The sequence below is a fragment of the Boleophthalmus pectinirostris genome, unplaced genomic scaffold, assembly GCF_026225935.1.
Source record: "Boleophthalmus pectinirostris isolate CB_2022bp ecotype Guang Dong unplaced genomic scaffold, ASM2622593v1 HiC_scaffold_17, whole genome shotgun sequence".
NCBI lineage: Eukaryota > Metazoa > Chordata > Actinopteri > Gobiiformes > Gobiidae > Boleophthalmus > Boleophthalmus pectinirostris.
Window position 1 is genome coordinate 23,205,390 of NW_026571115.1, and position 117,809 is coordinate 23,323,198.

Genomic DNA, 117,809 nt, shown 5'->3' on the forward strand with positions numbered 1-117,809 from the left:
TAGGGCATGAGGTCATCTCTGATGGGACAGTTAGTCAAATATATATATATATATATATATATATATATATATATATATATAAATGCTCCAATTTAACTAAGTGTAAACTTTGGCCATGGTGCAAAATAAGACTTGCTGTTTCTGACCGGTCTTGTGGTGAGTGGAGAGTAGTTTCAGACCACATATAACATCTGGAGAGCCACAACTTCAGGCATGTGCCTGATTAGACCTCTCATCTCATTAGACTTCCTTAGCAGTGCATGGTCCTCCATTAACACTGTAAGCACCAAACAGCACCATCACTGTCTCCATTTTGCCTCCTCTCACATATTTGCAGCCAATGGTTTGAAAACATGTCTTGTCACATGCCCAGGCTGGTGAGAGAAGGAGAGGAGGGGGCGACCCGATAACCATGGGCCATATGGTGCGTGTATGGTGAAGAGCCAGGGTCTGGATGTGATGCTGTCCAACCCCTCCGGCCTCCACCAGACTGTCACTTTACCCTCTTACTCCCATCTCCACAAAATCTTTTTCTTTTATCTTTGTTAGCATAACAGTACCAATGCACATCAATATTCAAGGTGAGCTTATAAAGTACACGTCTAAATAATGCAAACCATGCCCCAGCAGTACACTGACATTGAGAAGGCTGTTTATCTCTTGGCATTCCAACAGTTGTGGCAATAGTGTAATACAGAGCTTGTACCAAACAGGCCCCCTGCGCAAATGCATTTAAATGTATGAATAAAAAATGTCTTTCTGTACAAGGAGAACGCGAGTCAAATATCCCAGAGGAAATCAAAGGGAAACTGTGGCCATTTAGTTTTGATACTAATGTCTGTGGATGCACTGTTGTTTTTCACTAGAGATGAAAAAGAGGGACTATCTCATGCAGAATGTATACATTTAACATTTTGATATGGCCTTTAAAAATATGTTTTAACTAGCACAGTATATATGCATGGTGATCCATCAGTACGCTTCTTGCGCTTTAACATTTAGTTATCTGTCAGTCAAACAAAAGAGCAAATGAATCATCTGCAACACTTACTGTATGCATTTGAGAGGGTGTTTTTCTCCTGATCTTATTGAATCTAATGTGGTTGCGGTAAACCTGATGGATTGGCTGCGTCGGTGCTCTAGCAATCTAACATCTTGACCCATTTTGATATATGCACCGGCAGCGATGTAATTGTGTTTTCCTGTTTGTGCTTGGAATAAACCTCTGCAAACAAGTATCAACCCAAAAATATCATGCACCACACTACAAGTAATGCCACTGAAACTACTGTGAACGCATTGACCACTGCCTTAGAAGCAAAAGGCAGAAAGTGTTACTTAAATCACCTCACAGGTACAGAATTTTATTAGCTCCAGTCCATATCAAATGAAATTACATCAGAGATTTCATAGAAGTCTTTAACTTGAAATAAAAAATATTATCCCCTACTGGTTTGGATGACTTGTTTGCATGGCAGCAGGGGCCAGGCCATAGTTTAACCAACTGGAATTTGCCCTTTTAGCTTTTTAAAAATATTATCAATTCAAATAAATTGTTACTGCTTTTTCAGACTACACCAGCACCGGGAAAAAACACTTCATTCATAACAATCTATAACTCTGTAATAATCAAATATTTGAACATTATCTCTCTTGAAGGACAAGTCAATACACTTTATAACCATACATATGAGCCATTTTGGAGTTGACATTTTTAGTGTAGTGGAGCCATGTAGTATGTGGGAGAAAGCATGTTAAATCTTTGCAACTAATCAATACCACGCTTTAGAATCAATACCAAACTGAATAACATATTACGACTGACACAGAAGTGGATATTTCTAGCTCTTCAATGGCTGTTCTGTGATGCTCATAGAATGGTAATATAGACTTTTCTTTCTTTTTTTTTTTTTCTTTTTTTTTTTAATCATGCCTTATTTTGACCTCGTGTGTACTTTCTCCCTAACCCTCAGCTGAACACGGTCCACTAGCTCTGCGCTATAGATGACACCCTGCTTCCCATTCATCATCTGTGGAGCAGCCCACCACCACAGCCCCCCCGCTTCTCACTCACATTAATTTTTCAGTCACACTGGCAACCAAGACTTATTCAATTATTGATGGAGGGGCCGGGTGCGAGTGTTATGGAGAAGATATATTAAAATCATAGGAGGTTGAGCTAAATAGTTCTAGCACGTTTGTTATAAAGTTTACCATACAGTGACGTCTTGGTTCTGTTCAGGCTGGATCTCTTGACCCCTCCACCCCCACACTTTTCAAAGCCTTGGAATTATTATGAGGTGGGGGTGTAATAACTCCCAGGGTCATGGAGCGACTGCTGGGTTAAAAAGGACAGATGGCGATGGTCGTGGCACTACAGTGGGTCCATAAGTCCAATAAAGTGAGCTCCCACTTCATCCCAGAGTTCTTAGAAGCCTCATTTGTTGTCGTTCATTTCTTGATAGCTTTTTGCCATATTATGTCATTGCTTACATCTGCTTGCGTTTAACAATTAACTGTTACCTAGCAACTGTAATCAGGCTTCATTTCCATGTCAGGGCAGCTGGGAGAGGTAGTGGCAGACCACCAGTGTTTTATGATGAGCGGACATGACCATACAAGGCTGTGTATTGACGCAACTTTACACAACATGGATCAATTAGGCTGGTTGGTATTGTTTGTCCTCTCTATCCAACACTATTAAAGACGTGAGACGGTAAAGTAGGCTACCTGAATATCTCGCAGGACTGAAATAAACTCAAGTAGTACTTCTCTTAATAGTGTGAAAGTTATAGTAATAGTGTACAGTCAAGTGACTAGGACCATAAGTGCTGTTTATGCAGTAGCCTACAACAACACATAGACCTATGTATTAGTCACAGTATTACTATCACAACTGTTGCTAAAACTGTGGAATACGGCAACTGTTAACTGTTACACAAATACACACACACATCTGTGCAGACAAACCTTAAGTAAATAGAAGTCACCAAAGCACCTTTCTTCTGGAAACCATAATACATTACACACAATAGATAGTAACAAAGACAGAGGTTACTTTACCTTCCGTTCTCAACAGTGAGCAGACTGCCAGAGTAAGTGGACTAATGTATTCAGACAGATAAACTGCAGCCTGACAGGACCTGTTGTTTCACACTGTTTCAAACATCTGCTCCTCTTTTTCAGGTTCTGCTATGACCTTTCAATGACACTCCACGTGTGCGTTTAAAAAAGGACTTTAGTTTAATATGAAATATTTTAGTCATCAGATATTTATGACTGTTATGTTTAAGATACACTATAGTTTTCCAAACAAGCAGGATGTAACTTTGTAGCTTGTAACTATTTGATTATCTGTACACTGCAGCACAGAGTCAGCAATGGAGCCAGATGGAGCGATAGGACATCCACAAGTGTGAGCTTACTGTAAACGCTAAAGAACAGAAGGTGAAAGGGAAGTGCTGAGAGGAAAGGGTTAAGGAGGAGAGCGCAGTGAGAAGGTTGCCACGGCAACAGCAGCTAGCGTTTTCTCTTTTTCTTTATCAATGCCTCCTCTTGCAAACACACACACATTCATTTTGTGTATACATTTCCAACCTTCTTCTTGTGAGCTGTGGTGTTTCAAATGCACATTGCTTCAACAGTGCGTCATTGTGTGTGGGTGTGTGTGTGTGTGTGTGTGTGTGTGTGTGTGTGTGTGTGTGTGTGTGTGTGGGTGGGTGTGTGCGTGTGTGTGTGTGTGTGTGCGTGCGCGCACTTATGCACACATGTGATACAGGGACAGTGGTGCTCTACATGTACCTCTGGGCTTTGTCTGTGTTATTGTGTCATGATTATTATTATTACTGCCATCATTTTTACTGCAGCACTTATCGCAGCTATTAACATGGCTGCTCACCTTGTCAGTTTACTAATCTAATCTACCCCATGCTGCCTTTACATTGGTATCTGAAGTTTAACATTGAAGCCGCCCATGCACAATAGCAAACATAAGTGATGAGGGCTATGTAATGGTTCATAAATTGAATGTAATCATCTCTAATAATCAGCCTGGTAAAAGTAAGCTGCACATTTCAATAAATGCATTTCAGTTATTTTGTTTTCTTCACACCTCGCCCACAATTATGCTAATTGTAACATCTTGGCTTTAGCAACATTTTGTGTCTCATTGATGTATACTTGCATACTCACATGTTTTGAGTACGCTCTTGGCTGGTCTGCATGGGTTACACAGCTTGACAAAGTTAAATCAACTGCAGAAAATCTAGAAATAGAAAATGAAATTAACATAAAAATGTGAAGAATTGAGATGTACTAATTTGGCAATGTAGTTAAATGTTCAACAAATAATGAATTAATCCTCTTGAAAGATAAAATCAGGTACCAAAGCATATGACATAAACCAGAGTTTTACATATCTGCATAATGGTTGATATAAGCCTGTACACTTCTGTGGTTCTTTTGCATCTTGGTTGTTCACAATCACAAAACAAACACTTTTTTGTTGAGTGATATTTCTACAAAGTTGCCATCACGGTGAGCTTGTATGTGCGTGTTGATGTCACACTTGCTTTTAGTCATCTGAATGCACAGCTGCCAGCCCTCGATGATTCCTCGTGCTCCATCCTGACGTAGAACATGGTTCGCTGTCCTGACTGGGGCCCTGTCTAAACCCAAGTGTGTGTATGTGTGTGTGTGTGTGTGTGTAAGTGTGTTTATGTGGCACTGCCCCACATGACAGGCACCGCAGGGGGCAGGCTAAGGTCACTGGCACTCTGCCGGTGACAGGGCTGTGGGCCGTAGGTGTGGAGAATTGTGTTTTGTGTCATGTATGCAATGCACGCAGAAAGTACCACAGCCAGATATTCATGGGTTTCAGTTTCCTGGTTATGGGCACAATTAAAAGATTCATTTTGACTGGAATTCTTGAATTGTTTGTCTTTATCTTTATCTTTCTGTAAAGAAAACAAACTAGACCTGTGTTTCTCAAACTGTGGCATGTGTACCTCTGGGGGTGAGGCCTTCTGCAACTTAAATATGCGTTTTATACAGAGAAAGAGCTATGAAAATGTGTTGTCCCCTTTTGATGGGTTAATCATTATTTAGACATACTTTATCCATGGTCTCATTTTGCACCATCTATCTTGGAGATTCTGAGTCTGATCTTTAGCGTTCATTTAGGCCTAATAAATTCAGGGCTTGTTTCTTGTAAAATTTTGGTTGTGATACTCCAAAAGCCAAATATTGTCTTAGGTTGTACCCTGCTTATAGCCAACACAACTGTTTAGGATAAAACTTTAAAAAGATCTTTTCCAGGCATTCATGATCAACTAATTTATAAGTATAGGCTATGTGTTCCCGTGAGCATGCAGTTTTAGACAATGTCACTTGAGAGAAGGAGTCCATCAAACCAAGAGGTCCGTCCGGTGCAAGGACAGCGATGATGGTTAAGGCGGCACCGGCAGCAGTTTCATGTCACGCAGGAGGAGAAGAGCTATGGAGGGCCCTCAAGACAAACTGGCTTAATTGCACCAATCACTCACTTCCTGTTGTGCATTGTGGATGATTTTGAACGATGTGCTCCGTATGTCCTTTAGAACCTTGGCCCTCGTGATTCAGCCCTGCCCCTAGCCGCTATAATCCACCTGTGAAAGCCTTTAATCAACTCGTTACCTGGCACTCAGCGGCGCACGCTTTCATGCCTCCGCTTCTCGAGATGCTTCTGCCCTCCTCCTGCCCCTCCTGCCCCCTCCCGGTATCCGTAGTGATCGGAGGCTGTGGTTGCTAAGAGACGAGTTCAGTGGTTTGAAGGCCCGGGAGAGTGAACCACTTGGAAAGAGAGCGCTCCCTTTTGGCGGCTTTGCGTCACTACAACGATAGAGGTTAAGTCTTTAGAGTGGTGCATTTGGGAAATAATAGGTCTATATGCTTTTAAATGTGTAGACCTAGACTGTTTTTTTGTTTTTGTTTTTTTTCCCGAGGTGAAGCGGAGATGGGAGAGGGAGAGAGGAGAGAAATAATTCGTTTCCACATTTCTGACGTGTTGCTGCAGTGAGTCCATCGCTGGAGAACATGTGGAGCCGCACCGCACGTGTTTGTGGCAAGACGAGGACCCCTAGTGGCCACCGTGAGAAATACCCTTTAATTGTGGCGGTGTAAGTAAGATCTAGCCTAACGAAAGACGATGCTTGACTTGCTTAACCAAAACGTGTGTGTAATTAACTAATCCTCTCCAAAAACATATCGGTTACCATTAAAAGAGAATTTTATAGGGATATAGCCTAATGTTTAGATCACTGCTTTAATAAAAAAAAATTATCTTCTATATTTCATAGCCATATTGTTATTGTTTTGAACATCTGAGGGCATTTACATCGTAGGCCTAGGGCTACTTTCTTATCAGGATGACAGTGTCATTATGTCCACAGAAGAAGACCTAGCCTACACTTTTCTGTAGACAGACGGGGGAGTGGGTTTATTTAGGGTGAACAATGAAACACAGTGCTGGCACTTAGCTGCTCTGTCTTTCCCTTCATGAGCTCTGCTCCAGCTGAGTTCAAATTGGCCATTTATTTGCTAGAAAAATGGACCCATTCTTTTCTTTAATGCTACCATCTGTACGTTTATTAGACCCCCCTGCCCACCCCTCTCCACCCTGTCCCCTTACCTGGCTTTTCTTCAGACTCACCTGTGCTTTCGGGTTTGGGCTAGGTCAGTCAATCTAATTGTGAATGGTAGTTTTAAATACCTATGTCCATTTGGTATGCACACTTTTAACCACAGAATCTAACGTTTAGCCAAGAAATAGATGGAAATAAAAGCATTTTTTTCTTCATTTTGGTCAATTTATTGTACTGAAAAACTTAGAAAAACATGTGTCATTAATGTGACTGGGCTTGCATCTCCACAAACCTGCCTCTTACCTGACTTGGAGGAAGGCCTCTCCTTGCTTGTTTATGGAAATGGTATTCCATTGTCTATATTCCACAGTATGGCTTAACACTATTCTATCTCCACAGAGACTGATCTAAATATGGTTTTAAATTTGTATTTCCATGAAATCATGCAGTTAACTACAACTTCCAAAAAATAAGTTACATAAGCCTAGTAATTCTCTTGCCTAGCTCATGCTATGTTAATCTGTTCCATATTGTTCTTTATCTCTAATAGGCTAAATAATTTGTTTATTTAACTGATGCACAAACCACAGAAACAATTTCTTGCTTGCTTCTTTGTAAGCGGCTGTTGTTAGTTTTGATGACCTTGTGTACGGTAGCAGGGTCTGTGTGAATCCCAGCAGTCGCTGTGTTGATTGGATAGGCCTGCAGGTTACAGACAGTGGGTATTCGGATGCCTTATCTTCATTTTGTGACACAGTATCATTTCTAACAATGGCATCACCACCAAACATCTCCGCTCAGACTAAAAGCTGCTGTGTGAAATCACATGTGAAAATCATGCAGATACATCACCTTAAATCTATCCAGAGTTAAAGCTCTGTGATGCAGTTGCTATGGCAACTGTGATAGAAATAGACGTGTATCTGCAAGGGAATGAAATGTATTGAACTGTTGTTTAGAAACTCAGAATACGCCACTATGAGTGACAGTCATTAATTCATTGTGGGCTGTTGTCTCGGTCATCTTAAGATGATTGCAATTAGCATGTATCATGTAGGCCAGTAAACTGAAGATGTGTTTTTGTGCATCTACACTGCAGTGCATTAGAAGTGCAGCAGAGCAGACAGGGGGCATAGGCCACATCATTATGATGGTGGCCTTGTGTGAGCACAAATAAGTGTTGGAGACAAGACAACAAATAGGGGGAGAAGAATTCAGTAAGTAGCCCAGCTCCACTGCTATGGTGCCGTCTGTTTGGTCATGTCAAATGTATGAAAAAGCCAAAACGGTATTGCATAGCCTTTCGCAAAATATGAATAGTCTGCAAGCTTAACATTGACTTTCTTACTGCCCACTGGCCACTTCTCAAAGGTCATACGGTACTTACAAGCCATTTTTTCACTAGCCTGTAGTTCATGGGACAGCACAGCCGTCTAAACTGCATGTATTAATACTGATGTGGGGGGTAATTCTACAATAGAACTTAACTTTTAACTTTAAAAATGTAGATGCTGTGAAGGCTTTATGTTTACAATCTGTAATCACTTGACTTATGGACATGGCAATGTCCATTCTGTCAGTGCTAATGGGCTATCCTGGTGTATATTAAAATAATTACAATATGTAGCCTAATTTCTGAAGGCAGCATGTCACCTCCAGGATTCCAGAGACATGGAAAGACTCGAAAATTCTGCATGGACATAGTTATGCCATACTGAAGAAGATTAGGTTATAGCCTTAGGAACAACATTTCCATGGTAACAAGCAGGAGAAGGCTCTCTTACAGGCCAAAGAGTCAGGTTTATGGAGATGCAAGTCTATTCACTGTAAAAATGTTTTTTTTTCTGTACTATAAATACAATCAAAATTTTAAAAGCAAAACATAAAATGTGATTGCTGTTAAAAGGTCTAGCCAATAAGACTGATAGCGTATGCCAGTCCCTAATTAATGAGGTGCTTTTGTGCCTTTTCTGTTTGGATATTTTATGGCCTTTTGTGTTATGTAAAAACCAGCAGATCAGTTTGAGTTTAAGCCATTCCCACAAAAGGTCTAATCTTGCAATCACTTTCCTATTATGCTAATAGAAAAAAATAAAAGAACAAAGGGCAATGGTATAGTCACAGACTCAACACCATAATTTATTTTGGCAGTGTCTTATTTTTGTAAGTGAGCCAAGTGTTGTCTAAGTAAGAATTGGAGTAGCTAATCTATAAAATATCAAAAGCCTTTGGGAGGGAGGAGGGTTGGTCTGGAAGAATATGAAGAATATGATGGAGAGGGAGGGGTGCAGGAACAAGCTAGTGTGTGCATTTTTTAAGGCGGTCTTTCTATTTCAATAAAACACACACAACCAACGTGCTATGACTGAGATTCGCCATTCATAAAAGAAACTGCGGGAAATATTGGTGTTTTAGCGGACGACATGGCAGCAACGTGTGTTTTTTGAGTTGGAGAAAGGTAGAATCACCTCCGCGGAGAGTGAAGAGGAGAGAGAGGCGAAGAACAGAGGGGAGGGGGCGGGGGTGTATGGACCTCGTTGCTTACGGGACCTACAGGCAGGCGCCCCGATTGTGCTCAGCTCGCATCATTTTTGGAGGTGAGGACAAAAGGAAAAACGGGTATCGGCAGAAAGGCCCGGGCTCCGAGTGTCGTGACGGGCCCCTCGGGGTTGTCTGGACTCAAGGCTGGGGGAAAAGCGGCGGAGCGGTCGACTGGAGACTGGGGTTTCCTGCCACAGCAGCGGGATTGTGTCACAAAACAGCCTTTCACTCTTCGAGGGGCCTTGTATTGCTACATTTCAGGTATGCATTTAGTGTTAGCTTAGTGAGGCTTACTGTCTTGCTTCCACCAGTCTGGTCTCCTAAAAAAACACGGGCTACGTAATGACTATTTTGCGATGTAATGCCATCACATCAGGTCAGTTGCCAGTGAACAATATTGTTAGCTAACGCATCTACATATAACCTATGAATTTGTCAGATGAACATCTGTACCCAATCACCTCTTTAGTAGCTAGACGCTTACTGCTTGCCTCTGAGCTAACTGGCTCGTACTAGCTTTCGTATGTGTTAGCTTACGCCAACCAATATGCTATAATCATGTAGTTAGTTAATAAATACAAAAGAGCTCCAATGCTAACCCACTATACAGGCCACTGGGGCACTTATTGAAGTAGGCGTCTCGTGTGTTTCATTTGTAGTTCAGACTACTGTAGGGCACGGCTAACATTACACGGCTAAAATTGAGCTGCTAATACTAATGCATACACGTTGCTTTCGGCTAGTGCTGTTTAAGTGCTAGTGTAGTATTTGTTAAATAAACCAATAATATTGTGTAATCACTATGATTTACCCACTGCGTTATGTAGCCTACGTATCATCTCCATGGAGCCTGTCCAATGTACTGACTACGTTATCAATGCTGCGCTGTTGTGAACTGATGAGACTGCCCATTTGTTAATTTGTGATGAACATAATATATAATTTATAATGAGGGAACAATTACTAAACTGTTGAATGTTTACATGCAGACTCCAACAATCAACAGTTCAAGTATGTATCTTAACTGTTGCGAAAAGCCTCTTAAACTTGAACAGAGCAAAATCCTGCACTGTTCATAAGGTAAATAAACAAACCAGATAATTTCATGAAATCAGCAGATCAGATGAGGTGGCTCAGCTAACACATTTATTGTCATAGACCAAGTTACACACAGCCTCCCTGGAAAAAAGAAATGTAGTAAGTAACTCTAATAATAACAAGATTACATAACTCTAATAATAACAAGATTATAAGTAAGTTGATTCCTTTAGTTCTATTGTAATAACTTTTTCCTGCACTTGTTTGCATGTGAAAAGTGACCTTGAATGTCTCAAATGATTTTTCAGCATATCAACTTGATTTATATTCAAGACACTCTGTGAGCACGTATTTTGCTGTACTTTACCAGGTTGTCTCCTCACCACAACAACTTTGGGATGAATGATTTGCCTTAATTTTTTTTTTTTTTTTATTCTGTAACTGACTTAAATAAATATACTGTAATTAATTTGAGTAATTTTAGTTTGAGTAGAATTTAATGTATTAATTATAAATTATTTTGTGTTTGCAGAAATGTGAAGCCCACACCATCTAGAGGAGGAGGACTTGTACATGGAAACACTAAAGAGAGAGAAAAACAGAGCTTGACTGAACTTGAAGTGGAATAAATGGATTACCCCCCTTTGGGAAATTGTTGCTATGGAACCAGGTAGAATTAAATGACATTCAATATCAAAAGAGAGCTAGGACGGCTAAATGCTCAAGACACAGAGAAAGGATCTGGCTGTGCAGTTGGAGAAAGTGAAACTCATGTATATGGACCAAAGACTTCTGCAGTCTAGATGAATGATGCAGAAGAAAGAACAATGAAAAAAGAAACAGTTTCTGAAACAATGACCAAGAAAAGGATTTTCTCTCTTAGTATTGCTTCGCTCAAGAACTCAAGTCATGGAGTGCTTGCCCCTGGGAATGTTTTGTAGAGAGCTGTACTATGACCTGTTGATTCAAGTTACTGCATTGTGTAGCTCAAATCTGTTTGAGTCAGGTTGTGGTAAACCTGCTCATGAAAACAACTGATGGATTGCGTTTATGAATGCTCAGTGGTGTTACTGAGGCTGTCTTTTTGCACAAAATGGTGTTGGAACAGAACATTGTTCTGTCCTAGCAAATCCTGTACATTTAAAGACATTTAAGTACCACACACAGTGCCAAAACGTGTTCAGGCTGATAATAGTGAACTTATATATTTGAGCTATTGAGTGACCAAGTGGCAACACCAACACATAACCTATATTACCATTGGACAGATACACATGCCCCAATCTGTCAACCTCCTATTGGTCATAGTGATTTATTCTCCACCTTTCTTGTAAAACGTAGTTTTTACTGCTGGCAGTGCTGGGTTCTATTTATTCTTTTTTTTTGGGCCACAGAAATTCCTCTTTTTTATCCCAGACATTCCTTGCTATAGACTCTTAAAGACTTCTGTGTTTTTTGCAAACTTGGAAAAAGGAAAATGCAGAATTTTTCAAACAGCCCTGCTCCCTCTTCTCTCCCCCCAGGATTTAGTGGGAGGAGTGTAGCAGGGCCTCCCTATCCCTCTCAGCCAGCAGAACCACAGATTTCCCCAAGGATGACAGATGATTATGCAGGGATGCAACAGCAGAGCCTGCACAGAGGCCATCCCCACCCTGGTCAAGCCAGCCACATGCTAGCTTACAGCTCCAGGAACAGAGGCGCGGTGGAGCTGCCGCCAGCACATGCAAGCATGCACAGTGGCAACTCCAATAACCCTTACAGAAAGGCTCCCATGGAATATTATTTTTCAGTTGGTGGAAAAGATAGGAGCAGGACAATGGGGATGGGTTTTGGAACAAGCTTTGGCTACCCCAATATGGATGGACATATCCCTCACCAGTATAGACCAACTGGATCAGGCTCTACACCACCTGTTGGCCTCATGTCACCTTATCCAGTAGACTATGGCGCCGCAACTGGTACGGGTGGAGGAGCTGGTGGCGCTTTCTCTCCTTCACACCAGTACAACATGGCTCAGAACCCTGCAATGCAGTCAGTGCCAAGTTCTCAAATGCAGCACCGCCAGCATGGGCAAACCTTTCCGTCTGTCCATCAGCAGCATAGAAATTATCCTCAATCTGGGCACAGGATGACCCCCCAGTATCCACAATACTCCCCACAGGGAGGGGGTTCTACCGGGTCATCTGGAATGTACAGCCCCCCTCCACAGAGATATCTTGATGGAGCTGCCACTACCGGATTTGATCCCAAAATCAACAGTTCTCCCAGTGTGACTGCAGCTTCAAACTCTGGTTCAGTTGCTTCTAACAATGTGGGTCCAATGGAGAATGTTCAACAGAGTTACCATGCTTCTAATTATGCTGGATATTCCCCACAGACACATTCACTTCACAAGCAAGCCACACTGCAGCATCGCTCCTCTCAGCACAACTTAGGGGTAGGTTATGACAACTCGCTGAAGATGCAGCACCAAGGTTCTTCTTCAGGCACCGTCTATGCTAAACATCAGCAGGCCTCCAATCCCAGTATACCTCAAACCACATCATTAGAATTAGCCAAATCCCCAATGCCTCCTAATGCGCAACAAACCCAAATGAACCAAAACTTTAGTCCCATATCAAACCCCTCTCCAGCCGCTTCTGCTGTGCATTCTCCCAGTTGTAGCTCATCTCCTTCTCCTTTAATGGGGGTCTCAGAGGCACATGGACCCTCAGGTCATGTCCCGTCTCATCCTCCCATATCAAACCCTCGTAGCAACCATGGTCATGCCAGATTACTGCAGACTATACCCCAATTAAGCCCCACACCGAACTCCAATAGCAGCATTAGTAGTTGTGGTAGCAGCGGCAGTCACAAAGCTCATAGCAGAACTGCGGTCGGATGCAATGTCCCTCCAGCAGCTCGCAATAAGATGGGTTTAGGTGGAGGGATCGGACAACAAGATGAAAACTCTGCTGTCTACTCATCATCTCATAACAAAATGCAAGATTCTAGTCTAAATAGTCTTAATGCCTTGAGTTCCCAAGTTGCCAATTTACCAAACACTGTTCAGCACATGATTCTCACTGACACAGTGCTCTCTCAGAAAAGGGGAAAAGATGAGCTACTTGCACCTTCACAACCAAGGAGCAGAAATGCAAGTGCCACCTCTAGTACTAGTACTATTAAAGATGGTGGTGTGGGTGTAGAGGTTGGCCCTGAAGAAGAACAGTTTTCTGATGAGGAACATGGAAGGCGGAGGCAGATGAGTGGTGCAAGCAGTGGCTCTGAAACAAGTCATCCTCCTGCATCTCAGAGTCAACAGCAGACAAGCAATGCCCCCCAGGCAAAAGAAGCAGGGGAAGTAGAATCCAAAATAGGAGAGACTGGTCCGAAACCCCACTCACCTCCTTCATCAATCTCGTGTTCTCTTCCTAACAGCATTTCTGAACATCCGTCTGGATATAATGAGAATGGAGTTTCTCTAAAGAAAAACTCAATTATTAAAAATGAGATTATGAAAAATGCAGCTGATGGTGTGGAGAAAAAGCAGAAACTGAGTGGCCAAAATGTAGACATCAAAACACAAAATAGCCAGGTCAAAGAAAGCAAACCGCATGCCGCATCCAGATTACAGGATAATGAGAGAGAAGAAAAGCACACATTGGAGGAGCAGCAAAGTGCCAGTAGTGTAGGGGTTATTGTGTCAGCTCGGTCTGAGGCCAGTCTAAATGAAAAGAACAAACCAGAAAGTACTGAAGAGAAACAGCCACGCTCACGGGACTCTAGCAGCCACAATGGTGAAGAAGGTGTAGATTTGAGTCTTTCTTCTCATCAGAGATCACATTTAGGACTGCCTCAAAACCTGTCCCAGACTGGACCACAAAAATACGGCTATCCTGAATCAACATATGGCTCAGATTTGTCAATGAAGAACAGGGGAAGAACGGGTCTAGGGGGTGTAATAGAATCAAATTCCAAATATGCAGGGTACCAGCAATCACAGACTAGTTCTGTAGCAGAGCCTACAGTGAAGAGAGGACGAGGGCCCACAGCCGCTCAAGGAGATAACGCACAAATGCAGCAATTTCCAAGTCTCTTGCAGGAGGTACTTCAAGGTTATAATTTAGACCGGCGTTATGGTAGACCAGAACAAGTATATCCTACCAATCTTCAACATCAATTTCAAAACAGACACCCGTATAGTTTGACTGAAAGTATGCAGATGCAAAGTGATGCAACTAATGCTCAGTTGGGTAGTTCTGAAAAAAACCTACATCCAAAACAGAGAAATGCTAATGAATCAGATTTTGCAGCAGAGGCCTCTGTAAAGTTAGAATCATCCGGTGCAAAATGTTCCCAAAAAACTGAAAAAAATGAAATGGGTGTGTCTAAAAGTACTTTACCACATGCTGCAGATGCTCAACAGCCGCCACCAAAACATATAAACTTAGCAGACTACTCTCTTCCACAGAGAAAAGCACTCTCTCACATCTCCTCTCACTCCTCTGCTGTACAAGAGTTGCTTTTGCAAGAGCCTGAGCCACTCACAGGCAGTAGTGGGCAAAGTGAGGCTCAGAAACCATCCGCCTCTGTATTAGCCCCATCAGAGCGGCGATCCGTCATCTGTGATATGTCGCCCAACAGACGCAGCACACCAGAGAGGGACAGGGAAAGTGACAGAGAACGGGAGAAAAGTCAAAGTGGAGCTTCTGTAATTCAACAGCCATTTTCCTCTCCAGCAGCAGCCAATGATGTGAGTAAAAAGGATAGTGGGGAGAAACTAGTATCAAAAGTGGAGGCTGCACCTAAAGAAGCTGATACAGGAAATTTTCTCTCTATTCACCACACTGACCTGTCCAGGCGAGGGAATGTGGATGCACCTCCTATGCCCCCACATGCTCTCAGCACTAATCCTTTATCCTCTCCATCAAGACACCAGACCTTTTTAAGAGGGATGGATTTATCAACAGGAAATGCCAGCAGCAGTTTTCATGGCTATACATTTGGGGACATGAGAGAAGGCATGATGCCACGCAACACACCCCATTTTCCTTCTCATCATCCTTATCATAATTTATCTGGACAGAGCCAATCCGCTAACAAACTGATGTACCCCCCTCACCCACGTGCCCCACTTCAATTGCCACAGGACATGAATGACTGGTTCAAGGCAATGAGCAGGACACCTAAAGATGTAATGATGCAGCCTGGCTCATCTCCAGGAAGACAAAAGATTAGCCAATCAGAGCAGAGACAGAGAATGATGTCACACCCTGACATGGCTAGTGATAGATCATCAATGCAGAGCTCTTTCTATGATATGAAAATATGGGAGGCGACACACTCGGGGAGAGATGGAGAGGCCTTCTACAGAACTCAGCCCCCTCCTCTTGCTCCCCCTCCCCCACCTGTAGCTTCACATAACCCTGTTCCTCCAGAAATAACTCCAGCTTCAAATGCTGCAGAATTCAGTGCTTCAAGAGGTCCCACTGAGGAAACAAAACATCCCTGTCCAAATCCTATGATCAGCACAGCTAAGCTATCAACCGACATACACTCCCCTCCTCCCCAGACACAACGGCAAATTAAAGCTGGTGCTTCTGGAGACACAAATCCACTCATGCTAAGACGGAGAGTCCGCTCGTTTATTTCACCTATTCCAGCCAAAAGACAACTCCAGGATACACCTCAGCAGAGGGCAGCCACCGCTAACTCATATCACTCCCCAGGGGCACACTCAGAAACAAGTCATCACAATGAAGATGACTCATCCAGTTCAGAAATCTCATGTCCCAGGCTATCTTCTCCTCTTTCCAGGGAGAATACCTATTCACAAGCATTGTCTCCGTCAAACAGTAACACTAAAGTCACACCTCCCCGGAAGGGGCGAGGGTTAAAACTAGAGGCAATTGTGCAGAAAATCACACCAAATATTAAAAAGCCAGCTGCCCATACTGATGAGGAGCCAAATCATTACTCTAGCTTTTCACACCCAAATGAAATGCAGCCATTAAATGATATACAGAACCAGGATTTGACCCATTTTCCCAAGGTTGCAGGAAGAGATGATGGATACATGGATGAAGGTCACTCATTAAATGACATGATTCCTTTTCAAAGAGTTGATGAAGCTTTAGCCCCATCCACCTACAAACCTGATTCTCGACAGACATCTCAAACAATGAAACAAAAAGATTTTGACTTTGGAATCCCAGCATCAGCCTCTGGAGACAAAGAGGATTTTGCTTTGCTTGGACCTTTACCTCCACCGCCTCCTTTGCCAAGGCCAGTTCAGGGTTCACCGCCACCATCTTCTTCTGCACTTTCAGACATCCAGCACTTCACAAATACTTACCAACAGCTCGAAACTAGACGTGGAGAGCAGTCTGCTGCAAACCTCCTTCGACAGAAACTTCAGGAATCTGGCATGGGGTTTGACGACTATCCTGGCAGTGACTATTATGGAACCACCCCTCCACAAGGACACATGCTAAGCAGACAACATCAGATGTCCTCTTCTAGGTCCAGTTTGTCGCCACAGGATTTGAAACAACAAGATAATTTGGTGCCAAAAGGCTATTTCCCTTCTGGCAAAAAGAAAGGCAGGCCTGTGGGGAGCGTGAATAAACAGAAACGAGCTCAAAATCAAGGCCAGACTACATCACAGACTTCATCTCAAGCTCAGCCGGCAGCTCCCCATGCTCCTCCGGCATTGTCTACTGTATCTACACCTGCAACTATGGCACCCCAACCAGCACAAGGCATCTGCAGCCCTGAGTCTGGAGCTCCCCCACTGCTGGAAAACAAAACCCCCACCCCCCCTCCATTGGCCCCTCCAATTCTAACACAGGTGTCCAAGGTCGATCTGGAAAGTGAGGACACACAGCCAGAGCTTGAGGTCAAGCCTGTACGGAGAAGACGCAGAGGTGTGAAGGATGAAGATGAGCCTTTTGAGGCAGGAGGAAAGCAGCGGAGGAGAAGGAGGGGAGCAGCAGCTATGCCGCCGTCACTGGCCAAAGATGACCCTGATGTACCTTTAAATGCTGGCAGGGGCCTTACTAACCGAGCATGTTTGGATCCAAACAGGAAAGGACCATTTGTTCCACACATTCATGTAGAGAATAAAGTCCCTGAGATTGGAGCAGTGTGCACTATAATAAATGCAGAAGAGGACAAGATGAAAGGAGAGCGAAGTGCCGTTGGAGGGAAGGCCAGCAGTAGTGGAATTGATTCTCTTCTGACCTCAGCTCTTTCTTCTCAGTTATCTCGGAGAGACAGAGAATCGGAGAAAAGGGAGACAGATGAGGTGGAAACTACTCTTCAGTCAGGCAAAGCACTTCCTTCATCTGGTTATGTTGTTTCAGGCCCTGTGATTACAGAGACCAATCACTCGGGCCGCCTGCTCTGCTGCCTCTGTCAGAAATGGGCAAACTATAAGAATTTAGGAGATCTCTATGGGCCTTACTATCCAGCTGAATATGTTGCAAAGCTCCCCAAGAATCAGCCCCAAGTTCGACAGTGTCAAACCCCTGCTGGTGCCAACAAAATAGGACCAAACTCAGAAACCAGCTCAAATACTCTAAGCACTACCCAAGACTTGCAGACAAAAGAAGTTATGCCGTATGCCAAACCTTCAAACTACAGTGACTACCCAGTCAGCCTGGACTCATATCTTAGCCGCACCGTTCAAACTGCCTTCCCAGCCCCACAGGAGGAAATGATGCACATAACGGAAAGATTCAGCAGCACTTCTCCCTTCCTCTCATCTAGTACCACCAAACCATCCCGTCTAAGTTGGGACATGAATGTTGACATCATGCATATTCCTGAACTCAAGAGGGAGCCAGATGTTGAAGGTGACCAGCAGAAGCAGCCAGAGGAAACTCAGCTGCGCCCCCAGCATAGAAAACTCACATCACACCCCCGCTTTAAACGAAGACATAAGTCCAGTGAGAAGAACCCAAGGATGGTGCCATCAAACAGTAAGGCCTCCCTGCCCTTCCAGCCTCCTCCTCCTGCTTTAGACTCCCTGGGTCCCCTGGCTCAACTTGCCCAGCTGCCTCAGATGCCTATGGACCCAGAGGAGCTGTGGGTGCATGAAGCATGTATTGTTTGGACCAGTGGGGTGTATCTTGTCAATGGAAAATTGTATGGCCTGCAGGAAGCGCTAGATGGAGCCAGAGAAACAGTGAGTTAACTTTGACCTAGTCATCTTCATTTTAGTCATGTGAGCTTTCAGTGACTCATGTTGTGTTTTTTCTTAGTGTTGTTCCTTCTGCGACATGGTTGGCTCAACACTGGGCTGCTACACTAAAGGCTGTACACTCCGTTATCACTACCTATGTGCTATTGAAGCAGGTGAGCAGAGATCATCCACGGTATATGGCAGAGATAGAGAATCTCTGTCGTATACTGAGAGAATCTTTAAATAGTGTGTATTAACCAAGTAACCCTTGTCCATCCAGACTGCTCTCTGAATGAAGATAATTTCTCACTGCGGTGTCCGAAGCACAAGGTAAAGAAAGAGAGGTTGGTCACTTTTCATTTCACTAATTTATTCTAAATCCATTCACAACCTTTAATTAATGACAACTAATGACAGCCTTTAACTAATGAATGTGGCTGACTTATCTTTCCTGCAGTTTACCCCGAGCATCCGGCCAATCAAGTCAGTATACCTGGAACAGTCAGAAAGAGGCTGAGAAGAGCAGAGAGGAAAATGACCAGTTTGAGTATGGAAACTGTAAGTCTAAAGAAAAAAGTAATCTGTAGTGCTATTAGAGATAGGCTGATACATATACTTTTTAGCGTATCAGTTATAAACTCCATCATTGGACGATATTTTTTTGTTTTGTTTTTTTTAACTGACCACATGACTAAAGGAAATACATGAAGCTTTGTTTGAACTAAACTACTGTCTGTCTAATTAAGTGCAAAGAAGAGACTGCACTACAAGCGCTCTTAGAGGTTTGTGTAATAGGACTGTGAATGTCAAAATTGTAGCTTTAGAATTTTTTTTTTTTTTTTTTTAAGATAGAGCAGTGCACAGTGATGGGTTTGGTCAATCTCTAAATTTAATAAGCAAAATGTATAAAAGTATAATAATAACACAAGTTTTAGTGCATTTCTAGATGCTTCTGTGTGCTTTACATTCCATTATTGATTAATTTTGTGGAAAATTACTATTGAAGCCACAGCTGCCTTAGTATGGATAAGAGATGTCACTACTAAATTGTGCCAACGGCCTCCATCAACAACCACCAATCATTCACTCACACATCACATTCATACAACTTTAAATTGACTGTGCAATTAAATACAGTATTTTCACAAATGAATTGTACAGACAAATTAAATAGTACTGTAGATTGATATTGCATTTTCAACAATATACAGTGCATCAAACTTAACCAGCTTTAAAAGGGAGCAGAAAGACATACATGTTTAGCAGAAATGTAAACATCTCTTATCAAGGTCAGCACTTTGATCCTTGCTCTCACTCAGTGCATGCTGTCATTGTGTTCATGGGCAAAAGGCATATTACTATTAAAATTTATTCCCAACAATGCATTGCAGGTGGGTGTGTGTGCTTCAGAGAAATCTGTCTTGCTGCTGCACACTGTGAATTGGTTCGATCTGCTCTGACAAATGTTCATCTGTTTTATTGTTTGGTGGGAAGCGGCTTTCTCATTAGTGGTCCTTGGTTAAATGGACTCTAATTTCAAGGCCTGGGGCTGTTTGTGTCTTTTCTGTTAAGACATTCCAATTTAATTTCACGCAGCAATTGTGCTGCTCCTCAGTTCACCTCAACAGCTGTACTATGACAGTATTTATGCCACTCCTCATATTCTCAGTCTCTCTGCAAGGAAACTACATTTAGGTATTCAACTATACACTACATTAGTTACTTAAAGCACATGTTACATGTTTATTATACATGTAGGCAATTCATTAAATTGTTTTCAAAATCTAATCCTGGAAAAATCAAATCAAAAAGTCACACAATTTGCATTTGAACCTGGCAGCAAACATCTCTATCTCTGACAAATGAGATAAGTTTGATTAAAGGTAACGAAGCGCTAAGAACTTTTGTCACGTGTCTCGTTAATACAAATGATATGAGTGATTTCAAACCTTTTGAAATTGAACACTTTGCTAACCCACTGGTGTTGTCTGTCCTTTTTAGGTTGGTTTGGCCTGCAGATGTGTGACCAGTGAATTGTATTTCAGACTGCTCCAAACAAGAAAAGCATCGGACTGGCACATAGTAAGAGAACAAGGGAATGTACAATTTCTCAACGGGAATCTGAATCATTCACATCTAGGACTGCAAACTACACAACCACTTTTACAAGAATATCTATCCATGCAGGAAAATGGACTTGCAACATTGAGGAAAGGAAAAAAAATAGCGGATCAAAGTGCAACGAAGAACATTTTTGTAAAGGACACCAACCTGCTCTCTAGGCTTTATTTTTCACAATGCCCTTAAAGCTCTTGTTTATTATTACCATCTGTATTGTCATGTAAACTTTGCTTTCAAGTATTCTCATTATGTACTGGGAGTTTGTTGCACCCGGAAATAGAAAGAAGTATCCTTAAAGATGAGTATTATCTTATATTTGGACATTTATTTTAGACCTCCTTATAATTTTGTATCCTCATCAGTATTTACGTATTACGATGAAATGGATGTATCTGACTTTTATTTAAAGATCATTTTGAAATTTTTAATGTTCATTCCTGGAGAGGGAGGAGTCCTTTGGTGTTGATGGATCGTCAGGGTCGAGTTTTGCCACAAAGACATTATTGCCTTGCAGAATGGACATCTGTTGCCTTTCAAAATTCATGTGTATGAATGAGAGGTGAGTGTGTGTGAAAACTAAAGAAACTGCAAATATGTGGATTTAAAAAGTGTTCTTATTTTTCACCATTGGGATTCCTACGGTACAGATCATGAAAAATACAATGGATGCGAGCTTATTTTTCAAGTACAATTGTGAAAGAATGGACAGTGCATCGGTACCTGCCATCTTGGCCGTCATTGATGGCATTAAGATGGACTATTGACCCGCTGTGGAGCAGATGTTACAAATTGGAAGTTATGGGACTAAATGTGTAAGCACTTGGACATCTCTTGAAGTGGGTGCAACCTTAATGAGTTTAGGACAATAATGCAAGGAGTGAAACCAATTGGGACTTACAGAATACATCCAAAAGAGAATTGCCATAAAACTTCAAAGTGAGTCGTTCATGGTGTTGTCTTTATTATTTTTTTTTATTGTTATTCTTGTAAAAAAAAATCTCAAAGAAGACAGTTACACTATCAGAACCATGCTGTATTAGAAACCTGTCAATATGTATATGAATTATGAATACACTTAAAATGCTTCAACTATGTTTCAGTTTTATTTACTTATGCTTATGCCTTTTGTTCTATAGAGCCAGTTAAACAGAAAAGAAGTCAGAGGAAGGTGCAATGACAGGGAGAAAGAAAGTTGAGTCGGAAATGGAAACAAGGTTGCGTCAGTATGTTTTATGCACGCCACCAGGTGAGCCGCTGAGACACCCCAAATCATTCAATTATTTTTATATCATGAGAGTGAGGTTAGAGATAGAAATGTCAACACAAGTCACAATGTGCAAATTACTAGACGCTTGCACAATATGATTATTACTATTAGATATTTTTGTAGAACCTATGTTTTCTGAGCATTTGCGTTAAGTTTAGTTTCATTCCTAACAGGGCTGGACGTTATAACAATAACAACTAGAAAAGCACTCAGAGAGCGCAGACCTCCGCCAAGGACTACCCCCATTTTTTATATAAATTGCAATAAAATCAGTCTTCTGGATCAGATCCGGATCAGCCTTTGGAATATGAAAGAGAATCCCATTGTCCATCCCTGAGTCAAATTTCATGGGGTTTGGTCAATAATTAACCGAGATATTGAGAAACAAAATTGGCCCCATTTACCACAATGTTAACTAAAATTTCAAAGTGATCTAGAATCCAGGATTTCTTCCAGATCACCCCCAAAATGAAATCAGTTCTTCCTTTTCACATTTCCAACAAATCCTGAAAATTTCATCAAAATCGGTCCATAACTTTTTGAGTTATGTTGCTAACAGCAAACAAACAAACAAACAAACAAACAGACAAACGCCAGCAAAAACATAACCTCCTTGGCGGAGGTAATAAAAAAATCTTATCACGATTTTATCCTGGTGATGATCTGATGTTTCTAGGAATTTGTCTGCTTGTTGTTCAGTGAAATCAGGTGGTGTGGTAACCTCTTAAAGATAATATAAAGATTGTGAGTGGACATGAATTGTTTTAAAATCAAAACTGTGATATAGTAATAATTGTGATAGGGACTATTTGGTATTTTGTCCACCCCAAATGTCTAGCAATAAGCTCAGAATGTCTCAGAATCTATTCACTAAAACACAACATGGTATTTTCACAGTTCCGCTAAATTGGTACATTTCTGGTAGTAGTTCTAATTGAGTAATTTGACATATTGGGTGAAAGCCTTGATACATGTTTTTTGTAGAATTAAAATAAAGTTCTTGAATGTTTTTGAACTGCATAGTTTATTGCATAAAAGGGCTGTCCTCACAGGTTCGCAAATATGTTCTAGAAATTTTATCAAAAACCTTCAGCAATTAGAAAATAGAAAAAGACTGGGCCAAACCGATCTATTCTGTTCATTCAATTTCAAGGTTAGTGGTTCATTTCTTTAAAAAATTGAATTATTTGTGAGGATGTAAATCAGTAGAAAGGCAAAGATGAGTGAAGTCAAGTCAACTGAAAATGAAAGCAGATGGAAGTGACTTGTTTGGAATTATATAGAAGGATTAAAGCGTGTGTGTTGTTAAAGCGTGTGTGTTGTTGTGAAAATGCTCTCAGTAGGACTACATCATAAGGCCTGACTGGTACCTGACCTGGTAGCAGAGTTTACCGTCATTGTCGCCGTCCTGTACTGATGGTGAAAGAGGAGCCAGCCAAGGAGGCGCATTCACCTCCACTTTGACAGGGACATAAAGTGGGCCATACGCCACATTAAATTAGGTGAGTGCTTCTTATTTCTTGCTCTGATTGAATGCATTGCTTGACGTCAATTGCGAGTGTCGCTGCTTTGAGCTTGTGTCTCCTGGAGAGGTTCCATGGCGACTTATTTTGTTCTTGATTTAGCCGTGCTGCTGCCTTCTCTCTAATTACCCGCAGTGTGCTGATTCTCCCACTCTGCTCACTGTCTGAAGGTGATTAGTCATGTAAAACTATTGGCTCCCTGCACCTTTTCTTTAAACACTTCGCTAATCAGAGAAGGCAGTCAAGCAGAAACACTTTGCCTTGGAAACCACTTAACATTGCTTATATTTTTAGGCAAACAGAAGAGTGGAAGAAAGCTGAACAGTAAAGTTTAACATTGACTCTTGACAAGTGAGTTCAAAATCGAATAACTGTTGGACAAGAACAGAATGAGAGAGACTACCATTTGGAGTAACGTTAATATTGAGCAGTATTTAGTAGCTAATTTTGTTTCTTGACTCAGACTAATGGAATCAGATGTTTTATTGTTTTACGATTCCGTGTGAAAATAATAAGAATAAAATCAGCCAACAATTTATACTGGTTTGTCAAAGATGCTCTTCTATATTGAATAATTATTGCCTCATTAACTGAAAATTAAAGAAAGTAATGTCTAGTGATTAGATAGTGCTTGAAAAATCCCAAAACAAAAACAGAATCAATCTGTGTCAAAGCGCCTAATCTGAATAACTGAGTGTGTGCTTCCTCAGGCATGGCATTCTTGCAGCAGATGCGCTCTCCTCGCTTGTCCTTCCTGCAGACCCTGGTGTCCCTGTTTCTTGCTACAGTGGCTCTGCTCTCCTCATACTGGTGTGTGGGCAAACAGAAGGTGCCCAAGCCCCTCTGCTCACCCACCAAACACAGCAACTGCATCCCAGTCCCAGGGGTGTCCGACGACTCCAACATCCAGTTCTCTTGGGAGACCGGAGATGATCGATTTGTGTTTCCTGTGTTCCACACCGGCCTGTTCATGACATGTGAAGAGAACATCTACACAGACGAATGGGGTGAGCAGCTTCTGTAAATAAGCAGTTTTCAATTAAACTGGGGTCATTTTGATTAATTCTCAAAAACTCATAACAACACTGAACTCATTATTGTTTGCTGCTGTGATTTTTTTCTTAATTCAGTTTGAGAATAAACTAAATAAAATGTATAACTTTAGTCAGCCTCTCATGTGCTGCAATTTATTTGCCATTGATGTCTTTGTTCTAACTGGCATATACTTATATACCACATATTTTCATGGTTATTGCTCTCAGTGATTCTGAGGGATTTTCATTAACACCCCCTCCTGCTCCCCTTGATTACGTGACCAGTATTCCCAAGGTGACACGAGGATCACAGTTTGAGGAAGTAAGGCCAGCGGGGTAGACAGTGAAGTAGGTCAGAGGACAGTGCCTAAGCTCCAGGTGTTTTAATATGTGTGAATGTGATGTGTTTATGTGTCTACTGCAAAGAGGATTTTCCCCACTCTGTGTATGGCCACAGAGATTTAGATTTTAGACAACATGACTCAATTATGGATTAGAAAGAGGGGAGAGAAAGGTTAATAGGATTCACAAACATACTCTCACGACTCATTTTCACATTATTTGAAACAGATTGTATGATATAATATATTGTCTAAACAACCATCACATAAAACGTGGGGTTCCAATTAATCACTTAAACTAACAATTAATAACGTAAACTTAATTTGTTTACTTCTGTACATCATTGTAGGATCAATAGAGTTACATTTTGCCTTTGTATTATTATATTAAACCTAAAGAGTGAAAGCATTACATATTTGAACTTAGTGTTAATTATTGGGGGATCTGCTCTCTTCAATTTGCTAATGATGCTGCAGATTTTTTGAAAAAAACTGACCTTGAATTTTAGTTTTTGACCTTTATTTTCTCAACCAGAACAATTCCTACATACTTAAATATCATTTTATATTAGAAGAGTCTATGCTACCACTGAGGAGATGACCTTTGTTTATTTTGAAATAGGTCAAAGTTAAAAATTTCACAGTGACTGGCTGATTCATTACACATTTATTAACTCCTGCCAAGGAGGTTATGTTTTTGCTGGCGTTTGTCTGTTTGTTTGTTTGTTTGTTTGTCTGTTAGCAACATAACTCAAAAAGTTATGGACCGATTTTGATGAAATTTTCAGGATTTGTTGGAAATGTGAAAAGGAAGAACTGATTTCATTTTGGGGGTGATCTGGAAGAAATCCTGGATTCTGGATCACTTTGAAATTTTAGTTAACACTGGTAAATGGGGCCAAAAATTTTGTTTCTCAATATCTCCTTTAATTATTGACCAAACCCCATGAAATTTGACTCAGGGATGGACAATGGGATCCTCTTTCATATTCCAAAGGCTGATCCGGATCTGATCCAGAAGACTGATTTTATCGCAATTTATATAAAAAATGGGGGTAGTCCTTGGCGGAGGTCTGCGCTCTCTGAGTGCTTTTCTAGTTACTTTATAAATTCTTCAGAAATGTTTACCAAATTGTCTTTTTCAGAAGAGAAGTGCAGAGGACTGTATGCATTGACCCCTGGTTCAGAAAAAGGTAATAGTTTTCCTGCTTCTGTCCTGTGTATTCTCTGTTCACACATGTGTTGTGTCCACAGCCATGATGTGGCTGTATCTGACCTTGGAGCTGATGTACATCAGCCTACTGCTGGTCAGCTGCATACTGCTGTCTGCACAGCTGTGCATGGGGGCTTTTTTCCCCTCCACACGCCGCTGGGGCCAGCTGCTCAACGCATTCGCTGCAGTTTTCACTGTACTTGGAGGTATGACCTGAGTTTTGTCACCAGCACTACCGTTGTATTTTTTATGTTGTACTGGATATCTTTGCTTTTGTTGTTCTGAGGTCTGCTTGGCATGGTGGGCCACATGATGTTCATGCAGGTGTTTCAGACCACAGCTTCAATGGGACCGGAGGACTTCAAACCTCACAGCTATGGATACTCTTGGGCGTTCTAGTAAGTTCTGTTACACACATTGGCACAAGCCTTATGATATCAGGTTCCACTGGCCTTGAACACTGTGACCACTGGGCCTCCTTAGGTACTCTTGGTAATTTCAGTATTATAAATATTGCTCTGGTCTGCCCCTTCTGCCCCTGTGCTGTGCGTCCTCAGTGTGGCATGGGTGGCCTTCACCGTGTGCATGTCGGCCGGAGTGTCCACTCTCAACAACTACACCAAGAAGGTCATTATGGTGGGGCCCCGCCGCATTTCCAGCCTTAATGTCTGCAGCTTCAACTTTGTGGGACCGCCGCCACCTGCCCCTTATTACACCCCCCCAAACTTGAGCCTGGACTGTCCTTCCTCTCCCCCGCGCCTTTCTCACCTGTCCCCATACTACGAGCCTCCTGCCTCTGCTCCAACCACCTCTTCTACCCTCAGGCCAACGCATTCACCTCACTTACACCACTCACTGTCTTTCCCTCCTCCCCCATCACAGAACACACCTACGTCACCTTATCACCGCTTGTCTCTGCCTTCACCCGCCCTGTCTGTCTCTGTGCACTTGCCCCATTTTGAACATCAGGATATATGTCCTGGGTATGAAGAAGATAATGACTGCAGCCCACTCTAGTCTATTGTTTTCTTCTAATAAATTATGCAGCTGTACAAAAAGAGAAAGTCCACAATTTTGGAAAATCTGAGACCCTGCACCATCAGTATGAAGAAAAGAAAATGTGTCTAAACTGTGAGTAAACTTGGACTAGAACAAGACCAGACCACTACATCAGGACTGAGTGTGACTCGCTGATATCGTCACATTTCATTGCCTGGTGTAAGTGTCTAATTTTCAAAGGGCTTTTCATTTTCATAGTCTTATTTTGTGTAAAGATCACAAAAAATCTCATGAATTCTGTTGGTTTTCTTTCACTGCATCTTCAATATACAATTAATTACAGTTGACTGGAGAGTTTTTCTGAGATGTTTCTCACAGTAACTACTACACACTTCTCCAAACAGAGAGTATGCTCATGACTCCACACTGTACAGTAATAGTAACAATTATATAATAAAAAGAATAAGTGAATTTCTGAACTTAAGTTCTAAACATCTTATATTAAAAAAATGACCTCTAACAACGCTGTGCAGGAGCACCGCCAGCTTTTAATGAAACAGCTTAACTAATACTACTTGCACAAAGTGAAGATTTTGTTTTACATGTTAAAATATGAAGAGCAAACATTGTTTGTTTATTAATGTTTAATATCTTAAAAACTATTGTATAAAGAGAACAGGTCAGAGCATTACAAGAAACATTTTTATGTACATACACAATTAACTGTCTGCTGCTGTATAGCAAAGTGGAAAATATGACATTAATGAAACAACACAGACATGTAATTGGCTAATTCAGCTTTGTTGTCATTTTAAGAAAATGTTGGAATGTCTTCGATTTATTTAAAAGTTGAGTTATATAACATTTTGACAGATGTGAATTAAATTACTAAACAAATTTTGCTCTGTATAATTGTACAAACACCCTGATACTTAATTACAAACAACAATCCATCTTGCTGTCTGCCTGAATGCAGATGAAAAAAACAGAACAAAACAAAAATATTGGACACAAGCTAATCTTTGATTCATCGAAAGTTGTTTTTTATTATATTTTTTAAGTATTTGTAAATGTCATTTTGTTGTGATGGTTTCCAGCTATTAAAAAGTCACCCCAATATAAACAATTTATACATACGCAAATCTAAAATACCACAGTTATGTTTAAAGTCACAAATATGAATAATTCTTAATTTAGTCTAACATGGTCAAGGCAACAACAGTACTTTTATTCCAAAATACTCCTAGTTGAGCTGTGAGGTCACATCCAGTAGTGGTGGCTGGTTATTGGGATCATGCTGTCTTTTTACGTAGCACAAAGTAAGTGATGGAGGAGATGAACGTCAGCCCAAAAGCGATCCAGGCCAGGATGAAGGAGTGGCCGTAAGAGCCGTTTTGCTCATCCTTGTGGAAGCGGTCTGTGTAGATGGAGGCTGCAATCATGATGCACAGGCCTGGAAGAAGACCACAACATGAATATTTGACAACAAAACCAATCGTGTCTGGGATGATTCGTGTAAATACTTACATGCGAGAAACTGGAAGATGCCAGAGATGGTGAACCTCTTGCCCTTGGTTAAAGTGAACAGCTGAGCAATAAACACAAAGATGCCCAGGATGGAGAATATGCAAGCAAGCACAGAGCTGGCCTGTACCGCCTGGAGGTAGTCTGCAGGGGGAGCCAGAGAAAGGAGTGGCAAAGTTAATAAAACCAATTAAAGGTGAACATTTTGTTCCAAATGTACGTCATGACATCAGCTGTGAGTGAAGAATGTTACTGTTGAAATCTCAAATGTGCTAGGATTGTAAAAAATGCACTTTGTTGTATGAGTGATTACTTCTGAGATGCATACCACAGTTTTGTTATGAGCAGCAACGGCATTCTGTGTTAATGCTGACAGCTTTTTGTGGTCTCTAAGCTGGTGTGTGGAATGTAAACACACCAGGCCACACAGTCTAGATAAATTGTTTGCACACATACTAAATGAAGGATGTTATTAACTTTTAGTTCTAGTACTTATACTTATCAGTGTCTTAAAATATATATATTTGTAACATTACAACATTAAACATAAGTAGTTGTATGATCTGAAAATTTTATGCCACGCCCACCTTCACAAATTAGAATAACAATGTATTTTATTTATTTATGTATTATATTCAGTATTTTATTAAAATCAAATCCTTTTTATTGTCTTTTTGCCCACTGTGATTCATTTAAAATCCAGAAATTGGATCTTCTTAAACACACAGTGTGAAACTTTACAGACAGCCACACCAGGTTCAAAAGTGCACACAGCATATTGCATTACTGGAACTGGAACCCACAATATTTATGGTCAAACTTATTATTAAAAAACTGTGCTTTTGTCTAAAACATGAATTTTGACTCTGTGGCCTTTTGAAACAGGTTTACTTCACAAACTTACCCTTTGGATAGTGAGCACCATCGGGCAGTTCGGTTAAGTTCCACACCCCATTTGTTAAGATCCAGCGTCCCCAGATATCCGTGGAGATAGTGTCAGTCACCCACCAAGCCTAGAATATTTCAAATAGGAGCAAATATTACACTTAACCGTCACAGCTTTGGTAGTTTTCAGTACATTTGTGGTGACTAGTATGAATGAAAAATGTCTCTTTATGCAGGAATGTCACTTATTTTTTCTTTTATGTTTAAGATGAAACTTTGACTGCAATTTCCATCAGTGACAACAAGCCATCTGTCAACCAGAAATGTTAACTATTCAGCCCTAGAGATCCGAGCAAGCTCTGGATGGGAAGGAAAGAAGCTCTGAGTGATGACACAAAGGTGAGCACAGTCCCTTCTTCACCACTCTGCTGTCGATCAAAGTGGAATAACTTCTATGTAGTCCTTTTAAGAGCCAAAACTGGAGGAGATAGTGGATTGACTGTGTTTAATTATGTAAAATATGCTTGAGTGTGAGGTTTGAATGAAAGTATTTCTGCTGTGTAGTGCATACATTGTTGTCCTTACATTGTCAATAGTGGCCACCAAGAGAATAACAATGGCGACAATGTGCAGGGCAAAGATGGCAGCGAGAAGGATCAGCATGGTGGCTTAGCTGGTGAAAGAGGGAAGAAAAGATACAAAACAAGTCAAACCACTTTGCAACTTAGTGCACAAAATGTCTGGAAGGCCTGACTAATATTAGAAAGCACACAGCGCATTATGATGAGAAGAAAAACAAGCATGCCCTCGAACAAAAAGCTCCACACCTCAGAACAGAATAGAAGCCATTTGTGACGCATTTTATAAACACTTTGAATAGGAGATTTAAAAAAAAAAGAAAAACTGGCATCTATTCAGGGTGTGGCCACCCAACTTTTAATTACTCCCAACACGCACGCTCTCTACTAAAAGTCTGCAAACAGGATGCTGTCGGTTATTCAAATTGAGGTAACCAGTGGCAATAATTGTGCATTAAAGTTTACATAATGTTGTGTCCTAAGGCTGACCAGTTGCAACCAGAATTGTTGCATAGAGGGAAGTTCATAAAGTATAGATGAGTTCGGACACGTCTTTTGTGCTGTCAAAATACACGCCACTCCTTAAAATAACTGTCGAATACCTGGCTCACTGGCCCACACCCCATCCCACCATTGTGAGGTAATTTCACACACGTTCATCCCAGTAAGCTACAACACACCTGCAATTTTCTCTACTCTCTTCTCTTACTCTATTATAGGGGCCCTCACACACATGTTCCTGTTAGATTAAGGATAGTGATTCTAGCACGTTTGACCTACCATATTCTAAAGGATAAGACACGCAAAGTAATAAGGAGCTGCTTTCTAGGAAGGAGTTGCATTCTGGGTAGGAGGGTTACAATGTCAAATTTTAGTTCCGCAATTCTAGTGAAATTAAACAATAGTTATTATTATACTACAAGAATAACTACAACAAAAAGTAATCCTGCCATTCTTATCCTGGGGGTGGAGGCCAAGGTGCATCTGGAATGTACTGGTTGTCAGGCTTTAAGGAGTGGTCAGGGCTGGGTCTATGCTACGTTTTGTTGTTAATTCTCACACAAATGAAGACATGCTCAACATAATAAAAATCCCAAAGAGTTTTCCTAAATCCCTTCAAACGCAGTTATATTCTGTCAACTTTACCCATATTTTAAACATACACGTCTTCTGTTTACAATAAACTGACAAGGTCCATAACTTTTATGCAAAATCTTCCGTCACATCAGCACAACTGTGGCTCCAGTGTGGCCTTCTCTAGAATATAAATGTTTGGTATAAATGGTAGTGGTCCAAGAGGCACACATGGAGGTAATCATGTGGCTTTTGCAAATGGAAAATAAACACGTCTCCCAAGACGGCCTAACTTTAGCCAGCAGAAATAACCCCACAATAAAAGTAACTTATGAGTGCTTTCCAAACTTCCACTGCAACCTTGAGTAAAAAGAATTCTGAATGTGACTATACAATGCAGTTATATTTACCATAAATTGTTTGTATAGATGTATAGAAAGAATATGGGTTTAAAGAATAAAAAGAAGTACTCACTTTTTATGTATTGCGACTGCCTCTGCTCAAGTCTAAATCCCTCTACTACTCACGGATACTAACTTTCCAGCCTAAATGCACATCAGTAGAAATTACCCATCCGCCCTTTTTTGCCCTGCCCTTTTTTACAGTCCATACCCCTCCCTGTCACTCGCTCCAGCACATAACCTTCCTCCCCGTTTTCCTTCACCAACGTCTTTCCTCTCCCCAGACCCCTCCCCCTGTGCTCCTCTCTGCCTCACACACGTGCTAAAGTTACTTCCACGTCTATTTGAGATTCGTACTCATATCTTTGTTATTCGGCCGATGCTCTTTTTTTCACTGGCGTGGTTGACTCACTGGTGTTTGGGGAAGGGGGGCAACAAGGGGACTCCCATAACTCCGGATACTCACTGTGTACTACCGTTGCCATGGCGACAGACTGCAGCCGGGTGTAATCATAGTATCATTGTGTGCATGTAAACAGTGGCAGCACTACATAACAGCGTACTGCGGTTTTCTCCTTGGTCAACACCCTGGTTGATCTATTTTCCCGCTCTTGTTGCTTAGTAAGGAGTTTCATGATGAAGGAATGTTGTTGGTTGTCATGGTGAAGGTGGCAGTGGGTTACAGGAGTTCAAGAAAGCCAGAGAGAAGGAAGGAAACCCAGGGAGGGAATAGTAGCAAAGGGGAGGAAGATGGAGCGAGATTGTGAATATGAGTGTAGAGAGAGAGTCGCTAAAAAGTTCCCAAATAGTTTTGAATTCATTTGCAATTGCTCAGTGTCATGGCATAGTGGAACTGGTGACTAATATAATCGTAATAACTTTGAGTATATGGGATTTCTAAGTCATCTGTACTGGGAGGGTTTAAGCATACCTCTTACTTCATGCTCAACAAAAGCAATAGCAACAATGTGTGATTTGAGATACTTCAGCTTAAACTACTTATATTAAAACAATGAACTTAACATTTCTTTGAGTTTTGGGGCTATATTGTAAGATTCTTGAAAATTATGTACATGTCATGAATAACTATTACATTTAAAGATGCTCAAATCAAAAGTTTTGAGTTTCTGCCAATACTTGATACAGTACCAATGCAGAGGGAGTTTAAGGGATTATTGTAAACAAACATCCCTTCACAAACTTCCAAATATTGTAAAATGCATTGTTTTTATCAGCAAATATGCCAAAAATATTAAATAAACTAAAGTATCACCAGTGGCCAGTAATTATTTTTTTATACATTAACTGATTGATCTAATCCTTGAGTGATACACAAGCCAGTCATTCTGAATTAAACTTTGATACCACCAAGTGCACCAAGTTAAAATATGAATTGTCAGTCTATAGATAAAAAAGAATAAATAAACTTGTCTCTTTAAATTCTAGTATAGTTTGCTAAAATTAATATAACAACAATAGACATTTCAGAATTAGGAGAATGTGGTTAAATTCCTGTGGTCACAATCTGACATGAACGGGAAAAGACAACAGTCCAAAAATGAAAACTATGAAGTAATGTTCATTGTTGTGAGGATAAGTCATATAACAACACGGCATGTTTAAGATAACATCACTAAATATTGCTTTCTCTGATAACAATGCTGACTTAATTACAAAAACATTGGGCATGATGTCCAGAAAGCAGAAGGAGCATCACATGAGTCTCTCATTTGCGTTGCTAGTTTCAGTGTTGAAATCCAGTTGATTTAAACCTAAAATTACTCTCTTCAATCTGAATCCTCACTACCTAAACCTCAGCCCCTGAAGCCATTAGGTTCATAAGGTTCTGAGCTTTCACTTGAGGCTTGTCTGAGAATGAGAAAAACTTGTACGTGACAACTATATGTAGGTTAAGGCACTGGAAATCCAGGTTCAATTGTGACTAGAGTAACTTTTTTTTTTAAACTGTAAGAGTGCAGGCTACATACAGTCAAGGCAATGTTTAAATGGTTCATGTCTAATAATATAATAATATATATAAAATAAAAATAAAATAAATAAAATATAATATAAAATATATAAATAATATAATATATAGTCTCAAGGGGTGAGAGTGTCAGGAGAAGGTGAATGACTGCATTCAAGTGAGATGGTTTACATTATAGCAACCCGCAGAGAAAGCCATGAGAAAAAAAGAACTGTTCACTATGTGACACAGTGCTACACAGCTTTTGTTTAAGTATGTGGTTCCATTTAAATATGCTGTTAGGATTTATAAATGTACTTTGGGCTATTGTAACATGCTATAAGGTGACTGGCTGACTAAGTGGTGTCTCTTTACCATGGTGTACTGGTGGTGAGTCTGTTTTGCCTTTACCAAAAGACACAGGACATGCTGTCAAACTTGAGTCGTATTTATGGTGTGGAATAAGAAACTGAGATCATTTGGTTTGTGAGAATCCACTGATCTCCTCGTCATCTTGACAAACAAGTGTTAGTCAAGGGCAGCTGCGTCATATATTATTTAATCCAGGGCCTGTGGAGTTCTGGGCAGGTGAGGCTAGATAATAACAGACTATAGCACAGGTCATTTACTTCACTGCAATGTCCTCTCTGAGGTTAGCTAGCAGAGCATGTAAATGTGTGTTTACATTCTACTGGGGTCACAAAGGTCATACACATTGCACACTTTCCTTTACCCTAGATTATCTTATTCCAGCTCATTTAAGTGGAGAAAGAAAGGGAAAAGTTGAACTGCAGGCTAAGGTCTGAAGTAAATAGATGTACTGTTAGATTCAGTGGCTTTTGAAGAAATTATGTAATAGGTTGTCTGCCATAAAGACACACACCTATCTAATCACACCTTCATTTCCGTTATATTGCAGATATACTGTGACCAGCGGTGAGAGATAGTGATCGACACACATGGTTAAGTACAAGTGAGATCAAATCTACAGCGGATACGAGCCATGAAACGTCACATCATCCAACGTGAGGGCCAGCCACAGTGACAAGACAGAATGTGGTCAGACCAGATCAGGTTGGGTGTGTGGGCCCTACCTGGAGATTGAAGTAAGCTTGATTTGTAATGTATCATAGAGACTGATCCGGGCACTCCTTCAAAACTAATCCCTGCTGTGTAACTGTAGCAGGTATGAATAGTTTGGAATACATTGGGGGGCATATGAAAGGATTAAGTGCATATTTATGGATTTTACATCATCATATTTTATGGCATTGCATAAAATGGAGTATAAAGGTCTAATAACACTATTAGATTAGATCATTATGACTACTTTTATAGAGACTACTAAAAAAAAACACTTTCCTCATCACTGTAAAAAAAAAAAAAGAGGAGACATGAGAGGCATAGTGTAAAACATTTCAGTTTTTTTGTTTTGTATCATCTCTTTATTTGTTGTATTGTTGCCTGCATAGAGACTGCAGAAGTAAATTATCTTGGTAGCTATGAACGCCATATTTACATTTGTTTTATACAGATTCTCATTAATGTACAATGTCCCTATCAAATATATAAATACAGTAAAAACGGAGAGAGATGGAGTTTGGACATTTGGCAAATGGTGAGGAGTCAAACACACCATGTTGAGGTGGATGATAATGACAGCACATCCACAATAATCTTTCATCCAACATCTCCAATTTGTTTGCCTAATACCAGTTCCTTTATCAAAATTTCTATCCTTGTCGCTCCATCCATGCTGAGAGCTATTGCCTAAAATCCTCTATTTTCTCTATTTGTCTTGAGTATTGTTGTCTTGAGTCGTGTCATTTCATAGCGGACCATACTGTCAATACAGTTTCTTCCAGATTGACAGGAGGCTGGGCAGAAAATGTTTTGACTTCCAAATTCAAACATAAGCCTTCAAATCACATGTCTGCAAACTACAGGAGGGGACCAATGGGGAAGCTTGCTCAACAAACAGCCCTTTGTCATGCTGCCTTTCTGATCTGGACTGGAAAAACCAGAGTCATGAAGGAACAGGAACACTTATGATATTGTCTGGTGCCAAATGTGTGCATGTGCTTTGAAAGTTGTGTTTCTTTTATTTGGCACTTTTAAAAGACATACTATTCCACATTGTATTTGTTCCGTATTGTTCCAGTGGCCGATGTGCGCCCATTTTTCTGAATTACTGGTAATTATGAACGAATCTCTTTTACAGACAACAAAAAATGAGCATCCGCCATGTCAATCCTTTAATTGAGCTGTTTATGAGGAGTTATTTCAACACAAAACCAACCAAGTGCCTACATACCAGGGGAGTGAGCGCGACCACAAGCTAAGTCACTCTTGCTTCACACAATGCCACGGCTCTCCCAATGTGGTCAACTGTCTAAAAATGGTCAAAGCTTCCACGTTTTGCACAACAAAGCACCCTACCCAGAGATTTTAGATTCCCATTAAAAATAATAAAACTGCAGCGTGTTTCTGGATTTAAGAGCTGTTTTGGGTGCTTGGCTGTGCAGGCATTGCATAGTTAGGGCTGTGTAGAAACGCCCCAAGCAATTTGTAGAAAGTCAAAGATAATCCTACCATTCCTATTGTCAAATTCTGGATGATGAACGAAGCTAACTGTTCAGGCATGTCCATGACATGATTTATGCACAATCAATTTATAATCTTTGTACAAATATTATTATTACTTATTCAAACTGAGAACATTATATTGTGGTACAAGGCTGGAGGTTGGGACAAATGCATGTGACGCTATAGACACTTGAACACTAAAATTCTTTTTGCATTACCATACATACTAACAGGTTAATTATACTTTACATAATTCTAATATAAATCTACTTAATAGCCTTCTAATACAATGACTCATTTATGCTTACTTCATATCCTTTGAGTTGTTCCTCAATCATGATGTTATTTGCAACAGCGTAAAATCTGAACCAGTTAATTTGATGCTTTGTCTATCAGGACAATTATTTATTGCGCAGTTCTAAAATGACTAAATGAGAACAATAATGGCACACATGTTTTGATTTCATTATATTCATGGATTTACACACACAATGCTAAACACATCTATAATTCATTTGTTTAGATGTTGGGAGAATACAAAATGAGAGACAATCTACTTGCTGTCAGTCAACTTTTTTTTACAGTATTCTGCCTTTGTTATGTTCTGTACAATGCCAGATTGGTAGACCATTGATCTGTGGAAGCATGTGATTGGTATCACATAGTGGTAATAGTAATCATTTGTGTTCACTACATTGTAGAATCTGATGGCATAATTTCAGATGGAGTGCAAGTCCAAACAGAAAAGCTCTGAAAAGAATTACGTCAAATTTATCATATCAATCATATAGCTCCTCTCAACAGACTACAATCACAGCTTTATGTTTCACTTTTCTAAACGCATTTGCCTTAATGTATGGTGCATTTTCTATAGTTTTCGGACCACTGCAATAACTAACCTTCAAGTGGTGTGTCAGTCAAATACACTTCCCCCATGTACATTGACTAAAAGGAAAATTCCTCATATTTACAATAGCCACCGCTAACCTGTTTCCATGGTTACCAGCCAAAGGTTTTCATTCTTGATTCACTTCCTTACCAAAATTTGACTCACTCTCACATTACTACATTCACTTCAGATTCCTGCTCACATGATTTTCCTTTCTGGTGTGCCCCTCCTGTCTCCTTCCTTGTGCCACCCCTGTGTTTACTCCACCGCCCCCCTGTGTAGCCTTGGACTTTCAATGAAATCCAGATTCCAGACTGTACTCGCGCTCACTGTCTAAAGAAAACAAGTCCCGGCTGTAGCTAGGCAACTCCAAATATGAGTCATTGCATTGCCGCCGCGCCCGTTTCTAACCGATCATCCCTCCCCTCCACCTCGCCCCGCTTCAGAGTCCTCCTCATCAAACTGAATCTGCTGCAATCATTCTCCCACAGTGCGTTTAACAATGCGCCACTGGGAGTCATCTAGCTCCAGTACCTGGCATAGAAGTAGAACTAGAAATGAATGGAAAAGGACTTTGCAGATGAGGAACTGTGGGAAAATGACCCATCTGGCCCTAGCTGTTCACATCATGGCCACTATGTGATGGTGAATCTTGGCACCGTGCTGTCAAAAAACAAACACTGGCAGCCGTGTTTGCTTTGAAACCCTTTGCCGTTAATTGTCATCCTCACCTACAAATGGCAGCTATTTTCTCTGTTTATATTTACAGTGTTGTCATGTTTATGATTAGGCCTCTTAGTTGATGTTTCGTTCAGTCCGGTCAGTCCGACTGTTAACACAGAAAAGATTAAAAGTCAAAAGTTAAAATTCTTCCACGCCACACAAAAATTTATTTAATATAGTCATTAGCTCTCAATATAGCTCTTAATATAGCTCGTATAGCTTTTAATATAGTCATTTTATGTCAAAAAAGAAATCAAAATAGTCTCAGTGGTTATATTTAGGCTACAGACTGAAATATTAGGGTAAACAAACTTGTTACATTCTGTTTAAAAATTGGAAAACGCATGGAAATTTCGATTCAAGTAAGTTACCTATTTAACTGATTTATTGGTGCATTTCAGGTCAACATTTAGAGACTTTTCATGAAATTAATAATAACCTTTATGTGATGCAGTGTGGCCCTCTAGTGGCTATGAATAAAATAACATTTATTGTAGGATACATCATGTATTTTTTGTAGCGCATTGTCCATAGGAGTAATTTGCAAATCCTAATATATTTTTGTAGGCCAAGAAAATATGCTAATTGAATGTTCTCCTCATTAGCCTGTAGCACCTGTTTATTATGATTATCCCTGATGAGAGAGCAGGTGTGTGGCCCGAAACAAAATAAAAGGCTCACCAATGCGCTTCTATCTGCTGTTTTACGCGCAGCTAAGATTTGCTATGAATTGGAAGCAGAAAGGATATTGCTTGGGTGTTGTTGTCATCTGCACCATTGCAATAAGTTTTCATCTAGGGGCTAGTGAGCCGGTTGATTATTCGGCACGGCCATCTGAACACCCCGGGTTTAATAATGACATGGAGAGCGCTTTGACTGCGGAAACATTGGCACCGAGGTCAAGAGAAAGGCGTCATCGTTTAGGCTCGAGAAAACCCAGCACACTTTTTATGAAAACAAAAGAAACATTCGGAGAGACGTCTAAATTTACTCAAAACAAACCTAAGATGGAGACTTTATTAGATCAAAATCAGAATAATCCGTCTATTTACTTCAACACTAACTGTTCTAGGGGACAAGTCAAGCCGATTGTTTATGGAAGGTTTGACTACAGTGGTACAGGTCAGCATCACCATTTCTGATATGTATTAATTTGACTCTATCTAAACATCAAACTTTTACTTAGACGCAGAATGCAGTTTAAAATGGTCATTGTTTTTATTATGATACATCTGAACTATCTGACCCTGTTGACCTGCATGTTTCCCTTGTAGATGTCCAGGCTCAGATCAGAGAGGAGCTGCAGCCTGTGGTGGAGTGTGCGGCGGACTCGATGACTCTCACTGTGAGGACCAGAGCTGTGCAGCTCCGTATCAGCACAGGTGATGCATTTCTATTTTCATTCAAAGTATTAAAAAAATCACAAAAAAATATGTCTTATGACCTTGTAGGAAATGACTCTTCACTTCCTTTGTCGAAGATACCATTTTGGTGTGGTTTCTCTGTTCACAAAAATATAAGAGAAATTTCTGTAGTTGCTCACTATAATGGCTGTCATGTTACTGTTCAGGTAATCTCTCTATTTTATACTTTGTGTTACCATTTGGAATTGTGTATGTCAATGTACTTCGAATATGACATTGATTTTTATATGTTATAATAAACTTTGTAGTTATAGAACAAGTAATATTGGACATAGACATTAAATAGACATAAAATGGGTTTTAGAACAATCGTCATGTGCTGTCTTTGCTGTGGCGGAGGACAGCTGTAAGGATATCATGTCCAGTGTCTCTAGTGAAGTCCCAGGCTTTGGATGGACTGTCCCTGTGTTGCTCTCCCTCTGACTTAACCATCAGCATTCAAGGCCAGTCTGTGTCCAAGGAGCCCAATGTAAATGGTAAACTACCCACAGAGCTTAAATCAATATTCACTCTCCCAGTAAAGTCCTAGTTTATGAATGCGTTTCTCTACTACTTTTCTTTGTCCCTTCAGTCCGGGGTGAGTGGACTCCCCTGCTCGAGTTGGTGCAGCACTGTGGGTACAGTTTGAAAAGAGGAAACGCAGAGATTGTAATCACTGTGCCGTTTCTGGCATGTGGCATCACATCAAGAGTAACTATTAGAAAGGCATCCTGCCTTGATTTATTAAGTTTAATGATGGAAGAAACTATTGTTCTAATCATTAAAGAAGGATGTATTATATTTTAGTGTTGTGTATTTGTTGATATTATGAATTTGTCATGTCATTTCAGGGAGGAAATCATACACTTTCTATTCAACTTATGGAAGAAGTATTTTTCTTCTCATGTCCCATAGCTACTAAAAGATCTTCTCAATCAAATCAAGCTCATGAATCTACTGCAACAAAAACTAAACCAGTGACACCAGACCTGAAGCCCAATCAATGGGCACAACCATTTTACCTGGCACCGCCCTACTACCCTCGTCCTACACGGCACCACAGAGACCATGTCCCACAGGTGACTCCTCCGCTCAGGACAATGAAATCTCCACTTAAAAAACCACAACAAGATGAGCAGGGTGACCAAATACGACCACCAGAGGACTACTACAGTATGCGGACATCACTGCGAGACTCGAGCCAAATTTTTCCTGATTTCAAAGATGCTTTTACCATGAAACATCCTCCACCATCACTGAAGGGTTCCAGTCCTAGTATGCCCCCTCACCACTATGTTTTCAATCCATACTATCACTACTACCACCTTCCTAAAATCCCACAGAATCCTGGTTCTACAGTGGAGCCACGGCACTCAAGTGAAGCGGGTAACATTACACCTTTGTTTTATTTGAACTCTGCAACTGATCTTAATACCACACCCCCTCCACTGCTCTATGCCTTCCTGCAGCATGACCTTATTGAAAAAATTAACTTTGGAGAGTCTCAGAAGCCAGTGCATGGTACGTCTGAAGTCTATAAACAACACAATATGAAGACCGATGACCTAAGAATTAATCCAAATATTCAAATATCAAATATGAATGATCAAAGAGCCTTTGTAACAATGACCCCTGCTGGTGAATCCACACCTTCTGCCAAACATTCTACCACGTTCATTCACCCCCTGCCTTATAACTACTACCAGTTATTTTCTGGACCTAAACGTGAGAACCATCCTATTCCAGCTTCTATACTCCCTCCACAACAAAGTGCAGATCCTATTATTCAGAGTGCAGATGTGCAGCAGAGTTTTGGCTCAGACTTCCAGCCTGTCCCTGAGCTGTTTGTACCAGTACATGATGCAGCAGAAACCCTGATGAATGAAAGGCAATCGACTCCATACTCCGATCTCTCACCTGACCACAGCCGCTGGGAGGAATGGGTCATTCAAGCAGCTCCAGTGAACTATGCTGTATTCCCTCTAATGTCTGTACTAGAAGAACATCCTGAGGATGCCAGTGTGCAAGGTAAAAATGTTCATTTCTTAAATTCTTACAAATTTGAGAAATTACTCATTTTATAATGTGACCCACATGCAGTAAGTCTCCCATAGGCTTAGCAATTTTATTTAGAGACACTTGCCTTTAAGACTCTTCAATCCGTCCCTGTTCGTGGCAATACATGCTATACTGATATACTATACTCACCACTGAGCTAATGAGGAATATTATAATGGAATTATTAAAGAGGTATAATGGAAATCTTTGTTTTATTGCCATGTGAGGCATATGTGAATACAATTTGAAATCAAATGAGTATTTTAAAAAGATGATTTAAAAAGGATGTTCATTTTAATAGCCATTTTAATGATTTAAAAAATTTCAGCGTTGTATGCTCCTTTCATTAAACTGCCATGCTTCCTTAATCGATCCTGTCTCATGAGACAGGGTTGGGCCTAGTTAGTTCTGGACCGGACATTGCTGGGAGTACCAGGTGTCATAGTGAGGCGGCAGTGTGGCTCAGTGGTTAGTGCAGACTGTCATCTCCTCAAGCTAAACTCTTCTCCACTTTTCCTTTTGGTGTATTAATCATAATGAACTTTGTTCTGATGTGACTTGAAACAGAGTCCCTCGGATCTCTTGCTTTTTTGCCTATTAATTATCTGCCCTACAGGGACCTTGATTGTCTGTTTTTGTATAGCTTGTCTGTGAGCAGCCCCAGTATTTTATTCTATGAATGAGAATGTGTTTGAGAGTGAATGCAGGAGAACAGATGGAAATTAGTCTACAGCTACAAGCTGGTGTTTATAGCGAACGTGTAATGTCCCAACAAATAAGTGAACATGACCATATTTGATATCTAAACTTAAACAACATAGGTGCTTATTTGATTGTGCTGGTTCTTTATACCTTTCATAGCCCAGATTTAACATACTTGTGTAGTACCAGCCTTCCACGTCTGGCCTCTTTTATTTTTTCCACTTACAGGCCCATTTGTCGTGACACTGCTTGTGCTGAACTGTTTGTTGGCTGTGGAGATCTGTGCACTCTGCTTCTAGATGCAAATGAAAAACACATTCCCTGTGCTTCTCTTCACACAGGTCAAACTAGTGCCAGCATGACCCCGCCCTTTGACGCGCCCAGCTGCCCTGGCACTGTGTCACATTTCCACTGTTCCATCTCTCTTGACTGCTCTGCTTTGCCTGTGGAGGGTGAGGCACTCTGACAGCAGATCCTGTTTGCACATGCCCAAAATGACAAAACGCACAGTGGGAAGAAATGCTTCCAAAAATGTTCATGGTTTGTGTTTGAAAAATTAATTTTATGTCAACAGATTGCATCTTGGGAGAGTACCTTTTGTTTTCCTTACCTGAATCTGTGGGTGAACCCAAAGTCTCAGATCCTGATCACTCCAAAGTATCCTGTGCCATTGGCCATTTGACCTCTAGTCCCAAACTGTACTTTGTGTCCCCAAAAGACTGTGGGGTCACAACACGAGTATGCTCAAGAATCTTTCTAGTTGCATCTAGATTGTGTGGTTAATTTTGATCTCTTTGCCACTAGGTCAGTGATTCACTGATAAACTATCAGCTAGAACTTGAAACTTGTGACTCTGCCAATTCCTTAATGAGGTATGTGAATACCTTACTACCAACTGCTTTCAAACTGATACTTGACAAAGTGTACAATAATTACTGTCATTTATTTTCTGAGAAGATTGGTTGAGACCCTTGACTTTTTCTTTGAAAATGATGGCTAGACTAAAGCTTTGTAATTAACCTGTGTATGTCTCCAGCTTTATGGTGGAATGTAGCTTCTATCCTGGTTTTCTCAGAGCAGAGCCACTGTTCATACTGGACCCTTTGCCACCTCAATATACAGCTGCCACCCCCGTACAGATGAGACTAGCTACAGGTAATCTGTCACTGCAGTTTTAATGTCTTCTATTGTTTGTCATGTTGTTTTGTGTGTTGGTGGAAATCCCTGTTACTAATTCATTCCTTTAGATGAGTCACTGAGCTTCCAGCCCTTGGACCACCTTCCCCTCCACAGTTTACGAGGCAGGCTGGTGTATATAGAGCTCACACTGCTGCCTCCTGACCCCAGTGTGGCGCTGTGGGTCCACTACTGCTTGGCGTACACTTTAACTCCATATGCCAGTGCCATACTCATTTACGATGGGTGGGTTCTTTACATGTACACTTTGTAATTATAGCTGATGCCCAAATTAATTGCATCTTTTCTGTTACTCAGCTGTTCCTCTGAAAGCACTTCACAGCATCTTCTTTCAGTCTATCCTAACACAAAGTATATTGTGGTCATCAGCTTCCTGTCCTTCACTTCACCAAGTCCTTTAGTCGTGGATGATGTGAACCCTGAGGTACAACAAGTCTTAAAGAATTGACCAAAACGTGTTCTATTCCTCCTCTTCTCTACAGGTTTACTTTTTTTGCTCGACTGAGGTATGCTCTGCAGTACATGGGGTTTGCTCTGTAGGCTGCATCAATTGTAACAGTGAAGACTTTGAAATGATAAGGTACAATGTAGTCTCTTGGGTTTAAGAACTAGTAATAGAACAGTATTATTAACCCGTGTTATACTTCCTTCTATTAGGTCCTGAATGAGAATGAATAGACACTTGAACAAGACAATATCTAATAAAATTATAAATGATAAACACTAAAACCATTGTATTTCATCATATGCAAGAAATACTGTGGACTATGTTTGGATCCCCAGACCGGTTCACTTGAAGCTCTTTGCCACTTTTGACTGCGTGCAATTCCATGCCCCAGGTGAGGCTGTTGGGCTCTGTGTGGTGAGGCAGTGGCTCCTATTGTACAAATGTGTGGTGGTGACTGGCCAGGCAGGGCACTCCAGTCTCCACAAGATGAAGATCTGACACACTAGGACACACACTGAGGCATGTTCATACAGTCAACTATACTGAAGACTGCAGCTGTGGACATACCGTATGTCTGCTGATCTTTAAATTTACAGAAAAGAGAGATCTGTACGTAAACCTCAGATATGAGTGTACAACGCTACTTTTTAAGGCATTTTTTGATGCTTATAGTCTGTTCTGTCACATTAAACACCCAGATTATTTTTTTCCTGCTTTACTGAAACTGAGTAAATGTTAGAAATAGTTGTCAGTATGTCATTCAGTTAAGTGAGGGAAAATGGGGAAACTTGGATCAATACTGTTGATTATACACTAATTAAAATCAATACTAGAACATATTTTTAATTGAAAACAACCCAAACCAGACTAATATAATGTTCACAAAAAATATGCATGATTGGCTTTTTTCTACAAGGACACAAGACTGGTTAAATCACTTTGTTTTATTGTTGACAAACACATATGCTTTAAATCTAATGTTTACAAACGTGAAATGATAACAAAAATATGAAATTTCCAGTGTATCACAAAAGTGGTCCTCAACCAACTCTTTTCTAAAATTATTAACTTAAGATGAGTCAATTAGTAAACTAAAACTGTCACAACCAAGATTAATCTTCAAGGAGCCTCTGACTTTTTCTGTTGATGAAAATAAAATGAAATGTGGTCCCCATACATTTAACACACAAATGATCCCTTCATGTACATAAAATATGAACATTTAATGAACGTAAATCTGTAACATAATGATCAATTACGTACATAATCCACTGTCGTATCACATAATTTTCAAATTCTGTTTAAATTAAAAAAAAATTAAAATCTAACTAGCTTTCTCAATTGTCTTGCATAATGGACTGATACATGAACACAGGGATTTTAAACCTCTGACAGCTTCTGAACAGTCGAGTGACCTATGATGAGCACAATACGAGGATGTGACTGAGCTAGTCCGTCTATGATTTTAGGTGGTGTTTTCCCCCCTACACGTAACCGCGGTCTGCACTGGCATGTTTGACTCCTTGCTGCCATCATTACAATTAACATATAAAACAGAATCATTAGCTATATCCCTCTTGAACACAATTATCTTGAAATGTGGTCTTCTTAGTACACTTTGGAGTAGTAGCTTTCCATGGCACGCTGGCTTCTGTTAAGATGACTGTGGAGGATGACTGAACAGACCAGTGCAACAATCTGGTACAGAGAGACGGGAAGGGGTGAAGGGGTGAAGAGCAGAGACTGTGCAACTGCAACAACCAACCCATATTTCAGCATTATACTAAAGAGGATGTTCTATGTCTCACTATGTTAACCAAACACCAGGAAAAGGCACATGCTTAATGGAACTGAAAGAGCGAAAGAGACTATTGATTCCAAGGGAAAGAAAAAAAAAAACAAAAAAAACGACATGAGCATGGGTAAGAGAAAAAAGGCTAGGGAACAAGATTTAATTGAATGTATTGTGTGGGCTATTCTTTGTGGATTTTGGCCCACTGTCTGTTTTAATAACTTACCAGAGCAAGTTAAAGCTTTTCTTTTTCTCCTATTATTATACTTCTATTATTTCAATGTATTCCTGGCCCTTTATTGATTTGACAGTATTATTGACAAGTGGTGTAGACAAACGAAATGGAACTTAATAATACATGAATTGCTTTTTACCACTGTCTGACTACTTTTCTCAAAGATGAAACAATTATCCTTGAAACTTAAAAAACATAATTCAATAAAATCTTGTCCCATTTCCCAGCCCTATATAAAAAGCTGTTAGATTCAAGCTTGTGCAATAGGAAGATTGGCCGCAGAGAGAGGGGTGAAGACCACAGGCTGGGAGTCCTGGGGGTGCTGGGGGTTAAAGGAGGGAGGGGAACGCAGAATGATGTATTGAGGAGACGCAGCATCCATGTGAATCTTTTTAGCAAGAATAGAGCTGCAGATGAGGGCTGTGATCTGGGAGGTCAAGTTAAGCGAAATAAAAATTAACATAGCAGTTATGTGCATGAGAGGAGAGAACAGGAGATACAATAATGGCATGGTTAATATAATTCACCTCAGAAAAAGACAAAACTATTTCCCATTTTAAGCCCCATGCAAATATTCCATTATCTAAGACCTTCTTCTTTCACATGTAGTAATATATTAATTTACTATTACAATTACTGAATAATAATTCACTGGTATAATTGCATTATCAATTAAAAATAGTGCAATAAAACAGATATGACAAAATAGACATCCAAAAAGACATTTGCCTACCAAAAGGGCCCCGGTTCCAAGGAAGATGCCCAACACAACAGGGGCATTGCTGGAAAAGGCAGTAGATATTTCTGATGGGCAGCTCTGTAAAGAAATGTCACAGCTCTTGTATATATAACAATGCTTTGAACTTGCAGCCTAAGAAAATTATATTTATGTGTTAGTATGACAGCTACTTACAGCCATCTTAAAATTCTCCATTAGTCCCTGTGGAGCCGGGCAGATGTCCTTGCCAAGTTCTATCAGTGAGACACCTGTCAAACCGCAACAGTGAATCTACAACAAATGCATGAGGGAAAATAATAGTTTGTGAGGTGAAATTCACTAATTTGTAAAAGAGAAAGTGGAATGATAAGACTAACCATTTTATGCACAAATGTGAGAGTGACAGCTACTGCCGGGTCTGCAGTGGCCACATACACTCCATACAAACTGGTGTAGAATTCTGCCACCCGCAATCCGACCTGCAGAATTGAAGGAAAATATTAAGAGTCTGTTGAAATCTTTCTCTCTCTCTCTCTCTTTCCTTCTCTGACTTCTTACCTCATCACGTTTGGTGTAGGCCAGCACTCCGATAATTATGTCAGCTCCAGCAAGGATGGCAACAAGGCAAATGAACTAGAGATATTAAGAGACAAACATTAATGTCTTAAATGAAATTATCTTACATTCTTTAGTTCGTTTTTACATGGACTTGTTGACTTGTAGAAAATGTACAGGAAGGAACTGTAACTATGCCACTATGAGTTCATTTAGATCTCACAGTACAATATGTGGTCACAGCTTTATCTTACCACTTGCAGAGAACACCTCTTCTCACTGCACGCTCCGTGGTCTCCAAATGTGACAACAATCAGCATCACTACACCGAGCACGATCAGCACCGTCACCCCTTTGGAAAATCCGTAATGATTACACCCAAAAACCTGAAGTATTTTTCAAAACAACATTTGTTTCTTTATTACTCACCAATCACAAATGCGCTTGAGTTGAGTTCCTGTATTTCAAATATTGATCTTGTGTTGTTGCTGAACCTCAGCCAAAGACCAAGTCCCAAAAAACCAATGCCTAGCACCTGGTGACAAGAGAAGTGAAAGTAAACCACTAAGGCACTAAAAATTTGTATGTAATTAAAAACAGTAGTACTTTCCCAAGGGTTACTTATATCTTCTTGAATCTGTTTTACTAGTTTATATACAAGAAGTGTTTGAAATGTATTTATAAGAAAACCAGACAACCTTGTACTTGAGCTGTGATGTTGTGAGACAGAAACTGCAAAAACTAATTTGGTTTGAACATCACATCAACTAAGACATTGGAAAGCAAAAATACATGTAACAGTAAACAGTATCAATATAACAGGCTGCTGTATCAACACCAAGAGTATTTTTTTGTATATTTTACTACATTATTTTGTTACAGCACTACAGTTCTGTTGCATGTTTAGAGGAAGGAAACTAATTTTGCAACACATTTAACATTTCACTGACTTGATGATTAAAATTAGTGTTTCCTTTTAACTTTGCACAAGACATGGTTTAACAAAGACTTTTAGTGTCAGAGGCATGATTTTGAAATTATTTTTTATTGAATCGTATCAAATCAATTTGAAATATATCATATCGAACTGAAAGCTCACTGTATCAAGGTATGTATCGTATCTGCAACTTCTTAATAATACCCAGTCCTCCTGATCAGTCCATAGAGACTGTACAACCAGTCACAAACCAAAAGCATATTTGTGCTTTTTGACTTTTGTTTCTTGCATAACTTTTTGCATTTTTGATGCATGAGTCCCAGAGAACAGTGAAAGACAGTGTTTACTCCACGTATGTATTAGAGTAGCAGGGTTACAGTATCAGATACATACGTCCTAAACCTGTTCATCCATACACTTTACTATATGGAAAATATCAAGACTATGTCAAAAAACCTTACAGTTTAGTTTGAGTAGGTGAGTTTCTCTGGGATTAGAGTCTAGGAAGTGTGGAAGACAGGACTTTTTTGTAAACATTAGTTTTTGATGAGGTAATTATAAGGTCCAGATACAAATGTAGTAGCAATAATAGAAGTATGAAATATATTATCACTAGTACAACATAATGGTTTAGAAACATCTATCTATATCTATTATATTATATATACACTATATTGCCAAAAGTATTCGCTCACCTCACATATGAAGTAACTGTATATTATCACATTAATAATTTTAATATATTAAAATTGTTAAGTATATTTAGTATATATACATGAATGTGAAACCAGATGGTTCAGATGATGTAGCGAAAGAGAAGATTCATGTCTTATTACGCAGGTTAAAAAAAGTGATTTGAATGAGTTCCAATGGGCACACTTTTGTACAGCTACACACAGTAGCTTCCACAACGTGTATATTTGACTACGCAAATACATAATTGTTAATTGTGCATTATTTTTGTAAATGTTTTTGTATGTTTTTGTAAATGTTATATTATTATTATTATTATTAGTAGTAGTAGTAGTAGTAGTATTATCAATAATAATAACAATAATAAAAATAATAATAATAATAATTATTATTATTATTATTACTATTATTATTATTATTGATTTATTCCAAATTAATATTATATATTCTTCCCTGCAAACATGGAAAATGTAAACAATTTTGAATATGACAGAGAATGGTGAATGCCGTTTCTGTTGTTTGGAAGTGAAGGCACTTGTTTTGGTACTGCCATATTGTGTCTTTATTTAGAGTCATGTAGAGAAAATGTGTTTAGAGCTCGGTTTGGCTGTTAAGTTAGATTTTGTCTCTGTCTTACTGGTAGAGACAAATGTTGAAGATTTCCTTAATGTTTTACATGTCCATGAGTTTGAGAGTTCTCTTTTGTGAGACGCTGGACAAACAGAAATAAATTAAGAAAAATTACAAGGACCCTTATGAGCCCCTCGGAACATGAACTGCCTCATTTGTTTCAGACACGTACCGCGAAGATGAAGTCGAATAGGATGATGATATACTTGCAGACGAGGCCACATCCTTCCACAGCCATGATGATTGAGGTGTGTACTTGCTAAGTCTGTAAAATGAAAAACCAATGCGTCACCCCTTTGTCTAAATCCAAAGGCATTGATATACATAACCGCCCCTATGTTTTACAGAGGACACAAAGCATTAGAAAACAAACCTTGAGTGCGTGGAAAGCTATTCGCGTTTTCTCTAACCAACTATCAGAAAAACAATCACATCACCGACAGAAAACCGCTGCGTACTCTTTTACATCTGGTGTTGTCCCGCCCCTTTGTGTTCGCTCAGAGATGCAATTGGTCCATGTGAGCGACAGACATCAGACTGAACCAATCAGCTGCTGCGGCAGTGGATGACTTCATATAGCGCAGAAACCACCTGGGCAGTTACCAGGAAATCGCAACAAATCTGCAAAAACGAAAGTTAAAACAACTTTAGATACTTTACGTGTGGGATATTTTATTGCACTTTTTACATTTATAAGAGTGGGTTCAAGCCGAACAGCATAATTCTTATTCTAGGAATCTATGTATTTTTAAAAGCAAAATAATTGGTGTAGTTCCCAGGAAATCTGTAAAAACGAAAGTTAGGAAAGTGCATTACGTGTGCGCCATTTTTTCTTTTTCTTTTTTTTTTTTTTTTTTTTTTTTTACATTTATGAAAGTTCGTTAAGGCCGAACAGTTTAACTCTTATTCTCGGAATCCATGTATTTTTAAAAACAAAGTCCATACTGTGGTCTGAAACACTCGTGCAGCCTTGACATTTTTGCTCTTTAATTTCAAAAGCGTCGAAAGCAAAACGTGAATAAACCTGCTTCTAACTTTGCCAATTTTGAGGAGGCTCCCCCTCTATATATGTATATGTATGTGTGTGTATATATATATATATATATATATATATATATATATATATATATATATATATATATATATATATATATATATATATATATATATATATATATCATATATATATCATATATATATATATATATATATATATATATATATATATATATATATATATATATATTATATATATATATATATATATATATATATATATATATATATATATATAAAACATCTTTTCACTTTTGTACAATGATGATGGATTCAGTTTCAGATCATAATTGTGTGTGTGTGTGTGTTTTTAATTAATTTAATTAAATTTAATGAATTTCTACCCAAAAAAACACATATATATGTATGCGTAACGAAACAAACACTTGGGTTAAACAATGAAATAATAACTGAATCTGTCCCCCAATTTTGCATTACTGCCCAGTATTTTATGTGTATTTATTTTTTTAATGTGTGAGCTAAATATTGCTCAGATCAGAAATGGCAAGAAGACTCTTTCAGTGAAACTAAAATTACTAAACTAAAATTTTACCATGTTTTATTTTGGAATGTCATTGGTGTTCCCCTCTTTTACAGCAAAGAAAAGTTACATTTTATAGACATTTATGATTGGTGTTACAGCCGCCTACTGAATAAACAGAAGCTTTCTAATGTAGAGGTAATGGTGTTATGCTGTTGTCATTGGTGTTACACTGTATTGTCATTGGTGTTACTAAACTATTCAACATCAGTTCACATTAAAATTATTACTAAATTCAATTTTAAAAATCTATTTTCGTGTTATGTTTATGTCTATCTTTTCATTTTGGAAAACTTCAAAAACATATGACATTTTATTGCATTTTTGCCTGTGTGTTTGTCTGCAACGCCAATGAAACAAAACTCAGTTTACAAATAATAAGAATAATATAATTATGAAATAAATATAATATAATAAATATAACAATATTTATGTTTATATTACTACTGTTTATGTTACTTGAACAACAAGTCCAAATCAGCAGGCCTGACCTACAAAATAAAAACTGTACTGCATAACTGCATATTTTGTCAAAATTTAATTAAGACCAAGAAACACTTTGTTAACACTTTTTAAGTGGTCATCTTACAAGACTTTAGTGAAGCAATAATGTAATGTGTAAAAAAAAGTAAATTGTCTTGATGATGAAAAAAGTGTTTTAACTGAGTAGCCTATTCAGTATATTTACTGTGAAATATTCAAAAACATACTAAACAAATTATATTATTAACCTAGCCTATTCCTATTCCTTGACGCTCTTTTAATAACTAGCCAAATAGCCTTTTTTTTGTGTGTGTGTGTGTGTTATCACATTACTACTAGTAAAACTTCAAACTGAATTTCAATAAAAGGCTCACTAAAAATACTTTTGTACATTATGTCTACTTCTATTGTTAATGACTGAGTTAACATTTTTATAGCCCTAGCCTGATTTGATCTGAGTAGGCTACACCATCTCTTCATTTCATGTTTGAAATTAGAGGATGAAAGGGGTTGCAGGCGTCCTTGTTCAGATTTCATTTCCAGAACATGTGAAGAGATATATATTTTTTTAAGTGAATAGCAAATATTGAAGTCACCTTTTTTCACAGTAGTATACTGTAAAAGAAAAAAAGGTATATATTCCCTATACTGAGCAAATTGCACGTTTCATGGGCCACCTTCGAGGCACTTCTATTACATTCCAGCAGAGAGCGCTAAAGCACCATCAATTAACATATGCGGTGCCCCTGTCAGCCCACTGTGTTGAAATTAGTTCCTTATCATATTTGAAACTGTATGTAGGCCTACATTTGCTTATTCAAATTTTATAGGCCTATGTTTGCTACAGTTCCGTAGTCTATAGAAAACCATATTGGACCCATTGGAGTAGCCTACTCCAATTTGCCTATTGGAATATGGTGGCCTACCAATTAGCCTATTATTTGAATAAAATGTTGGCCAACCATAATATTGTTAGTTTGTTATGGGCATGACCCGACATACGGCATAGTAGTATAGCATAATGCATATAATATAATGCCTATTTATGTCTACAGGGATTAAATTTAGAAAATTTAACCACACATGATCATTTGGAATTAAATTGACTGGAGGGTACATTTTAAAGTAGATCCTGTTGATGCGTTCATTCTATCTTGATTATTTTCTTTATGGAGAAAGACATGTGGATGGCGTAATGGTTACGTCTCCAAGCCACAAAATAAAGTGAGTGAAGAGAAAGGGTGGGGGACGGGGGTGCGTGGAGGTGTGGTGATGAGATTTAGGAAAATAAGGAGAGACTGAGAATGTACAGACCCTGGGCCAGCCCACCTCAGCTCCGTGTCCTCTCTCTCGCAGCCCGGTGTCCATACAGATCTGACCGTGGATCAGCCGTGCGCAGGCTCCCGGGCTCCACCAGCTGGGACCTAAACCAGAGGAAACCGTGTAGAGCCAGGTCCACACGCCAAGACACATCCACAGCAGCGCTGCGAGGAGAGGAGCTGTGAGAGAAAGGACTGAACCAAGGAGAGGCTGCTGGAACAACACGGGCTCAAACACTACAGGCGGGAGGAGAGAGGACCGGGCGAGCTGTGGAAGGACAAAGTACTTGGCTACGCGGTGCTCATTTCAACATTTTCCATTATTGGCAGCGAAGAGCGCGCTCTCCGAGCCACATTTATAAGGAGAGCTAGCGGAATGTAATGCTAGCGGGCTAGCTAATGTTAGCTGGCTAATTAGCTTGTCAGGCATCCAGGAGTCAGACGTGTGGTCTTTATTGAAATAGGTCACTGTTTGGCATCCTTAATTTCTCTATATTGAGTGTCTGTCACATTTATACCATTTCAATTGGCACTATGTTCTTGTTTCGACAAGCAAATGGAAACTTTGACAACAAAGTGTAAATGCTGCCAGTAATAATATATTTCTAGAGCAGTTTTGTGTGCGTGTTTTGGGAAAGGGCATTTTACATTTGGGGTTGTGGACTATTACAAAGGAACGCTACGCAAAGACATTTTGACTGGAGACTGTCTGCTGTCCAATGTTAATGTCGACCGACGTTGCATCTTTAATGCTTCCCGTTAGTCGGGGAATAATGGACCGGGAGAGGGACATTGATACTGCGGCTGGAGCCCATGCAAGCGCGACCGGGGTCCCAGCAGCTGTGCGAGGCATGAAGAGGGGAGACCCGGAGCCTGACGCGCAGACAGCCGCTGCCCTCACTGACCTGGCCGGGGCGGAGTGCAAAAGACCCAGGATAGATCCAGGCACCGGGGCTGTTGTTGGAGACATAGGACAGGTAAGAGTGTGATAAACTAAACACATCATGTTAGGTTTTGGCTTTTGTTGGTATCACAGAGGATTTGCAATGTTTTGCTAGACACCTTTCTCTCATCAACAATATGCTCATGCATCATTGCAGCAAATGGTGAAGCACTTAATGTAGTGGCAAGGTGAGATTTAAGAATGAGTGCTGTATTGGTGAAATAACTGAGGAGAAGGGAGACTACAGCTAGGCAGACAAAGGTAATATGATCCAGGCTCCATGGCTATGACAGGCAGCAGCACAGCAAAGATCAGAGCCATTCATCATGCCATTCTGTATGGAGAGTAAACCCATACACTGTCACATGGGGCGAAGCCTGCATCTTTAGTTATATCCATAATAAGAGTCAAGTATGGTGTTGTGTTTATTTGCGGCCAGTCACCCTTCAAATCTAAATACACACTACATGTGGTATTAATCACTGGGTGCCCCTATGATTGTCGCTAGGTGTTAAGAGAGAGGGAGACGGGATGGGGGAGGGGTCAGCACAGTGAAAGACAAAGAACAGAGTCTTTTGGGCGAAGGCAGGAGAAGAGAGGGGCTTAGGGGCCCGTCTCCTTACATGGGTCTTCCCCATGTTCACAGCAGTGCTGAGGCAGCATTAGTGAGCCGGTCCAGTCTATGTAGATTACTGTAAATCAGGCTTCAGCTGGAGTGCAGAATGCACCTCTCACGTTTGCACTCTGCAATTCTACCCTTGTTTATGTCTCTGTCTCCTTCTCCCATAAACACATGCATCATTTGAACTCCTCCTCCTCCTCACATATGCCTTCATAAGCCAGCAGCACTGTGGTGCTTAGTTAAAGGAAACAGTCCAAAGTACTGTGCAGGGCAGGGGCACTGGGGCAGGCTCAGGGGTTACCTGGATGTAATTGAATCCTGGGGAGCTGCTGAAATACTTTAATTGGCTGTGTGTCTGAGCGGCTGCAGAGCCAAACATATGGCGTGTAATGTCTGATAACTTCACAACGGATGGACACGATGATGGGGAAAGGTTATAGCCCGCCGGCAAAGATGATGTGACGATGAGCAGAGCGGCGTGGGGACCATTCTCTCTGCCCATCAGTTGTATCGATTGCTTCACTCTAGTGTGTGTGTGTGTGTGTGTGTGTGTGTGTGTGTATGTGTGTGTGTGTGTGTGTGTGTGTGTGTGTGTGTGTGTGTGTGTGTGTGTGTGTGTGTGTGTGTGTGTGTGTGTGTGTGTGTGTGTGTGTGTGTGTGTGTGTGTGTGTGTGTGTGTGTGAGAGAGAGAGAGAGAGAGAGAGAATGAAGGGTGCTGGGTGGGGGGGGGTTGATTAATGGCTGGACAGCAAGGCACAGTTTGGTGAAGCAAAACAAACATATGTTTGGCTGGATCTAAACTGCTAAGATTGGGCCCTAGCTTCATATTTGATAAAGTGGCAGCTTTTTAATACACATGATAAATTGCCTTATATACTTTAGTTGTATATCAGTGTACTCTGAATAGTTTTGTCATATGTCCGATGTTTCAGAGAAAGTTCACCTTCTTAATTGCTATACTACCGTACCATAATTTCATATGAAGCATACAATGAAAGTGAATTTGATAGATGGTTCAAGTTCTTTTGCCAAAAGAACTCACAACATTGCCATAAGATTTTTTTCCTGTGTGTTTACGTTTGGCGAGATATTTTGGGGGTGATATTATTTAAGGTGCATTATCAGCATGTTAATATGTCAGCCTGGTGTTTTACACATTGACACTGTCCCTGGAAATATTAGTAACTCATCCTTAGCAGTACTTTAATAAATAATTCAAATATTATATATTTATGTTCCTTGTTCCATGAGCACAGTATAGAGGTCATTCTTGGAGATGACCTCATGTCAGACATGTGCTGGATGGATGGACAGGTGGGTCAAATAAAGGATGACGCCAAGGATAAGGCGGTCAGTAAGAGGTATATAGGACCATTAGGCCAGTACCATTAGGGATCATGATAAAGCAGAGGAGATGGCTGATGGATCACAGGGATGCCATGGAGAGTGCTGCAGATAAGCAGGAGGAGAGGCTATGAATGACGATTAGGAGCGGAGTAACCCTCTGGCTTCATGCTAAGGTAAATATAAAATGAAATGACATTCTGGGGAAATGTCAGCGTATTTGTCAAGGTGTGCCTCATGGATGGTTTACTGTGGCAGAGCACGTGCATGGGGTGGCCAAGACTGATGCAGCGGAGGCTCTCATATCTAAATGAGCCTGGCCATTACCATAGCACTCCCATTCGGAGGTGTAGTGGAGGCGCTGACCTTCCTTCTGACTGTAAATCAGGCTTTTTATAATAAATGAGCGTGCAGCACTGGGCCTGCTGCCTTTTGTTCCGGCTCTCCTCCCCCACTTGTGCTCATGCATACATACATACATAGCCCGTGTGGACCCCCGTTTTTTACCCCTGCTCCCCTCTGGCTGTCCTCTGATTACCCCCACCCCACCCCAGCTTGCCCCAGGCTGCTTTCCAGATTGCTAATTGACTCCTGGTTCACAGACAATCTGAGTGCCATCCCCCAACCTTTACCTTCAGAACTTATTTTTTGGTATAAAAGTAGGAAGTCCAGACCAAAATATCCATATGTGCAGGACCATCAATATTCCTAAATCCTAAATATGCAGCTGTTCATGCGAAACAATGCGAGTATCATGCTATGAAACAACACAGGGAGGCTCACTTGTATAGGAACGCCACTACTTGTAACATACTAGTGTGTTATATTGCTGCAGCACAGGTAGCCCCAGAGGTGGATTGTGGTCTCCTCTTAACTCAGAAGGAGGAGAATACCTTTGCACCCCTCTGCACATCAGCACACATCAGTTCCTGCTCATTGTCCTTCATGCCTCACGCGTCTCTCTCATCCTTCACTCTTTTGTTTTGATGTGCTCCCTGCAGGCAGCGCTGTGGCCAGTCAGACCCTTAGTCCACTTTCTCTCACTCTCTCCGTCCATCTCCTCTCCTCCCCTTGCGAGAGCCGATTTGTCCTATCGTTGGCAGTAAAGAGGCTTTGTGTTGCGCTAACGAGATCAAAGCTCATTTAGCGGAGGGCATTAAGCGGCCTGATCGCTTTAACAGGGCCGGAGTGGAGGGAGGGGGGCCGGGCCGAGGTGGGGGCATATGGACGCGTAGATGATGTGGATAGTGGAGGTTATTACCAAGTGCGAGCAGCTTTATTTCAGGATCGCTGGCCAAAAGCATTTGTCACAGTTTGTTATTTCAAACTTGAACTTTTCATTTGCGCCCCAGGGCCCAAAATGTGGTGATATCGGTTGCTAATGAAAATGCATTGCAGACATCAGACTAAAATAATTTCTGTAAATGTCTGTTCAGGGCTTTCTCTGGGCTCAAAGAAAAGAAAAGTCAAAGTTTGAAAAAGTTCTTGCATCAACATTAAAACATTGCCAGTGGATTTGCGATTTATCCTTTACAATCATAGATAACATTTTGAGCATACCTTGCGTTGACATACATTTCAGAATAATAATTGTTTTGCTACTCTATTATGTACTCTAAATCTAATATGTACTACTAATATTTACTATTAACTAGACTTGTCAGATTCTCTTATTAATGCCTTATCAAACCGCCACATAAACCAAATTATTAATATTATTCATGATATTAATAGCTTAAAGTTTTTCTTCAGTGCTAGATGTCTAAATAATTAAATTAATTGCCCAGTTCCTCCTTTGGTCTATACCATTCTTATGTACTCACCATGTATACAGTTTACCAAGAAGTTTGAACCATCTCAGTGGCTCCTATAATGACGCTCTGCACCTCTGTGTTAATGATTGCTGTTAATCTTTGAGCTGTGGCCCAGGCGAGTCTTGACTTTTGAACTAGCAGCGATAAGCTAAATATTCCCTAGACGCTGTTGCTTAACTCATATTCTCTGCCTCTATCTCTGCTGTGCTCTTGCCTTTGTTCACTTCACTACACTGTGCTTTATTGACACAAGAGCCGCGCTGCTATTGCCAAAGCATAAGGAGTAATCAGATCAAACAGCAAAGGCACTGACTGAAATGGACTGCGTGTATGCTTCCTCCTCCTCACTGTTGTAAATGTCTGGAGTCTTAAACACAGCACTCGCATGTGAAGTCTCCCTTTATGGTCATCGTTTTCCCCCATCCCCCTTGTTGACCCCCCCTCCCCAAGGCTGCCCCCAAACTGTCACACGCACTCCCATCTCGCCCCTTTAAACGGAGATATGCCACTTCTCCCTTTCACGGCTGGGTCATGCGGGATGCCCCGTCAAGCTGCGTTCACGTGCTCTGTTCTGCAGTTATGAAATCCATCTTCATCATCAGCCAGTTCTGCCTGTGTTTACCAATGTTCTCCAGTGCGCCTGCCTGGCTCTGCTTTGACCAATCAAAATAATCAATTGTGACAGTGAATGATGCAGCCCTGAGTCAACCATGTGGATAGATGGTAAAGCAGCAGCATTGTTCCATGCAGCTCAAGGCTGCCATTTTCTTATAGAACTGGCTCTAAAGTTCTGCTTGTCTTTAAACAAATTTATGAATAATTATGCCTGGCAAACATATATTTTTACTGTGAATGGGCTCCACTCTGCACAGATCTCATCTGTATTTTAGACTGGTGGCATTCCTTGTCTCTCCCCTGGGTGATTGTTACATTTAAAGCCATACTGTGAAATATTCCTGGCAAAACAATGGCCTCCTTAGAGACCAGCAAATTCTCCACCAGAAAAGTTATAATGCCTTTTTTATATAAGGCAAGATTCTCATTCTCATATTATGTTCTGTGCACACCAACCTTTTGAGAAATAAAAAGTCATGGGCATATATTGACAATTGTGCATTATGCTTTTGGAATGCATTTGGATATATATCTATATTATGATAATAACCTAACCTGTATGGAAGTGGTAGCAAAACCATGCGGTTACCAAAGGGATTGATATTTTATTGATAAAATAACTTGGCAGCATTGTCGGCTCAGAGCTAGATCCATATTTTTAGATATTTGAGGACATGACAGAATATACAGTATATATTTGCATAACTCAGAAAAACTACTCTGTCAGCTCGTCTTACTGAAAAGTCTGTAAAAATACCAAATGTGAATACGCCCGCCAATGCTTCAACCTTTTAACATTTTGAGTTGCACAAGTGTCTGTTTCTGCCCACATTGCAGCAGCTCAGCCTCAGTACAGGCAGGCCATACATTAAAAAAACACATAAACACAGGCCAAATATAGGAATGCCACTTGGTATGCAAAGTGTAAAATATACTTGCTGTAGAGATACTTGGCCAGTGCTATGTACAATTTCAGAAACCGTCTCTTCTTCTGGTCTCCTTCGCGCCCTGCCGTCTGCACGCCTCCGTCTGGTTTGCCTGTCACCGCGTGCCACAACTGCATTTGTCATTTTTTGGCCTCATCATGTGGCTTTGATATTCTTTCTCCGCACATCTCATCCATCACTCTGTCCGCTATCCTGCTTTAAAATATCCTTCCTGACTCTTCCCTGTTTAAGATGCTTCTGTAGTTTGCAGTTAAACAGATTGCCGAGCTCAGCTGTGCCATGCTTTTCACCCAATTAATATCCTGACAGTTTTCTTATCCTGTACATATATATTTGTTATTATGCATTGATCTATGTTACTGCTACTCAAAACCTTACAGTAACCCTATTTTGCGTAGCATTAGCAATTAATTTCCCACTTTTCAGACACTCTGCACTAGCCCCAAGTTTGGAGAGACTAGGAGGACTGCATCTGTTCGGGAACCGCCTCTGTAACAGTTGACAACTTGTGTATGCTTCGATAGTCCAACAGTGAATCAGTACTGAATATCCAATTACCTCATGTCCATTATCAAACTTTTTATAATTGCGGCTCAAAGTTGTGACTCAACTTTGGATTCTATACTGGACCCAATAAAGATGAACGCCTTGACCCGTTGTATATTGCACCTTTTGGCTAACGAGGAGCAGCGTGGGCGGGGGGCAGCAGGTGGGACGTTTCTTACTTTCGGTGTTTGGATAGCATCACCTCTCTCTTCTGTCTGTGGCCCGCTCGTAGACGCCTGTGTAATTACCCCCTGCGCCCCTCCCCCCTGCACCATCTGTTGACCTCATGTCATTTTGCCTTCCTTCACCAGCGCTTTTTTTTGCCTCTTCTTAACTCCCCCCTTCGCTGCCGCAACTCCCAAACTTCATCCCATCTCCTAAAATAGCAAGGCCATGAAAGAAAAAATAAACAAGCAAAACACCCTTCAGTTTTACGAAATGTTTACGTTCGCCGGACTTTGTAGTGCTGTCCTCGAGTTTGTCTTCCAACCCTTGGGCACTCTACAAACTACTCTAAAAAGTTGCCAGTGTTTTCAACTCGGCATCACTTTTTCCATTTTATATCCCAAACTGCGGTATAGGGAGGAACAAAAGTGCCTGGGAGACGTGCAGGCGTGTAACGGACTTAAATGCAATGCCATATGGTAAAGGCAGACCATGGGTAAATGAGGTATCAAGTTCGCCCCCCTCCCCCACTCCCTTAAGAAAATATAAATCACATGCATTCTTCGCGTCTGACTCATTTTCTCCATTTCGCAAATGTTGGAGAGCTTGATTTCGCTCTCCCCCCTTCCCTCTCTCCGTCTTTAACTTAAGCCATGTCCAAATTCCTCTATGCCTGCCCGGTTTCATCTTTCTCTTCCTGTCTTTCTTCCCTCCTTCTTCTTCGCAGTCCATTCCCACTGCGCCTCAGACAGATTGATTCCAGATGTTGCTTTAAGCTCCACCTCCTGTTTTTTTTTTTTTCTTCTTTCTTCTTGTCCATTCGTGACCTCGCTCTATAATTTGGGTGCATTTGGTTTGGATTTTTACAGGAATTCCATCGTTGCTGACTTCATAATCCTCCTGCAAAGCCTAGTTTCTCTAACCTCTCGACTTTCAGCTCATTTGGTTTTATTGTGATTCACCTTAATGAGTACACCACGCCAGCTGATCCCCTCACGCTTTATTCGTATATATATCCGTTGAAATTCACTGCGGTACGAGTTGACTCATTTCAATAGGAGCCTTTTGCTACATCGCCCAGGCCCCTGCGGACATGACACGCAGCTCCCAGCACCACAACCTTAACACACTCACTATCTTATTATATGTCCGTCTGCCCGATCTAGTGCTACCATGGCGCACCAAGGAGAGTGTTCCCCCTGGGGACGAGGCACGAGGGGGAAATTAGTTCCAGATGAAACAGGAAGTGGTGAGCGGAGACAAAGAAAGTGTTGTTTGAGAACGAGTGGGTTTGCGGACACATATACCCACAGGGTCAAGGTTGAGTGGCCTAGCATCATAAAAGTGTACCTAAGTCTCACATATAGCTTTTTGCCTACCTCATTCATTCTCTTCAGCCCACAAAATTTAGACTTTTCTTCCCTTTAGGTGGTCATATGCCCTATACACATCTGTTTTTGCTTTTAACTTATGCGTTTACAGTTGTACAGTATATTAAAACGTACAAAGAAGCTTTTAGAAAGGATTGAAAGGTGAATGTATTTGAGCGGGCATGCAAGTAAAAAAACATTAGATTGCAGCCTATAAACTCTGATTATGTCATCATTATGGGAAATCATTTTGTTTTGTAAGAATACGCAAAGCTGTAATAATGCTGGTGCTGTCATCATTACTGAACTATCAAGAACACTGCATGCTGTACAAGATGTGAAACTCTGAATACCAGAGATAAGTTTTTCCTATCAGTAACAACAAAGTGTGTGAACAATAACACAATTAATAACAACTGGAGCGACACTTGCCAGGCCCCCAGCTGTGCCTCACCACTGGGGGATTACACACTGCGAATACTCCATTGTACCTCCTGCCTAGCCCACTTCTGTTTGGATAACTGCCTCCTTTCTCGCCTTGAAATCACTACATGTGTAATGATGACAAGTTCTAACACCAGACACAGAAAAAACACAATCTAATTTTACAATGTTGGAACAGTCGACAAAGACTCATATTGAGCAGGCTGTTTGTTCTGCACCCACTCGCCTGGCCATTAGAGTGCAGGTTTGGACAAGCTGGATGTCAATATGCTTCCACTGCCATCCCTCCAGCTTCTGACACTTGCGCTTGATTGGCTCAATGAGCAAACCAGGAAGTGGGCAGGCAGCTGGAGGTCAGGGCCACGGGGTTAACACTGTTGACACTCTTCGCGAGTCAGGACACACTATGCAGCCTACTCTCAAGCTGGACCAGTGTGTGAGCAGGACCCATGAATAGAAACATTTTGTCTGCTGCTAGTCCGGGAGATTAAATGTAATGAAAACATCGGGACTTCTAACGCCAGCCTAACACCCATCCCCCTATACATACATGCAGGACAGGAGGGCTAGGTGTTGCTAGAGGATTACATTCTGAGCTCCACCTCCTTAAATATGCATTAGTGTAGAATATGTTTAGGCTGTGAATCTGCATTCTACAAGTTTAGGGTTTAACACCACAAGAGTCATGTTAATCTTAAACTGTTCTAGTCAGTGTCAATGGTATTTAGACTTAAACTAATTTTATTGATTCACAAGGGAAATTATTTGGGCACAGGATCTCACACATCACAATATAATATAATAAAAAGAGCGGCAATATAAATAATAATAGTAATAATAAATTCTAAATAAGTAACAAAAAGATGGCAAGAGAGGTCAAATAATAGCCAGGGTGGCGCCACCTAGTGCCTCCGCTCAATTTAATTTCTCTCCAGCGACTAGGTCAGGAATTGGAATACACTAGACGGTTTGCAAAAACCACAGAAGTGCAAGTTCAATCATCAGCCAAACGGCGAGAAGCCATACATTCTGTGTTGTCAACGATTACCGAGATCGAGGATTTAAAGCCGGAATAAAGAGAATGTTCGATGAATTTTATCAAGGGGAAAGACGTTATTGCCCTTCTTCCTATGGGATTTGAGAAAAGGCCGAGCGAACAAATTCTAACACTGCAAGGTCAGATAGTTTCTACGAAGTGAAACCGGCTGATGAAACAGGATAGTCAAATAAGGCATAATTATATACATTTAAAATGTACATTAAATCACAGCTTTATACAGGAGGGAGACAGTGCAATGATGATATGATGATTGACAGGACATATGGTTATCCGTTACATAAGGGTGAGTTGTCATACAGTTGTAGGGAGTATTATCTGTTATGTAAAGGTGAATTGTGTACAGTTGAATTAACTTACTGCAATATCTCATAATTTTATGAGCAAAATTGGATTGTACTTTGATGTTATCATTAATGGTAATCTGTATTTTTGTTGCAATACACTTGAATATATTGGCTCAGTTATTTGTTTTTAAACAAATTACAATACAATTTACAAGTTGCATTAAAAGTTATGGATTTCAAGATAGGTGGTAGACTTTTACAGTAGTCAGCACTTTTTTAAAGGCATACGAGTTAAAAATACTGCTTGAAATCTTGGCATTTCTTTGTGTTTTCCTCAGAACTGCTGAGCTGTAGTCTTAACGCCCTACCCTTACACTAAATGTGAGAGAACCCCACTGGCCCTCAGACACGCACTCCCTTTTCCCCTCCCACTTGTGCGTGATGGAGCTGAGGCATGAGTCTCCCCAGGCGGCCATGTTTTCTCTGCTAGGCATACCAGCAGGCAAGAGCGCACAGTTATCATCTCTCTCTGCTGTCAAAATATCATCATTCGGTTAACTTTCCACATTGTTCCAGAGCCCCTCCTCGATTCCTCGCTCTTTGTCTCCTCAACTATGGCTCAGCACAAATCAATGCCTGGTGAAATAACACACGAATTAGCTATACCAGTTGAGAAATAATTGAATTAAGAACAATTACCAAGCAATTAGGCACAACAAAGGTTTCTAGGGCAGGAGTAATCCGGGAGGGGTGGGCTGCAGGGGCTGCCCAGCCTCCTTAGGACTATGTAGGAGGGAACTTGTCCTTGTTTGAACTCCTTTTAACTTTGCTCTTGAGCCAAGTGATAAAATTTTGTCTAAATAATTGTTCAACATCAAATGAAGATTATTACCCCCCACCATGTTGCCAGCAAAAACAAAATGTATGGGTTTCAACATCAACATAAAAGACAATGTGTAAATCATTGCCATTCAACACAAAAATTCGTCTGAACTGTGCTCCAAAATAAATGTTTTTTTCTCACAGAGGATTGGCTGTGGACCTCTCCAATAACTAGACTCAAGCTGATCATTGACTGCTAGAAAACTGAAATGTAGTTTCTCTAGTTTCTTCTGTAGTCTGGATTTACGCAGACAAACTAGTCTGGTAAACTGTTTTTATCAAACCTTCCGGCTCTATCCACACGAAAATATTTGTTTGCAAATAAACATATTAACACGTGTGAAATTACCTTTTTGCCAATTTCTCTCTGTGTGAGAATAATGAGCCAATAACACTTGTCTGTGCTGTTGCGGTGAAGTACCTTGTGACTTTGATCCTCAGAATGATCATACCTGTGTACTCCCTGTAAAAAAAACAAGCTAAGTGCAGCTGTTTTTCAGCTCAAGAGCTCTCCAGCTGAAATGTAAAAGTTTGGGACTGTCATGCTGCATCCGTGTGCTTTTTCAAAGTGCTGCCACTCACCACTCTCTTCCCTCCTGTTGTCTCTTGCAGAACAATGAGCCTTTAAATCCTGGTTTCCATGGATACCCACCTCACAGTCAGGTAAGAGATTAGTGACTGCTTGCAAACCATTGTAAAAATTGTGAATAATTTCAAAGAATATCCTTGGATGTTATTGCACTGAGATGTGACTGTGATAAAAGCAAATAGTTTCTGTATCTGGTGTTATGTAAGCCTTGTTAAAAATATTCTCTTTGAAATCGGTGAAGTTCATGTGCTTCTTGTCGACCGTCATATTTTGTCTTTAGTAATGATCTGCTCCATTGTATCATGCTGTTATATTTTCCTGCCACAGCCTCTGTGCCTCATAAATGATGGCTGTTAGAGGGATTGATGAAAGAGAAACTAGCGATTGAACCTCTTTTCACAGCTCTGACCCTTTGAAAATAGACATTAAGCTATTGGCTGCTTTAAACTAAGCCAGGCTCTGTGCATGCTGCGCTGCCTCACAATGCCACCCCTTCCCCTCTCTCGCTCTCAGTCGAACTATCTCTCCATGCATATTGCTCACAATAATGAGTGGTGTGCGTGTGCAGTGCAGTGGCCGGGTAGCTGTCTTATCTACCTCCAAGCAGTGCTGAGAGTGGCTTAGCGCGTGCCACCGGAGCACACATGCCAGCCTCTGAAGCCTCCATGCGTGTTCCTTTGTCTGCTGCTTGTGGCCTGTGTTGGATGTGCAGCTCTCTGGCAGTGCCACAGGAGGGGAGTGTTGGTCTGCTGAGCCCAATGGCCCCCCAGCCTCCTCCTCCTCTTCACAGCGCACTGGCCCCCAGCCTGTGCTCACTGTCCGCTCTCTTCCCGCACGCCCCACACTTCTCCTTTCTGGGGAATATACTTCTCCAGCGGCGTGACAGAGGATAGGAACAAGCTGACGACTTCTTTAGGTTATGAGATTGAGTTAACTTTCTGCGTCATGTCTGGGATGGAGCAAACATTTATGGACCACACAGTATTAGGGTTACAAGACGCATCTTAAAAACCCAGTTCTATAGTAGTTTTCTCATTGAAGTACGGTGAAACAGTCTAAGTTTACATAAATTCTTTGTACATGTAATTCTCTGTAAAGCATCTTTGAGTGTCCAGAAAAGCACTATATAAAACTGATGTGTTATTATTATGTAGGTGTAGTTAATAATACGCACTCATTTTTGTGCTGACATCAAAGAAATGGTTTTGGCTTCGGTCTTGATAAAAATACCATGTGTTTGGCGGATAGTCACCTGCTTGGTATTGCAGTAAGATGATTCAGTGTTACTGATCCTTTAGCGTCAGGTCACTAACAATAATGAAATAACTGAGCAATAACTATAACGCATTTATGTTTTGAAAATGCTCAACTAACTGCATATTTCCAGTATGTAACACAAATATATACAGTTAAATATTAAGCACATAACTGGAATAATGTAGATGTAGATGTCGATGCAACTTTAATTATTATGTTTTGGTTAATTTAGGAATTCACTTTTGAAATGATTCAGTGATTGATGTTTTGTCTGTAGTATCTTAACTAAAACAGTTATGACTGTAATGGATTGAATAGATTTTAATTACTATAAAAACTCTAATCTCATAAGATACATTGGGTTAGGCTTGATTAGACTTGGTTAGTACTGGGAGACTGAGTCCTACAGTAGGGCAGCAGTGGCTTAGTGGTTAGAGTGCTCATCCTCCAACCCCAAAGTAGAGTTAGACTCCCACTCAGACCTGTGCATATGTATTTTTAGGAAAGACACTTCACCCACCTGTGTCCAATGTCTGTGTATGCTGGTGTATGAAAAGTGTGTTTGACAGTGTGGGCCAATGGATGGAAAATAGCTCATGGCTACTTCATTATATTTATAGCAAGCATATCATGTTCTAACTAAATAAACAAATAATAACAGCTTACGTATTTATTTCAAATGTTATATAGCCATTTTGCACATGTGTCTATCAAATGTGTTCACTTTGCCTGACCACTAAAAATTGTAAGGCAATAAAACTTGAAAATATGAAAACAACATAACTGAAAACTCGTGGGCATAAATCATACATAATGAATACTATGCCAAACGCGAGTCTTGGCCATTTGCACGTCTGAAGCAAACAAGGCCAACACCTGAACTGCTCTCTGCAATGGGCCACGTTCAACTCCTCTTTTTACATCCACTGTTTAACACGTAACTCTGTTTTTATCAAAGATTGAAAAGTCATCGTGGCTAATATATTCCGCCCTTGAGCACACATTAGGAGTCCCCCATGCACTAGCTGCTACCTGGTTATCATGCAAATGGCTGTAGCGGGGCTGGACAGGCTTTTTCATAGTGCTGTACATTTGTCTTGGTAATGCCCCTGTCGAATGTTATGTATGCATGTTTGAACTGCCTCTAGGTCTCGCCTCTGTCAATATGCATGTGTTAAATGGTGACAGGCTCCTAGGGGCCCTGCTGCTGGTAAAGTTAAGTATTGGGCCCAGACACAAGTCGCCAAGAGACACTTTGACCTTTGGGGGCTGGAGATGTCACTCTCCCGCTGTTTATGTCATGTAAAAGATCAGGGATGACAACATAAGTAAATGGCAACATGCTGGTTACATACATCATGGAAAAGTTTAGTTGGGTTGAAATATAGGTCATAACAACTCCTGACTAAATGCTTTTTCAGCACTGTACAAAGTGTATAGAAAAAAAGAAAAAAAAATAATTCTAGGAACAGAAATGAATTTTTGCATCTTGCAGTTTGAAATGCTAAGTATGCTATTAACTTTCCTTTTATTTAGCAAAATAGCAGAGTTTGGTGTTCCGTGAGTTTTATCTGTTGTTTGTTTGCAACTCAAAATGTTAAAAATGTCTTATAATTAGCTGCAACAGTACACTTTTTCAGTGGTTTTGAAAACAGCGACACTTTGAAATGTAAAATGGTGGCCCACAGCAGGCCTTTGTTTGAATTGTGTGATGAGCCGAGGACAGATCTAGGCCTTTGTTTTAGCCCATGTGTTTGTTTGTGTCAGCGCAGGTACATGTCCCATCACGGCACATCTGTGTGTACATTACACAGCCACAGTTTATCGCCTGGTGCAGCCTGTGAGCTTAATCCAGCCATCATCCCTATTCATCCTCTCACTTACAGCCCTAATCCTGTCATCCCGCTCTCTGTTCCCCTTTATCCTTTTATCTGCATCTCCAGTTATCTGTCGTTTGCATCCGCTGACCCTCTGTTCTCCCTGAGTTGGCCCTTTTTCCTCCGCAAGCACCTCCAATCACTTCTCTGGCCCTCCCTCCGCATCCCCCTGGACTCAGTTCTAGCCAGACTCAGCAGATGTCTGAAAGCTTGGCATCAGGGCTTTTTTTCCGCAGGGTTCAGTCCCTCCCATATGAAAATGCGGCGCAAGGAACTGCACTCTGCGAATTAAGCACACTCCAACAATAAAGTGCGGGGATGAGGAGCCGGAGGGAACAGGCGCAATGCAGCCTTAGTCCGCTTCCTGCTTAGGTTCAGCCACGCTCGCCTGGGTTTTTCCACAGACAAGGGTTGAAGAAGACAAGAGGAATAGTGATGTAGGAGCCTACCCACGCAGTATGCTACCTAGCGGTCTACTGACTGGCCTACCTACCACTGCTTTTTGGAGCTGACAGGCTGCCAAGCAATAAATAAATCATCAAAAAACGCTGCAATGCAGTGGGGGTCGCGTTCTGTACTCTCAAGCAGCCAATGCGTGGATAGAAGACGGCATCTTCTTCCTTCCTGTTCCTTTTCTCTCTACAGGGGTTTGAGGAGACAGCCACAACTGCATTCTGTCTTTAACCAGGCACGGGGCTTGCCGGCTACTACTGAAGGATGGATACTTTGATGGATAGGAGGGATTGAGCCTGAAGAGGGAGGGAAAGTTTTTAAACGAGGGGCGGGAACACGGGGAAGCAAAGGGGGGAGCAGCAGGATGTGTAACGCAAGCGTGTGAATGACAGACGCGGTGCAAAGAGGAACCAGAGAGGTGGAGTGAGGAGATTCGGGCTGTCAGGAGCAGAAAGACAGCAAGGCCAGAAGAGGTTCACGGCCTGAGAGAAAAAAACAGGCGGCCGGGGAGTGACAAACAGACAGGAGCTACGTGCTGGAGGAGAGAGAGAAGAAGGGACACACCGGAGAAAGGGAAGGAAGGAGGAGGAGGGAGCAGACGAGGGAGAATTTGAATGTGTGAGACAAACGTGGACTGAAGCCATCATCAGCTCATGGTCCTGGAGCACAGACACAGGAGGAGAGGAGGAGCAGGAGAGCTGGACACGCACAGGGAACCGGAGAGCAGTGCACAGTGGGCAGTGGTTCCTCCAGAGCAGACCATGATGGGGCTGTACTATCCTGCACTGTTGCCGGTGAGTAAGCTAAATGCTAAATGTCAACAACTTGTATACATGTGTGAAAAGTCAAATTTGGGCCAAAAAAAAAGAGCTCATTCTTAGGGATTTTGAATGGAAGCTTGTTTGAGTGTGTTGAATCTACGGTTTGTTTTTGGTTGGCTGCGACGTGGCCCAGGTGAGGCCTTTGTCAGAGAGTTGACTGAACATCGGGCTAACAGCAGAGCCTGCAGCTCACTTCTTTTCAGATTAAGTCACCTGGACATTGTTTTTTTGAAAAGTGGGTACCATCTTTTTATCAGTGTAGTGTTTTGTTTTGTCACATGGTTAAAGAAACCGTTAGCTGTGTGTGCTTGCATGTAAACTCCATGCAGTAGATGAATTTTAGGTGATATTGCCTTTTTTGCAATGCTGTGCTTAGCATATGGTGGGTGTGTCTGCTACTTTAGCTGGAGACTGCCTGAGGAGCAGAGCTGTGCTGGGGCCCTGTTGGAGCATGTCCCTCTTTGGTGTAGAGTTCCTCCGGGCCACTGGGGAGGTTAGGGTGCATACATTAGGTAGTATGGCTGCTCTGTGCCTGTGTTGACATGAATCTATAGTAGAAGTTGAATGCCTGCAGCATGCTGACTGCTCAGTGTGGCATTAGCTTCATGTGCATACGTCTGTTGTGTGCAGAGTATGCAGCTTTGGCAGCCCGTCTAACATTGTCATCCAAGCTGTCAAGCTCAAACTTCATCTGTCTCTGGACACAGGGAGACAGGTGCCAAGGCCCAGTTGTTTCAGAACAGCCACACACCAGTTGTTGCTTGAAATACTTCAGAGTCTCCTACAGTGCTGCTATTAATGAATACACAGTCACATCACTGTGCTCTTGTAACATGAGCTCACTCACAGCAATGTCTGTCAGTCACAGATCTACATAAGTCATCCAGAGGCCGGCTTAACTCGCATCCAGACAGTTCTTCACACAATTATAACCAGAGATGACTTAACATCATTTACCAGTTGTATTCCAGAGGCACTGCTAGTATTCACAGCATGTTTGACTATAACACAGGGCATTGTTTTACTCAGTGATGTTGCTGCATTGAGCAGTCACTTCCATGTGGCTGGGCCCACAACAAGACCACTTAAATCTCAATCAAATGTTGCCCTTTTCACCATGAACTTTCCCTCTGTCTCCCCTCCTCCACACTTCCCTCACCCTCCAGGCTGTAGCAGCTGTAAGCCAAACACATTATTCCTCTTCAAAGAGAATGACACCAAATGGAGACTGGCGGCAATAACGAGAAGGGTGTAAGGCAGGGTGGGAATGCACTTTAAAGGTGACACACCAGCAGTCGCCACATTACTCCAAAACCCATGTGTAGCTCTATTTTTGGAGCGTTTAGCATCAATAAGGGCTACCTCGACGTTCTTCATTGAACTATAACATTTGTTGCAATAGCTAAGTTCGTTCTTTCATTCTGTCATTCAGTCCTCCTGTGTAGAGCATGCACACCTGCTAAGTTTATTGAGAGTCCAGATGTCGACTGACGGCTGCAGAGAGACTTGTTGATGTGGCTCTTTTGCATAAAGGCTAACACCACTAGCACAGCCGATGGGAGTCCGCAAATGACAATATCCAGTTTGAAGTCTGGGCTAAAGGGTTCAATCAAGGTTATGACAATATTTGGATGATTATTCAGGAAAGCAAATATGAATGTTTTTCTCTTGGAACGTTAGAACAGTATCACTTATTAATCAGGTGTTTTTCTGATTTCTGTTTCATGACTTGGTGTTTCAAAACTTCCTGTCACTTCTTCTCACCTTTGTAAATGTGTTAGTTGTCTGGAGGTGCTGCATCCTTCCCCTGACCTAGCTCCTTGCTTTTAAGCTGAAGGTGTGTGTCAGTGTAAACCTGTGGTATGCTGTGAGTATTCTCTGAGTATTAGCATAACAATTCATCCACTGCATTGCCTTCACAAAAGTGCAAAGTTAGCCACTTTAGGACAGCAGCCCTTCAAGGAACTCACCAGGGATCCATGCCCAGGTGCTGCTGTTTGTGGGAGTGGAACTGCAAACACTATGAAAATAAACCGTGGCTGTACTCGCCTCCAACACGGGGATGCACACAGACCTGTACGTTCTGATGTAGGGCCAATTTGCACTACTGTGTTTACTACACGGTTACATTTCACTTTCTGTTGCTGTACAATTACTACATTTGAGCACATTTAACTCAGTGCTTAAATACTGTCAAGATGATATATGTATAATGAAACAAACCTCTCCTGCATGTAAACTTCTGTGAATAACATATAAATCTGTATAAGTGTGTTTGGAACAAGCAGCTGCAGATAACAGTAAATAATATCTGTGTACTGTGAAATGGTGAGCACTTTGGTTAACAAAACAACACATTTCGACTTAGCACTAAACCCTGATCCATTCCTAGTCATGGTCAGTGATGCCTAAAGTGCTCACTCCACACTATTGGTGGTCTAGTGCACTCTAACTGGTTTCACAATGCTTTTAAAGCAATGATATTGTCAGTCACTAATGCTGCTCTCAGTGCTCCTCGGGCATGTGGACGGGTTAAGGTGTGAAAGCACTGACCACACTATGTGTACAGAAACACAGCAGCCACTGCGATTCACAGATACTGCATGGTCATGTACGCATCTCCATGGTTACCTGCAAAAATATATATACATAGATATTAGAATTTTCATTTTGGAGAGAAAATAAATTAAACATTTATTGTTGAGAGCTCATTGTATGATTGACAGTTGCCTTTGAGCAATTTACACTTCTTAATGTAACAAAATCACCAGTGTTGCTTCCACCTTTTGTAAATAAATGTATACATGAATAAAGTTTTGATATTCAGTTCAGTAAAACTAAGGATATTAATCATACTGGGCTATCCAAGGTGAAGGCATGTGGTGCTGCCTGTGTGATTATGATAATGCTCCTCATGCTGACGATGATGTGAACTGTCAAAAACAGGCATGTGCTATGTCACACACCTCGGAGGGGACGAGGTGACACTGACAGACAGCCATGTGTCCAGCTCCTGCTCCCTACTGTGGTCAACAACTGCTCCCACTGCACTCAGCTCCGCCTCAGAGGGGGGCTTCTGTACTATGTGCTGTACTCTTTACTCCACTAAACTGTCTGTGTGAGGACTGGCATCCCTCTGGGTATGTCAGATGGTATAATAAATAGGAAACACTGTACGCTGCAGTTAAAGAACTTTCTTTTTCTATTTCCTGAAGTTGAAAATCAACATCCAGCAATTATTTTCAAAATCTTTGAAGTGTGAACAGTACAAATACAAACAATATGATCTGAAGGGAGACGCTGCAGTTTGGAGTGTGGAGTTGATCTTATTGGTGGGATCTGTTTTCCATAATGAAGTGATGCCTCTTTGAGCAGAATTCATTATATGCAATCTTTCTGAATAACGGTGCAAGGATAAAATAAATGCAAGCTCAAAATGTATGAGTTTCAGTGTCAAGGAAATGCAATGCTCTGTTCATTTCTTGAGTCCTGTTACTTTTACGGTTGGTCTTTCTTTGTTCTATAGTTTTAAACTACTTGATGTCCGCTGTATTCTGTTTTGGCTTGTCCTTATAGGGGCATGGGCTTATAGGGGCATGGGCAAAGGCCTGTATGTGATGGACATAACAGAGTAGTAAACCCTTTGAGTGACTTGAGAGGCGGGCACTGGTGGTTTAAAAGAGTACAAAAATCTCCCCCTCTGGCTTTCATCAAGTGTGGCGAGAAAGAGCAAAGGGGAGGAGGGGGCATACCAACCCCAGCAACTGTACACACTGCAGTGGTAGAAGACGCTCTCTCTATCCTCGGGCTTCTTCTTCTCTCGCACTCGGCAGTTATAGAATACAAACTGTATGATTGATGAGCGCGGTCAGACCCAGTAGCATAACCACTTACCCATTAATCAGTGGCTGCCGGGTGCGTTACTTGGGCGGTGAGGTGAAAGTCAGCACAGCAGACTTGATAAGGCTTTGCAGTGAAAAGCGCCTCCCCTCCCCACCCCGTGATCTGCTCCGGAAAAACATATGGTGCTCCAGGTAGCACTGGCTTCTGCTGTGCGGTGAGCAGCGTCTCCAGATGGAGTGCTTTTCAGTCTTCTGTCATTATTTAAAGGTGTGGAATTCAAAACACAAATGCTCAAACTTTCTCAATCTTTACAACACAACAAACAATGGACTTAAATGCCTTCTAAATACTTATGTGTGTTTTAGTTTTAGATTTCTATCTCTGAAAGTGTAATGGACTCCTTATAATTTTGTATGTATATTTTTATCCAGTTCTACATCGTATTAGGGCTGCAAAACATGTTGCATTATTGACCAATACGATGATCTATATTTGACAAAACCAAACATATTTCATTAAAGCACCTATTAAAATAAAATACCGTATTTTCCGGACCATTGAGTGCACCTGAATATAAGCCGCATCAACTAAATTTTAACAAAATTTTAAAATTGTACATATATAAGCCGCAACTGAATATAAGCCGCAGGTGTCCACGTCTTCAAGAACGTTCTCAAGTTCGGCCCATCTGCTTTTATTGTCTGCTGTCACCGAAGTCTCACCATTGACTTGGCCATTGATGCTGAGCTCACGTGCAGCAGCTGTATTTCATTCGACAGCCACATCAATCGCCTTTAACTTAAAAGCTGCAACATCTGTATTTCTTTGTGTATTTTCCATGAGGAGGGTGTGTGCATGGAGCACAAAATAACTGTTCAAAATACTATCGTACAAGCATCTTCCTTGGCGCATCACCCCCGTCTCCCCGAGCTCTACTGCACATGTCTCCTGCAAGAGTCTCTGTCCTGTCTATATCATGTCAGTGTCTTGTAGGAGTTCAGCAGATTTCAGATTCTCTCGTGAGCAGGGATACTTCCGTCAATCAGATATGAGTGGATGTCCGGCTACTGAAGTTTGTGACATTTCTTCTCACCATTTACACATACGGGTAAGACGTATCCCCCTCACTAATGATAATTTAGCATCATACCTTATTTTATCACATGGCGATAAACTATTTGAGTGCACTAACAATATTGCTGGGCAGTGAAGCAACTTCATGTTAACCCTAGATCCACAGCGGCACTTTCTGCACGCAGACTGCGCGTATCCGCTTTGTTGCCAAACCATAGACTGTATATGTGAATGGACAATGTGTCAAACAAAGAATCCGTCCATATATTAGCCACATCACTTTATTAGCTGCAGGTTTCAAAGAGTGTGAAAAAAGTAGTGGCTTGGAGTCTGTAATTTACGGTAGTTGAAACCTCTAAAACAGACATGTCAAACGCAGGCCCAAGGGCCAAATTTTGCCCGTGAGATCATATCAAATATATATTAGAGCTGGCCTGCCGGCTACAGGTAGGCTATAGAGACATTATTTATTTAAAACTTTGTTATTTTATATTATGCTTGTTTTGCATTCAGTGTTTAAGCAAAACTATTATTAAACATTTATTTTAATAAGAAAAGGTTTAATATTACATATCTTGAAAGAAGCAAAAACATGCAGATGTTGTTGAAAATGTTCAATAAATATTTAGTTTGGCCCACGAATTAGTCCCAGTTTTTAATTTTGGCCCTCTGTGAACTTGAGTTTGATACCCCTGCTCTAAAAAGTCTGTTATCATTGTTACTCCTTCTCATTTACACTCTTGAAGTTGTATATGGAATGATTCATACCTGTTTGAGTAAACTTTATTCTCTTTTATTCAAAACCTTATTTCTCGAATCAACCCCCGTTTTCTCTGCCTTTGGTACACACACATTGCTTTGTACTTTGTTCTCTAGTTTTATTTTCTTAGGTGCTGATACTCACAGGATTCAGCACCGTAGCATAGTCATTTTTGGTACAGAATTTTGTTAAGAATGCTTCTCTCTACACTGATCTGTAGATATTAATAGGATGTGCTGACAACTCTTGGTTATGATGATGTTCAAGACAATGCCTGCTCCCATTGGACACCACAGTTTTCTAATGTGGATATCGGTGGACTTGTTTCTTTTATGAAGATGAATATTGCAATCTAAAACTAAATTATAAGAAAATGATCCATTGGTGTCATAGTTTATAACTATGTAGTAGACACAAGCACAACATGCCTTTTTTAAGACTCAGGTTATTTGACAGAAAGTTAATGTAGTTTTAAATTAAAATGTAATTATCGTGGTTTTCTTTATTAAGATTTTGTTATTGTTTTTTATTTTGACAGTTCATTCCATTTTTCAATGAACTGAACCTGTATTAAAGTATAATAAAGGATTGCAATACTAAACAAACATGATAACTGATATAACATTTTCCCTGGTGTTTTGTTTCCCTATTTTTTATTTACTTTTATTACATCAGAAAGTCATTCAATTGGGACGCCACCAAATTTCCAATACATGCTCTATTTTTGTATTCCAGTGCTCTTGTTGTCATTAGCCTTTTTGATAGCTGCCACTCCTCTACTGTAAATGCTGCCTAATCCCATTGCAACATGGAAGAAGGTCCATGTTGTTCTTGGACACGCTCCCTTTGTTAAGCAGAAGAACTTGCCTGGTGTGACAAATGCCTTGTGTTTGTATCTGCCACAGACTCGGTCACCACATGTTAGAGAAGCATGACCAACACTTATCGAAAGGCAAGCTGTTAAGATCCATCGCATTTGGTCTGCTTTAGCTGGGTTCAGCTAAACCCGCTTGTGAGGACATGTATAGGCTCCAAACATGTTAGAGCCTGTGCTTCAAAAGGCATTACCCAGCCCAGGGATCATTCTGACATGTTCACAGCTGGGAGTCAAATGAACAGAATCCAAAACGTCTCGCGACATTGGGGCATGGGGATCAAGATTAATCAGAAAAGTAATTAGGCTGAATAAGTGGCCGTTTAGATTCAACTGAGATGTGCACTTTTATTCAATTACTTGCTCTATTAAAAACCTCACACATTTTAAATGGGAGAATATCGCCATAAATTATTGTTACATAACAATTGAAAAAAAGACTGTGTGTATTTTTTTTTGGCTGGCGCAGGTTTGCTCTATTGACTTTGCGTCCACGTTTAGCTCTATGTTGTATTAGATTTATCCAGCGTGAGCTCAAATTTGTTAGAGGCTGAAGTGGTGAGTTGATAAATGGAGAATGCGATGGCGGTGGACGTGGATCATAAATGAGAAGCAGGCCTCCTCCAGACTGCACCAGAAGCATTCCTGACTATGGAGCCGTGCAGCCCTACATGGCAACATCATATACTGGAGATATACACAGGGCCAGCCAGGAAAAGTGCAATAATGGAAAAAGACAGAGGAGGAGAGCCAGGGACTATGGGAAATAGTGACACGCTCATTTAATGTGGTCCAAACTTTCCAGCCCAAGTTTTGTGATTGCTGCAGTAGAATGCATTAGTAGAAAAACATGAACTGCACAATAATGAGGATAATTAGAAGTTTAGAGGTAGCCCACACATTTCTATTGTGCCGCCATCACCGTTTAAATAATGAGAGTATCAACATGGTATCAACAGACGTCCATGTTGCACACTGTGTTGCCTACAGCAAAAATGCATAATCATGTTGTTTTTATGCATGTTTTTTGACTACATATAAGGCTAATTTAAAAAAAGTCACCCATGTTTCTTATGTACATAATTCATTTTACATTTTGCATTTAGGTAAGATTTCTTCAAATAAAATAAAAACAGTCTTATAGCCTCTGGTGAACAACAAAGACAAAATGGAGTGCTTCCCCTGCTGCACTGGGATTAGACTGCATTTCCAGTTGCATGCTCTGTCGCTTGTGCCCAGAGCCGCCTGTCTCTCAGATGAGCTTTAGCCCTAACTAGCAGAATACAGTTGTCACAGTACAGGAGCTGTGTGCAGCCAGGCAGCCTATAGGCAGAGAAAGGGGGAGACGGAGAGCGCACTCATTTGCTTTGTGGCGTTGCATCTTAGTTACTCTGTCTAATTAAAACGGCTGTCTGGAGACTGAGTGTCTCTAGGCGTCACCCTGCCCACATCAGCCCGCGGCAGACACCACACCAGCGCTTCATGGTGTGGATGCTGTATGTCATTCCGCTCGGCCTGTGTTTTATTTTGATTAAATAAAACAAAACCCCTCAACAACAATGTCTCTAAATATTATCTTAACCATGTCACCTTTACTATCACAAAACTGTCTGACTTTGATATAATAGTTGCTCGGCACACTCAGCATTGTTTTGTTGGTTTGATTTGAAGTGGCTGTTTGTTTGCTGCACAAAGAAGGGTCCAGATTAATATTAGACATTTCATTGTTTAACAGTGTGGACAATATTATATGACAACATAATCCACAATAATCTCTTCTAGAGTAGTGAACACACATCCACACAGTTTGTCAATCAGCATAAACATAATTAAAATGCTACAGTGCACACTACCTTTTAGATTTGTGATTGGATACTCACATCTCTTGTGATGAGAATACTGTGATTATGGGACATTTGTGTTGCTGCTGTTGTCCTCTATCCTTTCCCACTTGGTCTCTCTCCATCCTCCACAGTTTGCCCACCTTCTCAGACCAGGTGTGAAAACTTGAGCCTGCCCTTGAGGCTGTGAAGATTGCAGAGACAGCAGCAGTGCAGCGCAGTCACTCCCCGAGATAAGGCGCGCATGTATTGGACCTGGGCTGTAAAGAATCTGTGGATGCTCCTGCTATTCCTGATAGGACTCCCCGGTCTTTGTTCTTTTACAGCTCTATCTGATACACAGTAAATCTGAATTATAGATGCCGCCTCAAAGAAACCCACTGCTTTTACAGCTTAAAAAGAAAAAAGAATCGCAGTAAACATGTCACGGTTTATTTATCTGCGTGTGTGTGTGTCCATGCATCCTATGAGCATCTTGGTATCTCAAACTGTGTATCGAATTTTCAGACTCTTAATAATAGATGTGTTTGCTGTAAATATTTCATGGTCGGCTGACTGAAAACACATGCCTGTCAGAGATATGGAGGTAAAGGGAGGGGGGAGCGGTGAGCGAGCGGAGAGAGAGAGAGAGAGAGAGAGAGAGAGAGAGAGAGGGAACGAGAGAGAGAGAGACAGAGAGGGAGAGAGAGTGAAATGTAATAGGCAGGTTTTAACCCTCGTATTCTGCCTTCATCAGCCAATGGAAACGCTGTGCTGACTGTATATATGCTAATCGGTTCTCTTCCTCTCCTTCTCCTCTTTCTCCTTGTGTGCGCTCCTCCAGGGCTCCCAGGATTCGACAGGAGGACAGGAAGGACTGGTAGCTCCGCCTTTTGCAGCGTTCCCCCCTCCGCCCCCACCTCAAAACGGCCTACCCGGGACAGAATTCGGCCCCGGGGCCATGTTTGGTGCTGCGGGCCAGGGCACAGCAGAAGTAGGGGCCAGTGCGAATGGGGCCAACGGTGCTGCTACTACAACAAACAATAATGTAAGTATTGTTTTCCTTTTTCTTTTCTGGAAAATGTGGTTTGCTTTAGTGAAATTGCTTTTTCTATGTTCCATCCTTCATTTTTTCCTGCTCCACACAGGTCAAGACAGACGAGTCGTCCCAAGGAGAGGCGGGGGTGCAGTGTGGGACAGGGGGCTCGGCAGGAGCAGGAGGAGGGTCCCCAGGAGATTCAGAGGCCAAAGGCGCTCCAAAAAGGCTCCACGTCTCCAACATCCCCTTCAGATTCCGGGACCCAGACCTCCGGCAGATGTTTGGGGTAAGAATCAATAAATCAAGTAAGCACCACTCTGCAGGGACCAGGCCACATGACAGAGGGGTGGGCACAGGCATAAATGAATGAGAGAAACAGACCTAGGATAATTGCCTGTGTGTGTCAGTGCTAGCAAGAGGCCAGGGTTCAAGGGAAAGAGAAGTAGCAAGAGCTTTTTGTCTTTGGTGCTATAGTGACCCCTGGTGTCAAGTAATTAGAATGCCTCTTAGTTACTCTTGTGATTTCAGTGTTGAGGGCCTCGACATTTTATCATAACTCTATGTATAAAAATAACTTGAAGCTGCCTGCCCTTTTATTTGGCAACATTTGGCTTTGATTTGGCTTTTATTAGAAATATTAATGATTTCAATGCTTCAGTGTGTTGATTAAAATGTATACAATTTTAAAATGTGTTTCTTTTTTATTAATTTTCAGCAATTTGGGAAAATTCTTGATGTAGAGATTATTTTCAACGAGAGGGGATCAAAGGTAAGTATACACATATTTGTTGACTGGCTAAGACTCCAAGTGTTCCTTAAGTGCCTAAGTACTTGTGCTGCTCTCACCGCCTGTCACCTGTGCTGTGTACCACAGGGTTTTGGCTTCGTGACATTTGAGACCAGCGCAGATGCAGAAAAAGCCAGAGAAAAGCTTCACGGCACACTGGTGGAGGGCCGTAAGATTGAGGTAATTTTCTTCACGCTGTCTCTACCACCACTCCCTCCTTCTGGCTTCTCTTATACTCTTGTGCTTGTACAATGACTGCTAGCTAGAACTCATCCTCCCTCTAGTCACATGCTCTGATGCAGCCCACTGGTATCCCACTCCCTGGACCCTTTCCTACAAAACTATTACTTCCAAATCTGTTTCCCTCCTCCTTGTGTTTTGGTGGTGCCAGTGATTGGGGGTGCAACAACAGTACATAAGGCATGCTGTTTACTTTTCTTCTGCTGCCTTTATTTTGACATATTTGCCTTTTCACCTTTTTCCCTCACTGAACTCATAGCCACGTGACGTTCCAACTTTTCTTTGTGCTAAAATGGGAATGTTTGTGTGGTGGTACCGGAGGTAACTTAGAGGAACGCAGGGAAAGGATGATGCATGGCAGATGGCTGTCAAACACTCATTGAGTTCTTTAGTGTAGAAATCCCTCTGTGTTCCTCTCTCCCGGTGCTGTGGCTAAGTGGTTGTGACAAGCTTCTGGTGCAACGGCAGCATGCTGGGATCACAGCGACACTGACGCATGTTCACTTTCTGGAGATTTGGCCAGAGGAGTTTGATGTGCAGTTCTGTGGGTGGAGGTTGTGTTTTTCTTTTGTAACAGAAGCATGTGCTGACTGTGTCCAGTTGCTCTTTTCTTTTTACTTGGGGGTTTCAAACAGCCACTGTCTATTTTGGAGACCCAAGCCACTGTAAGCCAGGACCTGTGCATGGGCTTATGGTGGAACTCCTCCTTGTGAGTGTGTGTGGATGTTGAAGTCATTTCTTGCATGACAGATGAGACTGGCTGGATCCTTTTTTGTTTTTTATTTGGCAGAATGGTTGGTTGCGAATGAAAGACAACCACCTGCTCCACACCCCCTTCACCTCCATCTCCAGTCAATCAGCCAGCTGAATGGATACAGATGGAGCCAACATAACCTGTCTGTGTTGTGTTGTTGAGTCCTTTCCAAATCCATGCATGTTCCCAGCCACTTTGTAATAACGAGAAAGCAGTTTGTCTTCATTTTGAGTTTTGAATCACTCTGCATGTTGTACTGGCGTAGTGGTGCGGGCCGCGGTGAATTGGCTGCATGGTGGGTCAAGCAGCGGGAGCCTGTGGAGTGTTTTGGTGCATGGGCTCAGAGAGACAAAAGGCTGACACAGGACAAATATTGATGTGTTTATTTTTCCAAAGCAGCATTTGTGCCATTTCTCCCCTCTCACAGATGTTAACTCTCATCTTAACCGGGTCATATCATTTCAGAGTTTATTAGACTATATTTATAAAAGATGGAAAAGTAACTCTGAAATATAGGCCATTTGTATAAGGCTGGTTTTGTGTGACCATAGTTTGCTAGCATGTCAGTTTAGCATGGTTATTTACTGACATAAATGTAGGTAAGATTACACAGCTCTATTGAGGTAGTCAGATGTTTTGTTTTGCATGTCAAGATGTTGTTTTGAATTCCATAGATGAAACTTCCACATTTGTTCATTTAGCATGAAATCAGCTGCACTCTGTGGCCTTGGGGAGTGATTCCACTCACTGGAATAGGGCTGAGGAGCTGAATTGAGTTTTAAATGACTCCAATCTGGCATTTTGTATTCTCAGTGCATGTTTGTAGATGATTATTTAGCAGTTACTAATAGTGCATGCAGTTAGCCATTATAAAACAGTCTACGCTCAAGTTGTGCTCAAAGTTCCACTGTACTTCTCTTTGTCTGGAATAAAACTCTGCGTTTTGAAGAAGTCACTTTGCCGTGTGCTTCCAATGTGTCCATGTAAGTCGCCCAACTACAATTGTCTCTCTACCTTCTGTTCTGTGGCCTCATCTCATTCTCTTCATCTATATATGGACTGCAGGGTCCTATATATAGGCGTGCAAGTGTGTCTGCTGATATGCACTCACAAACACCTCAAAGCATCTCCCCTCATCCATCTCTAACCATGTTTGTGCCAATGCTCAATCACAAATAGTTCAGCTGACCTTCTTCATAGCATTGGTTTGCCTTGTGCACATGCGCACCACTGCCATTAACTTTGAAAGATAATGATGGAAAGGTCCTTGGATCCATTTAACCACATGTGTTTAGTCATTCATGCATCAACTGACAGAAAAGCCATTACTGAGTAGTACGCTTCCATGTACACACCAAAAACATACACATTTATCATTAAAGCCAGTTTTGATTTCATGACCAGTAGTGCTAATCAAATCCACAAAGTGTTGGTCTAGTAAACAGATTTGGCCCATTGTACCACCTGTTCTTCCATAGCTAAGAATCTAAGCTCTGAAAAAGATATGCAGTTTAGCTCATCTTTATTTAAATTTCTGCGATGGTTCCATCTGCTGCAGTGTCAGACTGTCAAGATAAACTACAGATTGGAATAAAGGCATTCAATTAAGTTGTTTACCCAGTCGGCCTGAAACAATTAACACTGAAAAAGTGCCAGCTTTATCAGTTTAACTTTGATCTTTGTTGAGCACCCATGCGCTAGAACTCCACCAAGGACAGGAGTGGCACATGTGGGCCACAGAGGAGGAAACTATAGGAACTTTTAGCCCCCTATTAACACACGCTTAAAGCTGTGGCCCTATTCAACTGCTGTAATGACAGCTCTTCTCAGCGCAGAGTTTTAGACGGTTAAAGGGAACTGTGTAAAGGAGCTGAGGTGTGTGTGTTGCATCTGCATGTGAGTGAGACAAGTGTGTCATTTCTGTGTTTGGGCTGCACAATATCCTGAGACATAATTGTTGCTCAGATCAGTAAAAGTTATAAAAGTACATTTATAATTCCTTTTAATGGCTTTTTATACTCAAGATAAGTAGTCTAACTGAAAGCTTTCTTTTCTATCATTTATGAAACATTCACATCATGCCTCTGCTATGACCTGTGAGCAGTTAAACTATTATGCACAGATCAGATGGTGAATGTTGTTTAAAACAAGAAAGTAGAGTTTTATCATATAAAAAGTGAAGATATTGTGCAGCCCTAATGCTTGTGGGTAAATGGAGTGAGGGTCTTGCATGTTCGTCCATCCTGGACAACACTCGGCAATGGGACACAGCTGGCGTTCCTCTTCACCTGAGCCTCAGCCTCATCATTTCCATGAGCATTTCCGAGGCTTTTATTCACCGCTAAAAGGTTTGGAATGATAAGACACGTGCACAAACCAAGGCTGCCAGCTCCCATGTCCCAGTTTCAGATGAGCGGCTCCCTCACTTCCCCTCTCTGGAATTTGACTTGTCCAGTTTTGTCATATTGAGTTTGTGTTCCTGCATGACTTGTTTTTAGACAAGACTATTGGACGTGTGTGTATCCATGCGTGTATGCTTTGTACATGAGTGACAATTGTCCAAAAGGGGAAAGAGAGTTTGCACTTTCCCGTTCCACTTGTCTGTTTTTGACTGTGTGTCCAATCCATCCTTCCTCTTCTTTACCTCTTCTTATTGCCAGTCTTTAAATTCTTTCATATCTTTTCTAATTCATATTTTCCTTATTTTGAAAACATTTCTGTCTTTTGTAACCACTCTTGTATTGTTTGAATGTTTTTATGGTGACTGGTGGTAGAGAGAGGAAATGTTAGCCATTTTTCCCACAAACAATTTAAAAATAAGCTCTCCCCTGGTGGCTTGACTTAAACCACAAAAGCCTTTTCTTGCAGCTTCTAACTAAAGTAGCTCCCTTTGTCCTTTGACTGTAATTGCCCCAGACCGTGTCAAACCATCCCATTGCTATTCTTAAATGGAGACTGGTGTGCTTTTTGACTGGTTGACACCGATCATTTTAACTGGCTAGCTTTTTGTAAAGCAAGGTTGCCCCATATCTCCATTATTCTGTCCAGTGGTTAGATTTTTAGAGATTAGCTGAGTGTTGCTAAAATGGTCTGTTAACAGATTCTATGAGCTTTAAAGGGGCCATAAGCGGAGACATTTTAGGCTTCCTTTGTTTTGTAGGATTATTTGTTCTTTTTATTTATTATATTTTTTCTGTTTTCCTGACGACTTCTGTGTGTTGTTGTCAGTCTCCACGGTAACCACTCGCTGTTTCTACGGCAACGGTAAGTTGTGTACAAACATTTATCACTGAAACTGATCCCACTCCCCCACCCCATCTTTGAACTAGTTCTAATGATATTGGAGTTAGTAATAATTGTAGTGCTAGTTCCTGTCTGCTGTCACATAGACAGACAAAGCAATAGCTGTATTAGCCCTAACACCCCCACCATCTCATTAACACCTCTGAGAATGAGCCGATGTAATCACTCGATGCAAAGATCCTTGATCTGTCTGCTAAATTCTCCCCCAGGACCTTAAATGCATACTGTTTGTTTCCCCAATCATTACAAATCTGCACAAATGATGTAATGCCTCTCGTTTCATTGACCTGCCTGCTAAGGATTGATCTGCAAAATGTACACGCTGTATGTTAACATACTCACAGTACGTTACCTTGTTATATTGTAGACCGGCACCAGTGGGCACAGTTCTGTTTGTGTGGCCACACTCTTACTAAAAGATTAATTGGGTTAGGATACTTTACATTTTTCGAAGGGACTGTTTGAAGCTTTAGTTGGGAGTCAATTTATGAAGATTGTAAGACTGTACATTTCACTTCAGAAATGTAAACGTATCAAGGCAGGGAATACAGACTCCAAAGCTATTCAAGATCGACTTCAAAAGTGAGTCCACCAGTCTCATCCCTGGAAACACTGAAAACTGGCACTAAAAACAAATGTGTTCACTTTTTAAGAATGCCTGACAGAACTGCCATGTGCTTATTACAGTAGCATCCCTTTAAAAGCTTGTGCAGGTATGATGACATCTAAAAACAGCCAGTATATTAACCATATGCATCTCTGAACCGATATGGGGTTTACCTTGCTGGGTCTACATGCTGCCATTTTGTTTTCCTTTACTTTTGTTTTAGTTTGGTTCTTGTAGTGGACTGTCTTGTGTTCTCAGTAGTGGTAGACGACGTAGTTGTAGTGTACTGGTCTCAGTGTGTGACACAGTTCTAATGCCTGGCCAAGTGTCTCATGTTTATTTCATTTCTCTTTTTTGGGAATGAGGATTTCTTTCTCTCTCTTCTGTCTCTCTCTCACCACATACAATGAGATTTGCAGGAGAATGGTCACCAAATCTAATATTGCTTTATTTGAATGATGCACCTTGGTATTTTGTTCATTCATTTTGTGTTCCTCTTTCTCTTCACTTCATCTCTGTCCTGATTTTGACTGGCTCTGTCTCTTACTCTCACCTGCACTCCTCATGTACCTGTCCCATCTCTGTCTTGTATGTGTTTGATGTGGGAGTGCTGCTATTGTAATTTGATTGGTTTCTATGCTGCATCCGACGCTTGCTGATTGGCTGATTTTATTTTTATTTTTCTCCTCCACTTTTTAGTCATGTGATGCACCCATATATGGCTGCGTGTTAATTTTTGTGGTATATGATTCTTAATTTTGTCCAAAAATGTTTTTGCACCCCCTCTTTCTATCCCCTATTTTTGTATTTAATTATTTTTTTTTTTTAGGTTTGTAAACCCCACAAGTTTGGTTTCATATGGACATGCCTGATTTGAGTAATTCGTATTATTTATTGTTAAGGAAAATGATGGGCCTAGAAAAGTTCAGTTATCAAGTCAGATTTGCCTTCCATGCCGACTTTTGGTTAATTTGCATGTGTCCACCTAATTAATTGCATTAATTGTGCATGACTCAAACAGTATACAGACAGGTGACAAATAACAGAGAAAGGCTGTCGGGAGAGCCCCCCTCTGGATGACAATGCTCCCTCCCCAGGCATGCTGTGAATACAACGTGACTCATCTGCTGTGGGCTCCACACTGCTGCTTATGTTGAATCATACATGCTAAAGAAGTGCCATTGTTGAAAAAAAGAATGTTCCTAGATTTGCTGCCCTGAAACTTTTGCCCAAATTATTTTGTTTACTTCCTGTAACATCCCTTTTAATTTCTCCATGCACAGTAGATTATGGCTTTGCACTGTGCTCCATTCAGTGCAGTGCTCCAAACCGTTCAGTTCTGCAAACTAAAGAATATTATTTTCATTACAAAATTCAGTCAAGGCTGTGTAGGATGCTTATGTACCTGGTGTCCGTGTTAACTTTTTAAAACACCAAAAGCTGAAGAATAACCCAACTGCTGTAGAGGCGTTCCTTTAAGGACTCTCAGCTGAAATGCATAGTACTACTGCAGTGCAGAAATGCTTTAGGCTCGAGTGAACAATGTCATCAGAAAGCTACTCCGGCTATGCTAATTGAATCAATCACCACTGACCTTGTCATTTGGAATGAGGGGAAAAATGAAGTAAACCCCATTTCCATTTGAATTAATGAAGGCTGGCTGATAGAAAAATATGTCGCGAGAAGTTCTGTGAACAGCAGTGGAGCCGTAATGGTTTCCTAAATGGGAGTGCGGTGTTTACATCCACACGGGCACTCATTTCCCAGTCTGTGTCCTTTTTTGTCACACATAAGCACACTCATCATGGCGCGCCTAAAGGTCATTAATCTTTAGCTTGTTTCACATTGTGCAGTGGAACAGCACACTCATACTGCACCGTTATTAGAGGAAGCTACAATCTCCTTCTTTTAAAGCCCATCAAAGGAAGATGAGGACAGATCAAGGGACCCGTGCATGAGCCTTTGAAGCCGAAAGAAGATTATCGGCCATCTTGGAGAGAGAGGCATAGGCATTAGCCTGAAAATGTCAGTGGATGTGCACACAACATGTGCACGTATTAAAATTCTCAATGGATCATACAACGTGCCTGCTCCAAAAGACTAAACTGCTGCTGTGTTTCTTTTACTCTGTCCCTCTTCGACACAGGAACATAAGCAGTGCTGTCCCCATGGCAGCCCTAATGCCTACCCGCAATGAATCACCAAATCTTCTCTGGGCAACTGGCTTTTAATTGCATGATGACTAAAAATCTCCATAACGGTTCCCACCCACTTTTTCTCCCCGCTGTAATTGACATGCAACACACAGACAGAAGTGAAAGTGTTAGGCAGCCATGACAGGAGCAGAGCACAGCTGAAATCCTTGTATGCACTCCCACAGGGCAACTACAGCGCTGGGGAATAATGCTGTTTTATAGGTTATGTAAGAAACAAAATGGTGAAGTGAATTAAATAGCCCTAATAGACAAAGTTAGAGTGAGCATGCCAGCAGAGAACTGTGAAATGTGTTAAAGTACAGCTCTGTGGGTGTCTTTGCCTCTGACTGTCTCCTCCTCCGTCTCCAGGTGAACAATGCCACAGCCAGGGTGATGACTAACAAGAAAATGGTCAGCCCCTATCCAAACGGAGAGGCTCTCAGCGCACTGCCTTATGGTAACCAGTTCACTCACTCACGCTGAAACTGGCCAGCAATCTTAAAAGTAAAGACTTGAGCATTTGTGTTAGCAGATGAACGATCAATAATTATATATGATCTATTATCTATTAAAAAGAACACTAATGGAAATCAACTCACTAATGGAAACCAATTTTTCTACTTTATGGAACACATTTACGTAATACAGATACATTTATGCAGCACCATTTGCTAATTTGCCATACTATGTCCATAGGAAAAAATGTGTACTGAAATCCAGGATAGGATTTTACAGCAGTAAAGTTCCTCTCCTCCATAATGTTTTGTACAAGATCGAAACCACGTTGATTATTAATGCCATCTGAGGCCTTACTGCTCAGTGGCACAGCTAAGCACAGGCCAAGTCTAAGAAAATATGGCCATTGTAACATTTGAATCACCACCAAAGGATCATATCACGTGGGCAAAGTATGAATTCAGAAGAAAATATGCTTTTTGTGTCCATGCCTCACCCTTTTTATAGACTGTATTTTCGCCCTAAGGAAATATTCAATACTTTTACGGTTTTCATTTTTAGCTATCTGCATTCAGTCCTTGTGAAATGACTTGTGGTGTTTCATCCATCTGGAAAATACTCCTAGGGACGAAGACATTACTGACTTCCTCCTTTCTCGAACTACTTATCGTATTTTAATCAATTCAGCTGCTCTTTAGGCGCCCACTGGACCCAACAGCCCTCTATAAAAGTGAATGAGTGTGGTAAAAGAGAATGGCAGTGTAATGTTGTTTTATTTGACTCTGCGACTGTCATCAGCAGGTTGGAAATTGAGTCCCATGGTGGGAGCAGTGTATGGCCCAGAGCTCTATGCAGGTGAGACCCCAGGAGACCAGCTCTGATGAATGTCTACTCATGCTGTCGGATCGTTCTGGGGGGGGTTTAACCCGGGTTTTGGTGACTGAGTATAAAAGGGCACTGTTTATTTAAATAGGCATTTGGCCACTACTATAACTGTTACTATTAATTATGGACAGACTGCGCAGTCTCATGGAACCATATTCTTGTAGAGACGTGCACAGTATATAAAGTCCCATAGTGTTTTAAATGTAGGTCACATTTCCTTTGAATTTATATGGATATATTTATGTTGTGCCTAAGGATTGAGTTTACTTATTCTCTTTGTTCGTTTCTGTTAATTTCCTGGTTGTATTTTTCTGGATTTGATTCATGTTCCTCTGGTTTTTCCCAGTGCCAGGGTTCCCGTACCCATCGGCAGCTGCTGCAGCGGCCACCACAGCAGCAGCAGCATTCCGCGGGGCGCACCTCCGAGGGAGGGGCCGGCCCGTTTACAGCGCTGTGCGGGCTGCGGTGCCCCAAGCCGCCATCCCCGCCTACCCCGGGTAAGTCACACTCCTGCTCTGAGCGCCCCCTCTGTCCACTGCACTCACTACAGTCAGGGCTCTCTATAGGGCCACTATAATAGGTACACCTTTTGCCCTCAAAGCCGTTTTCCTTTATCTGACAAAACTGCACACAGGGGAACAAGGGGCTGCAAACACTACCTACAAATTATATGCTTGTTACCTAGTTCTAGTTTCTTCTATGTTACCAGTTCTTAGAAATTCTAATTTGCTGAACAATGTAAATCAGTTCTCATTTTCCTATGCTCAGCTGGCAGGTAGAAAGCACCAGGGGTCTTAGTTGAATCTATAAAGCACCTTTCCATGTCTCATTTTAACAGTTTATTCTTTCCAACATAGCTTTATAAGCAAGTTTTGAGCTCAAAATTGCTGCTCAGTTGAAATTTTGTGTACACTGCAAAGATTAGTTTCCAAAGTGTCATGCCTTCGAGCACAACCATGTGTAGTGGAATAAAACTGGTGTACCTATTTATGTGGCCGCTGTTTATAGATGTACATGGTGGGGATCAAATACAAAAGCCTGATATGTTTTAGCTTAAGCTTAGCCTCTATTTGCAACTCTAGTGTGCAATTTTCCAAATACTGCTCCCTGCTCCTATTTGAGCTGGTCCCACTTTATTACAGCGGTGCTTAGACCTCGTCCAACTGGCACATTGTCAGTCAGCGCGCCGGCCTTTGAGACGAGTGCGACGGGCCCATTTGAATAAACAACACAGATACCAGCATCAGCCGATTAGCATAAACACATCCATATCATTCTGCTCTCCCCTCTGCACACACACAACCCACTGCAGTCTGTCTGTTACTGTGCATGTAGCTGCTGTGCGGGGCTGATTGGCTAATGGGGTCATGATTACAATGATACTCGAATCAAAGCCGCATTGATTGGGAAATAGCCGTACGGGCGCTTACTGTCATGATTCAAATTAAGCAAGATGGAAAATTTGGGTAGCAGGAAATACCCTCTCCATATCTGCTCCACAGTTACAACGCACACGGCTCTCAAACTCCATTCCCCTCATAAAGTGGCCTGTCCCTGGGAGACTTTCAGCAGGCAGGGAACAATGGCAGTTTGTTGTTTCATTTGGCCCACTGAACGTTTTTATTGCTCCTATGGGTCTATTGTGCATAATGGTTTAGCTGTGGAGCTTCAATGGAGGTTTTATTTCCTCTGCATGCTGCATGGGTGTGAAATAACTGTTGTTTCTCTCTTCTCTTTTCTCTCCTCTTCTCCTCTACCCCCTCTGTATTTTGTTGCTGTGTTGTGAATCGCCTCCACTTTGGTTTTGGGACTGTGCACCACCATCTGTTCCTCCACCGCTCTCCCTCTCTCCTCCTCCTCTCCTCCCTCCCCTCCTCTATCTTTCTCAGTGTGGTCTATCAGGATGGGTTTTACGGCGCTGCAGACTTGTATGTAAGTAAACTCACGTCTCACCCACACCGCACTCTCCCCCTCACTGCTTTTCTCTTTTGTTTTTCCTCTGCGGGTGATTCTGCATGTGCGTCCACTCGCCCATACCGCAGACTGCCCCGGCTACAGGTGACTGAGCCCTTGATGGGAATAAAATCAGCCAAGATTTATCACGCCTTTCCACTCCAAAAATGAAGCAGAAATTTTCTCTAAGTCTCCACAACAACATGGCACACAGCTCATTAAAACACAGATGCTGAAAGTGAAATATTACACACCTTACACCTTTTTCAGATTATAGGTAATTTGGAATTAAAAGACAGGTACATGTTTTAAAAATAGTTCTTTGCTAAAGTTTAACCACCTGAACTTAATGTCTAAGCCGTACTATAAAGCTACACGTTACATACATGCATAATTGAGCTGCAAACAGAAATTATTAGCCCTTATTATTACCTCCTATATGACAAATAATCATACCCACATACATGCAAATCTTACCTCTATAGAGAGAAAGTGAGGGGTGGTTCAGGTCTCAGTCACCTGGCCAGGCTGTCCTGTGGGGGGCGCTGCATCGCTGGAGTAGTGTGAGTGTGTAACCAGGTTGACCACGGTTGTTTCTGTTTTCTCTATAGACTAGTGTTTCAGGACTCAGTGCTTAGTCCCAGGTTGCCTCAGGTAGGGTCAACACCAAACCCTCGAGTGTGCATTGTTTGACTTCTACTACTACTACCTCCCACTGATCTTACGAATCATCTTCTGATCCAGTCTGGAAACGTGCTGTCTTCTAGTTGTTTTCAGTAATGACTACTGCTTTGAAGTTTGCTTCCTACTAACAGGATAAGGTCTTTTTGTACTAAACAACTAAATTATAATGAGTTTCTTCAAAAGAGCACCAGGTCTCTCTCTCTTTTTGAAAGGTTTCAAGCAACAACTATGATAATTTCCTCCTTTGTTTTTCTAAATTGATACGCCCACACGGCATTATGACGACTACAGGCAAATGCTGTAGTCTGTCATTTATCTCGTCCTTTCTGGTTGAAACGGAGAACATGGTCTCTTCCTGAATTAACCGCCCTCTCGTCTCCTACGGGACGATTACTGAAGCATGCGCCCATCAGCTGCTGCATGCAGACATACTGTTACACTCTTCTGTGTCCTTCTTTTGCCTCCACTTACCAAGAAAGCCTTGCTGTCTGTCCTCTAACAGCTTGCCTGATCTACCCTCTGCCCCGCCCCTCCACCCTGTGTATGGGGGCATCTCAGAGAATGTTCTATGCTGTGCTGTGCTGTGCTCTGTCCTGGTCAGGTCCAAATGCAGTGGTGTGGTGTTATTTGAAGGTTTGGTAAAATTTGGGGGATCGTGCATGCGCTGTCAATGCAAAGAGATGATCTAGTGTTAGTATAGGCTTGTGTGTGGATGTGTTTGTATGTGTCTTCTTCCATCTGTTTTCCATTCACTTCTTAAATTCACATATATAATCATATTAATGACATGTCAACTTTACTTGTAGTGTTCTTTAGTCAGTTTCATTTCTTTATTCGCATAGGCCTGCCCAGACAAAGAGGTTCTATAGTCCTCTGTTTTCACTCTCTCTCTCTTGTAGTGGTAATAATCCAGTCTAACTCCACTTTGACAGTGCAATTTCCTTCTTCTGTCTCATTGATAAAATGCTATTGTTCCACAGAATGCTCTCCTTTCCCCTCTTTTCGAAATGCAATACTCTGGCACATGGATAGCATGTAATATAACATAATAGTACTGCTAGCAGGGCTGCACAATGTTAACATATAATAACACCACACTCACACATGGACTATTGCAATGGTGCTGTACTTGAACAATAAATATTACAGATCAGTGGCAAATGCTTGTATCAACTGAGCTACAGTGTCACAATATTAAAAGAACTGTTGCTGCTGCTGCTTAGTAGTGTCACATACATTGATTGATTGTAGATACACAATCATAAAATGGAGTCTTTAAAGTAACAAATATTGGAGAAATGTAAGGATGCTCTGAAGTTAGAATGTTGCTATAGTGTGTAATAAATACTCAACAATTTCTTAACATTTTGTATCATGTTGTTACATGAATTAGTGGGACTATATCCGTCCCTCATCCCTCCCTCTCCCCACATCAGTCACTTTCTTTGTGGGTTCCTAACGTTGTGCAGCCCTTGGTTAAATGGCGGCAGTCAATGTTTTATGAAAACTGAACTGAAATGGCACCAGTTTGGCCTGAGCCTTGCCTGTCGTGTCAGTCTATGGCATTTCGTCATTCATCTCCACTTGTGTAGTGTATTCCTCTGTCCCAGTGTGAGTCAGTCCTCTCATGTGTGTCTCCAGGGGGGCTATCCCGCTGCTGCTGCGGCCGCCGCCTATCGCTACGCCCAACCAGCTGCTGTAACCGGGGCAACCGCCGCAGCCGCCGCCTACAGCGACAGGTGAGGTCATCCAGGGACACACCATGTAAACACGATGACTTCCAAGTGAGAAAAACAGTGCTAAACATTTGGTTTAATACTCGTATTTGAAAAAAATATGAATAAAACAACAGTGTAAGCACAAACTGTTAATTTTCAAAGTCAGCTGCAGAAATATGTAATAATTGTAAGGTCTGAACATTTGCATAAGGTTTTAAAATTTATAAACTCAAAACAACTTTGTTTCATATTTATAAATTGAAGTTGATGTTTTTCATTTGAAGCAGATGTCCCTCACTGATATATTCTACACCTAATCTTTTGCTAATATAATCTATCCACCTGGCATTTTGCAAGTGCCCATTTCAGAGTGGCCCCATCTTGTGACCAGTCCTTGGCACAGCTGGGTAATAATCAGGTTTAATCATCATCTTTCTGTCTCACCTGTCCGCACAACAGAGTGTTTCTGCAGGATCAGATTATGAGTTCACTTTTTTTATACGAATCTGGAGAAGGACTGTCTTTATTTTGTTTTCATAACTTCTTCAATTAATTAAAGAAGACAAGTGGATGTGCATTTTGTTATTACCAGAATTGTGCTAATGGATAAATCAGCAGGACTCGAGTGAGATGTTAATTGTCTGTTGTTTTCACTAAGGGCTGTTTTGTTATGTTTCCAGTTATGGCAGAGTGTACACTACAGACCCCTACCACGCTTTAGCCCCAGCTGCTGCTGCGTACGGAGTGGGAGCCATGGTGAGAAAATGAGCTGTGAAACAACTGACAGGGGGCATAAATTACTAGTATTTTTAACAAGAGCAGGCCGAGCCAGACTGCATTAGATTACACTTGTGGTAATTCGGGGTGTACAGAGGATCATAGCAGTCATTTGGCTATGTTTGTGTTAGTGAGATTTATGGGCAGATGCTCCATTGCAACTTGCCCAGACATGAAAAATAGAAAAAATAAAGCGCTTCATTTTTATCACAGTGTATTGTGAAATCATATAATTGTTTACTCATGATTTGGGCGACAGTATCATCATCAGAAAATGACTAGCATTGTTTCTACTTTGTCCTTTTACATTTAAAATCAGTAATTGGGTATATTTTAATATCTGTAGTGAAGTGTAATGAGAATTCCTGCATGTATTTAATAAAACAATTAATAGGGATGTAACAATAACCAGAATGTTGTGATATCGTATCATCAAAAGTCTCACAATAATATCATGGGCTGTCCAAGTTCCTTTGCTTAAATGCATGGTTTTATAGTAGCAACAGCTCATAAACATACTGAAGTGCATATCCCATGATTCATTTAAGTGCAGAGTGCAGACAACATGAAGAAATATGTTTTTTACTTGAATTCTCATAGTCATAATTCACACCAAAATACGTAAATAAAAATTTTAAATCAAACAATTATAACAATTATATTAGCCTCTTTAAAATATCACAGTAAATATTGTGCTGTGAGATTCGTATCGTGATAATATCGTACCGTGAGATTTGAATATCGTTACAACCCTAGAAATTAATTGTAGTCACAACATTACAATGTCCGGATTACACTTTACAATGCTAATGCATTCTTGATAGTTTGTATACGTGAAAAGACCTGTTTTTGTATTAACCTCATTCAGACTTTGCTTTGAGTGGCAAAAAATATTAGCCAGGCTGGCGCCACCTAGTGCCTCCGCTCAATTTCATTTCTCTCCAGCAACTATGTCATGAATCAGAATACACTAGACGGTTCGCAAAAACCCCGGAAGTGTGAGTTTGGGCATCAGCCAATCAGCGAAGAGCCATATATTCTGTGTTCGCAACGATTCAATTCCCGAGATTGAGGATTTAAAGCCAGAACAAAGAGAATGTTTGGTGAATTTTGATAAAGATGTTATTACCCTTCTTTCTACGGGATTTGGAAAAAGCGTAACAAATTCTAATGACGGTTCTCAGACGGTTTCTCTGACCAGGACGGTTTCTTTAGGGCTGAATATCGTTAAGAAGTTACCGATACAATACATATCCCGATACATAGGCCACGATACGATACGCTTTTCTATACAGTGAGCTTTCGATTCATTACGATTCGATACAATATATTTCACATCGATTCGATACAGTACAGTGTAAAAAAGGCTAAATGATGGCTCTAATACTAAAAGTCCACTAAGTTTGTGAAAAGTGAATGTGAAAAACATCCATTTTACTCACAACAGTGAAAATGTCAACACAACTGTAGCTCTTCCACAAACTAATTTAGTGAAAATATACCTAAAATACTCTTGACGATATATTGATACAGCAGCCCGCAATATCGATACTGTATCAGCACATTAAACGATACGATATATATCGATATTCTGATATTTTTGCACACCCCTAGTTTTTACGAAGTGAAACCGACTGATGAATCAGGCTGAAAAAATATTGTAGTTATAATTTTTTTTCATGTTTTAAAATGTGACCATTTAGAAACTGTAGGCCCCTTTTTTCCACATGTTGTATTTTGTATAAAATGATGCAACCCTACTCATTATCTTCTCTGCTCTGTTTCTTCCAGGCCAGTTTATATCGGGCGGGCTACAGTAGATTCGCTCCGTACTAAACCACAAAATTTCAGAGGAATTTCCCACGGCTCCAAAACACAAACCCGTTTTCCGGCTCTTTCCTTTGGCGAGAACTCCCTTCCATTACCCCGCCGACGGACTCTAGTGGCAACTCGTGTCGTGGTTTTTTCCTCCATTTTTTTGCCTTGTTTTTATGTGGCAGAGAGGTCACTGCCACATCGTCAACTCGCCTGTCCCTGTGCTTTTTATGTCTCAACGTCAACACGGAAACAATGGAAAAACTGCCACGTGAAAATAGCCAGAGCTTAGTTTCGTCGGACCTGGGGCACTACTATCATGGATTTTCTTTTTTAGCAGCAGCAGGACTACAGGACAGCGAGAGACTTGAATCTGCACACTACAACCTATTACAAAACACTATATCCACTGCCCTATTGTACAGCTCAACTCCCAGTAAACGGTTTCCACTACATTTCAAAGTGTCGGCTAGTGCGAAAATGAAAGGAACTGCCACGGCCCACTTTACGAAGGTACTTATCGTTTTGACACTACATCCCTCAGATTGAAGTTGAATTAAGGTGAATAAGAAATGGACAGAACAGATAATGCTGGACTTTCTGTTATGAACTCATCTTGAAGAAAACCACTGTTGTCAACACTAATTAACGCATGAGAAGTAGTCTTTCCCCCCAAAAAAATTTGTACAAAATAATTCCAAACTGATGAGGAAAAAGTGACTGGTGTTTCTGCGTTACTTCACTTTTTTGCCATGAAAAAGGTGCGTAGATTCATGTTGTCCTTGCTCACTTCACAGAGGTCTCCCAGTGCAACATAAGCTAGCCCTCTCAGCGCTGATGCAACCTTTTTCCATTTGGAGGCAACCTAAAGCCTGTCCAAGCAGTTGGTATCTCCACAGATCAGCCTTTTCCTTAAAAGGATTCAACTCTCCGCTTAGGACACAGCCAGACATTCCAGTTAGCAGCCTTGTAGTAATGAGCGGGTCACATGGACGACCCAGCCGAATGACGGAGATTTGAAAGTAAGAACACCCACAAGGGGAGCTAATCATCTGCCAGTCAGCCAAATGGAAATATGTCCCAGCCAATTGAGATGTATTGAGATATTTCTGCCTGCGGGCTTTGGGCATAGTAGCGTTCATCAGATGTGCACTCCATATAACCGAAAATCCCAATAGAGCAGCCTGCACTCGAAATGGCCAATCAAAATGATCAAGTCTAATGAGGCTTACAGAATCTGTGTGGCAAATGTGTCTTGCTTCAGTAATTAATTTTAAAATAGTCTTGTCACAGGACAGCACATTCTGTTATAAGTTTATCATCATGCTTTCTAAATTTGCAAATGGTTTTATCCAGCTGCAGAAAAAGGACTGTCTATGTCATGTAACACATTTCTGTATACTACTCTCCTTTATACTGTTTTACATTTTGTCTTTTTGGTTCCAAAGATTTTCTGAAAAAAAGCACATTTTTGGTAATAATTATGTATCTCATATTTCTCATTACTTTTGCCTTCACTTTTTTTAATGTTTTCTGCCTTAGTTGGGTGAAGCAGCCGGGGAAATGTCATCGAAAAAAAGGACATGTTCAAAAGGTTACAGTAATTTAGCAATTCTGACCCGCAAACAAATTGGTCCACTCATTTTAATAATTGGCTTTTTTGTGTGAAAGCCAATGTGGTGCAGAGAAAGGGAAAATCCGAGCCATGAGGGACCCAAACGGTAGCGGATATTTATTCATTCACGTTCGCCCCGAGGTAAACGGGAGGAAAATGTCCAGTCAATGTCGAGAGGGCGTGCGGGAGGGGGGGGGGGGCTCTGCAGTGGTCACCTTTTGCAACAATGCACCCAAGTGTGTGTGTGCGGTGCAGGGACTACCACAGTGAAGGTGACAAGCTGAGCCATTAATCATTCTCTGACAGGACAGCCACGTTCCCCACTGTCTTTTTGTGTCGGGGCACGGACAGAGTCAGGGGGAGTGATGTTATTGTGCGATCGTGAAAAAAAAAACTAAACAGTGTGCAGTAGGTCCAATGAGTATTTTTTGACACGTATACCTCTTTTTTTGGTCTTTATTATTCCTTAAAAGTATTATCAGAAGTGTTGCTATGCATGCTTTTGTGAGAGGAAAGGGTTTCACTTGTGCATGAATTTCGTAATGCTGGAGGACTATTGGGGGAGTTGACAAGGCAGCAGGGGAGGACTTCACTACACCGGACATTTTGGTAGTAGTAGAAAGTACAGTGGCAGCAGATTTACTCCAATAACCCGAGTTATGATCCCTCTGTGCCCTGGCAGTAATCACCACTCATAAGATATTTAATTTGGTAGCACTGCTGACCCACTGTTTTGTAATGAAAGCCAAATGAAGTAGGCCCACTCAAACACATAACGTCCTATAGGCAGTCTAATTGTAAAGCTTAATTATCCCGGGGGGTTGCGAGCGTAGGCTTAAACAGGTGTATGGAAGTCCCCCTCAGCTGCCAGCCCGTCCTGACTCTTAGCCGCTGACCCTTGGCTCCCTGCACTGTGCTCAAGTCAACCCAATGGGAGTTTTTGTATAGGGATTTACTAAGTGGTTTTGAATTGCATGTGTGCGTTTTTTCATGTCACATGCTCCAAAAAGACCATACCCAAGTGATGATATATTTTTGTTTTCGATAAGTGATGTATTTTCACAATGTTTTACTTTGCCATTCTTGTGTCTGCCTTCAGTTTATTCCCTTTCATTATTATTGAATGTATATACTAAATAAACTGTTTGGTTTTTACACGGTTTGTACTCCGAGTTCTTATTACCTCCATTGACTGGTCGAGCCCACGCATATGCTGCTTATCTACAGCTGATAGAGACCAGGATTTTCAGGCTAGTAACCATTATGTTATTTCCTTCCCATGATTGTCTCAGTCTTATCGTTTTTTCCAGCGTTTGGCCGGGTCGGGTTGTCCAATCAGGATAGAGAATGCCTGAAATAGCTGGGACCACTCCACTGCAGAGATAAAGGAGCAGTTTCCAACAGAATAAGAGCTCAGAGAAACGATGTAACTCAATCTCTGCATCCACCGCCGCTCCATCATCACCATCCGGGAGAGATTTTTATAGATACTTGTATCTCCAGATTGTTTAATCAGTATCCAGTATTATGGGCAATTGTGTGGTTTATTTTTTATTTATTGGTTTTATATATATATATTGCTTTTTTTAGGACTAGTAAAATTTAATTGAGCATATTCTTGGATTTGGTGTTGAAGTTTAGTTTAGGGCATGTCTTGTCTTGTTTAATCAGTATCCAACAATATAGGTAATTGTGCATTTTATTTATTTTAATTTATAGGTTTTATATATGTGTTACTTTTTATAGGACTAGTCAAATTAAACAGCATATTCTTGGATTTGGTATTGAAGTTATTTAAGGGTATGTCTTGTCTTGTTTAATCAGTATCCAATATTATAGGCAATTGTGTAGTTTAGTTTAATGTATTGGTTTTATTTATATATTGCTTTTTGTAGGACTAGTAAAATTAAACTGAGCATATTCTTGGATTTGGTGTTGAAGTTTAGTTAAGTTCTTGTCTTGTTTAATCAGTATCCACTAATACAGGCAATTGTGTATTTTATTTATTTTAATTTATAGGTTTTATTTATGTGTTGCTTTTTGTAGGACTAGTCAAATTAAACTGAGCATATTCTTGGTGTTGGTTTAGTTTAGTGCACGTCAATAAAAAATGTATGCTTATTTTTATTTACCTTATTAGGGATGTAACAATAATCAAAATATCGTGACATCGTATTGTCAAAGTTCTCACAATAATATCGTGGACCATCACAATATATCGAATTACAAGTCTCTTTGCTTAAATTAAGAGTAATGGTGCAGCGATTGCAAAAAAAACAAAACAAAAAAACTAAAAAAACAGAGGGAACTACATAGACCATGATCCTGTGCTCCATTTCAGAGCAGACTACATGAAGAAAGAACAGTTTTAAGCACTTTTAAGGCTTAGTTCTTTGGATTAAGTATTTTCAAGGCATTTTAAGAGAAAAAAGTAGCGTATTAACAGTTTTGTTAGCCTCCACAAAATATCACAATAATTATCGTACCGTGAAGTTCATATCATATCGCGAGACTTGGATATCCCTAGACGTTATTGACTGTTACGAGTTTTATTAACCATATTTTTTCCCAGTTGAGACAAAGGTTTGCACGAAAATGTCAAGCTTTTGTAGTCCTGTTACGTCGTTGGGGTGGGCCTAATTAAGGTGCCCTCTAATGCTCTAGTGTTTTGGCGCTAACTTTCACGCTGCAGCTCGTCCGGGAGAAAGTTGTTCGACCTAATCTGTGAACTTCTCCTCCCGGCTGTGCCCTCTGCCCGCTGCCGAGGGGAACATATCTGGAACAATCTTTAATTGCATCTGGAGTTAATGGCCGTAAATGGGTTGGATGTGACGGGAAGCTTCATATCCTTGCTAATTGCTCGAATGCACAAGAGGCCAATTGGCAATTTGATGGCATGCGCTCTGTGTAATTGAAGGCAGCGTAATTGGGGGACTGGATAGGCCTCTGTGGGCAGGGGCACGTGTGAGACGCAAACTCGAGCTGGAGGGAGGACTTGACCTGAAGATGACGGGGTCACAAAAGGTCAGTGAGGGAAAGATCAGCGGAAGAGAAAACTCCCACTTCGGCCTAATCGTGCTATGATTCTGGCACCACGGCGTTTACAGCGTGTGTAAGTGGAATTTGCTGCTTTTGGCGTTACAATAATTACAAGTGTTGTCGTAATTAAAAAGTGTTAGTGTTCACGCACAGCTTAACACCATGGATCTATTAAAATAACACTAGTGCCTAAACACTGTCCCCTGGTGGAGGCAGACACGTCCTGCAGACAGTGGGGGGTTGGTTTAGTAGCAACATTTAAGCATCTACTGTAGTTGCCACGTTTAAAAACATATTAAACCAAAACCTAGTAAAGTAAAAATGTAAATAAAAAATCAAATTAAACGATAGGTGATATTGCAACATTCTAGCTCATATTTAATACAGATTTTGGGTGACCGAAAAGTTATCCCATATTGTTAAAATAATGATTTATTTATTTATTATTATTATTTTTAAATATATATCCCAGATTCTCTATAATTATAATATTAGGTGCGGTGCAGTACGATATTTTCATGATATACATCTCATGGTATGATATTTATTGTGATATTCTGTGGAGGCTAACAAAATTTTGAATATGCTACATTTTCCTCATGACAAGATTTAATTCAAAGAAATAAGACTTAAAAATGCTTAGAGCTGTTATTTCTTCATGTAGTTTGCACCAAAACGGAGCAATGGTTGATGTAGTTCCCTCTTTTTTTAGATGTTGCTGCATCATAACAATGAATTTAAGCAAAGAAACTTGTGGTTCGATATATTGTGATGGTCCACGATATGATATCATGATATTTTGGTTATTGATACACCCCTAATTATGACATCATTTTATTCTATCATATGAAATACAATGTGTGTTTAACTATTTCAATTATATCTCACTTAAAATTCACTGTCTAGGTATGTAGAGTTTCTTTTTATAAATAATGCTTTTGATACCTTAATTTCATTAACAAGAGTTTATTTATTACATCAAATAAGCAGTAATGACAAAGATAATTAATAACATTTAATTAATTAAACTTTACACATTTACAGGATTGTAACATACATTCTTCACACAGCACTGGAAAGACTCATTAGGTTGAATTGTGTAGGACCTGCCTCTGAATAGTGAGTTTAAACACAAAGACTTAAACCAGTGAGGACAGCAGTAGCCTCCCACTGAGTTGACATGTCCCCGTGTGCTTCTCCTGCCTCTTATCTCCTCTCCTCTCTTACTGCGCTCTCAGACGCCTCTCGTGAGCGCCGCAGTTTGGCACCTCCAGAGTGACAGCTTCACGCCCTCCTCATCACCTTGGGCCTATTATACACCAGCTCAAACTGCACTCTTCCCTTGGAGCCATGCTGATGTGGAATCCAGCCCCAGGGAAGATCCAAGCACATCCACTGATGAAACTCAGGCGTGAGTCACTCTGCCTTTTCATTCTTCTTTAGGCAGACATCTTGCTGGCAGATTACAAATAACATTGCACATAAAAAGGCACAAATATTTACACTGCAAGGGAAAAGAAATAGCAAAACACATGTCGGTGCCGGCAACCTTTATAAAGAGTGCATGAGTCAGTAGTGTCTTTGAAAATATCTTTCTTTGATTTTAAAACCAAGAGAAGACTTTGAGGAGATGAGATGGGATCAACTGGGATTAACTTTTGAGGCAAGGTTGCAAACTCAAACCATTGTATTTATATAACATTTTGTGTCACTTTTCTAGTGGACTGTACCCCACCTGCTTTTCTTAATGAAGATGTTTTTTGCTTTGCTTTAAATGTTCCACAGTATGGCATTAAACTCCATGGAGACAAGCAGGAGACGCCACCAAGTGAAGTTAGAGATCAGATCTGCAGAGAGGTGGCCCCGCTCACAGTAAGAAAGCAGGTTTTTTCAATATATTAGTGATTAAAACATACAGTATGTATTAAATAAATGTAAGACAGGCACTTTACTGACACACTGTGGAATATTCCAGGCAAAGCAATAACACTGACAATTAGGGATGTAAGGATATCCAAGTCTCACGATATGATATTTTCACGGTATGAACCTCATGGTACAATATTTATTGCGATATCATGGGTAAGCTCACGATATGGTGGGGAGGCTCACGATTAGGGATGTAACAATATCCAAATCTCTCGGTATGATATTTTCACGATATACATCTCACGGTACGATGTTTATTGTGATATTTTGTGGAGGCGATATTTTTCCTCTTAAAATGCCTTAATCCAAAGAACTAAGACTTAAAAGTGGTTAGAACTGTTATTTCTTCATGTAGTCTGCACTGAAATGGAGCGAAGGATCATGGTCTATGTAGTTCCCTCTGTCTTTTTTGAGCTACTGCTGCACCATAACTCTAAATTTAAGCAGAGAGACTTGTAATTCGAAAAACTGTGAGTGTCCACGATATATTGTGAGAACTTTGACGATACGATATCACCAAATTTCGGTTATTGTTACATCCCTACTTACAATGACACAACAGGTGATGTACCCTTCACCACAAAAGTTACACAGTGCACCTTTAAATGGTTACATAACTATAGGCTCTAATATCTCCTTTTACTAGTTACATAATCATTTAAGTTTATTAGTTTTTACTGATGTTAGTTGCGGAGAATCAAATATATAATTACATTTTGCTGAAATGTTTAGCATTTACAACAAACTGGGAAACAAAAGATCACATAAAGTACTTCTTTGTTCGTACACATGGGAAGTTTGTTGGGGATTCTTTGCCGCCTCTGGGCTTAAGATATTACATTATGTTTGGGCTTTTTCATCTTTTCTGCCCCTTGAACAGCCCCAAAGGTGTAGTATATCCTTTAGTATGTATGCTGTGTGCTGCTCGTGTCTTTGTTAAGGGATTGTCACAGCGATGGGTGTTTCCTCATAGGGATTTTCTTTGTGATTCAACTGGATCATTGCCTAACGTCAGTAGTTTGCCACAGCTTGGTAACAGTCATGGCTTATTAAGTAACTAAGTATAATGGGTAGGCAAATATAATAAAAATGAAATCATCGTGAGGTTTTTATCATCAAATTCTGGACGTTTATATTCAGTCTATGCTAAACCAAAATGTAAAGTGCATTTCATGTCACGTAAATTTTTAAGCTTGATTTTTATTAAGCTGGTCACATGGGCTACTAGAGGAAAGGTCATCTATTGGGCAATGAGACTTAAAATAGACCTAATTCGGCTAAACAATTTTACTTTTTACTGTTTGTTATGTGTCAGTAATTGCGAATACTGGTATATACTATTTTATATCTCCTCTTAACAATCGTAACAAACACAAACATTTTATCTTGTGACATCCTTTTGTTTGTTTTGACGCCATAAAAACCCAATTTCTTCACTGCTGATCACTACTCTCCCAAAGTACATTATTGTAAAACTCTGGTACTGTCCTTAATATTCATCGTAGGGTTCCTCGAAATTCGTCGTCTGTGGCCGAGGAATAGTGTAGTCTTTCTCCGTGTCAATTTCCTGGAACACAAAGATATCTACCATCACCTGTCAGCGTGGTTAATGTCCATAAAAAACTATAGACTTGCAATCTGCCTTACATTACAGCCTAATCGCCTCCTGTGCTAAAAGGTCAGTGCTTAATTACTACAGACAGAGTATTAATGATGATACTTTACTCACTGTCATGGAGAACTCAGACTCATAGGGAGAGCGTAGCACAGGCTCTGTCCTCCTGCCTGAGGGGACACGGGGCGCTACGGTTAGCTCATTATCACTGTTACAGACCCTTCATCATAAAGGCCACACTTAAAGAACGATTACAGTAGCACTCCATCACTTACAGAACATACAGCGATTTCAATTCACTTGTGGATACAGACTGATCAAACCTCTCCAACTAAACTGGAATTTCAGCCTCACTATCCCCCTAGGCGTCTCCCATGGATTATCGTTCATCTTGTACAACATAGAGCCTGCCTGCCCACACACGAATGCATTTAAGGTTACCTCGTGCAACACTGAGGTAATACTTTTTAACCAAATGCAGTTGTAGCCTTAAATCAGAGCAGATTTACATGTTGTTGTACTAATTTATCTCCCTTGCCGTTTTTATTTGCTCTAAATACTTTTCGTCGACAAACAGCAAGACATCAGCTTTGAGGTATTTACGACAAACGCTGGTGTTATAGTAGTTGGGCTTAAGCTTGGTTCACATGGTTTCTAATGAGGACCTCAGTTCACCTACAGACAAGTAAAAACATATGACGCGATTACACTATTACCATGTTTCTTGTCAAAAGCACTTGCACATGGATGGCGGCACCAGAAGAGGTTAAACCAGTACAGAGTGATCAGGGAGAGGCAGTGTTCTCTTAAAGAAACGGACTGTTTATGGGTGCGGTGTGGAGTTTGGGCTTGTTGTTGTGTAAAAATGCAGATCTCCTCCCTGACACATGGGAACCCAGCTGAGTCGATAAGTAATGCCAGTTATATGTCCAGAAACAAATTAACCAGTTACCAACTACCAATCAGAAACAAGGCCTGTACCAGTATTCGTTATACTGCAGTCAGCCTATAGATATTTTACTGAGAGGCAGAGCAACACAATGGACTGTGGCGTTTTAGACAAGTTTGTTTTTTTTGCGTTAGGCCTGAATAGGAGGAGTTTAACAACTGATAGTTTAATGGTCCCATATTACTTATATTATTTTCTGATCTATGTTATAATCTGTTTCCTCATCAAAAACACACCCAAAGTTATGTTTTGTTTCATTCACCAAGTTTAACACGCAAACCCTTTTTTATTTTGATGGTGATGATTTCAGCCCTAGAATTGCCAATCTCGTCTGGCCAAAATGTAAAAGGAGCTGTTCACTTGAAAACTGCCACTTCATGACATCACAAGCTGGAGCATTTGAGCATTTTGAGCTTTGGAGAAGGAGGCAGACTAATAATAAGGGGTTACTCAAACATGTGTGAATGAAACAAAACACAACTCTGGGTATATTTTTGAGGAGGAAACAATAACAAAGAGTCAATTTTGTACAATATGACCTTTAAATAAGAGTGTGTCTTGACTATTTGTTAAATGTAAGTTCTAATCATGACTTGAATTTTTATTATATTCATAAGAATTTAAGGTAAATCAGATGAAACAACTGAAATGCTTGGGCTGCTACTCTGGAGTGTGTTTTGTGTGTGATTTCAGTAATTTGAGCAATTGTATTTTTGTATTGTCTTGTCCAGGGCGTCTCTTAATTTAGTCCCTTGTAATCTTAATGGTCCAATCATGCAAAAGAATTATATTATTTTTAATTTTTTTTTTACACATATTGGTTAAAAATAATTCTCAGATCCCTCGTTTGCACTCTCACCTCTTCTGTCGCCCTCAGTCTCAAAGCTCCCGTTCTCCTTACCCTCCTTGGGGCTGTTGAGTCCCGGTGTGTCTGCAATAGGACTGGTCCAGCCTGCGAAGCTCAGAGGCACGTCTTTGGCTCTGGCCTCCCCTTTGCACAGGAAGGCAACCTGGGACAGCCCGTGTCCCATAAGGAACACCCACCCATTTGCCACCAGGGCGATGCTCAGGACTGGGTCATCCCAAACAGGTCGCTTTTCAATCTCAACATTCCCTCTGTTAAGCATGACAATCCACACCACCCATATCGAGCCAGACAGTATTAGTGTGAATGCTAGCAACATTGCCTGGAGATTTCCATGCTGGTTTGAGGGTCCTGAGTAGCTGTAGCTGTAAGTGATGCAAGATTTGCACGCGAGGTTGACAGACATGATTAGACTGATGGCCAACAAACACAGAACATAAATCAGCAGCATCACAAACTCTTCTTGGCTGTACTCGCATGGCCTTCCATCCCGCACCAGGACTATGATCAACCACTGCGTCGCAATGATAATCTGGACCGTGACCAGGCCCAGCGCTACACCGGTCTCACCCCAGCCTCTAGCCGCCGCGAATCCCAACAGAGCCAAGCAGCGGGCGAGGAGACAGGAGAACGCCACCGAAAACAGCACCCCGAACAGAAAGAGGCGCGTGGGGCAGGTCTGCGGTGTCAGCTGGATGATGAATGCAAAGGTGATTCCGAATATTCCCGCCGTAGCCAGCAGAAACATGGACATACAGACCACAGACCCTCCAATGTTGCTACTTGGCCTCTTGATGCACACACATAAAGCCCAAATGAGCAGGCCAATCAGGAGACCAATGGAGAGCAGGAAGCCCGAGGTCGCCAGTGTCTCCAAAACGATGCCCCACGCAGCTCGCCGGTCACACAAGTATCGGTACACAGGGTCCAGATCATCCCCGCAACCCCGGATCTTAACAGTCTTATTTTTCGCAGAGTTTGTGGAAGTGCTGTTGGATTGAGATTGGCACATTAGGGGCATTTGGGCGACAAGAAAGAGGAGTTGGAAGACGAATCGGGGCGCCATCTTTAGTTTTCTTGATTACTCCCTACAACAAAAAGAAAAATGCATGAGTACATCTGCGGTATCGATCTGCACGAGTCATTTAATCAATACAGTTGCACAACAAATTGACTTCGATTTATTCATTTTGAAAGGAGGGCGACAGACAGTCAATGAATGAAATTAGATGTAAATGACTGGTTATTATTGATTTCAGAAGTGGCACAGTTGGAGAGTTGTAGACATTGGCGTTTTGTTTCAATAGGGAATTTGACAAATGAATGATCTTTCAAGTAACGATCTACATAGTGCTACACAAAACAGATTATCTATTAGGTCAATTACTAACCTTTCCTGAAAACATCAATTAAAGTTCATATATTACACAAAATGGATTCATGTGAGCTTTAATCCATGTTATAAAGTTTACCTCATCAGAAACTTACCTGGAGCTGTGTTTTGTTTCATTCGCACATTTTTGAGTAATCCTGCATTATTATTACATTAGATATGCAGGATTTCTGTGTTAAACATGTGTGAATGAAAGAAAACTCAATTCCTGGTATGTTTTTAATCATCAAAATGTAACCATTGCATTTTGAATGATCTATACTAAGTGTCTCATAAAGGTAATAATAGCACCTTTAGCCTAATATGACTCATTAAACTAGGTATTATGATCACTGATATGTCACAAGTGTCCAGTGTGGATTGCCATATTTGTGTAACTACTTGAACACAGCCTTGACTACTTTGAGAGCTTCATCTGCATCATGTGTCATTTACAATCACTAAATGAACTTGTGCTTCAAAAACACAGCATTGAAGAGGGCGGAAAAACAAACAGGCAGATATCAAAGGTGAAAGCGCTGGGTCACAGCCTGGAGACAAAACTAAAAGATCCTTGACAGCTAAAGAAGAGAGAGGATAAACATGTCAGAACAACACAGGAGCACAGGGAGAGGAGGCAAATGTTGATTGAAAGGATTTGGACAGCCTCCTGCCACTGCATGTACAGTAGGTGTGTATAGAATAGCGCGGGTGCTCAGTAAACACTACTGTTCATGGTCCTCTGAGTAATAGTCAAATCCGGTTATGATCTGGCTTTAAAATAAACTTGCAGCAGCTCCTATTGTATGACACTGGTGTGTGTTAACTTCTTTGGGTTTTGATTGGCTGACTACTCCCCATGTAAACAAAGGTGGATTATAGTGCCCTTACACTCATCTACACGTGCTTTAATTTTAAAAAGAAAAACACAAAGGTAATCAAACATTCCGCCCTCCAAAGAGAATATTTTAATCAAGCATATTGATATAGAGCAGCAGCCCATGTGAAACCTCTGTGAAAAATGTAACAGATTTTCACAGAGGATTCACATGGGCTGCTGCTCTATATCCTGAGGGCCCTACTGATATTACACAGACCCTTTTTAGGCTGCCTATATAAAATTACAACATATGATATGTGCAATGTAAACTTAGTTCTCAGTTTAATTTACAATACATAAATTAGAAATAACCCTTAACAACAACAACATGTTTTCAAGTGACCATCAGCTAACCACACGTGTGTAATGTCTGTGGTACGGAGCAGCGTTCACATGTAATAGCAATTAGTGCTGCTCACATTCAAGCATGTTTTATGTCACAGATTCCCACACCCACATCAAGGTACTAGGGATGTAACAATAACCAAAATATTGTGATATTGTATCGTCAAAGTTCTCACAAGGTTATCATGGACCATCACAATACATCGAATTACAAGTCTCTTTGCATAAATTAAGAGTTATTGTGCAGCAATAGCTAAAAAAAAAAAAGACAGAGGGAACTACATAGACCATGATCCTTTGCTCCGTTTCAGTGCAGACTACATGAAGAAATAACAGTTCTAAACACTTTTAAGTCTTTTTCTTTGGATTAAGTCTTGTCAAGGCATTTTAAGAGGAAAAAGTAGCATACTGATGAAAATATCACAATAAATATTGTACCCTTAGGTTCATACCATGACGATATCGTATTGTGAGACTTTGATATCGTTACACCCTTACAAGTTACTTATTATTATTATAAATATTTTTTTGTATTATCTGTTATATCAACTATTATTATATCTATAATTATTTTATTTTAATTGTGATTTTATGTGATTATACGTTCACTTGGCAGAAAGTTGAAATTTAATTTAAAAGGGAGTTTGACTAATACCTCCATAGCTACATGACATTCATTTGTGCATCTTCAGGTTTAACTGTGCCCTGTTATTTGCATTGTCATACAGGCGATGGTTATGGCAGGAGATAACAGACTGCTGCTTCATTCAGCTCACAGCACTTTGTGTTAGGCTGTGATTTTCAGCTGACCTTTAATGGCCTTTAACTCAAGAGGGTGCACTCACTTCATTGTTGCTCTTTGTGCTATAAGAAGTGGCAAATTATGCAAATATTTCTATTATCTGAAATGTTTTAAAGATGATATTTTCCACAGCTATTCAAGAGAAGAATACATTTTATACAATAGTGGTTACTGCCATTGTGTTCATGAAATCCACAATTCTGCCTCATTTAACACACCTACAAGTCTGCATGGTTAAAAATCAAGACATTATATGAATTTTTATGACAATGTTCAAACCATACATATTAGAGAAAAGATGAAGCCCTAAATCAGGTTGCTATTTTGTTGTTGTAGCAAAACTTACCTTTAATCCTTAGTAGTTTAAATTGTTTCCAGATTGTTCTCAGGTAATCCCAAAGTGTAATGCTCAACTTGCGATAACCTCTGTTTCTTCTCTTATTCCGACCATGTACCCATTTTGTGTTTTATGGCAGGTACCAGGAAGAGAATCCGATGAAGGAATTGCTAAGAAACAAGATATCTTAATTCCACACTGACTGCCTTCACCTCGCCCACATTTCCATAGACAGGTTTGGTAAGAGCTCAGACTGTGGTAGTTGATTTTACTCCTCCTCTTCCTCCCTCCAAATATAGGTGGGGCCCTTACACCTGGAGAAAAAGATACTCTAAAATATGCGCTGGTAGACTAGACGCACACAAACACGCGGAGACACACAGAGACAATCACCTCCCTGATATCCAAATCGTAGCAGATAAAACGTGACATCTGCGGCTGCTTGCTCAAGACACTTTGGTGATCCAAGTTGACTCATCAAAATGTTAGAGCTGTTACTATAGTCACCAGTTACTCTCCCTAGCAGTGTCAGAGCCTTAGGGAGGATTGCGTCAAAAACCTTTTTCTCTATTGTCTGGTGCAAGCCTATACACAGTCTGCCCGCTTCGTGTCTGCACTTGCAAAAATTTTATTAGGCGTGTTAGCCGTTGAACCCTGTCTTGAACTTTAACTTGTATATTGACTTATCATAGGGATTTATAGTTGTACATGCTCATATCTAAGTCTGAACCACAAAAATGTCGATGCCGGAGTGCTTTGGGAGGCCCGGTTTCTCCCAGACTGTCAGATAATACTGAGGAATTCGTGACACCTGACGTAATGTTTCCAATATCCCCCAGGCACTTCCACATTGTTCTATTGAAAAGAAGCCAGTTGGAGCATAAAGGGAGATAGTGGTCCCTGTTTGGAGAGCTTTGGGAGTCGTCAGGAGAGGTGAATGGAAATACTGTTGGATGTTTGCGCTGAAGGATGCTGTCAGACACGGGGGTTGCAACATTGTTTCTGGCCAAAAGCTTCGCCGGACTGAATTCTCTGGTTTCTGTTGCAAAGGGCTGCACCAAAACACCTCTGGAGGAATGAACAATCCATCAAACTGTTTCACTCTGATAACAACAGCTGGGTTGCTTGAGGCTCTCTGTGCTTAACCAGGAATATAGTGCAGCAAATCTATTACTTATAAACCTTTGCCCTCTTGTACAATTTAATCTTGCTTTCTACTAAACTTAAAAGATTAATAGTGTTTGAAAATGTTACACAAGTAAACTACCTTGTTGTCATGATATAATATATTAATAAGTACCAGTACCAGAATTAATTTGTTGAAGATGTTGTGTATGACCATAGCCCCTCATGTTTTCTGCAATATACTGCTGGTTGCCATTCATCAGCTTGTTTGGAATGCAAAAAACAGACAAAAGCACGACCATGTAGTTAAAATAGACACATTTTACTGCAACTATGAGAACACAGCATTGGACAGTGCTGCACGGCGCTTTGAACATTAGTCTGTTTATCTGTCTACAGGGATGTATGTGAAGCAGAACCAGGAGAGACACAGGGCACTGGGGCTTCCTCCTCGGACTGGTGCAGTGTTCCAGCTGTTACACTCTCCTAGCATCCCTGATGTTCACATTCACACCATGAGCGAGCACATCACACAATGTAGTAAAAAGAGCGAGGAAGTATAAAAGGTAAGAAGGTCAAAAGGTCTTACTCTCAGTATTTACATGTGGATAGACTGCTAGAAGCAAATACAGGCTAGTGGTTTGCTTGCGTCCATTGCCGTGGGTTTAGAGGGGGTGTGTGTGAGGGGGTGGGGTGTGGGGGTTGTGGGGTGAGAGGAAAGTGGAAAGGACTAGTATACTTGGATAGTCAAAGGAAAAGGGAAAAGGGAGTTATTCTCGTCATCATTTATAAAGCAGCATTACATATTACATATATAATAATAATAAAAAAATAAAAACATTATTATCAGTCCTCTCCACTTAGTGGAGGGCAGTAGAGGTAGATGGACGAGAGGGCATTAGGGGAAGCCCACAGCCTTATCTGGCGTGTGGCTGATGGGTGAAGGCTGGGCAGGGTCACGCAGAGGACAGGTGTGAGGCGAGGAAGGCAGGAGGCAGCAGGTTTAGATGATGCCGTATTTGGCCAGGTCGCTGAGTTCCATGTCGCCAAAGGCCTCCCATGGGCAGACCACAGTGATGTCTGTGCCCAGACCCTCCATGCCCGGGATGTCGTCCCCAAAGCTGGAAGCAAAAGCACAGAGGTCAGAGGTCAGACACAGGCTGGTCTGTAGTGGTGCATGAGTGAAAGACTAGAGTGCTGTGTTCTTACCCCTTCTGTCCGGGCTTGGGCGCCTTGCTCTTGAATGTTCGGGTCTGCCTCTGCTTGAACTTGGGTGGGCCCTTCTTTGGCGTGGTGGGCCCAGCGGTCCCACTAGCTGCCAGAGCACTTCCTGCTGGGGGCGCAGCGTTCATTTCTGTTGAGAGTCTCTAAAAGCAAAATGAGCAGAGCCACATTAGCCTGTCATTCTGTACACTTTTACCTCTTGAGGCTGTTCTGCCCATCACTGCTGTGCCCTTTGCTAATCCTGTTTTCTCGCAGCTCTCAATCTACTCAGTGGGGACTGTGGAGATTAACATGAGCATACTTAATCCCACTCAGATCCACAGCAGGTTTATTATGCTGGACCACGGGCTGGACATGTGCACAAGACACTTATGTTTTTAGCTTCATGGACAACTTCTGTGATGTTTGACCTTTTATTTGTAGAAAAGCAAACATCACCTTTGACACATGATCTTCTTATCCGTGACCCTAAACGACAAGCTGCCCTCTAATCCTGTCAGCGGCCTATATATCATATCTATCTGTTATGTAAGAGTCACGTATGCACATCAGAAGCCTCTTCTGACATGAGAAGTGCTGCAGAGACGTTGTGATCTCTGTGCTCATTAAGCGATCTATGGAGTCAGCCCAGCGTGTTATTAGCCATCTGCTGTCAGTGCAGCTCAATCCTCTTTACAGCACGCATTAGAACACACACCTGCCTGCCCCACACTCCACTTAATAGGCACTTTCTACCTGTGTTTGTTTAAAATGTTCTCAGAAGAAATTCAATCTAAAAAACATAGGGCAAAATCCTGTTTAAAATCATAAGCTTCATATTTGTAGTTTGTCCTTTTGAGTTGGAATTTGAAAAAATCTGTAGAAGCAAAGGAGTAAAAAACTGCCACAACCTGTGATTTGTAAATTTGTATTTGTGATTTAAATGAAAATGCATAACTTCAATTCATGTCTATGGGTATACACATATTAAACTGTAATTAAATAAAACTAGAAGTAGGCTTAAGATGGTTAATTTGGAATAATTCTGAATAAGCCCGCTTTAGAGAATTGATGTTGATCTTTTGTAATACTCATAATCTTTTGATTGCATTAATGCTATAATTTAGTTGGCTAGTATATAATTGTAAAGTAAGAGTAATAAATATGTCTATCTACAGTAACAATAAATCTATCCATCTAGATGCTATGACCTACAGGCGCTCACCTGTTCTCACAGATATCCCAAAGGGCTTCCGCCGGTCACTGCTGCGTGAGAGTCTCGTGTACCTTCTCTGTTGGATCTGTGATGTCCTCAGCTTCAGGCTTTTATACCCTCTGCCCTAATCCTTGTTCCTCTTGTTTTCCAGTCACATGGTCATCAGAAATGCTCACCCAACTTCTGTATAACAGCTTGGCCTGGCCCCGCCCCCCCGTGTCCTGTCCTGTGCCCTGGCGTCTTGTCCTCATCTCACGGGCAGACAGTGTCAAAGATCAATCTGAAAGGATTTGATGGAGCTTATCCAGGTAAAGCCTGAGCGGGCCTACTTTTAGCTCACTTTTAAGGAAAAGAGCCTGCCCCTTATATTGGGTGCCATCTGAGGTGTAGGTTCTTTTATGAACAACACACATATTCTAAATTATCATATACCAATAAAGTAATATAATGTACACAATAAAATTCAGATGTTAAACTCTGCTTTATTATCGTCACTTATAATAGCACAAATGATAATACATTTTAATAAAAGAGCATTTTATTCATTTATTTGAAACATCTTAGACAACTGAAATGATGTTTTGTCTGTGGCTGAACAAAACAACTTGTATGTAACAGGTTAGTCCATGAATTGGTGGTTGACCTTTTAAATAGGATTTGTGATCTTTGATTATTTACAGTGCAAGCTTAGATAGCACTTTCTAAAATGTTTCTAATTACCACTCTAAAACAGAAAAAGAGCTTTATAGACAATATGAATATGTACATGTTTCTGTTTCTGTTTAATTATCACAACAGATGTGAATATGATGGGCCACCCTACTATTGACTGAAATGTTTCACACTGAAATGTTTTATAGCTTGTTAATTTACCTCAAGAGAGGCTATTACACATCTATGGCATATTAATTACTAAAACATTCACCATGTTACCTTTTATTGTTGTTTATTGTTGAAACTCGCCCTTCAGGGCACGGGCACAGCACAATTGGCTGTAATGAAACCACTGCACCTTGCATCAGGTTTGTCTAGTTGTATTGTTTTGTGTTATGCTTTTGTGTATTTTGTCGGTTTGTGGTCTGAGCACTGGACAGAATCACACCGTTTTATGTTTTGTGTAGGAAAAAGTCGTGTATAGCAGTGATGTCCTGTACTGCGCTGGAGAATGACTCCTTGCACTGTTAGATAAGAATGTACCAGTCTCTAATGAGCATGTAATCATATTAGGCCTTGATTGGCTTATAAAGTTAAAAAGTCAGCTCCGAAGTACTTTATATTCAAAATGTTGGTCGGCTTTGTTGTTCCTAAATGAAGCTGCAGTAACATTCTAAATGCAAAATTAACAAATTAAGTAACTTAATTAAGTAAATAACTGTTGCCTTCCAAATGAAGGTTAATCTGTCCTGGTCTGAGCCTCAAAGCACACTGCCTTTACTTTTTAGAAAATATATTTGATTGTTTTAGTTAATAAAAATAACATAACAACTTTGACCTTTTGATCTTAATTATCCTTAATAAAATGTCTTGTTGAATGATTTAGGCTTAGTATATTTTTAATTAAGGGGTTTGGGCTAGAAGTTAGGGATAGAGGTTAGGGTATTAATGAATGAATGAATATTACCGCTATAATTTTTAAACCATTTGTTCATTAAGAATTGATTCTTTCTTCCTGCTTTTCGGGGCAATTATGTGTAGGTAATTAGTATTATAATTTTAAACTAAAGCAGTTTTTTTGTTTAGTAAAATCTGAATGAGGAAAAACATTTGTTGCTTCAGGCGTTTAAAAACAACACAATTAGGAAAACGATCTCGTGTTTATAAAGTAGCTGTGTGTTTTCTGCGGAAGCTTTGATTATGCAGTGGTGTTTGTGTGACCTGTGCAGAGGAGCTGGGATTAGCCTGTTTGGGAGCAGGTGTGGAGACATAACCACTTTGACCAGAAGAAACATTTTCCCCTGAATTCTTCTGATAATCCAAATAATCAGGAATCCTTTGGGCTTTCGGTGTTTGGGGAGAGTTTGGCTGGCTGTTCACATCTGCTCTATGTACAAATACACACGTTGATTTAGTTTTACATTTACGCTAATCAGTAATTCTAATTGAATTTAGATATTATCTTTTATTTACAGTAGTTATATGACAGTCATTTGGGTCAGTGCGGGTCAGTCCATTTCTAAGCAGGACGTGACTTGTTTAAAGGAGGACAGGACAGAATAAGCTTCTTTAATAGTCCTGTGTGTTGGCTCAGAACAAGACCAAACTGGCCTCCTTAACAGCAAACACCAGTGTGTGTACAGACATCAATGGCAAGTTCAAGCTAAAGTATCAGACATAGATTTACACCAAAATAAAGCCATTATTAATTTCATAAATGATGATGTTTTTGGATGATGTTGGATTTGAACTGTGGACATTTTGGTCACACCCAAAGAAACAGCAGTAAACCTTTTTTGGTTGAATTTGTTACAGTACTTCAAGTTTACAAATAGTGGATCATAAGCTGAATGTTTTTATCTATAATTGAATATAAAATTTGTCCTACTATACAGTACTACTGACATGTAATGGACAGTAGAAGTGGTATTTCCTAGGCCAGTGTTTCCCAAACTTTTTTTCTGAGGACCGATATTTTAAAAGTCACAAATCTTCGCGACCCAAGTCAATCGACATTATTCGTAAATAACAAAATAAAGGTGGATTTGACCATTATTGAAGATTAATGAGGATATTTTATTGTTGACTGAGTGATCGTGTCTGTCTGAACAGTTAGCATTACTGAAGTTTTAAACAATGAAAAATAGTAATCAGTGTTATAGAAAAATTGGTTCGGCAAGGCGGTGCTACCGAAAAAGTGAGGAGATGTATTTATATATATATTGCAGACCTACATGCAGATCGTAACAAGGTGAACAAAAAAAAAATCTCTTGTGACACACCTGAGAGTTGCGATCCAGTCTTTGGGAAACAATGCCCTAGACCTGTCACGATAACACATTTTAAAATACAGTATATAGAAAATATAGATATAAATGATAAACAAAAAACTTAAAAAAAATACAAACTGCAATAAATGAACAGCACTTTAGTAGTTAGTTTGTATCTGTAATGACAGCTTAAATCTTATCGTAGTTCAGAATATAACAAAAGGTTTCCCACTAGTACAGAGAAGAAAAAAGTATTCTCACAATAAATCTTGATCCACAAAAGTTATTGTTCCAGCTATAATGTACTGAACAATAAGTCGATATAGTAATTATCACGACAGGCGCTTGAGAGCTATTATTATTACCTCTGAATAGGCAACTTTGTCTTTTTATAGCTTTTCTGTTTATCCTTCACCAATCATAGCAAGTCTTACTGCCTGGTGCGTCTTGCCTGATATAATTTAACCCTCTCTTCAAAGCGGTTTATATTTATGGTTGCAGTATTTTTGTTAGGGGAGCACAGGTCTTTTTAAAACTGGCGTTACATTTAAACATATAAGTGAGTCTCAGTGCGCTGGTCACTGTGGTGTGTCTAGACTCCCTTTGAAGAAAAATAGGATTCAGACATACACTCAAAGGTCCCCCTGCGTCTGACTTGAACCAGGAATAAATCTCCATACATTTTTCCCCTTCCTTAAAACACACAAGACTTCATAAGGCAGTGAATGAGCGGATCTGTGCTGAAGTCATACTTAGCCCATGTTTACACTCGCTGTACAAGCTGTAAAATGCTGCCTGTGTGCTGGAACACGCTGCTGCCTTAGAGCTATTTCTCTTCAATTCCAATGGTATGCTAATTAGCCAGGTCTTAACATGTTTGCACAAATTAAGCTAATTAAAGTACAGGAAGGGCACTAAGGGTGTCCTATCAGCCCTGTGTCTTAAATTAGTGAAATAAGAATATTGGGCACAGTTAAAATCAACCTTATTAGATGTTGTTTTTAACCACCTGCTTTTGAGCATGCATGGACTAACTAACACAAACTAACTAAAAACAGCTTCTGGAAATACCCTGAAGATTTGTTGAAAATACTAAAAATACTCATTAAAGATTCTATATTACACAAAATTTTGTAAAAATTGTAGCTTTAAATTGTGTTCATGTTGTTCAAATCATGTTGTTACCTCATTAAAAACAAACCGGGAGTTGTGTTTTGTTTCATTCTCATATGTTTGAGAAACCTTTTATTATTTTTAGTTTGTTTACATCTCCAAAGCTCAAAATGCTCTGTTCCACTTTGTGATGTCATGAAGCTATAGGTTTCAAGTTACCAGCTACATTTTACGTTTTAGTTGGAGTATGGAGTTTAAAAACACAGTGGAGCACTTCCTGTTTTGTGGAGTTTGCATGTTTCTCCCCGTGTCTGGATGGGTTTCCTCCGGGCACTCCGGTTTCCCCCATCAGCCCAAAACATGCTACACAGGTCTCCAGGAAGAATACATGATAGTTAAGGTCAATTAAATACAATCAGTAAATTAACCTGCCCAGGGACCACAGGTGGAAATTAGCACTGGCGCTACAACCTGGTACGATGCAGCTCTCCTGCTAAGGTTAATGTAGATTGTGCACTGTCCATGTCTCATTAAATAAATAAACTAACTAAGCTGGGTGTTTTTGTGTTAAATATATGTGAATAAAACAAAACGCAACTCCAAGTATGTTTTTAATGAGGAAACAACATTATAACATAGATCAGAAAATAGTACAATATATAAGGTCTTTAATACCTGGTATTGCATATCTGCATAAATAATGATTCTTAAACACAATATACTGGATAATATCAGGAATATTGGATCTGATCAGTGGTCCTGTGTTCAGATTGTGGAGACATTTTTGAATCAAGTATTTTGCACAGCCATCTCAATTTTCTGTAAATTATCAATTTAATTAAATACATTCATAAGCCAGCTTGCCAACAGTATTAACATTTTACTGCAATGTACTGCATGTCTAGCCTGATTTATCAGCCGGTTTCACTTTGTGGAAACCGTCTGACCTCACAGCATTCGTTCGCTCAATGGTAGGTGGGTACTTTTTTTATTTAACCAATCGCTGCTATTTGGTCGTGATGTATGTAATGCGCCGCTAACGAGGCTAACTGGTATATTAAACTTTTCCTAATCCCGTAGGAAGAAGGGCAGTAACGTCTTTCCCCTTGATAAAATTCACCAAACATTCTCTTTGTTCTGGCTTTAAATCCTCAATTTCGGGAATCGTTGCCAACACAGAATGTATGGCTCTTCGCTGATTGGCTGGTGCCCGAACTCGCACTTCCGGGGTTCTTGCAAATTGTCCAATGTATTCTGATTCCTGACGTAGTCGCTGGAGAGAAATGAAATTGAGCGGAGGCACTAGGTGGCACAAGTCTAGCTACTGCATGTCCCCCACGTCCGAACACCTCCCACAGTGGAGTGTTTTAAGTCTCGTCTTAAGACCCACTTTTACTCTCTGGCTTTTAACACCGCGGGAGTTGTATTGTTCTCTGTGTCTTTTATTTAATTTGATTTCTTTATTTTATTATTATTATTATTTATCATTTTTAACTTTGAGCATTGTACCACTTTTTATTTATTGTTTTTATTTATGATTTACTGTCTTTTATTGTATTAATTTGTCTGTGCAGCACTTTGGAAACCGTCATGTTTAGAAAATGTGCTATATAAATAAAGTGGATTGAATTGTATATTACCCTTTAACGCTCATAGACAGGTGATTTCTTTGACCTGATTTCATGTAAAAATACCCAGACATGACACATAAAAGCTAGCATTATGTGACATGCTAAAGTATACAGAATTTGACCCGGGCAGAGGGAGGGGCTCAGGCTGTCACCAGGGTCAAGTGTTTGTGCTGACACCTCCATCCCACGTTAAACACTTTAAAGAGGTATAATCTCTTTGAACCTGCTCTAAGTCCAGACCCCCATTACGCACTTTGACCTCCTCTGTTGACACACTTTGCACGTCGCTCTGTCCATTCACAGTCTCTTCACCACCACGTTCCAGCACCATACATTATTCAAGAGCATAACTCGCTCTGTTGTTTCATTAAAATGATAAAATGCCTCTACATCCCAGTGTTCTTTCATTATACGCTGCTCTCTCTTGGACGGGGAGGAATTTGTGGCAGGGTTCATGGAAATTCATTTCAAACGCGGTTAATGATTTTTCTCATTCACACAAATACATAATGCATTTCTGTTTTCTATCTGCAGTGGCGCCTTAAGCGTTGTCATTTTAGCTTGAACCTGAATTTTAAAGGCTCTAACGCTTTCTTTTATTAAAGGATTTAGCTTCTGTCACTGAATAAACTTTAACATTTGATGATTAGTCGTTTTTCCTTTTGTGGATATAACATAGACAATATAAAGAAGTGGATTAAGGGGAGTGTGACGTAACCCACGACATTCAGCTCCAGTCAAATGAAGTTCACGAGGTTTACAGTTGTAGAGCGAATTCGGAGCCGAGTTCCACATCCTCCCGAGACCCGTCCCGTTCATTTGTGTCCTTTATAGTGGACATCGAGTTAACCAGTCTATTTTTTAAGTGTTTTGACATAGACTCTTAATGGGGGGAATAGGTTCCTCTGCCTAAACAGGGCTTGGGGATTATAGGGTACTATCATGTCCAGGATTTAAAAAAAACTCAATAGGAGT

The 117,809-nt window shown here is 40.7% G+C and overlaps 8 protein-coding genes and 1 long non-coding RNA gene across 23 annotated transcripts; 5 read left to right on the forward strand and 4 right to left on the reverse strand.

Annotated features, from left to right (window-relative positions):
* The first annotated feature begins 8,934 nt into the window (after nt 1-8,934).
* On the forward strand, nt 8,935-21,576 carry tcf20 (transcription factor 20). Of its 6 annotated transcripts, none has more exons than XR_008632061.1 (7): nt 8,935-9,422; nt 10,732-18,369; nt 18,446-18,539; nt 18,647-18,696; nt 18,824-18,924; nt 20,368-20,448; nt 20,554-21,576. XR_008632061.1 is itself a non-coding variant. In XM_020927088.2 (7 exons), exons 2-6 carry the CDS (start codon nt 11,677-11,679, stop codon nt 20,397-20,399), a joined length of 6,984 nt encoding a protein of 2,327 aa, XP_020782747.1. In that variant the 5' UTR covers nt 8,936-9,422; nt 10,732-11,676; the 3' UTR covers nt 20,400-20,448; nt 20,554-21,576. The 6 variants fall into 6 exon arrangements, 4 of the variants coding, with proteins under 4 accessions (XP_020782748.1, XP_020782747.1, XP_020782746.1 ...); XR_008632060.1 differs by having other exon boundaries at nt 8,936-9,422; nt 18,647-18,710; nt 20,368-21,046; nt 21,135-21,576; XM_020927088.2 differs by having other exon boundaries at nt 8,936-9,422; nt 18,647-18,710.
* LOC110162274 (germ cell-specific gene 1-like protein) lies at nt 21,288-27,505 on the forward strand. The gene is made up of 9 exons (XM_055152824.1): nt 21,288-21,423; nt 21,624-21,733; nt 23,095-23,256; nt 23,572-23,628; nt 23,988-24,284; nt 25,798-25,845; nt 25,907-26,071; nt 26,152-26,263; nt 26,423-27,505. The coding sequence occupies exons 5-9, from the start codon at nt 23,990-23,992 to the stop codon at nt 26,880-26,882; spliced, it is 1,080 nt and encodes a 359-aa protein (XP_055008799.1). The 5' UTR covers nt 21,288-21,423; nt 21,624-21,733; nt 23,095-23,256; nt 23,572-23,628; nt 23,988-23,989; the 3' UTR covers nt 26,883-27,505.
* LOC110162304 (epithelial membrane protein 2-like) lies at nt 27,491-31,555 on the reverse strand. The gene is made up of 5 exons (XM_020927175.2): nt 31,400-31,555; nt 29,859-29,946; nt 29,293-29,401; nt 28,392-28,532; nt 27,491-28,317 (listed from the first exon to the last, which is right to left on the reverse strand). Exons 2-5 carry the CDS (start codon nt 29,934-29,936, stop codon nt 28,157-28,159), a joined length of 489 nt encoding a protein of 162 aa, XP_020782834.1. The 5' UTR covers nt 29,937-29,946; nt 31,400-31,555; the 3' UTR covers nt 27,491-28,156.
* On the forward strand, nt 29,415-35,819 carry LOC129408663 (uncharacterized). The gene is made up of 3 exons (XR_008632064.1): nt 29,415-29,672; nt 34,212-34,398; nt 35,514-35,819. It is a non-coding gene; the product is annotated as an uncharacterized LOC129408663 (long non-coding RNA).
* Nucleotides 35,820-38,052: 2,233 nt separating this feature from the next.
* LOC129408661 (uncharacterized) lies at nt 38,053-43,729 on the forward strand. The gene is made up of 14 exons (XM_055152807.1): nt 38,053-38,612; nt 38,765-38,872; nt 38,942-39,060; nt 39,219-39,390; nt 39,486-39,604; nt 39,745-40,921; nt 41,995-42,105; nt 42,228-42,391; nt 42,458-42,525; nt 42,690-42,808; nt 42,901-43,075; nt 43,148-43,274; nt 43,333-43,430; nt 43,508-43,729. Exons 1-14 carry the CDS (start codon nt 38,174-38,176, stop codon nt 43,512-43,514), a joined length of 3,003 nt encoding a protein of 1,000 aa, XP_055008782.1. The 5' UTR covers nt 38,053-38,173; the 3' UTR covers nt 43,515-43,729.
* A 498-nt stretch (nt 43,730-44,227) lies between these two features.
* Nucleotides 44,228-49,364, reverse strand: zgc:65811 (uncharacterized protein LOC393524 homolog). Of its 3 annotated transcripts, none has more exons than XM_055152825.1 (9): nt 49,232-49,363; nt 49,031-49,123; nt 47,028-47,133; nt 46,853-46,950; nt 46,602-46,676; nt 46,421-46,522; nt 46,239-46,334; nt 46,059-46,142; nt 44,228-45,049 (listed from the first exon to the last, which is right to left on the reverse strand). In XM_055152825.1, the coding sequence occupies exons 2-9, from the start codon at nt 49,094-49,096 to the stop codon at nt 44,861-44,863; spliced, it is 816 nt and encodes a 271-aa protein (XP_055008800.1). In that variant the 5' UTR covers nt 49,097-49,123; nt 49,232-49,363; the 3' UTR covers nt 44,228-44,860. The 3 variants fall into 3 exon arrangements, with proteins under 3 accessions (XP_055008800.1, XP_020782847.1, XP_020782846.2); XM_020927188.2 differs by having other exon boundaries at nt 44,228-44,996; nt 49,232-49,361; XM_020927187.2 differs by having other exon boundaries at nt 44,906-45,752; nt 49,232-49,364.
* Nucleotides 49,365-52,238: 2,874 nt separating this feature from the next.
* On the forward strand, nt 52,239-96,644 carry LOC110162292 (RNA binding protein fox-1 homolog 2-like). 8 transcript variants are annotated; one of them, XR_008632062.1, is made up of 13 exons: nt 52,239-53,234; nt 63,906-63,956; nt 77,506-77,709; nt 77,810-77,986; nt 78,416-78,469; nt 78,575-78,667; nt 85,956-86,043; nt 86,841-86,897; nt 87,274-87,424; nt 88,817-88,859; nt 89,492-89,534; nt 91,206-91,303; nt 91,963-91,995. XR_008632062.1 is itself a non-coding variant. In XM_020927161.2 (13 exons), exons 1-13 carry the CDS (start codon nt 52,977-52,979, stop codon nt 93,893-93,895), a joined length of 1,395 nt encoding a protein of 464 aa, XP_020782820.1. In that variant the 5' UTR covers nt 52,239-52,976; the 3' UTR covers nt 93,896-96,644. The 8 variants fall into 8 exon arrangements, 6 of the variants coding, with proteins under 6 accessions (XP_020782820.1, XP_055008792.1, XP_020782821.1 ...); XM_020927161.2 differs by lacking the exon at nt 89,492-89,534 and adding an exon at nt 93,851-96,644 and having other exon boundaries at nt 91,963-92,038; XM_055152817.1 differs by lacking the exon at nt 88,817-88,859 and adding an exon at nt 93,851-96,644 and having other exon boundaries at nt 91,963-92,038.
* Nucleotides 96,645-99,478: 2,834 nt separating this feature from the next.
* LOC110162331 (retinoic acid-induced protein 3) lies at nt 99,479-107,843 on the reverse strand. The gene is made up of 4 exons (XM_055152823.1): nt 107,632-107,843; nt 103,881-104,974; nt 102,187-102,242; nt 99,479-102,024 (listed from the first exon to the last, which is right to left on the reverse strand). Exons 2-4 carry the CDS (start codon nt 104,950-104,952, stop codon nt 101,947-101,949), a joined length of 1,206 nt encoding a protein of 401 aa, XP_055008798.1. The 5' UTR covers nt 104,953-104,974; nt 107,632-107,843; the 3' UTR covers nt 99,479-101,946.
* A 1,907-nt stretch (nt 107,844-109,750) lies between these two features.
* Nucleotides 109,751-110,099, reverse strand: LOC110162419 (retinal rod rhodopsin-sensitive cGMP 3',5'-cyclic phosphodiesterase subunit gamma-like). The gene is made up of 2 exons (XM_020927314.1): nt 109,957-110,099; nt 109,751-109,868 (listed from the first exon to the last, which is right to left on the reverse strand). Exons 1-2 carry the CDS (start codon nt 110,097-110,099, stop codon nt 109,751-109,753), a joined length of 261 nt encoding a protein of 86 aa, XP_020782973.1.
* Between the last annotated feature and the right edge of the window lie 7,710 nt (nt 110,100-117,809).

Excerpts from the sequence above, each read along its gene's own strand:
- tcf20 (XM_020927087.2), top strand. The coding sequence starts at position 11,677 with ATGCAGAATTTTTCAAACAGCCCTGCTCCCTCTTCTCTCCCCCCAGGA. Across the intron at positions 18,370-18,445 it reads TAGATGGAGCCAGAGAAACA|TGTTGTTCCTTCTGCGACAT; the intron begins GTGAGTTAACTT and ends GTTTTTTCTTAG. Across the intron at positions 18,540-18,646 it reads CCTATGTGCTATTGAAGCAG|ACTGCTCTCTGAATGAAGAT; the intron begins GTGAGCAGAGAT and ends TTGTCCATCCAG.
- LOC110162274 (XM_055152824.1), top strand. The coding sequence starts at position 23,990 with ATGGCATTCTTGCAGCAGATGCGCTCTCCTCGCTTGTCCTTCCTGCAG. Across the intron at positions 24,285-25,797 it reads CATCTACACAGACGAATGGG|AAGAGAAGTGCAGAGGACTG; the intron begins GTGAGCAGCTTC and ends TGTCTTTTTCAG. Across the intron at positions 26,072-26,151 it reads AGTTTTCACTGTACTTGGAG|GTCTGCTTGGCATGGTGGGC; the intron begins GTATGACCTGAG and ends TGTTGTTCTGAG.
- LOC110162304 (XM_020927175.2), bottom strand. The coding sequence starts at position 29,936 with ATGCTGATCCTTCTCGCTGCCATCTTTGCCCTGCACATTGTCGCCATT. Across the intron at positions 28,533-29,292 it reads TGGTGCTCACTATCCAAAGG|ACTACCTCCAGGCGGTACAG; the intron begins GTAAGTTTGTGA and ends CTCCCCCTGCAG. Across the intron at positions 28,318-28,391 it reads CATCTTCCAGTTTCTCGCAT|GCCTGTGCATCATGATTGCA; the intron begins GTAAGTATTTAC and ends GTCTTCTTCCAG.
- LOC129408661 (XM_055152807.1), top strand. The coding sequence starts at position 38,174 with ATGCGCTTCTATCTGCTGTTTTACGCGCAGCTAAGATTTGCTATGAAT. Across the intron at positions 39,061-39,218 it reads GCTGTCATGTTACTGTTCAG|AACAATCGTCATGTGCTGTC; the intron begins GTAATCTCTCTA and ends AATGGGTTTTAG. Across the intron at positions 42,809-42,900 it reads ACAGATGAGACTAGCTACAG|ATGAGTCACTGAGCTTCCAG; the intron begins GTAATCTGTCAC and ends TCATTCCTTTAG.
- zgc:65811 (XM_055152825.1), bottom strand. The coding sequence starts at position 49,096 with ATGGCTGTGGAAGGATGTGGCCTCGTCTGCAAGTATATCATCATCCTA. Across the intron at positions 46,951-47,027 it reads CTCAAGCGCATTTGTGATTG|GGGTGACGGTGCTGATCGTG; the intron begins GTGAGTAATAAA and ends GATTTTCCAAAG. Across the intron at positions 46,335-46,420 it reads TCACATTTGTGCATAAAATG|ATTCACTGTTGCGGTTTGAC; the intron begins GTTAGTCTTATC and ends CATTTGTTGTAG.
- LOC110162292 (XM_020927161.2), top strand. The coding sequence starts at position 52,977 with ATGTTAATGTCGACCGACGTTGCATCTTTAATGCTTCCCGTTAGTCGG. Across the intron at positions 53,235-63,905 it reads TTGTTGGAGACATAGGACAG|AACAATGAGCCTTTAAATCC; the intron begins GTAAGAGTGTGA and ends TGTCTCTTGCAG. Across the intron at positions 88,860-91,205 it reads ACGGCGCTGCAGACTTGTAT|GGGGGCTATCCCGCTGCTGC; the intron begins GTAAGTAAACTC and ends GTGTGTCTCCAG.
- LOC110162331 (XM_055152823.1), bottom strand. The coding sequence starts at position 104,952 with ATGGCGCCCCGATTCGTCTTCCAACTCCTCTTTCTTGTCGCCCAAATG. Across the intron at positions 102,243-103,880 it reads GACTGAGGGCGACAGAAGAG|GCAGGAGGACAGAGCCTGTG; the intron begins GTGAGAGTGCAA and ends GTGTCCCCTCAG. Across the intron at positions 102,025-102,186 it reads AGTCTGAGTTCTCCATGACA|GAAATTGACACGGAGAAAGA; the intron begins GTGAGTAAAGTA and ends TTTGTGTTCCAG.
- LOC110162419 (XM_020927314.1), bottom strand. The coding sequence starts at position 110,099 with ATGAACGCTGCGCCCCCAGCAGGAAGTGCTCTGGCAGCTAGTGGGACC. Across the intron at positions 109,869-109,956 it reads CCCAAGCCCGGACAGAAGGG|CTTTGGGGACGACATCCCGG; the intron begins GTAAGAACACAG and ends TTTTGCTTCCAG.